At 48.6% G+C, this 139,321-nt stretch overlaps 4 protein-coding genes and 5 long non-coding RNA genes across 19 annotated transcripts; 3 read left to right on the top strand and 6 right to left on the bottom strand.

Moving 5' to 3' along the window:
- Positions 1–9,346: 9,346 nt before the first annotated feature.
- LOC119872011 lies at positions 9,347–11,217 on the bottom strand. Its single transcript, XR_005358868.1, has 3 exons — positions 10,889–11,217; positions 10,116–10,179; positions 9,347–10,010 (listed from the first exon to the last, which is right to left on the bottom strand). It is a non-coding gene; the product is annotated as an uncharacterized LOC119872011 (long non-coding RNA).
- A 24,028-nt stretch (positions 11,218–35,245) lies between these two features.
- Positions 35,246–45,075, bottom strand: LOC119871854. 2 transcript variants are annotated; one of them, XR_005359507.1, is made up of 4 exons: positions 44,995–45,075; positions 41,548–41,669; positions 41,043–41,176; positions 35,246–38,746 (listed from the first exon to the last, which is right to left on the bottom strand). It is a non-coding gene; the product is annotated as an uncharacterized LOC119871854 (long non-coding RNA). The 2 variants fall into 2 exon arrangements; XR_005359506.1 differs by having other exon boundaries at positions 41,043–41,669.
- Positions 44,471–56,011, top strand: TMEM220 (transmembrane protein 220). 3 transcript variants are annotated; one of them, XM_038536888.1, is made up of 6 exons: positions 44,471–44,622; positions 45,198–45,227; positions 49,144–49,204; positions 51,132–51,255; positions 52,608–52,667; positions 54,539–56,011. In XM_038536888.1, the coding sequence occupies exons 1-6, from the start codon at positions 44,530–44,532 to the stop codon at positions 54,672–54,674; spliced, it is 504 nt and encodes a 167-aa protein (XP_038392816.1). In that variant the 5' UTR covers positions 44,471–44,529; the 3' UTR covers positions 54,675–56,011. The 3 variants fall into 3 exon arrangements, with proteins under 3 accessions (XP_038392816.1, XP_038392814.1, XP_038392815.1); XM_038536886.1 differs by having other exon boundaries at positions 45,198–45,314; XM_038536887.1 differs by lacking the exon at positions 52,608–52,667 and having other exon boundaries at positions 45,198–45,314.
- LOC119871855 lies at positions 50,136–54,763 on the bottom strand. The gene is made up of 2 exons (XR_005359508.1): positions 54,326–54,763; positions 50,136–50,345 (listed from the first exon to the last, which is right to left on the bottom strand). It is a non-coding gene; the product is annotated as an uncharacterized LOC119871855 (long non-coding RNA).
- ADPRM (ADP-ribose/CDP-alcohol diphosphatase, manganese dependent) lies at positions 55,118–68,975 on the bottom strand. Of its 2 annotated transcripts, none has more exons than XM_038536885.1 (4): positions 68,874–68,975; positions 63,316–63,927; positions 62,303–62,419; positions 55,118–55,302 (listed from the first exon to the last, which is right to left on the bottom strand). In XM_038536885.1, the coding sequence occupies exons 2-4, from the start codon at positions 63,908–63,910 to the stop codon at positions 55,133–55,135; spliced, it is 882 nt and encodes a 293-aa protein (XP_038392813.1). In that variant the 5' UTR covers positions 63,911–63,927; positions 68,874–68,975; the 3' UTR covers positions 55,118–55,132. The 2 variants fall into 2 exon arrangements, with proteins under 2 accessions (XP_038392813.1, XP_038392812.1); XM_038536884.1 differs by lacking the exon at positions 55,118–55,302 and adding an exon at positions 58,125–58,882.
- A 48-nt stretch (positions 68,976–69,023) lies between these two features.
- Positions 69,024–86,183, top strand: SCO1 (synthesis of cytochrome C oxidase 1). The gene is made up of 6 exons (XM_038536883.1): positions 69,024–69,316; positions 70,321–70,411; positions 73,283–73,480; positions 74,246–74,338; positions 78,446–78,561; positions 82,727–86,183. The coding sequence occupies exons 1-6, from the start codon at positions 69,035–69,037 to the stop codon at positions 82,859–82,861; spliced, it is 915 nt and encodes a 304-aa protein (XP_038392811.1). The 5' UTR covers positions 69,024–69,034; the 3' UTR covers positions 82,862–86,183.
- On the bottom strand, positions 78,852–82,879 carry LOC119871853. The gene is made up of 3 exons (XR_005359505.1): positions 81,882–82,879; positions 79,244–79,654; positions 78,852–79,012 (listed from the first exon to the last, which is right to left on the bottom strand). It is a non-coding gene; the product is annotated as an uncharacterized LOC119871853 (long non-coding RNA).
- An 18,224-nt stretch (positions 86,184–104,407) lies between the features above and the next one.
- On the top strand, positions 104,408–126,098 carry MYH3 (myosin heavy chain 3). The gene is given in 39 exon segments (NM_001113712.1): positions 104,408–104,611; positions 105,644–105,787; positions 106,125–106,281; positions 107,117–107,144; positions 107,924–108,032; positions 108,765–108,857; positions 109,776–109,839; positions 109,919–110,017; positions 110,792–110,895; positions 110,981–111,119; positions 111,804–111,922; positions 112,005–112,154; positions 112,889–113,059; positions 113,158–113,464; positions 113,581–113,651; positions 114,232–114,319; positions 114,404–114,521; positions 114,905–115,028; positions 115,119–115,255; positions 115,339–115,594; positions 115,779–116,021; positions 116,108–116,275; positions 116,396–116,541; positions 116,622–116,712; positions 117,119–117,508; positions 117,619–117,745; positions 119,254–119,372; positions 119,553–119,749; positions 120,121–120,311; positions 120,969–121,127; positions 121,412–121,536; positions 122,329–122,637; positions 122,769–122,972; positions 123,047–123,172; positions 124,490–124,660; positions 124,804–124,857; positions 125,197–125,292; positions 125,402–125,539; positions 126,072–126,098. Coding segments are annotated over 39 exon segments (5,763 nt in total).
- Positions 122,089–127,109, bottom strand: LOC111095889. Of its 7 annotated transcripts, none has more exons than XR_005359497.1 (6): positions 126,965–127,109; positions 125,423–126,245; positions 124,855–125,290; positions 124,165–124,540; positions 122,853–124,057; positions 122,089–122,547 (listed from the first exon to the last, which is right to left on the bottom strand). It is a non-coding gene; the product is annotated as an uncharacterized LOC111095889 (long non-coding RNA). The 7 variants fall into 7 exon arrangements; XR_005359496.1 differs by having other exon boundaries at positions 122,089–124,057; positions 125,423–125,607; positions 125,831–126,245; XR_005359499.1 differs by having other exon boundaries at positions 122,089–124,057; positions 125,423–125,966; positions 126,061–126,245.
- Between the last annotated feature and the right edge of the window lie 12,212 nt (positions 127,110–139,321).

The following is a 139,321-nucleotide window of genomic DNA, read 5'->3' as shown; positions in this document are numbered from 1 at the left end:
AGCATTTTCTGTACTAGGCAAAGATGTGGTTGTTGTAGGCCACCTAGCATCTCCTGTCCCCAATTGTCAGGCTTCCCTGCATGGAAGCCAGCGATGTCAGGGTTAGTGGGGGTAGTTGCGTGTTCAAGTCCAGTCTGCACTTTACACCCAAGGTCAGAAGATAGCAACCCCCATCCCAACAAGGCTTCAGATCCTCTAGGCATGATGCAGAGCATTCATTCACTCATTCAACTAATATTTATTAAGCGCTTGCTAGGGGCCAGGTTCTGGAATACATAGCAGTGAACCAAACACAAAATCCCCACCCTCGGGAAGGTTCCATTCTAGTTGGATGGACAGACATGGAAGACAAAAAAGATAGAAAACAAGACATGTGCACATTAGCTAGCAATTAAGGTCAAGAAATAAAGTCAGAAAAGGACAGGATGAGGGGGTGGTTAAGATAAGTGGCAGAGAAGATGATGTTGGAGTAAAAGGCGTTGAGGACAGTGAGAGAGGCCAGGTGCAGAGAGCTAGGAGAAGATGAGAGTAGTATATGCAAAGGTCCTGTGGTGGCTGCAGATCCAGGGAGTTCAAGAAACAGTGGGGATGAGTCCAGAGGGCAGAGGAGGAAGAAGCAGATCAGTAGGGGCTTATCAGCCTTGCAAGAACTTCGGCTTTTACTCTGAGATGGAAAACCTGCAGAGGAGGAGAAGAAAGTGAAAAGCAGAAGAAGAGACCAAGAGGGATATAAAGAGGCCTGTCTCTGAGAGGATAGCAAAGGGGAGAGGGTGTTAGGAACCCGCTTGCCCCGGGGTCTCCTCTCCATGGCCTCTCTGTCTCCTTGCTGCTACCGCTGTTGCTGCTGTTTCTGGTTGACCAGATACTGCAGAAGTCTGAGCAAGCTTTGCAGGTCTCTGTTGTGTTGACAACACTCCTCACTGTTCAGGAGGCACCTGGCTTCATCCACCGTTGGATGCGTCCCCTGGGCTCTGACCTCCCTTCTGATGGACCGATCAGAAAGGATCCTCCACAGGAGGCTTTGGAGGTTGGAAGGTGAAGATCCCAGGAGTTGAAGGAGCTGAGGCGTTCTTTGCTGGTCTAGCTGGAGCTCCAAAGGTTGGGCTCCACCTTGCCGGGGAGGTTAGCTGGGGAGATGAAGGAGGGCCTCACCCCACCCCAGCTTCTTATCAGGGTCTCACCCAGGCCCCACCAACGAGAGGCCAAGGTGTCCATCGGCCTCTTCTCAGAGCCAAGAGAGAATCTGAGAACAGAAAAGTAGCCCCTCCCCCCCATACATCTTCCTCACCATGAATGGAAGGATGGATTTGGGGCCTGGCCCTCCTGGCAGTGTCCCATGTTTGCTGACCCACAATGTCTGATCCAAACAGTTGTAAGTTCACTCAGGGTAAGAAGGGAGACAGTCAGGACCAACCCCTGACTGGGGCCAGCATTTGGGACTGGACAAGGGGTAGAGAGAAATACTACAAAGTGGATGAACCTCGAAATACTTCTGTAAGTGAAAGAAGCCAGACATGAAAGGTCACATTTATCATTGTGTTGATATGAAGTATTCAGAAGAGGCAAATTCACAGAGACAGAAAGCAGATGGTCGGTTGCCAGGGGAGCAGGAGATGGAGAGTAAGCATTTCATGGGGACGGGATCTCCGCACAGTGAAGACAAATGTTTGGAAGAGATGATGCAGAGTCATGGCCTAGAGGCAAATGCAAAATTGGGGCCTGTCTTCCGGTCCCAACAGTGAGTCCCTGTGAGTCCTTGGGCAGCGGGCCCATAGCCCATGGTCCACACGCAATTAAACTGATGTTTCAAGAGAGCTGGAGAAATAGTACAACAGACCCTCCCAAGTGCTCCTTTCAGCCACAGGTCAGACCCTACCTAAGGCAGGGTGGCCAGAGTAGAGCCAGACGTCCCCACAGAAGAGCTATGGAAGGATAAAGACAGCCAGTTAGTGAGGAATCTAAATGCTCTTCTGTCTAGCAGGAAAGACCAGAAGAACTCCGGAGATTTCACCAGACAAAAGGAAGAGAGGGGGGATGTCTTCAACCATCCAAACACCAGAATGAAACTAGATTAACTCTGTAGGGACCTAGATAATAGAATTAGGACAAATGGGCTGAAATGTAAAAGTGGAGGTTTTGTTTGATGTGAAGAAAAATGTTCTAAGAATTTACAACCTGGGGCGTCTGGGTGGCTCTGTGGTTGAGCGTCTGCTTTCGGCTCAGGTCATGATCCTGGGGTCCTGGGGATCGAGTCCCACATCGGGCTTCCTGCAGGGAGCCTGCTTCTCCCTCTGCCTGTGTCTCTGCCTCTCTCTCTGCATCTCTCATGAATAAATAAATAAAATCTAAAAAAAAAAACCCAAAATAGAATTTTCAACCTGGGGGTAGGGAGGCAGCTAGCTTATACAGAGCCTTTGTGGGGTCAGGGGGAAAAAAGGGGTATGCCTGGGACAAGACCACTCACACAAGTGCACCTCATGAGGCCGATGCAGCCTGGAGCTGGGGCCCAGGCCTGGTGAGCTGTGCCCACACCTGCAACATGCATGACCACACAACATGCACAACCCCACTGGGCAGCACTGCGTGTGAGCATGACAGGCTGTCTTGGGAAGCAGTGAGTCCAGAATGCTCCTGTTACCATGGCCTCATAACCACTCTGAAACTTAATGGCTTAAAAAATAACATCATTCATTTTACTCACAAATCTGCAAAATTGGGCTGGGCTCAGCAGAGAGCTTGTATGTGCCCAGCTCAGTGTCTGCTGGGGCGGCCTTGAGGCTGGGGGCTGGGGGCTGGGACCCACCCAGGAGCCGTCCAGTGGGACACCATGCACCTGTTCACATGGCCCGGGCTTCCTCACAGCATGGCAGCTGTGTTGCAAAGCCACGCAGCCCAGCAGAGAAAGAGCCAGGTGGAAGGAAGCTCTGTTGCCTTTTAGGACAGATGTTGGAGGTCACACTACATTTGTCCCCCACGGTCCAGTCCTTGACAAGGTCTCAAGGGGAGGGAAAACAGGCTCCGATTCCTCCCTGGGGGAGTGGCAAGGTTCTAGAAGCATCTGTGGAACTGGAAATATAATACAATACAAAATGTGGCCATTTGGGGGAAATACAATCTTATGCACAGGAGGACGCCTTGTGACTGGGGCAGCTCTGCTCAGACTGTCCCACAGAGCCAGGTCCCTAGGACACCAATAGCTTGACGTCCCACTCTTTCCACAGACCCGCAGTGCAGGAGGCCAGAACCCCACTAAGCACTCAGAGCTGGGAAGATTCATTCTTCTGTCCTGGAGAGACGAGGGCTTCAAGCCTCTGGCAATCCCCCAACACACACTACAAGCTCTAAGCCACAAGCACAGACATGTCACAGGAACATATTACTAACGTATCCTGATGTCTCTGTAGCTATTCCAAAAGCGTGGAATTTGGGGCTAGCCCAAGCTGGATCAAAGCCAGTGCTGCTGCTGTGCGTCTTTGGGGAAGCCACCTGACTACTCTGAGCCTCAGCCTCCTCCCTCTGGAAAATGTGGATGGTACAGCAGTGCCATTATAGGATTAAATGATGTTCTGTGGGAGCAGTGGCTAACTCCAAAGCCCTGAAGGGGCTGAGCCCAGTGTGCTGTTGAGGACGAGGACTGTGCTGGCAGTGGGGCTCCCACTGAGAGGGATGCGGCACCACATGGCTGGCAACAGGTGTCTCTCGAGACCCAGCCCTGAGGACTTCTGCCGCACCCCTGCGACAGCCAGGCCACGCGTGTACCCTCCCCACGGCGCAGCTCGCCTGGATGCAGCGTCCCTGGGCGAGGGGCCCTCTGCTCCAGAAGCTCAACTTCCCAGCAGCGCTGCAGCTGAGCTAAGGGGAGCGGAGGAGTCTAACAGGATTAGGTTAATGAGGTCGTGGCCGATCTCTGGCCCGCCTGCTTCTTACAGGGCTGCATTTTCCAGCTGGTGATTAAAGGGCAGGCTCTGCAGGATTCAGGCTCATTACCATGCAATTGAATCTCCTTCCAGATGCCAGCTGAGGCTGCTCGGAGAGGTTAAGTACATTTCCCAAGACCATGAAGCTGCCACCAGGGCTCCTCGGGGACAGTTCCGGGATGCTGGAAAGTGTCAGGCCCTCTGAGGACGGCACTTGAGCCAAGAGCTCTTTCTGCCAACTGGTGGCAGCCCCAGCAGCTGCTCTGAGCAAGGGCTGCAGGTGGAATGCCATCCCCTTCTCAGCATCCAGCCAGTGTTTCCCTGCGGGCCTCAGGCCAGAAACACAGGCTTGGTGACCTCGCTGAGAGGAGTGACAGCAAGAGCCTTGGAGGTGGGGTGGCCAGGCCAGGTTCCTTCAGTTGAGCTGCTGGTGGGGGCTTGGGAGGGACTGAGAGGCAGCATGACTAAGCAGCTAAGGGGGGGGGGCTCTAACCCAGCTTCTACCACTTACTAGCTGAATAACGGTGAGCAAGGTACTAACCTCTGTGCTTCAGCTTTCTCATCTGTACAGTGGTGATAATAAAATGATCTATCTCAGTAACCAGCACAAAACACTGGCCAGGGGCTTGCAGCTGGCCTCCTCTTTTGGGTTTCAGGCTCCTGGGAGCTGTTCGGGAACAAGGGTTGCTCATCACACCTGAGAGGGATTGCATGTGCCTGGGACTCCATGCAGATGCTAAATAAGCACTGACCATGTTCCAGATCCTGAGCTAGGGACTCACCTCATGACACCCAAGGTCAGTGTCTGCCATAAGGGAGCCCAGGCTCCAGAACCCTGGGAAGTAGGACCCCGCCCAGGGTCTCACATCTACAGCCAGGGAGTGACTGGGCTCTGATTTGATCCCAGGTCTTCATGACTCCAAAGTCCATGTCCTTGCAGAACACGTCTTGTGGTGCTTGAACCTATGGTGGTCTTAAGTCTCAGGAGAGAATTAACAGGAAGGTAGCCAAAGAGGCTCTTATACCTCGAGATGGGAAGCAACACTATACACTGTTAATGTGTGATTTGTGTCTGCATTGCTTTCCTCTCTTTATTCCATGTCGACCCAGGCATCTATGTTCTTTATGGCACTGCCTGCATCCCTCTGTTTGTGGTAGGCGCATTCCAGAGGGATCGTCACAGAGACGCTAAGGCAACCTGCCTTTAACAAATGAAGCTCTAGTTTGCAACGGGGAAAATACAAGACATAAAAGGGACTTGCTAATTCCACTAATAGTTAACACAAGGCTTCTCAACCTGAGCCAGAAAATTCTTTGCTGTGGGGGAATGTCCTGTGCGATATAGGATGTGTAGTAGCCCCCTCTCCCCCCACTCTGGCCTCTAGCTGTTAGATGTCAGCAGAACACACACTTCCCTACCCACCACATGTTGTGACAACCAAAAATGTCTCCACACATTGCCAAATGTGCCTGAGGGCTGGGGCGGGGGTGGTCAAACTTTACCCAGGGTCGAGAACCATCTTGCTAAATCTTAACACCATTCTGATAAGTTCAAGCCATTGCAATCAGACAAGAAAATGAAATAAAGTTAGTTATACAGAGGAGTTAGTTCACTTTTATGTTTTATTTATTTATTTTTTTAAATTTTTATTTATTTATGATAGTCACACAGAGAGAGAGAGAGAGGCAGAGACACAGGCAGAGGGAGAAGCAGGCTCCATGCACCGGGAGCCCGACGTGGGATTCGATCCTGGGTCTCCAGGATCGCGCCCTGGGCCAAAGGCAGGCGCTAAACCGCTGTGCCACCCAGGGTTCCCCATTTTTATGTTTTAAATTTTAGCTGTTGGTTCACAATTAAATTTCCAGTGGATTAAGGATTGAGGTTTAAAAAGAAAGAATTAAAAGAGAGGAGAATGTAAGCCCATGGTCAAAATGTAAGACTCTGTAAATCAAAAACACCATATATAAAAGATAAAATTCAATGTTACATATTCTACATGACACATATAACAGATATGAATATATGACAGTCTACAGTCATTATGATACATAAAGGATTAATGACTACATTATAAATAAAGTTTACAAATAGATAATGAAAGATCACTGCCCCAGGTGAGGGAAAAAATAAAACAAAGTATATGAACAGCAAAGGAGATGCATAAGAAGAAAGGCAAGTAGTTGGCAGACTTTAAAATGTGTTCTTTAGCAACAACAACAAAAAAAAAACCCAATAAAACAACTGCAATGTACCTTTGCATTGACAAAAATTGGTTTTAAATAGTAATACCCAGTTTGGGGGAGAATGTGCAGAACCTGTTTCTGCAGATGGGAATTTACGGAGTAAAATCTTTCTGAAGGAGAATCTGGTGTTAAAACTGGCACATTTTTGGCCCAAACATTTCACTTCCAGAAATTTTATCCAGGAAAGAATCATGAATGTGTACAAAATGTATCATCAAGACTGCTTATCAGAGCAGGAGGCAGTTGGCTGCATTAATGATGCCATATGCATTAAGGTGCATACGGTGCAGTCTGTTAAAAGGGTGCATAGGCAGTATTTTCCAAACTGGCCCTTCCCAAGTCTGAGGCATTCCCTGAGCTGATTCAGTGGTTGCCTGTGGAGGGGATGCAGGGGAACTGTAGGAGGGGAGAAAGCCAGGGTATAGGAGCAGGTAAGACTAGGAGCTTCCATTTCAACCAGTCCAGTTCCACTTCTATTTATTGTTATATATTATTAGGCTGGTGGAGAAAATCCCTTAAAGAATGCATGCTAGTTGGTGTGTCTGGGTGGCTCAGTTGGTTGAGCATCCGACTCTTGGTTTTGGCTCAGGTTGTCATCTCAAGGTTGTGAGATCAAGCCCCACATCAAGCTCTGCACTCAGCACAGTGTCTACTTGAGATTGTCTCTCCCTCTGCCCCTCCCACTTGTGCTCTCTCTCTCTCCCTCAAAAAAAAAAAAAAAATCATACTAGTTTGCAGGATATTGGTATAGAATAGCACCATGGCAGGATAGGTATGGGTTTGAAAGTCAGACAGATTTAGTTATAGTCCTATTCTGCTGTGAAACCAGCTCTGTGACCTCAGGCAAGGTACTCGATTCCTCTGCGCCTGTTTCCTTGCCTGTAAAGCAAGCATAATAACGTTTCCCATCTTGCTACTGTCATGAGAAGTGAGGTAACCCATGTAACATGCCCAGGGCTCAGCACATGATGAGCAGCAATGAAGGATAGCCTCTATTATTGTTTAATAAGATGCAAAAATGTCCAGATGTGCTGGACAAGGATCATGCATGGCATGATCACACACGTGTCAATGCACATTGGATTGGGTGAGAGACAATGTGTATAAAATGTTGGCCCTAATGCTTGCTGAGAGGTAGAGAAGTTCTAACATGTTGCTTCCTCTCCCAGAAAGTGCTTTTACAGGTTACAAAGACCCTGCATCTCCTTATGTGAAGGGAGGGTCACCTTATATTGACTCACATTCCTTTCCATGATGTCCCAACAGTTTAGACAGAGCTAGACCTCACCTTCAGCCTATCTGGTAGGTAGGATTTACATCATCTCCAGCATTTATCTTATCTACTAATGCTGGACATTTCGGAGATGACGTATCGGTGTCAAGAGGCAGGGATCATGAAATCCAACTCGCGACTGTCTCTTGGGGGCTGATGGAAGGACGTTGTATATCACTGGGTGCCAGCATCTCATAAGCCCTGAGGACAAGTATCTCTGAAGTGGGGTGGAGGGGAGAGTGCTGAGGAACCAGCCATATCCCCTGTCTCTTTTGATCTAAGTGCTGCTGCTTATTATGGGATATTCTTGCCATTTTGAGAGGAGAGGGCAGGACAGCATAGGGATTGTAGAAAGGGCATGGCCTATATAAAACCATCTCAGATTTATCTCTTGAGCTGGGCTTGAGGCCACATCATCTAGCAGCCATTGAGAAGGCAATGAAATCTTCAAATCAGACTGACCCCTGTCCTTTTTGGCCCAGGAACGTCACAGCCACTGATGGGAGAGTGTGGAAATGTGTTCTGCAAGGCATTAGGGAGTTGAAATGGTGCAGATTAAAGTGTCCAGCTCTACTGCAGAACTGTCTGGAAGGATGAATACGTTCTCTATCCGTGTTGTCCAAGATGGTAGCCACTAGCCACACATAGGTAGTGAGCCATTTGAAATGTGCCTCAGGGGAATTACTGGATTTGGATGTTGTTTACTATTGACTAATTTATATTTAGTCATGTGTAGCTAGTGGGTGTAGCCATGTATAGCTAGTTTATTGGATGGCTCAGCAGAGCGGTTAAGAACACAGAATCTGGATTCATATTATCTGGGTTTGAATTGCAGCTACTCTCATGCTGACATTGGAGGAGTTATTTAACCTCGCGGTGCCTCTCTGGAAAATGGTGTGATGCCAGTATCCACGCTTCTTCTGAGAATTACGTGAGCCGCTATGTATGTTATGTGTTCCTAGGAGACCACAGGAAGTATGACATAGGCTTTGGTGCTGGATGCTCTCTATCATTCATTCCTGATCCACTCTTTCCCACCCCACTCCATCCTCTAGAAACTCAACCCCTATGGACACATCAATGACCCCCCACCCCCACCTTGCTCTCTGGCTTCCAGTTGGGTTCAGCCCTGAGAAGTATTGACTGGAAACCAGAGGGTGGAGGAGAAAGACCCTGCCTGGTCACCATGTTGTGTCCCCCACACCCACCGAAGGCCACGGCCTGCAATTTCTAGTTGTAGCTCCCTTTCCTTGTTTCTTGGACCTACAGGAGGTAGGGAGTCACTCTTTCTTCCCTGTTATCCATCCTATTGCTTCACCAATCACAATTCTAACCAGTTTCTCTTACTGTGGCCCACATCTTGGTCAAAAGTCTCTTTATTAAATTCTCTTTAGTCCCTCCATCTGACAGTACTTTCCATTTCCTGACAGACCCTGACAGGCAGAGCTCATGCCATTTCCAGGAACTGGATCCTGTAGGTGCCATCACCCAAACGCTTTCTCCCCTGTCTCTGCTTCTCTGAGTCACCAGCTCCTGATTCAAAGTCCCAGGTAGGGTGGGAATCTTTGCTGGAGACAAAGCCACATGCCCATGTCCCCACTGCCAGGATACTGGAGGGCAGTATCTAGACCTTTCATCTTCTGAAAGCAAGTGGGCTTTGTCTCCCACCAGGACGATGTGGCAGGGAATTCTCTACACATGGGGAGGGAGGGAGAGTCTGGATGGCCATTACCCAGGGTGTGCATCAACAAACAGCATTGCCTAAAGCCTGGAGGAACTGGATGGCCTCCGGACCAGTCGTGTCAGACATGAATGTTAACGTGCCTAAGAACCAGCCAGGGTAGTTAAGTAAAAATGTAGATTTGTCACACCATCTTTTGCTTTTTTTAAAAAAAGATTTTATTTATTTATTTTTTATTTATTGTGAGAGGTCAGGGGCCAGGGAGGGACAGAGGGAATCTTAAGCAGATCCCACGTTGAGCGTGGAGCTTGACTCAGGGCTCAGTCTCACAACCCCGAGATCATGACCTGAGCCAAAACCATGAGTCGGATGCTTAACCAACTACATCGCCCAGGCACTCCATGCAACCTCATCGTCAAAGACTCTGACTTCAAGGGCCGATGGTGAGGTCTGGAAATGTATACAATATTGAGGCAGGTAGTCCCCACACAGCTGTAGACACCTAAGCACATGCCAGTATCACCCCCCAAGGTGCTGCTCTTAGGGCACAGAGGACTCTCACATCCAACTCACAGAGAGAAGACAGATCTTGAAGAATGAGGTGGGCAGGGGAGGTGAAGAAGGGGAGGTAGACAAATTCAGGCAGAGTGTGTGGGATACGCCCTGAAGCACAAAAGTGAGGCCCGGGGTGGGATGCACAGAAGAACTCAAAGAAACAGAGACCAACAGCATCCAGAGCTGTGGAAGTGGAAGGAGGCCTGAGTCACCAAGCAGCCTTCCATGCCATTCCAAGGGGTTCCTGCTTCATCTTTCAGCCAATGTCTTCAGATGATGGTTCAGCCGTGGGTCATGAAATCAGGTTAGTGGGTCCTGGCCAGGAGTTTTAAAAAGTGGTCTAGGATAGAAACTCAGGTTAAGTATCAATTCTCGGAAACTGGGCTTCACTTATGGAAACAAGTGCACTATAAAAATCAATTGCAACATAAAATACGTCTCTTACTGCAGGTCAAGGTCACAGATGTTTGGAAGCCACGGTCGTGGGCAGAGAGGTGGTGTGAAGCTTTCTGAGGAGAAGAGGAGTAGGATCAGATGTGCAGGATCAGCAAAGTCCCCTCTGCTGCTGGTCAGACGTGGACAGGAGCAGAGGATAGATGCCTCGGGAGGAGCTTGCAGCCCGTGTAAAGACGCTGAGGGCCTGAACCTCGGCCATGCTCACCGGAATGGAGGGGAAGCTACCAAGCAAAATCGGTCGAGCCAGTGCTGGCTGGTGGCCTGCCCTAGAAGAGGACAGGCTCCCGGCTGCTAGTGTGGGTGACTTAGGAGCACAACGGTCCTAGTGCCCAAGCTGAGGGACAGTGGGGAGACACAGATTTGGCTGTAAGCGGAAGCAGAGCCGAGGCAGAGAATGAGCCGAGGGCAGGACCCTGTGATCAGAGAGGCCTGTGGATCCACACAGGGGTCAGCCTGGGACGTGGGCCCTCTGCCCTAAGCTAAGCCATCGGACACCATCCCTGGGATTGGAGCCGTGGGCAGAAGCACGAAGAACCATTTATTCTGCTTGGTCGCCCTGGACAGAGGCACGTTCCTTCCCTGGAGTGTCCTTCCAGAGGGCTGGTCTTCCGGTTTTTTGCTAAGTCTGCAAGCTTCCCTGGACCTGTCCCTTTTGGCTAAATCAGCCCCAGCCATTTTCTGTTGCTCACCACCCCAGAGCTCTGACTGGTCACTACCACCCACTTGGCTGACCTCGCCTTGCCCGCGGGATTAACATGCTACCGTTCCAAAGGTGTTGCAAATTGTTAAAAGCTGGACAGGTGTCAGGGGCCACATCTCCCCGAGGCCCTTCGTCTCCACTGGCGCTAGGATGCCACTCATTCCTCCACGTCTCCTCCCGAGAACCTCGGGCGAGGCTCGGCGCTAGGTTAGCAGTAAGGAACACGGAAAGGAATGCCAAACGGTCCCGCCCTGTGCCCATGCAGAGCAACCATCCAGAACCAGCTGCAGCCCATGTGCCTACCACCACCCCTTGGCAGAGGAGAGAGCGCCTGGGATGGTCAGGAGGAGCGGGGAGGAGGCTGAGTGTGCGCAGGATCCAGCAGTGCTGCTGGCCGGCTCGTTCGCTGAGTAGAGTCATGGCTTATCCACAGGCACCAGGTGTCCTTCCTCCCCCTCCTCTCTGGCCCCACTCCCACCCCGCTCTGCTGTCTGCCTCCTCTGTATTCCCATCACCCCTGGGGCTCCCCCAGGGTGAGCATCCTTGCTCCACTGTCTCCCCGAAAGCTGGTAGATCAAAGGAGGGCAAGCACGGTGTCTGCACGGTGCCTCGTATGGTGCCTCGTATGGCCCTCCCCCACTCAGGAGCTCCCCGGCGAATGAAGGAATAAGGGATCCTTGTTCCTCCCAAGTGGCCCCAGTGGCCCTCTTCCCACTGAAGTGTCAGCCCTGAATGCTGTGTCCACACAGCACTGCACGGGGGGCCTGTCGACCCCAGAGTCTGCAGTCTCGATGGCTCCTTTCCCTTGGGGCTGCGTGCAGAGCGCTTGTTTACCCAGTAGATAAAGCAGAGGCCAGGGCTGGTCCACGTGAGGCGAGATCAGGCTGATCATGAGCCAGGCAGCCGTGGAAAATCCCCAGCAAATCCCCAGCCCGGCCCCCAGCTTGTTCGGCCGGGGCCTGGCTGGCAGATCCAGGAAAGCCAGGAGGTGGAGCCCCGCCAAGCAGGGACTCCCTTATCCACCCACCGTGGACGGCAGGGCCCTGATGGCCCTGGGGCCCATGCCCAGAAGCCCCTTCACCTCCCACCCTTCCTCTTTCACATCTACCAGGGTGGGCCAAGGTGGGGGCAGGGGGCACAGGCCCCGGGTCCTTCTATCCCAACCCAGTCCATCAGTCCCCTTCAGGGTCTGCACAGGGGTTAGCAAACATTTCCTGTCAAGGGCCAGAGAGTAAAAGGCTCAGACTTTGCACACCAGATAGCCTGCGTCACAGCCACTCACCTGGGCGATTATAGCAAGAAAGCAGCATATACAACATGCCGATGAATGGGCTCTGCTGGGCTCCAAGGAACCCTGAGTTAGAAAAACAGGGTTGCAGGCTGCAAAGTCGGGAAAGTGGGCCTGCCAAGGCTCCCCCAGAATCCCAGCCCCAAGGCAGAGTCTAGGGTGATGGTTCTCAACCAGGGTGCCTGCATCCCCCAGGGAATGACGGGCGATGTCTGGAGACAGTTGGTGGGTAGGGACCAGGGAGGCCGCTCCTACAACGCGCACAGGACGGCCTCCTGTCCCCCCAAAAAGGACAAAGAATCAGCCAGCCTAAAATCTCAGTATTGCCCCGGTTGAGAAACTCAGCTCTAAAGCAGCAGGTTCCAAAGTGTGACCGTCAATCGGCTGGGGAGGTGTTAGACTCGCACACTTGCAGCTCCTCCCCTCTCCCCACTGAATCGCCAACTAAGGATGGGGCCGACCATCTGTATCTTAATACCCGTCTCACTTTCTCCACATCGTCACGGGCACGATGACCCTTCTTCTTCCTGACGGGAGCCGGTCCAACAGGTGTGAGGTGATGTCGCATCACAGTTTTGATTTGTGTCTCTCTGATGGTGAGGGATGGTGAGCATCTGTTCAGCTACCTGTCGCCGTTCGTACGTCTTCTTTGGAGAAAGCTCTGTTCAGGTCCTTTGCCCATTTTTCAAATCAAATTACATGGGTGTTTTATTTATTATTATTATTATTATTATCATTGGTTTTGTTTGTTTGTTGCTATCAAACTGTATGAGTTCGTGACACGTTTTGCATATTAACCCCTTATAAATTCTGGAGCTCGTAGGTACAATAGCATGACTCTAGCTAGGGATAGTGTATTGCCTACCTGATATTTGTTAAGAGGGTAGATCTTAAGTGTCCTCACCACCGAAACAGGAAAAGGTAGGGGGAAAGGTAGCTTTGTGAGGTGACGAATATGGTAATTAGCCCACCCATGATGATCATTTCACAGTGGATACAGATACCAAATCATCAAGTGGTACACCCTAAATATATATATAGGGTTTTTTTTTTTAAGATTTTATTTATTTACTCATGAGACAGAGAGAGGGGCAGAGACACAGACAGAGGGAGAAGCCTGATCCATGGAGCCAGATGTGGGACTCGATCCCAGGATCCCAGGATCACGACCTGAGCCCAAGGCAGATGCTCAACCTCTGAGCCCCCCAGGTGCCCCAGTATGTACAGTTTTTAATTCTCAGTTGTGCCCCCAAGAAAAGCTGGAAACAAACACAAACAAGCCTTCTGGGTGATCGGCAGCAAGCAGACACCAGGAGCCGTGGGGGCAGGGGTGGGGGTGGGGGGGTGGGGCGGGGAGCCTGGGGAGACAGAGAAGAGCTGAGGGAGGTTGGAGCGGGTGGCACTTCAAGCAGAGGAGGCTCTGGGCAGGGTGGGGGCAGGGGCTCCAGAGCTGGGAGCCCTGGATCCTTATGCACCAATGACCTGCAGGGACGGGAGTAGAAGTGGGGATGCACAAGGGTGCTAACCCTTCAGGAAAGGCTCCAAGAAAGGGATGGGCTATGGCAGGAGGGGCAGGAGGTGGCATCAGGGCAGAGGCCTGGGAGGCCCGGGAGGGCGCCTTCCTTTGGGGATGCTGCCAGCCGCCCAGCACATCTCTAAGCAGGTGGGGGGGCCCAACGAGGGGGTTGTCGTGAAGCTGGACAGGTGACAACGGCCAGAACGGGAGCACTGCAGGTGGCCCAGCAGCCTGAGGTGGTTCTCAGCCCAAGTGCAGTCCAAGAGTCATGTGGGGTGCCTTTTGGAACCCCCGGAGCCCAGGCTGTATTCAGACCGTGGAGCCCGAAGGGGGCAGGAGAGGCCCTCGGGGCCTGCCGGATGGTCACAATTTGCAAGAGATCCTACTGGACAGCCCGGGCTGAGAGCACCTGGGTGAGGGATGTGATGGGAAGGAGGTGGGAAGCTGTCTCCGGGAGGCAATTCCCCCCCATCCCCCCAACCACGGTTTACAGATGAGACCATCGAGGCCCAGCCACAGAGCTGAGCGGTGACGGGGCCTGGGGCCCGAGACGGGGGAGGCCGGCCGAGGCCACAAGCACCGGCTCTGCATCTGCCGGGAGCCTAAGGACATCGCAGGGAGCAGACAGGAAGGAACAAAGGGAGCTGGCCCCCGTCCGGCCTGGGAGTGAACGGCCAGGCTTGGAGAGCGCTGGACGCGGTGGCGGCCTCTCGGGAGGCACAACACTCCCTCCCTGTGCCCTCGCCTCGCCCTGCAGCCTGGACGCAGACACACGTCTCTCCATTGGTGGGAAGAAAGGCGCCCTATGCCATCTTATCTACTCCTCACAGCAATCCTGAAACGCAGAGTTGACTATCATCTCTGCTTAATGGGTGGGCCACACTGAGGCCCAGAGGGGTTCTGTGACTTACCCAAGGTCGCACAGAGAGGATTTGGCAAAGCTGAGACTCGAAGTCCTCAGGGGGGAGCCCGTGCCCTTGGCTGGAAGCATGGAAGTGGCTAGAAATCAGAAGGGGACGCAGAGCTTGGCTTCCCACACAGAGGCCTGCAGTAGAAGGGCCGACAGGTGTCCATTCATGTCAGCAACCGGAACGCCTCCAGTTTCATGCTCCAACCTGGGAGGGCTCCCTTACTCCTTCCTCATCTCAACACTCATCATTTCTCCTTGTAGGAGGATCAGCCAACTGAGACAATTATTGCAAGTTCAAAAAGGCAGAGCCCTGGTTGGTGAGAATGCCTCTCTAAGTCTTTTCTCTGTAGGAAACATGGCTGGGGACCACGACGCAAAGACACTCCTCCTGTACCTGTCTCCAGCCACGACTTCTAACCTTCCGCCCCGATCGTGCTCTTAACTACACGATACCTATCACTTGAAAATCCTCCCCGGGGACATTTCCTCCCTGCCACATTTCCTGCTGGATTTCTTTCTTTTTCTATTTTTAAAAAAAGATTTTATTTATTCATTCATGAGAGACACAGAGAGAGGCAGAGACACAGGCTGAGGGAGAAGCAGGGTCCCTGCGGGGAGCCCAGTGCAGGACTCGATCCCAGGACCCCAAGATCACACCCTGAGCTGAGGGTAGACACTCAACTACTGAGCCAACCAGGGGCCCCCAGAATTATTTTCTTTATCCAAGGTGGCTCACACACTTTCACCCAGCAGCACCCAACCACAAACTGGCCTGTCCCCTAGGTGGGCCTCAGAGTGCAGGCTTCAGGGCGGAAACACAACACCTTAGACAGCCCCAATGGTCGGGGTGAGTCCCAAGTCTGGGGCCTGACCCAAGTCCTAGCTACAGACTTGGTGCCCAGGAGAGCACATTCTCTGAAAAAGTGGAGGAGACAGGAGGTATGTGAGGAGGCTCCAAGGCTGGTATCTCAGTAGCCTGAGTCTGGGGGCATTTGAAGGCAGCCAGTTGGGCTGATAGAAAAGGGGGAACAAATCCTTGACTTGTCACAGCATAAATATACTTGGGCATGTGCGTCACTTCTCTGAGCATCACTCTCCTCATTTGTAAAGCGGGACACTGTTCTGCATGGGGCCGTAAGGGGGCCAAGTGTCCCCCACACAGGAGGACATGGTCCAGGCCGCCCATCTGCTCCATACACCTGCAACCCAGACTGCCCAGTCCTTCCTCCCATGTGCTCCTATTTTATGGGATGTTCATACTGTTTCCTTGCCTTCCTGTAAGTGTGGGGTTCACAGACTAGATTGAAAAGAAAACAAAAACAGGGACACCTGGGGCGCTCAGTGGTTGAGCATCTGCCTTCGGCTCAGGGGGTGATCCCCGGTCCTGGGATCAAGTCCCGCATCGGGCTCCCCACAGGGAGCCTGTTTCTCCCTCTGCCTGTGTCTCTGCCTCTCTCTGTGTCTCTCATGAATAAATAAATAAATAATCTTTAAAAAGAAAAAAAATTTCCTGGAGGTCAAGAAGCATGTTTTAAACTCCATACTGTGGCACAGCATTATGAGACCCATGTGTCAACCGACTTCCCAGTGGGAAGGGCAGAGGCCACACTGTTGTCCCTGCGGGGAGGAGGGCGCACATGGTGCCAGGGCCTCCCTGGAGCAAACACATGGTGCCCCACAATGAGCGTGCAAGGACCCTTTGTTTCCTCCACCCTTTGTGCAAACCCCACGCTCCCCCAGGGCAGCCTGTGCCCGTGCCGTTGCTAGGGAACCATCTCTCAGAGCACCAAGCAGAGGGCAGCTGTGCTCCCCAGGACTCTGCAGCCTGTGGCTGCTCCCCGCTCCAGGGGTTGGTGGTGGGACCAGATGAGGCCTCATCTGGCCCATCTCCTGCACTACCTGAGGGCTCTCGCCTAGGCCCCATCTGGTTGTTGATCCGGGAAACCGAGCTGCCCTGGTGGTCCTGGAAAGAAAGGCGGTGGCCAGTCCTTGGCCTAAGGGGAGAGGGAGGGAGAGTTGGGCACTCCATCCCGTCCAGTGAGGTGAGAGGATGAGGGCAAGGCCACAAGCTCAGAGACGCTGGGAGACGTTTGGTGGCGTCATTTGTTCGTTGGCGTGAAGTCCCCAAGGGGGGCAGAGCAATGCCACTGCAGCAGGCAGGGAGACAGGCTTGCTTTATCCACCACCACCTGCCTCTCCGCGTCCAGCCTGCCTACTTCTCCAACAGCTCGGTTCTTCCCGCTGCCTACAAGCTTCTGCTTACAGGCTCTTCCTTCTCGGTTAATTCCTGCTCATTCTTCAGATCTCCTCTCGTCCAGGAAGCCTTTCCAGAACCTTCCTCCATCTACCCCCCCCCCGTTGCCCCCCACCATACAAGGCTGGGTCAGTTCCCAACTCATTCCCCTTTTACTCTCTCCTACATCCGATATTGTACTGCTCTTCAAATCTTTCATTTCTTAGCACAGTTGTCTCGGCTTTTTTAGACAAATGTCAAATGCTTCAGAGACACTGCCACTCAATAAGCATCGTCTGCTCCACCTCCAATACCCCCAGCCCTCAGCCCCTAGTCCAAAGTCAAGCACAGGAGTGGACAATCAGCAGTAGTTTGCGGAGTGCTTGCTGTCAGCTTGCTGCCCGGGCCGGGCCCCCAGGACACCCCTGCCGGGAAATGGAGTGAAAGATTCTTGGTTGTCTGCAGAGACTGAGGGCCAGGAGCCTGGACTTGGCCCCCAGGCAGCAAGGAAGGAATTAGCTCCAATCGCATTAATGTGGTTCTCAGGAAACGCTGCTGAATTAGAGGTTACAGCCACCAGCAGCTGTCTCTTTTTAATAGGACACTAATGCTCATTCTGAGCAATTACTCTATTTGCAATGGTTTCTTAATGTTCAGCCTCTGCAGCCCTGGGAGGAAAGTGTCTTGTGTTTCCAGTAACCAGCTCTCCACTGGGCAGTGCAGGAAAATGAGCTGGGGAGATGCCCTTCCTGGCCAGTACAGGGGACCCAGGCTCCAGACTGCCCAAGGAAGGGGCGGGAAGCTGGCTTCCCTTGCCCAGCTCACACTCCCAGGGCCTCACAGAGGGTCAGCCTATATAGGCAGAGGCAGGTGGGTCTCTATGCAGAAAAAAAGCCTCCCTGAGCCTTCTCTACAGCTCCCTACACAGTTACATCACGGCCAAAGGCAAGTCCCTGCTAAGTGCTCTAACAGCATCCGGTGCTTCTCCCAGTGTAATGCTTATCATGCTTAGCATTTTGATTTTAATAGCATTTCCCATCTTGATTATTAGGGTAATTAAGGTTCGTTGGGGAAGGGAAAAAAAGCAAAGTATAAAGGAAGAAACAGATTGCATTACCACAGCACTCAAAGATCATACCTCTCTCTAATATATTTTCTATGCATAGGCATACATAAAGATCTGAAAATAGCACTTTTAAAAAAAATAGGGCTAATCATACCAACCACCCTGTTTTTTAACAATAGGATGGCCGTACTTTATTATAATTGCTTATGTGATCTGTCTTTTCAATGGGTTTTTGGCAGTGTGGACAGCACCTACTGGGGAGGAAAAATTTTCCTCTATGCCTCAAGATTCCTTGGGCTGGTCGAAGAATTAAATTGACATAAGAACAGATTAACCAAAGAAAATAAAATTTAATTATGTACATACAGGGAATCCGTATAAATATTAGAGATTCCAAAGACGGGGTATATGTGACATTCTGGATTAAGGAACAGGGGGTGAGGGTATGGGACTACAAAGGGAAGAGAAGTTATTTACAGGAAGAATAGAAAAGGTGAATATTTGGTAAACTAATGTTTGCTAGGCCATCCAGAAACACTGGGACATAGGATTTTGATCACACCAGCCTTGCTACATTCCTCCCAGTCCATCATACTTAGCTTCATACTATACTGAAGTATTCTGTGGTGATAGCTCCCTTCCTGGAGCAGGTATTCTATCCAAATTCTTGTAGGCAGTTACAGGAAGGGGGAGAAGAGTCTTCTGTTTCTTCAAAATAGCCTAAAAAAATCCAGATTCCAAAAAGATACATTTTAGGGTAGCAAATTTTGCTCCCCTGCATAATCAACTCCACCAGGCTCACTGGTGCTTACTGGGCAGAGAGCCTAGCACACGGCAGTCATTCCATAAATGCTAGCTAGTGGAACGGTGTGTCAGGATTCTCTGGGTTGCAATCAACCCAATTAAAGTACCCAATTAAGCACCCAATTAAAACTGGCTAAAACAAACCAAAAAAAGAATGCAGTAGCTAAAAAATCTTGGATATTCAGAAATAATTTTAACTTCAAATGAGTCTTGATCCAGTAACTCATCCAAGACCTTAATCAATCTCTGTCTCTGTCTCTCTCCTGTCTTATGTGGTGTTAGTGTCATCTTTAGGTTCCTCATAGTGGCCCAGAAACTCTGGCTAGACAGCATGCATGTCCTCATACCACATGGTCTGGGAGAAGAAAGCGAATGACTTCCAATAATGGTAGCATATGTTCTGGATGGAGGGGATCACTTTCATTAGCCTATATTGGGGTACATACCTTTCTCTGAACTCACTCCTGTAGTCAGTCAGATGGGCTAGAGCTGTGAGTGGGGTCAACCCCACCCAAACACCATGGAGAAGAACAGAGAATAAATGAATTCAACAGAGGAAAATCCCAGTATTAAAGGGAAGGGAAAGGAAAACACAAATACCCACTAGAAATGAAGGATGGATGGATGGATGGATGGATGGATGGATGGATGGATGGATAGACAGACATGTAAGCAGGTACAAGAATGAATCAGCTATTGAGGAGAGCATTATGGTTCTTACTCAGAGAAGGGGGTTTGTGAGGCAGGTGGAATTGGTAGGGAAGGCAAGTTCCTGTCCCATTGTATGAAGATGTTAGCACAGAGCTAAGCTATCATGTCCAGAGGAGGTCCAGCTATCACCCAGTCACACAATGACTTATCAGGGCACTTCCTCCTTTTAGGTTGGTTACTCCATTTGTAGAATGAGCTGGGGGTTGAGGATAGGCTAGACTATATCTCTTCCAGTTTTAAAATCCTATTGTTGAATTATTTCAGACATTATCCTGAAAAGTTAGCTGGCCTCAGCACCCCACCCTGGGGTCAGCCAACCACTGGGAAAGAGTGAGGGTTAGCTGAGTGGAAGGACCCTGGCTATTACCGATCTCCAAGAAACCTGAGTAACCCAAGGGGAACTTGTAGGTGTACAAAAAGAGTGCCTGGGCCCTCCACACCAGAGTTCTCTGGAACTTTGGTGATTTGTGTCTGAAATTAAGGACTTTGTCTTGATGCTGAGTGCAGTGGGAAGCTTCTGGAGGGTTTCAGGCAAAGGACTGCCATGATCTGACTCCCATTTTAAGAGTCTCTCCAGCAGCTCTGTTGAGACTAGAGGAGGGAAGCACTTTCTCACTCCACTGCTCTCCTTACATCCAAGTGATGATGCAACAGCGCACGGAAAGTAAGATAAATCTCTGTCTGGATTATTGCAATGGCCTCTCAGTTGTCTCCCCGTGTCCATCCTTGCCTCCATCCCCCAGGAGGATGAGACAGTCTATTCTCAACACAGCAGCCCGAGTGTGACTCTTAAAATGGAAAAAAACCCACATCAGTCCTTTACCTCAAATCCTCTGGTGGCTTTCCATTTCACTCAGAGTTAAGCCAAGGTCCTTGCAGTAAGGTCTGGAAACCATCTGTTTCTCTCACTCATCAAGTTTACTGTCTTTTTTCCCCACTAGAATGTGTGCCCTCCATGAGGGCAGGGGCTTTTCTCTGTTTTGCTTACTACATTCATCTACCTCCAGTGCCTGATGCCCAGGAGATGCTCAAAACCTGTTTATTGCCATCTGTTGAATGCGCCCTCCTCTCCTACCCCTCTTTTGGAGTGGGAGGCAGATGGTGAAGTCTGAGTGTGTGCTGCAGTCCAAGGCTGCTATTTCCAAGCAAGGAGCAGGAGAAGGCAAAGCAGAAATGCAAAAAAGTGGCTACAAAAAGCTTGCCTGGGTGATCTTGTTATTTATGGAATTAATTTACACAATTTTGTGTACTCTGAGGTCAAATAAACCTTTTTGTTCTTTTATTTCATTCTTTTACCATACTATCTAAACTGAGGCATTCAAGAGTAAATAGAAAAAAATTTAGCTGGTGCAAAAACTTGGGGAATCTGTTTCCTCAGAGATTTGTCTTGGATAACTGGTCTCCTTCTACATCAGGGAAGAAATTGGAGTACTGCCTCACTGAGCCATCAGATGTCTGGGTTTGCAAAAGTGACACTCAGGGCTATTTATTTCCTCCAGAGCACTTGGCTTGAAGGGAATTAATGAGGTTGCCCATTGAGTGGAGGTGCCTTCATGGCAGTAAGAGATTCGAACAGGAACCTCTCCCTAGAGGGAGACCTGCAGACCTTCCCACTTCATTATCCTATATAATAAAGGCAATTTTGCATTAGGGAAGTCAGTGTCTGGGGCCTGCCCTGTAGATGGTCTATGGACAAGTGCTCCACCCGCAGCCATGCTGATTGCTGTGTCTGCAGTTTTGGTTCTCCCCCCTTCTCCCCACACCCCCCAACATCCCAGCTCTGCCAAAGCTGATTGGACAATGATGGGTATTGGTGGACCCGCCTCCCGCCCCCAACAGTCTATCCTGGGCTGGCAAGCAAACTATGGTGTGGTCTGGGAGAGCAAAAGGAGCTGGACTAGTCAAATATGCTCTCTTGGGAATTTGATCAGGGTAATGAGGCTATTCGCTACGGGAGGGGAGCAAAAAATAGAGAGTGGAGATTGGGAGATGGGCAGAATGATATAGAAGAGAAGAAAGACACAGTGGCTGAGTGAATAAGCCAGCAAGGGACACAAGAATAAATGGACAGTGAAGTTGCTGAGCCACATTAAGGATGGCCCATTACTGCAAAACCCAACCCTGAAGTTGATGTGGGTCCCAGACTCATGTTCCACTCCCAGGCTCTAGGAATCGTTTCATACCAAGTTGAGGATCAAGAATCCTCCCTGGTCCCTTTCTGGGATTTCCATCTTCTCCTTTTGCCTGTGCCATTCTTATAATAGCCACTCCACCCCCATCCCATTTTACTTATTTCCTGAATTGGCCAGAGTGTTTTGTCTCTCTTCCAACCAAAAGGACTAACTCAATCCAATGTCTTCATTAATTTGACCAAGCAGCAATATTAAAGGATGAAATAGGGGATCCCTGGGTGGCGCAGCGGTTTGGCGCCTGCCTTTGGCCCAGGGCACGGTCCTGGAGACCCGGGATCGAGTCCCACGTCGGGCTCCCGGTGCATGGAGCCTGCTTCTCCCTCTGCCTGTGTCTCTGCCTCTCTCTCTCTCTCTGTCTATCATGAATAAATAAACAAAAAATTAAAAAAAAAAGGATGAAATGGTTGGATTGGAAGAACTAATCATTAAACGGAATTCTGACTTCCCAGTTGATAAGCAGTTAGCAGCAGCTGCTTAATCTATCATGGGTTCCCCATCTCAGGGTTAAAAACAACTACCATTTATTAGGTGTCTGCCATGGAGTGTGCCTTTTCTGTGTGCTGTACAGATTTCCACTCATTTAATATGCTATGGGGTACTACTGTTTTCAACAGCCATTTATCAGACAAGGAAATAAAACTAGTATGAGCTAGAGCTGGGATTTGAACCCACGTAGCCCAGCTCCAGAATCTGTGTTTTGAAGTACTCTAGTTTTCAATATGTCTTTCTAATGTACCCTAAATCTGCAGTTGTTTCAAATCTTTTCTGTTAATATATTCCACAGATGCACAGTATAGAAAACAAAACTGAGTGGAGCTGCTCTGATTGAAGATGGGATGGGGCACCTAGAGTCACAGCAACCTGATCCCCTTCCATGCTCCCCACCCCCGCTCCTCGGCAGGGGCCCTGGAGAATCACCACCTCACCTCCTTCCTCCCCAACAGGGAGTACGGTTTGAAAATCTCCAGTGAGTACATTTGGGCAGGAGGAGGAAAGCTTAGCATCTGCAGAAGCTAAGCTCTGCCCTCAATCCACTCTGTGACCCGACAAGTCACATCACCTCTCAGATTTCAGGGGAACACCTGTAACTCCTGGGGGGGACCCAAGTTTCTGCCCATCCCAAGCTGCTGCTTGGTAGTTGGGCCAGGCTGCTGCCAAAGCCTCTCTAGCAAATTATGTTCTTCCCAGATAGGGGGGAAGCAAAAGAAAGGAAAATGAAGAGAGGAAAGAGCAAGGCTTACTCTGCTCCTCGTTCTCAGCTCACCAGCTTGGGGCAGAAGCAACAGTAGCTCCCATGTCAATCATCAGCTTGAACCTTTGGGATCACTGTCCTCAAATGTGAAGGGTTAACTCACTCCCCCTCTCCCTTCCTCTCTTCAGGCCTGAGGCCCTCCCTCCCTCTCCCTTGCCCCACCTTGCCCCCCTGTATGTGTGTGTTTCTCAATCTCCTCTTTTGTCTTGCCGCTTTTGATCAGGTATTTGGACTTTATCAAACACAAGTACTACATTATCAACCAAGAAAGCACTCAATATCTGTTTGATTGTAGAACTTAAAATCTCCTTTCTGATAAATGAATCCTGCTTCTTTCCACAGATGATGATGTCTTAAAAAGCACACTTACACAGAACATAATTCAATTTTTAAAAGAGCTATAAAGCAGGTTTCCCCACGGAGATCAAAGGCCCCACTTCCCACAGGTGATATGCAGGGCTGTATCTATTTATCTGCAGAGATAAGAAGGGCCAACATCTAAGCTGAACTAATTTCAGAGCATGCCCAGATTTGTGATAAATGCCTTTTAACAGACTCCGTGGAAAGGTGCAGTAGCACCGTCTTGCAGCCACAGGAAAGCGTTATGCTCTGGGGTGTCATCACTGAGTGATGGTATGTTAGGGTCATTTCAAAGAAATGCTCCCCAGGCAGAAACAGGGAAATGGGAGCCAAATGAGGAAGGGGTTTAGGTAGCAAGACAAAACTATTTACCAGGAAGAGGGTGGCAGTAATTTCTGGGTCACATGACACTACAGCTTCCAGGTCAGCAAAGCAACTTCTGACTCACACTGACAATGAAACTGCCCAAGAAATTAAGTTTTTTTCCACTCAGGTCTCATTTAGGACCAGAATCAGGTGTTGGTGTTCCCCCACTGATTCTGTCCTTTTTCTCCATAAAGGACCACAATTATGGTAATGAACATCATTTTGTGAGAGCATTTTCTAAGCCAATACCAAGCTAAGAGTTTGTTCATTTGTTCATTCACCTTACAAATCTTTATTGTAAAGCTTACCGTGTGCCAGGCTGTTCAGGGTGTTGGGGATCTGGTGATGGGTAAAAATATAGAAAGTCTATCTTGTCATGGAGTTTACATTCAATTGGAAAGAAAATTTTAAAATGAGCAAATAAAGGGGCACCCGGGTGGTTCAGTCAGTTGGACGTGTGACTTGATCTCAGCTCAGGTCTTAGTCTCATGGTCATGAGTTCAAGCCCTGCATTGGGCTATATGCTAGGCATGGAGTCTTCTTCTTCTTCTTCAAAAAAAGAGCAAATAAATATACAATTTTAAACAATGAGAAGTGTTTATGAGAAAAAAAAAGTAGGCTAAAAGGGTAGAAAGAAAAATGGGGTACTATTTCAGATAGAGTAGTATAGTCTTTAGGATAGGGTGTCATCTGAGAGTAACCTAAAGGAAGTGAGACACCAAGTCACACAGAGAGAAAGAATAGTCCAAGTAGAAGAAAAACCACTGGGAAAGGTAAAAACATGCTTGGTATGTTGGAGGAACACCTAGGAAGTCAGTAGGTATGGTGTAGAATGAGCAAAGGGGAGAAAGGTAGAATACGAGATCAGAGAGGTCATGGGCCTTATAGGAAGATGAAGCTAGACATGGGACTTTATTCTGGCACCACTGGAGAGTCTTGATTTTTTTTTTCTTTTTCTGTTTTTAAAGATTTTATTTATTTATTCATGAGAGACACACAGAGAGAGGCAGAGACACAGGCAGAGGGAGAAGCAGACTCCCTGTGGGGAGCCCGATACAGGACTCGATCCAGGACCCCAGGATCATGACCTGAACCAAAGGTAGATGCTCAACCACTGAGCCATGCCGGTGTCCTTTTTTTTTTTTTTTTTTTCCTTTAGAACAGTTCTGGCTACTATGGAGAAAACAGAATTTAGGAGGACAATGGTGGAATCTGAGATGCCATTAGGCATCAAATGGAACAGTCCAGGTGAGAGACTTCAGTGCTAATCACAAGGGTGGAGAGGAGTGACCCTACTATGAATTTATTTCAAAAGTGGAAGCAACAGATTTGTTAGTGAATTAACTATAGAAGAGAAAAATAGGTCAAAGATGATTTCAAGCATTTTGGATTGAGAAAATGGGAGAATTGGTGGTGCCATTTACAAAATGAAGATCTGAAGGTGGGGGGGTGCTGGTGGGGAGGCATCAAGAATTTGGTTCTACCACAGGTGTGCCCTGCCCGCAGTGCTGTTTCCTGGCCTCACTAAAGCCAAGAGCATGCACTGTCTCCATGCTCACCCCTTGCCTCAATAAAGCTGTGGACATGCCCCACTCTCAACATTCTCCCATGGCCTTGCTAAAACTAGTTGGAAAGTGTGTTTACTTAGGAAACACCTATTGATCACCTGTCTCTGGCAGCCAGAGGGGTCTTGTGTTCCTGGGCCCCCTGGGACTGTAACAATAAAAAAGACAGCTTAGAGCCCACTCAGGGCACTCACTGCACAGAAACTGAAACACACACCCATTCTGCCTGTGAAAAAGGACCATATGCTTGTGGAGGGGCTTCAGGTTTGCCACACATTTAAGGGTTACAAAGGCACTCTCAGGGAATATAGGCAGAAAGATACCATCTTTATAGTCTCCTGTGGCTTTGCCACAGCTTGCTGGTACCTCCCAGAAAAGAGTTTATATACTTGCCTGAAGCCCTGATTCTTTCAACTGGCATCCAGGGGATACCACTAGATCTCCCAGTCAATAATTGACCTCTCCCAGAGGTCAATAATTGCAGTTCCACAGGACTGCATCTACTTACATATGTTAAAAGCTGCTGCCTGAAGACCTGGCTTCCAATCAGCCTGAAACTAGGTACTAACTGAGATTACTCCTTCTGGAACACACTTGGCACACCCTCAACAATTGGAACTTACTGCAACCTATCAAGAATAAATCAGGCTACTTTGACCATGACAAAAGTACAAGAGACAACTAAGAGCTAGGCCAAGGTTGAAAGATAAGTTTCCTCTCCTACACAGAGCCACTCCTTCAATACTGGGAGAGGCAGCTGTTTTGCATATTACCTGGAGACAAACACAGAGAGTCCAGTAAGAGGATAAAACATAGGAATATGTTCCGAGCAAAAGAACAAGACAAAATCTCGGGAAAAAATAAATAAACCCTTAATAAAACAGAGATAAGTAATCAGTCTGATAAAGAGTTCAAAGTAATAGTCATAAAGATGCTCTCTGAATGCAGAAGGATGGGGTGAAGTGAGAACTTCAACAAAGAGACAGAAAATGTAAGAAAGTACCAAACAGAAGTCACAGAGCTAAGGAATATAACTGAAATGAAAAAGTCACTAGCAGGGTTTGACAGAAGATGAAGCAGAAGAACAGATCAGCAACCTGAAGACAGAGCAGTGGAGTTCACCCACACAGAGTAGCAAAAAGAAAAAGAATTTGGAAGAGTAAATATATTTTGGGGTGCCTGGGTGGCTCAGCTGATTAAGCAATTGACTTCAGCTCAGCTCATGATCTTAGGGTCCTGGGATCAAGCCCTGAGTCAGGGTATTTTTTTTTTAATTTATTTTTTATTGGTGTTCAATTTACTAACATACAGAATAACCCCCAGTGCCCGTCACCCATTCACTCCCACCCCCCGCCCTCCTCCCCTTCTACCACCCCTAGTTCGTTTCCCAGAGTTAGCAGTCTTTACGTTCTGTCTCCCTTTCTGATATTTCCCACACATTTCTTCTCCCTTCCCTTATATTCCCTTTCACTATTATTTATATTCCCCAAATGAATGAGAACATATAATGTTTGTCCTTCTCCGACTGACTTACTTCACTCAGCATAATACCCTCCAGTTCCATCCACGTTGAAGCAAATGGGGGTATTTGTCATTTCTAATAGCTGAGGAATATTCCATTGTATACATAAACCACATCTTCTTTATCCATTCATCTTTTGTTGGACACCGAGGCTCCTTCCACAGTTTGGCTATCGTGGACATTGCTGCTATAAACATCAGGGTGCAGGTGTCCCGGCGTTTCATTGCATCTGTATCTTTGGGGTAAATCCCCAACAGTGCAATTGCTGGGTCGTAGGGCAGGTCTATTTTTAACTCTTTGAGGAACCTCCACACAGTTTTCCAGAGTGGCTGCACCAGTTCACATTCCCACCAACAGTGTAAGAGGGTTCCCTTTTCTCCGCATCCTCTCCAACATTTGTTGTTTCCTGCCTTGTTAATTTGCCCCATTCTCACTGGTGTGAGGTGGTATCTCATTGTGGTTTTGATTTGTATTTCCCTGATGGCAAGTGATGCAGGGCATTTTCTCATATGCATGTTGGCCATGTCTATGTCTTCCTCTGTGAGATTTCTGTTCATGTCTTTTGCCCATTTCATGATTGGATTGTTTGTTTCTTTGGTGTTGAGTTTAATAAGTTCTTTATAGATCTTGGAAACTAGCCCTTTATCTGATATGTCATTTGCAAATATCTTCTCCCATTCTGTAGGTTGTCTTTGAGTTTTGTTGACTGTATCCTTTGCTGTGCAAAAGCTTCTTATCTTGATGAAGTCCCAATAGTTCATTTTTGCTTTTGTTTCTTTTGCCTTCGTGGATGTATCTTGCAAGAAGTTACTATGGCCGAGTTCAAAAAGGGTGTTGCCTGTGTTCTTTTCTAGGATTTTGATGGAATCTTGTCTCACATTTAGATCTTTCATCCATTTTGAGTTTATCTTTGTGTCTGGTGCAAGAGAGTGGTCTAGTTTCATTCTTCTGCATGTGGATGTCCAATTTTCCCAGCACCATTTATTGAAGAGACTGTCTTTCTTCCAATGGATAGTCTTTCCTCCTTTATCGAATATTAGTTGACCATAAAGTTCAGGGTCCACTTCTGGATTCTCTATTCTGTTCCACTGATCTATGTGTCTGTTTTTGTGCCAGTACCACACTGTCTTGATGACCACAGCTTTGTAGTACAACCTGAAATCTGGCATTGTGATGCCCCCAGATATGGTTTTCTTTTTTAAAATTCCCCTGGCTATTCGGGGTCTTTTCTGATTCCACACAAATCTTAAAATAATTTGTTCTAACTCTCTGAAGAAAGTCCATGGTATTTTGATAGGGATTGCATTAAACGTGTATATTGCCCTGGGTAACATTGACATTTTCACAATATTAATTCTGCCAATCCATGAGCATGGAATATTTTTCCATCTCTTTGTGTCTTCCTCAATTTCTTTCAGAAGTGTTCTATAGTTTTGAGGGTATAGATCCTTTACATCTTTGGTTAGGTTTATTCCTAGGTATCTTATGCTTTTGGGTGCAATTGTAAATGGGATTGTGAGTCAGGGTATCTGATCCACAGGGAGTTTGCTTCTCTCTCTCCCTTTGCCCCTCCCCACATTCATTCTCTCTCTAATAAATTAAATCTTAAAAAAAAAAAAAAAAGTAAAGCTATCTTAAGAGACCAATGGGACACCAGCAAGCAGAATAACACTCAGAAAATAGGGGTCCCAGAAGGAAAAGAGAGAGAAAGGGTAGAAAATGTACTTGAAGAAATAATGGCTGAAAACTTCCCTAACCTGGGGAAGGAAAGTCTGGGTAAGGAAACAGACATCCAGATCCAGGAAGCAAAGAGAGTTCCAGATAAGATAAATTCAAAGAGGTAGATACCAAAACACATTATAATTAAAATGTCAAAAATTAAAGATAAGAATCTTGAAAGCAGCAAGAGAAAAACAATTTGTTACATACAAAGGGATCACCATAAAACTAATAGCTGATTTTTTTTTCAGTAGAAACTTTGCAAGCCAGAGGAAAGTGACATGATATATTCAGAGTGCTAAAAAAAAAAAAAAACCCAAAAAAGTTTCAACCAAGAATATTCTAACTATCAAGGCTATCATTCATTCAGAATTGCATAAGAGATAAAGAGTTTTTCAGACAAGCAAAAGCTAAAGTTCATCACTACCACACTGGCCTTTTAAGAAATGTTAAAGAGATTTTTTTTTTAAGCAGATAAGAAGACATTAACAAGAAAACATATTAAAGTAAAAATGTCACTGGTAGAAATGAATATATAGTAGAGGTATGAGCCACTTAAAAAGATAGAACAAAAGCTGAAAAAAAAGTAGTAAAAATGAACTGTAACTACAATAATTAGTTAAGGGATACACAAAATAAAAAGATGTAAAATATATCGTCAAAAACATAAAACACGTGTGAGGGCAAAGTAAAAATGTAGAGGCTTTAAAATGCATTCAAATTGGGGCACCCGGGTGTCTCAGTGGTTGGGTATCTGACTTCAGCTCAGGTCATGATCTCGGGGTCCTGGGATCAAGTCCTGCATCAGGCTCCCTGTGAAGAGCCTGCTTCTCCCTCTGCTTATGTTTCTGCCTCTCTCTCTCTGTGTCTCTCATAAATAAATACATAAAATCTTAAAAAAAAAATAAAAAAAGAAAATGCATTCAAATTTAAGCTATCAACTTAAAATAGCACATAAATAAATAATATATAATATCAACTTATTATATATATATATATATATATGCTGCTCTGTGGTAAAAAATAACATCATGGTAAAAGTATTTAAAAAAAGCAAAAACCATAAAGCAAAAATCTATTGCAGGCACACAAAAGATAATAAGAAAGGAATATACACATAACACTAAAGAAGGTCATCAAACCACAAAGGAAGAGAATAAGAAAGGAAGAGAGAGGAACTACAAAAACTGTCAGAAAATAATTACTTTTAAAAATTACTTTAAATGTAAATAGAATAAAACCTCCAATCAAATGACAGAGAGTGGCTGAACTAAGTAAAAACAAAACAAAACAAAAAAGACTCATCTACATATGAGATCTAAGGACACACATAGTCCAAAAGGATGGAAAGGATGGAAAAAAGATATTCCTTGCAATGGAAATATAAAGAAAGCTGGTGTAGCTGTGCTTGTGTCAGATAAAATAGACTTTAAAACAAAGATTGTGATGAAAGACAAAGAAGGGCATTACATAACGATAAAGGTGTCAATCCAATGGGAGGATTCAGTTGTAAATATTTATGCACCTAACACAGAAGGCCCTAAATATATAAAGCAAATATTAACAGACCTAAAGGGAGAAATTCACAACAATACAATAATAGTAGGAGACTTTAATAATCCAATTACATTGCTGCATAGATCATCCGAAGAGAAAATCAATAAGGAAACACTTGCCTTAATTGACACCTTATACTAGATGGGATTCATAGTTATATACGGAACATCCCATCCAAAAGCAGGAAAATATACATTCTTCTCAAGTGCACATGGAACTTTCCCCAGGATAGATTACATGTTAGGCCATGAAACAAGTCCCCATAAATTGAAGAAAACTGAAATCATATCAAGTGTCTTTTCCAATCACAACAAACTAGAAATCAATTATAAGAAAACTGAAGAAATCACAGATATGTAGGGTTTAAACAACATGCTACTGAAAACCCGATGAATCAATGAAGAATTCAAAGGGGAAATTAAAAGAAAATAACTTGAGACAGATGAAAATGGAAATAAACAATGCAAAATTGAGGGGATGCAGCAAAAGCAATTCTAACAAGGAAATTCAAGAAACAAGAAAAACTCAAACAATCTAGCTTTGCAGTTAAAGTATGTAGTAAAAGAAGAACAAACTAAGCCCAAAGGTAGCAGAAGGAAGGAAATCATAAAGATCAGAGCAAAAATAAATGAAATAGAAACTTAAAAACAAAAGAAAGGATAATGAAACTAAGAGCTGGTTCTTTGAGAGGATAAACAAAATTGACAAGCCTTTAGCTAGATTCACCAAGAAAAAAAGAGGGAAGGTTAAAATAAATAAAATGAAATGAAAGAGGAGAAATTATAACTGATACCATAGAAATATGAAGGAAGGATAATAAAAGACTAGTATGAACAATTATACGCCAACAAACTGGAAAACATAGAACAAATGGATAAACTCCTAGAAACATACAATCTTCCAAGACTGAATCATGAAGAAATAGAAGATCTGAATAGACCAACTACTAGTAAGGAGATTCAATCAGTAATCAAAAGCTCCCAACATACAGAAGTCCAGGATCAGATCTCTTTACTGGAGTGAATTCTACTAAACATTCAAAGAATCCTTCTTAAACCATTCCATAAAATTGAAAGATAAAAAAACACTTCTAAACTCATTTTATGAGGGGCACCTGGATGGCTCAGTGGTTGAGCAGCTGCCTTTGGCTCAGGGCATGATCCTGGGGTTCTGGGATCAAGTGCCACATTGGGGTCACCACAGGGAGCCTGCTTCTCCTTCTGCCTCTGTCTCTGCCTCTCTCTCTATGTCTCTCATGAATAAATAAAAAAATATTTTAAAAAAAATAATAAACTCATTTTGAGGCCAGCCTTAACCCAATACTAAAACCAAATAAAGAGAGCATAAACAAAGAAAATTACAGGCCACTATCCCTGATGAGCATGGATGCAAACATCCTCAGCAAAATATTAACAGAATTCAACAATACATGGAAAGGATCAAACACCATGATCAAGTGGGATTTATTCCAGGGGTGCAAAATGGTTCGACATCTGCAAATCAATGGGATATAATAATAAGGGACCATTCGACCAAGTTGGTAAAACGGAATGTACCTCAACAAAATAAAAGCCATATATGACAAACCCAAGCTAACATCATATTCAATGATGAAAACCTGAAAGCTTTTCCTGAGACCAAGAACAAAGAAGGATGCCCACTCTCACCATTTTTATTCAACATTATTAGAAGTCTGAGCCATGGCAATTAGGCAAGAAAAATAAATAAAAGGGATCCAAATAGGGATGAGGGGTGGGGAGGAAGACCCACTATTTGCAGACGATGCACATGATAATTTATACAGAGAACCCTAAAAACTCCACACAGACAAACATAAAAACCCTGTTTTAACTAATATATGAATTTAGTGGTGTCACAGGATATAAAATTCAATATACAGAAATCTGTTGCATTTCTATAAACTAGTAATAAGCTACTGAAAAGAAAAATTAAGGAAATAATCCCACTTATAATTGCATCAAAAAGAATGAAATACCTAGGAACAAATTTAGCCAAGAAGATGAAAGACCTCTACATTGAAATTACAAACCACTGATGAAAGAAATTGACAAAGACACAAAGAAATGAAAAGATATTCCCTGTTTACAGATTAGAAGAATTAATATTGTTTAAATGTCCATACTTCCCAAAGCAATCTACAGATTCAATGCAATCCCTATCAAAAAAAGAAAGAAAGAAATCACTATCTTATCATACACAAAAGTTTACTCAAAACGGATTAAAGACTTGAACGTAAGGCCTGAAACCATTAAAACTCCAAGAAAAAAAACATGGGCAGTAAACTCCTTGACATAAGTCTTGGCATTGAAGTTTTAGATTTGACTCCAAAGGAAAAGGTAACATAAAGCAGGAATAAACAAGTGACATTATATCAAACCAAAAAGCTTCTTTGCAACCAAAGGAACTATCAACAAAACAAAAACACAACCTACTGAATGGGAGAAACTCCTTGCCAATCGTACCACCAGTAAGAGGTTAACATCCAAAAAAACGTATAAAGACCTCACATAAACTCAATAGCACAAACCCCCACAAACAATCTGATTAAAAAATAAATGGGCAGAGGATCTAAACAGACATTTTCCCAAAGAAGACACAGATGGCCAATAGGCACACGGAAAGATGCTCAACATCACTCATCAGGGAAATGCAAGTGAAAACCCCAATGAGGTTATCACCTCACACCTGTTGGAATTGTTTCATCAAAAAAAGACAAAAAACAGCAAGCGTTAGTAAGGATGCGGAGGAAAAGGGAGCCCTTGTGCACTGTTGGTGGGAATGTTAGATGGTGCCACCGTCATGGAAGACAGGACGGAGGTCCCCGAAAGATTAAAGAATAAAGCTACCATATGACTTTTGGGTGTTCATCTGAAGAAAGTAAGGACACTAATTCAAAAAGATACCTGCGCCTCTAGGCTCACTGTAGCGTTATTCACTGTAACTGAGTTATGGAAAATAACACATGGTAACGAGATTTAGTGTGGTGATCACCCAGCAGCGTACACCAATAGCGAACGATCACTGTGGAGCCCCCAGAACTGATATCATGCTATATGTCAACTTTATCTCATTTTTTTTGTAAAAAAAAAAGAAAAGAAAGGGCAGCCCTGGTGGCACAGCGGTTTAGCGCCGCCTGCAGCCCAGGGTGTGATCCTGGAGACCTGGGATCGAGTCCCGTGTCAGGCTCCCTGCATGAAGCCTGCTTCTCCCTCTGCCTCTCTCTATCTAAATAAATAAATAAATAAATCTTTTTTAAAAATTGGGTTTGGACAGGTTAAAATGAAATCACACCCAAGGGTTGGGTGCAGGGAGAGCAAAGGAGAGGCTTCGGGAGAGGGGCCAGGGAGGCTGGGCTCTGTGGCAGAGGGAAGTGCGGATGTCAAGGGCAGAGGGGAGTGCGGATGTCAAGGCATCATCAGCTGCTGACAACGGGGGCATGGGACACTGAGACTCCACCTGGGAACTGACGAGATGGACACAAGTGGAGGTGGCAGCTGACCTCGACAAGGTCATGATCTGTAACCCAACACGCAGGCCGCCAGCTAACTGTGACTGTCTCCATTTTGCAGCTAAGGAAGCTGGGGCCGGGAGGGGCCCGGAGAGGCGCCCAGGGCCACGTAACCAGTGAGCAGTGGGGACAGGGCAGAGGAGCCAAGGCATCCGACGTCACCCCACTCACTGTCAGAGTTGTCTCGTCCTGCCCAGTCTAGGCTCCTCACCCCTGCAGCCCCTGGGAGGGTGGCCTTGAATTTAGGGCCACGTGGGTCATGTCGGCACCGGGTCCTTGCAGCCGGTAGCTTGATGCCGCTCAAAACTGCCTGGTGTTTTATTTGCACTGTTTGCATTCCCACAACTGACCAGGCTTTCTCTCTGCTTAGCTCTTAGGTGAAATGTCATCGATTCCCACTGGGCCCACGGGTGTGCAAGTTCTGAGGACCAACTCCATTACCAACTCCATTACCCCTGCTGCCTGGGGGAGGAGGTGGGTGCCGTCTAACCGCTCATTCCCAAAATCTACAACCTCTCTGGCCCTGAGACGCTTAACCGACTGAGCCACCCAGGCACCCCGAACTGTCTTATTTTTTGACGAGTTTTCAAGTGAGATGCAGACGTGAGTAGTATCCTTCACCTGTAAACGCCTCGGTGCGTGCATCACTTAAGTGATTAAGTCAAGTTTAATATTTGCTTTCCTTTTTTCAGATAAAGTTTGCAAACAGACTTTGAACAAATACAGACACACCTGGGGAACCGAAACGTCTGTCGAGACACAGAACGTTGTCATCACCCCCAGAAAGTTCCCTCTTGCCCCTGCTGCCCCCGCCAACCCCACCCCGGAGGCAACCGCTGATCTGATGTTTTCCCACCATAGATGATTTTGCCAATTCTAGAGTTTCCCGTAAATGGAATCCTCCAGCACATGCTCTTCTGTGCCTGGCTTCCTTGGCTCAGCACAATGCTTTTGCAACTCACTAATGCAACAGCATGTTATTAGCAGTTTGTTTCTTGTGTTTTTGCTAGCAGCATTCCGTTACGTGAATCTATCACAGACTGTTTATCCATCTCCTGTTCCCTGCAATTAAGTATGTTGATAAAGGAAATCATTCTTTAATGAATTTCCAGTTGGGATGCTTCCGTTTTTCTGTTAAGAATTCTCTCCTCATTGAAAGCAATCTGGGTCTGGCTCATGGCTGTTAGGAGCCGTGTCTCTGAAATCTGAAAGCTCTGGATTCCTATTTCCGTGCCCCGGTGTCACTAACTGGGTGCCCTCGTGCCGGTCACCTCGCCACGCTGCGCCTTACCTTTTCCCATCTGACGGCTGGGAATGAAAACACCTAAAGGGTGTGAGTTGCTTATCAGATTTGGAGCAGCTTAGCTCATTCCTTTGCTCGTTCATGTAACCGTAACAAGTGCCTGCTGTGTCCTGACTTTGCCAAGTCTGGGAAACAAAAGGGGTTTTCAGGCTGGTGGGTTACACACACCACACAACTAGACAACTAGCTGCGAGGTTGATGATTTAACCTTCATTGTTATTAGTGCTGCAAGGAGAGAAAGGGAATTGCCTGGATAGTGTGGGGCAGGGAGAGAGGAACAGTGGGAGGCTTGATTTTAAGCTGAGGTCTGGGACGTGTGTCTGACCCAGGCCGCTGGCTGCAGGGAGTGCAGGGACCGGGAGGGATGTGCATTCATTTGCTGGAGTCGCCATAACAAAATAGCATAGGCTGGGTGGCTGCAGCCACAGGAATTTATTTTCTCACAGTTTTGTAGACAGGAGGTCTGAGACCAAGGTGACACCGGTGGTGGTGGAGGGGGGGGGGGCGGGCAGTGATTGCTCTCTGGAGAGCTCTCTCTTCCTGGCTTGTAGATGGCCAGCTTTTCACTGTGTCCTTAATGTGGCTTTCCACCATTCTTGCATGGAGAGCTAGATCTGGTAGCTCTTTCTTCTTCTTCTTCTTCTTCTTCAAGATTTTATTTTTTCATGACACAGAAAGAGAGAGCAGAGGGAGAAGCAGGCTCCTTGCAGGGAGCCTGATGTGGGGCCAGGACTCAATCCCAAACCCAGGATGATGCCCTGAGCTGAAGGCAGATGCCCAATAGCTGAGCCACCCAGATGTCCCTCTGGTAGCTCTTCTTATAAGGACGTCAGTCCTATCAGATCAGGGCCCCACCCGTGTGACCTCGTGAACTTTATCTTGTGAATGTCCCCATTTCCCAAAGCAATCACCACTGGGGGTGGGGGTCAGAGCTTCAATATGTGAGTCATGGCAATGGGGCCACAGTTTGATCCACAACAGGTGGACACAGGGAAACCAGTGAGGAAGTTAGGGAAGAAATGCTGATGGCCTGGAGCAGATGTTGGCACTGAGCAGACAAGTCAGCCACAATGGGTGGCAGTGGACTTCACAGGGGAGGGAGGGGCTGGAGATGTCCAGGATAACAGTAGGTTTCTGCAGTGAGTGTCAGTGAATTGAATGGTGGCCCCTGAAAAGGTCTGTTTCCCTCCTGTGAAAGTGATCTTATTAGAAACAGCGTCTTTGGGATGCCTGGGTGGCTCAGCGGTTGAGGGTCTGCCTTCGGCTCAAGTCATGATCCTGGGGTTAAGGATCTGCAGGTGAGATCATCCTGGACCACCCACGTGGGCCCTAAATCCAACAATCCCAGTCCATCTGAGACTACAGTCATGTGACCACAAGGACCCCACCCCCACCCCACAAAAGCTGAAAGAGGCCAGAAAAGAGTCTCCCCAGAGCCTTGGGCAGGGAGTTGGGTCCCTGCGGACACCTTGATTTTGGACTTGAGGTCTCCAGAATGGTGAAAGAATACAGTTCTTTAGGTCCCCAGTTCTGTGACACCCAGCTAAGGCAAGCCTAGGCAACCAATCCAAGGAGTAACTGAAGGGGGTGAAGGTGCCTCCAGGGAGGGCAGGCCAGCAGTGGGGCGGGGGCAGGTGTTAGAGGATGAGAGATGGGAGAGGGGGTGCCAGGTTTAGATGTGGAGATGCAGACGTTGCGGTGAGGTTAGGCTGTGAGGGATGTCCTAGGGCCCTCAGTAAACACTCAGTGCCTGGTCGCCGCCGTCATCGTCATTATTTACCTTCGCCCTAGTACTAGAAGTGACTGCTCCCCTTAGACGCATCGGACTTGCCCGGAATCCCGGGGTGGCAACCAATTTGCCGCTCAGCCAGCACACAGCCGAGCTCAGCTACTCCCCGGCCACACGCCCGTCCAGACACCAGTACTTCCTGGTACAAAGTTCTGTTTGTCCTCGGCTCAGGCCACTCCGGGCTCCGCAGCCCCCCAGAAAGTCGGCCTCCAAGCAGCCCGCCCGGGGCTCCATCGCTGCAGAAGCCCGCCACCTAGAGCCCACCCGCCGTCCTAACAGCCTGGTCGGGGTGCAGACGGAAGAGGCCTCCGAAGTCACTGGGCTTTTCCCACTTCCAAGCACAGCTTCCAAAGGTCAAGGGTATGGGCGGAAAGATCTTTCTGGTCTTTTAAAAGGGCTCAGAGGCAAGACAGCAGCATCAAAGCAGGCCTGCCCCGGCCGCCTCTGCTGGGCCTGCAGGTCACCCTTTAAGCGCCCCCACCCAGTCTCCAGATAACAGGGTGGGAGGGAGTGCGTGGGGCCTACCTCCCTCTCCGCTTTCCTAAACATACAGGCGGCCTGTCTATGCACCTGGAGAAGTCCAATTCTGAGTCACGGGTCAGACGAGCTGGGGTCTTTCTCGAGGACTGGATTTAAGGACAAGCGCGCGCACCTCTGTGCCTTCATCTGTTCAGTGGGGATCATGACAGTACCTGCCCGACTGATCTGTTGGCAGCATGAGTTCACGTATACACAGTGCTCAGAATACTGCCGCAACCCCGAGGGCTCGGCACGTGTTAACCTTCACAATCCGCACCCACCTGCGCCTGCAACAAACCCAATCTTGCAGCAGCTTTCTTACAGCAGCATTGCAGTGTATCCCCAAGCACTCCCTGCGCCTTGCCACCCCCTAGCTCAGGGTTCTGGGGGCTCCTCATCGCACTTGATGGAAAACTGACCTCCTCAGCCCACACCCTTCTAGATTCATCTCTCTGCATTCACACACGGCCCTGCTGGGCCTCTGGATTCGGGGCCTTCCGACCTGTTCCTCTGTCTGTGTGAGGCACTCGCCCCCCACCCCATGCCTCCTTCACCTGCACTCCCCTTTCATCTTTCAGGGTGCCCCTCCCAAAGTTCCCTCTCCAGGAAGTTTCTTGAAGCCCTTGGAAAAATTCTGACTCCCCTTTGTTTCACACAACCCCAAGAGCATCTGTGCTTTCCCACAATCCCCTGCTGGGATCACCTGCCACTGTGTGTGTGATTATTGTTCAGTGTGTCCACACCACAAGGCCATGAATGTTCTGTTCACAGTCACATCGTCAGTCATTAGCATGGTGCCTGATACATAGGGAGGCTGGAATAAATGTTTAGTGAGTGTGTCTTTCTTACTTAGAAATTGACCGGATGGGGGACACCTGGGTGGCTCAGTGGTTGAGTGTCTGCCTTTGGCTCAGGTTATGTTCCTGGGTCCCAGGATCGAGTCCCCACAGGGAGCCTCCTTCTCCCTCTGCTTGTGTCTCTGCCTCTCTCTGTGTGTCTCTCACGAAAAAAGAAAAGTAAGAAAAGAATTTGACCAGATCGGTGGTGCCGGCAGGTCAGCTCATTCTCCACCCTAGGCCAGGTGGCTGTGAGGCCACACTCTCTCTAAAATCACAGCAAAGAGAGGAACTGCGCTTGTGAATTGCCTCTTGGTCCACATCAGGCTCCATGAGGATGGTTTGACGAGGAAATGTGAGTGTCCGTGGCCAGGGGGGCAAAGCACCTCTCCAGCCTGTGCTGGGCTGAGCTGAGCCTGCCCTTGCCCTCTGGATGGACACGACTCTGTGGGTTTCCACAGCCACCAATCCCCCTCTGCTGACACTCCTTTTAGAGATGCTCAACATTCACCAGCTCTCCCTCAATCTCAAGTGAGGCCCTGGGAGGCCGGCTGTGTCTTTGTAGGAGTTTGCCAGTCCCTGCTCCATCTCTTGGCATTGAATTCAAAATCCCACTTGCAGAGAAAAAACTAGCACCTCTATTTCCAAGTCTTCTGAGGACAGATCTCCACATGCTGCCCAGGCACTGTCAGGTTCTGGCAGAGAAGCCGGTCCCCCTCACTTGACACCAGTGGCTCTCGCTGCTTTCATGAAGCGGTCACTGACCTGGCAGCTGGGGGACAGCCCGGCAGGAGGAAGGCCTTTGGAGTTGCCTCTCTGCAGAAGCCAGCACAACAGGCCCCTGCTTCCATCCACATCGCACCGTCTCTGCAGCAGTGTGACACTGCAATTAAAATGGAAGATGAAATGACTCTTTGTGAAGAGCTCTCTGGGATACTGGCTTCATTTAAACTTATTTCTCATTACTTTTCAGACGAGGCTTCTCTTCCCTGTCTTTGCAAAATCTGAACAAACGCTTTTTAAGCATCCACTTAACTACTGAATCAGGATTTTACAAGTCACCATTTGGAGTCACAGGTGACAAAAACCCAACTCACAGGCTTATATATAAAGATGGGACTTCGTTGGCTAACAACACTGAAATATGGAGAGGCAGCTCTCAGTGAGAGACATGGATGGTTCTAGAACCTCAAGGGATGTCATCAGGCGGGCGGATGTCACCCACCCTCTTTATCTCTGAGCTTGGATTCCTCTACATGAATCCAACTTCAGGAAAGCTTTCTCCTGGCAGCCTTGGCATACGTGCCATCAGACAAACACACTCAGCAAAAAGAAAGCCCCCCTCTCATAGTCCAGCTACAGTTCTCAGTATTTGCAAATATTGGGGATATGTTTATACTAAAAAATTATTCCTTGTTGATCTGAGATGCAAATGTAACTAACATCCTGTATTTTATCTGGCAACCTTAGTCCAACACAGGTCCTAGCAATATGGTCGGCCAGTTTGAGGCACACACCAACCCAGATCCAGTTGCTGTGGTCAGGAGGATGGGTCATGCCAACGAGCAGGCCAAGGTCACCTCCCTATCTCTGGAGAGGGGACTGCATGGCCAGCCCTCAGAGTATCCATGCCCCAATAGCGGGAGAAGGGGCCCTTCCCAAATAACAGGGACGCTAATCCTAGAAGAAGGAGAATGAACCCTGCACAAATGAAAACATATATCCATACAGCGGTCTGGAAGGTTCCAGACAATAGTGGAAACTATAAAACTACACTGTGGCTTTATGGCCCGCCACTTTTCACACCATTCTTTCCTTGCCACCCGCGCTTCTATTTGGTTGGCAGAGCAGATACTATCACCCCCTATACAAGTTTGCTAGAACTGCCATGACAACACATCACAGCCTGGGGAGCATGAACAACAGACAGCTATTTTCTGACTATAAGTCTGGAGGCTGAAGTCCAAAGTCAAGGTGTCAACAGGGCTGGTTTCTGAGGCCTCTCTCTTGGCCTTGCAGATGGCCATCTTCTTGCTGTGTCTTCACGGGGCCTTCCCTCTGTGTGTGTCATATGCTGTGTCCTAATCTCTTCTTGTTATAAGGACACCAGTCATATTGGACTAGGGTCCACCCCAATGACCTCATTTTAACTTATCTCTTTTAAGACCGTAGCTCCGGTGAAAGGTGAAGTAAAATGGAGTCACTTATGTCAAGGGGCTTTATAAAGGGAGCCAGGAGCCCATTAAGGAGGTGGGCTTTCAGCACATCCTCACTGGGTAGAATTTATAAACTAGGCCAAGTCAGAAATATTCCAAGGACTCTGCATGAACACCTGCCGCGTGCTACAGGAACGGACTTTGGCTTAGTGACAGCCTTGGCAACCGGTTATGTCTAGCCAACACCAATCAAAACTCTTTGTAAATGACATATGCATATATTCCCTTTTGCCTTTAGAAACCCAACTCATGTTCTCTTGTGGGCTGCTACCCAAACCTGTGCTCTCCCCCTCAATTGCCATTAGGGTCAGGACTTCAACATATATATGAATTGGCACGGGGACTGATTCAGCCTAGAACACTACCCTCGCCTTCATTTATTTATATTTTTCCTCCGATAAGGAATAGGACAGTGAGGGCAGTCACTGGTCCCTAATCCCAAGGCTGATTTGGCAGTGGAACTCACTAAGGAGCCTGTCCTCTGCCTGGTCCTTATCCCCACTGGGTAGCCAGCCCATGGCCCACTTGCATGCTCCCTTCAGGAAGTGCACAGGGCAAATCCACCCTCCTCATCCAGCGCTCAGCACAGGGCCAGGAGCCCAGCAGGTGATGTTCTTGAAATAAGCATTCCTTAATAGGAACAACAGGAGGGAAAAACTCCCTAAAGCATTTTAGGAGATTTAGCTAAAAGGAGAGGAGGACAGGAGCTCATGCTCTTGATTTGAAGTGATAAAGACTCCTTAGGACAGCAAAAATGTTGAGGCCTATGGATGTGTAAATGAGCTTGGGAAAGCCTCATCAGAGGGTAAATTACAAAACAAAAAAAGACTGTAAAACAAGTGAGAGGGGAGAACAGTGAATATCTCAGTGTCTCCGGTTCATAAGAAATTCATGAGCAACGTGTGTGGAAATTTTTTTGGTTTTGGTGGTGGGGAAGAATTGTAAATATGTATATGTAAATACCTTTTATAATAAAAGCCCATGAAGATAAATGAGCCTGTCTGCAGAAAAGCTGTGAGCTGTGTAAGATGCTAATATAACTGTCGTCACTACGAAATTACCATAATGCTTACGGGGCACTCAAAGTTCCTCCAGCTCTGGAAAGAAATGCATAAATACTAATCAGAAAAGGCACACAGACCCGACCCTCCCCCCACCCTCCCCGGCTCCCGATCTTTTTCTTTGCTGTGAGGAAGGCTGCCTTGGTGACCAGGCAGCAGAGCTGGACCTACAGGGTTAAACATGACCTCCTTCCACCACCCACGACCTACGCTGGAAGTGGACTCCAACCACCCCCAAGCTGACCTCAAGCTTCCTAACTCCTCTCCAGCTGATCTCTTCACTGCGGCAAAAGACCCTGGGGGCAAAGCTGACCCTGCCGGAACCGAACCACCCCTTCAAGCAGTAAGGCCTGCCCTGAGCCAGCAAGACCCGCCCATGACTGCCCCCAGGCCACGATGCACCTGACCTGCACTGCCACCCGCACGCACACCCCATCCCTGTCCCTCGTTCTCCTATGTAAGCCTGGAAGTATTTTCAGCTGTGTGGAGACAGTCTTTGAGCCCTGCGGTCTTCCCGGGGTCGGCCTCCCTGAAGAAAAAAAACAAAAACAAAAAAAACCTTTCAGTTTCCCCACCCCCCTCCCGGCCTTTGGGGTCTGTCAGCAGAGCAGTGACCGAATCTGGCTGTCCGGGGCCCCGGAGCCAGGTGCTTTGCGCCCCCGCTACACGGCGACCGTGGACAAGTCATCCATCCAGTCGCTCCGGGACCCGCTTTCCTCATCTGTGAAATAGGGACACCGTGCCTGCCTGCCTGCCTTCCTCCCCACCGCCACGTTTTGGGGAGAAGCCAATGGAAGAAGTATTTAGACTCAAGTAGTGCCACGTCCCCTACTGAGAGGGCGGCGGCCAGCGGCCACACAACACCTGAGGGACCTGAGGTCGGGCGCCGGGAAGCAGGGCACTCAGATGCTGGGTCCGCCCAGTCCAGGCGCCCGACCCCGCGACAAGCCCGCCCCAAGCCCCGCCTCCAGCCCCACCATGCCCCGCCCCCGGAGCGAAGCCCTGCCCGCTGCCGAGCCCGCCCCGCCCGCCCGACGCCCCCCCACCCCCCGAGCCCGCCGCCCCGCCGCCCTACCCGGTGCAGAGCCCGCCCTGCCGCGCCGCCCCGACGCCCCGCCCGGTGCAGAGCCCGCCCCGCCCCGCCGCCCCGACGCCCCGCCTGGTGCAGAGCCCGCCCCGCCGCCCCGCCAGGTGCAGAGCCCGCCCCGCCCCGCCGCCCCGCCGCCCCGCCGCCCCGCCTGGTGCAGAGCCCGCCCCGCCCCGCAGCCCCGCCGCCCCGCCAGGTGCAGAGCCCGCCCCGCCCCGCCGCCCCGCCGCCCCGCCTGGTGCAGAGCCCGCCCCGCCCCGCAGCCCCGCCGCCCCGCCAGGTGCAGAGCCCGCCCCGCCCCCCGCCGCCCCGCCTGGTGCAGAGCCCGCCCCGCCCCCCGACGCCCCGCCCGGTGCAGAGCCCGCCCCGCCCCGCAGCCCCGACGCCCTACCCGGTGCAGAGCCCGCCCCGCCCCGCCCCGCAGCCCCGCCGCCCCGCCAGGTGCAGAGCCCGCCCCGCCCCCCGCCGCCCCGCCTGGTGCAGAGCCCGCCCCGCCCCGCCCCCCGACGCCCCGCCCGGTGCAGAGCCCGCCCCGCCCCGCAGCCCCGACGCCCTACCCGGTGCAGAGCCCGCCCCGCCCCGCCCCGCAGCCCCGACGCCCTACCCGGTGCAGAGCCCGCCCCGCCCCGCAGCCCCGCCGCCCCGCCTGGTGCAGAGCCCGCCCCGCCCCGCCGCCCCGCCGCCCCGCCTGGTGCAGAGCCCGCCCCGCCCCGCAGCCCCGCCAGGTGCAGAGCCCGCCCCGCCCCGCCCCGCAGCCCCGACGCCCTACCCGGTGCAGAGCCCGCCCCGCCCCGCAGCCCCGACGCCCCGCCTGGTGCAGAGCCCGCCCCGCCCCGCAGCCCCGCCGCCCCGCCTGGTGCAGAGCCCGCCCCGCCCCGCCCCCGCAGCCCCGCCCCGCCCGGTGCAGAGCCCGCCCCGCCCCGCAGCCCCGACGCCCTACCCGGTGCAGAGCCCGCCCCGCCCCGCAGCCCCGACGCCCTACCCGGTGCAGAGCCCGCCCCGCCCCGCAGCCCCGACGCCCTACCCGGTGCAGAGCCCGCCCCGCCCCGCAGCCCCGCCGCCCCGCCTGGTGCAGAGCCCGCCCCGCCCCGCCGCCCCGCCGCCCCGCCTGGTGCAGAGCCCGCCCCGCCCCGCAGCCCCGCCCCGCAGCCCCGCCCCGCAGCCCCGCCCCGCAGCCCCGCCAGGTGCAGAGCCCGCCCCGCCCCGCCGCCCCGCCGCCCCGCCGCCCCGCCGCGTGCAGAGCCCGCCCCGCCCCGCCCCCCGACGCCCCGCCCAGTGCAGAGCCCGCCCCGCCCCGCCCCGCCGCCCCGACGCCCCGACGCCCCGCCTGGTGCAGAGCCCGCCCCGCCCCGCCCCCCGACGCCCTACCCGGTGCAGAGCCCGCCCCGCCCCGCAGCCCCGACGCCCTACCCGGTGCAGAGCCCGCCCCGCCCCGCCCCGCAGCCCCGACGCCCTACCCGGTGCAGAGCCCGCCCCGCCCCGCCCCGCCGCCCCGACGCCCTACCCGGTGCAGAGCCCGCCCCGCCCCGCCGCCCCGCCGCCCCGCCTGGTGCAGAGCCCGCCCCGCCCCGCAGCCCCGCCAGGTGCAGAGCCCGCCCCGCCCCGCCGCCCCGACGCCCCGCCCGGTGCAGAGCCCGCCCCGCCCCGCCGCCCCGACGCCCCGCCCGGTGCAGAGCCCGCCCCGCCCCGCCGCCCCGACGCCCCGCCGCCCCGCCTGGTGCAGAGCCCGCCCCGCCCCGTCCCCCGACGCCCTACCCGGTGCAGAGCCCGCCCCGCCCCGCAGCCCCGACGCCCTACCCGGTGCAGAGCCCGCCCCGCCCCGCCCCGCCGCCCCGCCGCCCCGACGCCCCGCCCGGTGCAGAGCCCGCCCCGCCCCGCCCCCCGACGCCCCGCCCGGTGCAGAGCCCGCCCCGCCCCGCCCCGCCGCCCCGACTCCCCGCCCGGTGCAGAGCCCGCCCCGCCCCGCCCCGCCGCCCCGACGCCCCGCCTGGTGCAGAGCCCGCCCCGCCCCGCAGCCCCGACGCCCCGCCTGGTGCAGAGCCCGCCCCGCCCCGCAGCCCCGCCGCCCCGCCGCCCCGCCTGGTGCAGAGCCCGCCCCGCCCCGACCCCGCAGCCCCGCCCCGCCCGGTGCAGAGCCCGCCCCGCCCCGCCGCCCCGCCTGGTGCAGAGCCCGCCCCGCCCCGCCCCCCGACGCCCCGCCCGGTGCCGAGCCCGCCCCGCCCCGCCCCGCCCCGCAGCCCGGACGTCCTGCCCGGTGCCGAGCCCAGCCCTGCGGTCGCCGGGTCCCGAGCCGCCGGCAGCCATGGCTCCTGCGGCGGGGCGCTGGGCCCCCGGCCTGTGGCGGGCCTGCAACTGGCTCATGGCCGCCTTCTTCGCGCTGGCGGCCTTGGTGCAGGTCAGCGCCTCGGCCCCGGGCGGCGGGCGGCGGGCGGCGGGCGAGGGGCCTGCGGGTGGTGCAGGGCGCCGGGCTTCGAGCTCCGCCCCGGCCCGGCGCGCGGTGTAGACTAACCGGGCCCTGCCGGAAGGGGACGAAGATTGGGGTCACGCCCCGGCGCCCCGCCCCCCCAACCCCCCGGCCGCGAGGTGGCGAGTCCACGTGACCGTCGGCACCCCCCCCCCCCCCCGACCCCCACGAGCCACGTGCTGGGAGGAGCGGGACGAGAGGACGCAGCCCGGGATGGGGCCCGGCACGGCTCGGCCCCGCGAGTCCGCCTCGCCCCCCCGCCCCAGCCGTCCTTACTCCCGAAGCCTGGAGCCCCCACAGTACCTCCGTCCGACCTCCGTGCGGTTCCGTGCTCCGGCGTGTGGCTGCGCTCGGCCGGCGGCCCGGCCCCCCCCCCCCTCCGACCCCGCCCCCGCCCCCGCGGATCCTCTAGCCCTCGTGTGGCCCCGCCGCCCAGCAGCGTCTGCCCGGAGCTGGGCTGCAGCACCACGCGACGCCCGCTAACGCCCGGTGTTCTGGCTTTGCAGGTGAATGACCCAGATGCACAACTGTGGATGGTGAGTAGGCGCCGCTTCCGCCGGCAGGAACCGCGGGCCCGCACCAAACACACAGCCTCATCGATTAGTCCCGCCTCCCTCCCTTGTGTACGTAAAACTTAGACATCGGATCACTCGTAAGCCCTCTTCCCTAGAATACCAGGGGAGAGGGACCAGAGGGGTGATGTAATGTGTGTATGAGAGAGAATTCAGGATTTTCCCGAGACCTGAGGGGCCTTTCCGCAGTATTCCCTCCCAAGACACACAGTAGACCTCCCAAGGTCAACTGAACCGTTCCTCCTGAGTTTCCACCCGGAAACTCCAACAAACATTTGACCAGAAAATGGCAGGCTTAGGGATTGAGGTTCTTCTTATTCAGTGAGTTGTGTTTATAAAAAGTAATTAAAGCCCGAAAAATCTACAGAATACATTTAACCGGTGCTCTGATGGAACTATTTGGAGGAGGATCGTTCCATACACTTTCAAAACTATCTGGATTTTGCCCAGTTTCTTTCAAAACAGATACGTAGGACTGTGGAGTATCAGCAATGAGATGTTTTTCGACTTTGGAACACTATTGGCAACGAATGAAAGTGTTTGGATCCGTAATGCGAAATTCTGTTTTGTTTTTTTGTTTTTTTTTTTTTTTTTTTTTTTTTTAGTGCAGTAGAACTTATTCTGACATCGCTTATTGTCCAGATCACATGCCCTTGCATCAAATCAAATTGCCTCTTCCTGAGCACTCTGGTCCATATCCTGAGTTCCAAATATTATTTCCCTGCAGGCAAGCCTCCCAACACCCAGCTTAATGCTGAATTTCCAAAAGACTGCTAGATCTGTCCACCTGTATGTCACACTGACCCCTCCAACACCCCAAGGTCTCTATGGCCTCTTTTCCTCCTAAACCCCCTCCTCCTCCGGACTCGCCCATTTCTGTCAGCAGAAATCATCCTCGGGGACATCCTTGGTCCCAACCAGGCATCTCTAACATCCCTCACCCAGTTCCTTGCCACCACCTTTGAGATCCTTCCAAAAAATAAAATGAAGAACAAAGCAATCCAGCCAAACCCAATCTAGGTCTAACTGTTTATCTGTATGGTATGTGTATACTTTCCCTCCCACCTTATGCTTAGGTGACACCATGTCCCCAAAGACATCCTCCCTTCTTGCCAGTTTCACCCTCCATCACCTCCCAGGTGGACTCCTGTAATAGCTTCTTAATTCTCAGAGCTGCCTCTAACCTCTTGCACTCCTTGAACAATCTCCACATTTTCACTTCCTGTTTCAAAAACTTCCCTAATCTCCCAAGATCCCTGAGTTACAACTCCCCAGGGCGCTCAAGGCCTACCAGTGTGGCTCCAACCCACGTTCCCACCTTGGTCTTGGAAGCCTGATCCACCTATAATACTTACTGCACTTTGCCCCTAGGATTCCTGTATGTCATACTCTAGCTTCAAAGTCCATCTCAAAAAATCCCTCTGTCTCTTTTCCATAGGTTCCAACTGTCCTTCCTTTGAACCTTTAACGCTAACACATTCTGCTTTACATTCAAGCTGGTTCTGTACATGCCAGCTTCTGGGAAAACAGGGACCAGTTCTTCCTCCTTGGTGGTCCTCAGGCAACCTAACACACAGCCCTCCTATGGCAGCCGTTCTGTGTTGACTCCTGCATGAAAGCATGCACAGATGAGCCAATACTGGGTAACTGGGCCTTGGGGGCTTGTACCACGCCTGACTCATTTTCATGTCCCCTACTTCATCTTGCTCACGGGAGGATGCCTGTATTAGGATGCATGCATACAGGAGCAAATAATGGAAAATCTGACTAGCAAGAGGTTATAAAAAGAGAGCATCTCACTTAACAAGAAGTCCAGAGGCTGCTGCCTAATGACCCACAATGTCATCAAAGACCTGGGCTTTCTGGGTTTCTTCTCTGTCACTTCCAATGTGTGGGTGATGTATCCTCTCATGTTCACAAAATGGCTGCTGCAGCTCCAAGCATCCTGCCCAGATGAGAGCATCCCAAGCAGGAAGAAACAAGACAGGAGCAAAACAATTTTTCCTCCTATGCTTTCTTCCCTTTTATCAGGGAGGAAATGTTACCCAAGAAGCCCTTCAGACAGGCTGCTATGCAGTATGTGCATACCCATAAGGTTTATGGTCTGGGATCCATCCTGCTTGGTCAATGTCTGTGCATACTGGTTGTTAAAATGCTCTGAGTATCAGCCTTGCCCCTACAAGACTTCTTACAATTTATGGCTGGAGCATGATCACCCCTAGCTGAAGAGGCTGGGAAAACAAATTGGCTTTTATAATGGCTGGTGGACAAGGGAGAGAGACATTAAGAATGAATGCCATGGGGGGGTGCTTGGCTGGCTCATAAAAAATAAAAGACCTTATAAGTGGGTTCTACTGAATTCATTATTGAGTATTTATACTGTGTATTATATTACCTTGTACTAGAAACCATTATTTTCGGTCTCCTTGTCCTCAAAAAGAATTATTTATCTTATTTGAGATAGAGAAAAGCGTTTAAGGATTAACATGGCACAACTGCCATGAAAACCCACTATGTAAAGGGTTACTTTATTCATATGTTTACAATATAAAGAAATAAGATCTTAGATCCCTTAATCTGTTAATAACAGATATCTGATACACGTGAGTGCACATTTTAAGAAAATTTCTGCCAAACATTTCTTACAGAGAGCACAGTTAAATGTTGTATGATATGTGTGTAACTTCTCTCTCTCTCATTCTCTCTCCTTTCTTCTCTTTCTCAGTGGTTAAGTCATGTAGGTTTTCATTAGGGGAAAATCACTCCTTACTGCTCCAAGTGTGGACCTTAGAACAACAGCAGCGGCATCCCCTGGGAGCTTGTTAGAAAAGCAGAACTTGGCCATACCCCAGACTTCTAGAATCAGATCTGCATTTTAACAAGCTTTCCAGGTGATTCGTATACACACTGAACTTTGGGAAGGTCTGGTCTTAACCCTCAATAGCATGAATGCCTATGTGTGAGAGGTGACCAGACTTGCAGATGTCAGGACTGGCCATCATTAGGGATGGAGTAGGAAAGATAAACACCAAGTGTGTAATCCAGATGCCCTCTCTCCCTGGGATCAAGACAGACCTGTTTCTCTGGTGAAAGCAAAGCACTTAAAATGCACAGCTGTGACAACTCCCAGATAAGGAAAGATTTTTGACATGAGCATCATGGTTGATACGGCGGGTAAGCAGCTAAGTTTCCTGGAAACTCATCATGCCTCCTGTATACCTACCATTCATATTCTACTCACCCTCTGCCCACAACACACAGGCCAGAGCAGGTCTGGCTAGAGTTGGCTTGCTGTGCATGAGGCTTGAAAACAGGCCTCCTCAGGCCAGGCTTCCACACTCCCAAACAGCTGGTCAGCAGTTTCCAAAATGATGAGCCTGATCTTACCTGATGCGGACACTGTAAGTCAATTTTCTGTGGTCTCACCTGCAGAACTGGAGTATTGAGCAGGGTGGGCCACAGGGTCAGACCCAGCAGGGCCTTCCAGCTGACCGTGGCTGCTCCTGCCAGACTTTTCAGATCAGTTGCTTTTGTGTGAGTGGGGAAAGACCACGTGGGCACAGACGTTGCTTGAGAGAAACTCTGGAGGTCAATGTGTCTTGAGACCCAAGCTCTGCTCAATGCCAGCGCGCAGAGCCGAACCAGTTTTTCCTGAAGTAGCCTACAGTCTAGGAGGAAGGCAGGTAAAATTACACCCTGGCATGGCAAGTGCCGTAACAGCAGAAGTTACAACTTCCTCAACTGTTACTGCAAGGACTGGCAAATCCTGCAGCAGGACGGCCCCCGGGGCCACCTCTGTGTACTCCCTAGATTCTTCTGAACATCTCCTAAGTCAGGCATACTTCTTACCCCATGTAATCTCCTCCCTCTTCGCTCACAGGTGGTGTACATGATACCTGCAGCGCTGAGCCTGCTTGTTGGACTTAACCCTCTTGTCACGGGTATGGATGCTGGATTCTGCACGGACACGTAGCAGATCAGATATCTGACAATAACGACAGACTCTCGGGGGAAAACACGGGGCTCTCCAGGTCTCCTCATTCCTGATAACACAAGGAGCTAATTTTAATCTAGATCACCCTTGCCCATCTTCAGGCAGAGTTCACACGGACCTGCCACACCAAGATAGCCTCTTATCAGCTTGGAACCCAAGGTCGCTTACGCTGGTGTGGAACACAATTGTGCAGTGTAGCCCACGAGAGAGAAGGGCTTTGGTCAGCACGCTGATCAGCAACAGAGTACAAACCTTGTGTCTCTAGAGTCAGTGGCAACCAGGGTCTATTACGTGTTTCCTCTTTATCAGTTCTTCTTAACTCTAATACCACTCCCAGTAACCACTTTTTCAATCAACATGTGTGTATATGGGCTACTTATTTAGGGAAACGGTTTATATAATGTCCATACGGTGTCTAGGTTTTTCATAATACATCTTGTTCTCCCTAACTTCCTTCTGTGCCATCATAGTACCTACAGCAATTTACTGCATGCTTTTATATGTTTTCCTCTGCTAGGCTGTAAGTCCCTTAAAAGTGGGACTGGGTCTAGCCTATCTTTGCCCAAGCCTAGCTGAAATATGGCCAGGAATATGGTAGGTATTTAATGCTTGTTGAATGTGAACAGATGGCTGTAAAACAGAGGCTTTATCATAGACTTTGTAACCTGCTCCTTGGAAGATCTATATCCATCTCCGGTGGGTATACAGGTAACAAAATTTACTTAAAATAGTTGGTTTCTATTGCCCACAGGCTGCCTCCCTCCATGCTAGGCAAAACATAGTTGCTTTACCTTTTATGGCCCAAAGACTCTCAGTAAACCTTGAGTTGGACAGTTTTATACCATAAAACAGTGCCTAATAAACAAACAAACAAAAAATACATTTTACATTGTTTACTAACGTTTTCTTATTAATAGGGGCTGTAAGTCCTGATGGGTCATTCTTCAGGGTCATGAAAACCAGTGGATGGGCCTTCAAAGTCCTCAGGGGCCTTGGAATAAAGACCAGTGGTTCCCAAGTGGGTGGGGAACACTCTTGTCCTCTGGATGCACAGGCTCCTGGTACGTGCCTGGAACTCTTGTCTGCATCTGTAAGGTGTATTAGGGCTCCATTAGTTGCAGGCAAGGAACAAACTCAAATGGGCTATGAGTTCAAAAGGAGACGGACTGGGATACTGGACTGAGAAAATCAGAGGTGGTGCTAGCTTCAGGTGCTGGTGGTGGCTCAGAACTTAAACTTGTCTGCACCTCACAGTCCCACCATATGCCGCTCTGGCTTCAATCCTGGGCCCCTCATGATAGTCTGACAGCTCAAAGTTCACTTCTCTGTGATGCTCTGTCCAACAGAAGATCAAACCTGCTTCTCAGATAGCTCCGCAGCAGTCTCAGAATTGAGCTGTGGGCCCCAATTTGTCGTCTCTTCATCCAGAGCCAAATCATGGTTGCTAACAGGATGAAATGTGTTGACTAATCAAGCTAAGGTCCAATAGTCTGGGACACATGGCCTGGTATGTGGGAAGGATAGATCCCCAATGAAAACAAGGGGTAGTTATCTTAGAAACAAGACATGTTGGAAACTGCAAAATAAATGTCCACCTGAGTTTATTATTACTGCTTTAACCTTTCTGATGTCCCCCAAAACAAAACTTAAACCCCAGGTTTTTTTTAAGTAGGCTCTATTGCCCAGTGTGGGGCTTGAACTCATGACCCCAAGATCAAGAGTCCCATGCTGTATAGACTGAGCCAGCCGGGCACCACCCCAGCTTTTTCTGAAGGCTTTACCTAATAGGAGACTATGGCAGAGCAGACACAAAGAGATCATTTTTCGCTGGGATGTGGTTCCATGATTAACAGCACCAGAATATCTATTTTTAGGCAACTTTATCTGGAAGAGTGTCTCCACAATACACATACTCGTTTGTATCGTGTGGGCTGTCAGCTTGGCGTGCCACCTCTGGCTTCACTCCCAACAGAACATCTTACATGAGGAAGAAGGCAGGTGAGCTGTGACCTTTGCTCCTTGGAAGGGGTGGGTTGGAGCTGAGAAATCAGTTCCTCTGTAACCCCGTATCTGTGAAATCAGTTCCTCTGTAACCCCGTATCTGCACCGTGATGACTCAGCTACCCTAACTACACCCAGAGGAGCAGGGAAGGTATTATCTCCTTGATAAGCTGAAGAAACAGAAAATGAGCCAGGATTCACACCCAGCATCGTGTACCACATTCCACAACCACTACCAGAGGCAGTCAGCGTACTGGTTATGTTACCGTTGGGCATTTGACCTTGGCTCCCTTACAGTGAATGAGCAACAATACCATACGGTAATAGTCCAGTCTTACAAGGTGAAAACTCCATCAGCATTCTGATTTAGTTGTGGTTCTGGCCAAAAATCTTATCTACAAATGTGATCAGCTCCCTCAGAGGTCAGTATGTTAAGTCAACCTCCCATCAGCCTTGCCCAGCAATGTCCCATGTCATCCCTATTTTCTCATCTCTTCCTTTGCTTCACGCCACCCTTGACTCCCTGGCCTCACGCACGGCCCCTTTTTCCTTTCTGTCCATCCTACTGCTAACATCTACTAATACTAAGATTTAGAGATGGATAAGGTAATCATTCCTGGAGAGGTGCTACTTTGTTGTAGGCCCTAGTCCTTGGAAAACTGGATAGCAAATGAGGTTGGGTCTGCCCATGGGATTATAAGCCAAATGGGTCGATTCAATTCCACCAGCATGAGGCCCATGAGTTATGGTGAGCTTCCAGTGGTACCATGGCCAAACATGACCTTTCTACTTTATGTAAAAGATGTGTGCTTTTAACATATATTTCTAGAAGCATATACCCACCCCAGAATCATTAGTCTGACTCATAAGAATCATTTGTCTCCACTAAGATGTGACCCAATTGCAGCATGCACTCAATTATTTATGGATCTGAGTTCATCCTGCCCAACAGTGAACACTCTAAAACAATGTAAAACTGATGCCTGATATATCTGGGGTTGCACATGCACCAGTTTCCTTGGTTGTACTATATTCTTCCCAATGACCTGAAATAAGTGATTTATTTGTGGTTTTGTTTTGTTGGGTTTCTTTGTCCACTTAGAAGTTGGGGAACGGGGATGGAATTCACATCTACCTCAGAAGATGAAATTTATTTTCATATAAGGCTTTAAGCTGAAAAAAAGTAATTTTTGACTCATGACCAGATTTGAAAGTATTCTGTAGATCCTGTATATCTTGGGGTAAGGTCATCCGATAATCAGTAGACGCTAGCGGTCATGGGGAGAATGGGATGATATGCATCTCACTTGCAGTTACTTCAAAAATCTGAAATGTATGCTGTTTTATAGGGAGCTGTTTGGTCTGGTGATTATCACAGTATGGATGAGTCTATGTCACAGTTCATCAAAGTAAGTTTTCAGCTCTCATTAGCTAAAAACAGATATCTTCAGGTTGGTGAGGTCAGATAGGCAAGTGAAAGTATATGCAAACAAGAATCTTTGAAAGAAATCTTTCCTTTTCCTATGGAAACCTTTAACAAACACTTCCAGAAAACAGAAAAAAAGGAACACTTTACAATTCATGTTACAAGGACAGAATAATCTTGATACCAAAACTTGACAAGAACATTTAAAAAAAGGGAGAGGGAAGAAAAGCAAAGAAATTACACAGCAGTCTCATGACTGCAGACTGAAAAATCCTAAACAAAGCATTAGGGAATCAAATCCCGCAATATATAACCCAACCACCAGGTTGGGTTTATTCTAGGAACACAGTTTAACATTCGAAAACCAACCACTGTTTTCTATCACATTAACAGAATAAAAGAAAAAATAAACTGTCTTTTCAATCTATTCAGAAAGAACATTTGGTAAGATTCCTCATCTGTTCACAAGAGCTGTTGGAAAACAGGTGTAGAAAGGAACTGAACCTGATAAGTGGCATCAGCACCAAAGTTTGATACTCAGTGGTGAGCAGCTGAAAACTGTGTCTGAGATCGGGAGTGAGCAGGGGTTAGCCTCCATTGCAACTTGTGCTCAACACTGCTCTAGCTTGTATTGTGGCCAGTCCAAAAAGGCAAGAAAAAGAAATAAGAGGCACAACAATTGGAAAAGAAAAATGTTCATTATCTACGGCTGACATGATTGCATATGCAAAAAAAAATCAAACAGAATCTAAAACATGACTAGAGTGAGTTTAGCATGACTGCTAGATGAATGATGAATGTACTGAAACCAACTGCATTTTTATCAACAAGTAACAGACAATGATAAAAACAAAGTTAATCATAAATAATAATATCAAGAAATCAACTCTCTAGGTGTAAATCTAGAAAGACATAGGCAAAATCTACAAATAAAACTATAAAACACTGTAGGAGAAATTAAAGACCACCTAAGAAAGTGGAGGGATAAACCTGTGCTGGTAAAAGGATAAACTAATCAAAGAGTGGAATCTAGAAACAGGTCCACACACGAGCAGACCCTTGACTTATGACAGAGGTGGCAGTGCAGGTGCTGCAATGAAAGGCAGACTTCTCAACAAATAGTGTGGGATCAAGGGAAAGCCCATATGGACAATCTTTCCCTAGCTAACTTTCATAAGCATCAATTCCAGGTGGATTGCTCTAATGTGAGAAGCAGAACAGTAAGACTCCTAGAGAAGATAAGCCCAAATCTCCAAGACCTTGGGGAGGCAAAGTTTTCTTAAAAAGGATGCAGAAATCATAAGGAATAGATCAATTTTAACACTGCCTAATTAACCAGTGACTTCAGTTCCTCAAAAGACATCCATATGTGAGTGGGAAAAGCCATTTGCAACACATACAACAACAAAGATTTGCATTAAGAATGAAGAACTCGGGATCCCTGGGTGGCGCAGCGGTTTAGCGCCTGCCTTTGGCCCAGGGCGTGATCCTGGAGACCCGGGATCGAATCCCACGTCGGGCTCCCAGTGCATGGAGCCTGCTTTTCCCTCTGCCTGTGTCTCTGCCTCTCTCTCTCTGTGTGACTATCATAAATAAATAAAATAAAAAAAAAAAAAAAGAATGAAGAACTCCTGGGGGTACCTGGGTGACTCAGTCGGTTGTGTCCAAGACTTGATTGCAGGTCTCTATCTCAGGGTGGTGGGTTTGAGTCCCACGTTGGGCTCCAGGCTGGGCATGGAGCCTACTTTGTAAAAAAAAATGTGCTCACCTAATTCCACCTTTGTATTTGTTTCCAAAGCAACCCATAATTTTTATTGGATTTTTATTGCTAATAATTCCTGTGGGTCTTTATAGGAATCCAGCTGGTGGAAGAATTCAGTTGGCTACTGCTGTTGTAATCACTCTCCTCCCATTTATCTCTTGGATCTACATATACATCAACAAGGAGATGCGGTCCTCCTGGCCAACTCACTGCAAAACAGTAATTTAAATGAAGTCAAGAATCCTGTTCTTAAAATGAGTATTGTTGATCAATTGTTTATAAACATATGTAACCAGCCAATATATGTAAGAAGCCAATTTCCTAGGAGTTTATTTCAGGTAATTTGAGCTAATATTAGAGATGATTTTTTAAAAAATTCTAAGAACTTTCTGAGGATGCCTACAATACAGCATAGGATTGCAGGGGACTGGAAAGAGATAGGGGTCTGACATTATGTTGTGTCACCATGTAGTAGAAAGGGCAGCAGAACAAAAGTTCAGGAATATGAATTCTAACTCAGCTTACCACTATCTATATGACTTGGGCAAACATATGAACCTCCTGGTGGATATCTTCATCTGCAAAATAGGATTAATGCCAGATCTTCTACTCACTTGTGCAGTAGTTGCAAGGATTAAACTGGAGAATAGGAGAGCACTCCAAAAGTACCAAGTGCTACTAAGGGATTACACGTGATTAAAACAGGAAAGCAGGGTTTGAGTGCTGTGATGGAAACAGAGGTTCAAGAAAGGGCTGTGCCCCTGGACTGAACTCACCGTATGCAGGACCAGCGCAGTGCCATGAACGAAACGAAGATGCCAAATGAACGAGCATGTAGCATAAAGGAATTTGGGACCAAAAGGAAAGAGGGAATATTAACCACATTGTAAATGAAAAAGAAGACCAAGATCTATACACATTTAAAAAAATAATAAATGTCAAAGGTAGCCCTGGGGAGAAGACCATTTTAGCACATTGTCTGTGCTCTCCAATGTGACAACCTGCATTACCATAACCGTGATGCATACACACACACACACACACACACACACACATACACAACATGGTAACGTCACCACGGTGCATATGTACATGCACAGACATGAGAACATCACTGTGGTGCATACTCCGTGACATGGTAGCATAACATGGTAACAGAACCATAACGTGTTGCACTGAGTGCTTGAAATGTGGCCAGAATGGGGCAGTAAAATTCTACTTTGTTCATTTTAATTTTAAAACATAATTCAATTATGAGAAAACTTGTAAAAGTGTTTTGGAACAACTTGTGTATGTGACTCTACTTCTTTAACCTCAAGTTTTATATCTAAATATAGATCAAGTATTTCCAGTGAAAATATTTGTCATGTCCAATGGATGGGTTATAAAGTATAAAATACACACTGGATTTTAAAGACAGTACAAAAAATGCAAAATGTTCTTATATTGATTACATGTTGAAATGATGTTTTAGATATATTTGAGTTAATATAAACTATACCAATTAAAATTGTTATGGTTATCTGTTTGCATTTACTTTGTAAAATGTGACTGCTTTTAAATTACTTCTGTGGCTCACATTGTATTTTTGTTGGATGGCAAATTTTTTTATACATGCTAGCTTATGGAGTCCAAATCTCATTTTATGAGATTGAGGAAATATTTCACTCAAAAAATATTTATACTCTCTATCAAAAGAGTGGAAATAAGTCTGGCCAAGTGTCTATTTTTACACCTTTTAATACAACATTAACTATTCAATAGATATTTGTTAAAGAAGGTATGTATGGTTTTTTGTTTTACACAATGGACACTGGACAGGCAAAATTCTCTATTAAGATTTAGATGAGAGAAAAGGAAGAAAAAAATCTAGTCAATATTAAAGCAAATAATGTGAAATTTATTTTAAGGGCCAATAAGATACATATGAAGGCTTTCAGTGTTCCAGTAAACATTTAGCTTATGTGATACTTATGGTTTTTACATCTCTTTTAATGTTAACTACTAAAATCACACGTGAAAAATGGATTCCTTTGCAAATTCTATGTAGGATCTATGTAACCTCCAGGTAATGCCTGACTCTACTTAAAAAGATGGTAATATTCCAATTTTTTAAAAAAGTAGTGTTCCAAATATACTTTCATCCTATCTGCACCTCCGGTATCACTACGAATTCCAAGATTATAGGCAGTTCCTTTTGTATCTTGATAAGCATGGAAAAACTTGGAAGAGCACTGCCTCCTGAGGAGTCCTTCTTACTGAGATTGTTGTAAACTCTATTTCTCAAGTGAATTTCAGTGAACGCCAGGTCTCTAGTACCCAAGCCTCTTGCCTTCCCACTCGCCTTTTTCCTTCCCTCTGGCACTGGTCTCCCATCAGCCTCTCAGGGACATGGATCCAATCACAGTCTCCCCAGTGGAAACGGGGGGCTCCCTGTGGTCTGACAAGCCCAGTTCCAACTGTGGGCTCACCATTCAAGGCTCTTCACGACATGGCCCTGTTAGCTTCCCGTGCTATGTCTTGCCATGACCCTAGGCACCTTTTGGTGAATCTTCACAGTGTCCCTCATCACTCCTACAGTCTGCATGCCCTCTGACTTCTGCTGAGTCTACTCTGCCTACCTGTCAAAACCATGTTCCTCCTCTTTCATGTCATTTCTGATCCCATTAAACAAAATTGAACTCCCCCTGGCCCCCACACACCCAGGCCCTTCTGCACATGTCTGCATCTGTGGGTGGTAAGGTCAGTGAATGCAGGAAGCACACTAGTTACCTCTCTGGTGGGGGGACTCACAGCTCTCAAGGATATGCAGGTCCTGGTCCCCAGAACCTGGGACCATCACCTTGCATCACAAACCAGGCTTTGCAGAGACGATCAAGGTGCAGATCTTGAGATGGGGAGAGAATCCTGGATCCTCCAGGGGACGCCTGGAGATAATCACAATTGTCCTGACAAAAGGCAGGCAGGCAGAGGGAGGTCTGAAGAGGCTATGATGTGGGCTTTGAGGATGGAGGGACGGGCCAGGAGCCAGGAATAGATTGCAGGAAGTGGGCTCTAGAAGCTGGGAAAGGCAAGGAAGCGGATTCTGTTGCAGGGAGTCTCTGGTGGCAGGAAGGCAGGCCTGTCAATACCTTGAACTCAGCCCAAGGCAAATGGCTCAGGCTCCTGGCCTCTAGAACTGTAAGAGCACAGACGTGCTGCTGGAAGCCACCAACGTGGCGGTAATCTGCCACAGCAGCCCCAGAACGGGGGCACACGGATGCTGACTAGAACTGCTTTTTACTCTCTCGATGTTTTTTAGGTCCTGAGTCAAACTTCCTCTACACTTAATGGTCCCTTTGCTCTCTAGTAAATGTTGCCACAAATAAGCCTTAGCATGTAGGACAACTGAGTTAACATGCTCCATTTGTCTAGAGGGAGTGAGGAGTAAATTCATAGAGCCCCTGTGGTCTCTGGCTGCTAGAGATGAGCTGCTGTCCAAAGACACCTGGCCGGCAGGCACACAGCTGCACTGGCCTCTGGTCCTGCTTTGCTTAGAATCACAAGGCGACCACATGACTCCTCAGGAGGCCCTGCTCATAGCCTCATATGGGAGAGACCACACATCTGTCTGAAACAGCTTATTTGTTGTTTATAAAACACAGATATAAGCCTATAAATGTCCAAACACGATGGGTATTCTGAGCAAAAAAGGTCCAAAGTTTATTCACACAGCAGGATAAACAGAGAAAGTTTACCTGAGCGTATTTTATTTTTTTTATTACGAATTTTAAATTACATAGGTAATACATGAATACATCCTCCTTGTAAAAAGTAAAAAATTTCCGATAAGGCTAAATGAAGTCAGTTTTGAGAATGATACCACCCTCCGCCCCCTCGGTCTCCTCCCTGGCTGATTCATGCTGCTTTCATTCATTCTGTTTCCAATCCTCAGCACTGGATATGTTATCCCAAAAAATGACATTTCAGAGTGTCTCATGAGCTAACGCACACTGAGGCCACAAATACATTTCGTTGTGCAAAGAGAATGCTAAACAATGAGCCTGAGGATTTCTGGGGGGTGGGGGGAGATAAACAAAAACAACACTCAACCACCACTCTGTAAAGGTAAACAGGTAAATCAGACTAAAATTGGGAAGCGTTCTCCTTCTTGTAATTCATAATTCTGTCTGGAACTCTGCCTCTCCCTTTCAACATCATTTTGTCAGGATAGACATAAACCGTGCCAAAGGCCTGGCTGTCCGGAGCCGTCTCAATAACCCCTTCTAGGTTGATGTGGTGCACACCAAAAGGATCCTCAGAGTAGCCACCATCGTGAGTGTGACCGGCGAAGAAACACACCACACACTTGTGAGACCAAATGACTGCCAGGGCATCTCTGTAATTCCAGGCCAGGCACACACTGTCAGAGGCCTCTGGGTAAATGGGAAGATGGCCTGTTAGTTAAAGAGAAGAAAAGTTATGAGCCAACTAAGAAATATCTCTTTCATCAAAACAAATGGCTAAAAACTAGTACTTGGAAAAAAAAAAAAAAGGAGGGAGGCATTGCTACTTATTTCCAATAGACTAAGACCACAGAGAATCCATGTACGTGAGGAACTAGATCATCTACAGCCTCATCTCTGCAGCGTAGAGGGGGAGACAGTCTACGCACATGGGGAGAGGCCTCCATCTGGGCAGAACCCCTGAGATCCCTACAGCCTACAGCGTCCGAAGAGGCACGAGTGTCGGGAAAAACCAAGGCAGGCCCATGCAGAACGGTCCGCAAGGGTGGCCAGAAGCCAGGCAGATGCGATGCTGGAGTCCAGTCTCTTACACAGAAAGAAAGACCCCTAATTTAAGAACAGTGTAGGGATGAGTCATGGGTTATATGTCATTCATACAGACAGTGCTTTAAAACTGATTCATGCTGCTTTAAACACCTCCATGAGATCACATAGCCAGAGCCATTTTACAGATGAGAAAAGTGAGGTAAAGCAGGGAATATTTATCCTAGGTCCTGCAGGAGATACATGGAAGGAGAGGCGGGAGAATTTCGAATTCCTGACGCCAAGACACACAGGCGGTCATGTCATGTATCACTCTGGAGCACAGGCACAAAAGCTCACTCAGCTTTGCTTCTTCCCCTTAAATCACTTTCCTGTTTTATTACTATAAACGGTTATTTTTATTCTAAATTTTTATTATGAATATTTTTATTCTGTTTAATACCTATCAGTTTGTAATACAATTTAAAAAGGGGGGTGTTAACAGATTCCTAAAGAGTCAAAAGAGTCAGAAGAACTTAGTGAGCGTGGGCACAGGCGCGCACACACACACCCCACGGGTGTGTGCACACACGACCACTCCTGAAGCCATGATGTCTCAGAGTCCACAGAGGCTGGTGACTCTCCAGATTGAGGCATGACTCTGGACTCCTCTGACACAGTGACCTGCTCCCCGTCCTTGAAATGCTGGACTGCCAGGACACCACCAGTCCCCCTTGTTTCCCTCCAACCTTGATGACCATGAATTATCACTCCCCTTGGTGGGCTGCTCATCTCCCCACTCCCTACTAGGAGGGCCTCAATGCTTGGTCCCTGGGCTGTGCTTCTCTGTTTACACCTAATGTGACCTAGTAATTACACCATCTCCAATGTCTCTGGCATTCTTTCCACTCCCACGTGTTTATACCCAGCCCAGACTTTCACTCTGCATTTCAGCCTCAAACATCCAAAGTGCTTACTTGATGTCTCCAATGATGCCTAACAGGCATCTGAAACTTAACCTTTTCACAGCCGAACTTTTGGACTCCCCACCCCACATCCCCTCTTGCTGCAACAAATAGCAAGGCCAGCCTTCTAACTGCATGGCCCAAACCCCAGAGGCAGAGGCAAAATGACCTCTCAATACCCAAAATGGAAGTCAAAGAGCAAAGGAGAACAACAACAACAACAAAAATTGCTATTAGCCATTTAAAACTCTGCTATAAAAAAAACTGTGATCAAGGGTTTCTTCATCAGGTGTCTGAGCTCACAGTGAAGGGAGTATGAATATAGGACATGGCTAACATCCACAGGGGGCATAAAAGGAAATGAAAGAAATCCAGGACAGGGTGGGAAAGGAGATGGGGTGGACTCCAGTCTCAGCCAAAAGCAGGAACTACCGACAGAACTGTGTCATTTATCTCAGTCTCCTGAGCTTCAGGATGAAAGGGTTGACGGTATGACCCGTAGGTCCCTCTCAGCTCCAGTATTCTCTGAAGCGACCAAACAGCAGAGACAAGTGAAGTGTCCCGATTTTTAAGACCACCTACTGAAGAGCCAATGTCACATCACGCCAATAACCCCAGGGCACCCTGTTTTCTCTGAGTGTCAGATGACACTTGGTACTCCCATGGCAGCATAGACACTCCCACTCCACCTACACGTTTTCTCCACTTCGGTGAAAGAGTCACGACTATTTATGGAGGTGTACTTTTAGATCATCAGCTATCAGAATAGCTTGTCATCTTCAAGGGGTTTTCATGTTCCTAATTCCATTTGGTGCAATCCAGAGAAAAACAGTAGCTTGTAAGTTCAAACACTTACCCAGACTCACACAGCGCACAGAAACAAATGCATACGGAACAGTCCCCTGCCCTGGGGACCCCGGGCACAGGCAGCTCAGCCATTATGCCACATCAATTCTACACCTAGGATCTAAACTCCATGCGCAAACCAAGTACACCAGCCACACTGCAAATCCAGAATTCAGTTCTCCATGTGCGTGCATGTGGGCACACACGTGTGCACACATCTGTAGCTGAGTGTGTATTAAGTACCTCCTGATTGCCACAACCTGTGATGACAGCCCGTCTGCAAGAAGATTCTAGGTGGAAATAACATCAATCTCATTTCCTCACAGGCATGTGGCAGACAGTCCAGAACTGAAGTACCCACTGCCAGCAGCGTCTCTAATGCTCATGCCATTACCAGCTCTGGTTCCACCAGACAGCTGAGGCCTCTGGCTGATGGCCACTGTGCTGAGCAGCAGGTCTCCTGAGGCTGAGGTCTGGAATGGGGCCTGGCCTGAATTTCCCACTCACATATTATAGTCGACCCATGAACAAAGGTTCGAACTGCGCGGGTCCACTTATCCACATGATTTTACAATAAATACAGTGAATGCATTTTCTCTTCCTTACGATTTTCTTAGTAACATTTTCTTTTCTCTGCCTCACTTATTTAAGAAGATAGTATACGATACACATAACATACAAAACATGTGCCAATCCACCATCATCAGTAAGGCTTCCAACCAAGAGTAGGCCATCTGTAGTCAAGTTCCTAGGGAGTCACAAGTTATCCATGGATTTTCGACTGTGGGGGGGCAGTGCCCCTGACCCGCATGCTGTCCAAGGGTCAAGTGTACTACAAAAATGACCCCAGGTGCTGAAATTCTCCTTGGAAACCTAAAAGGCCATCTCACAGGCACTAACATACAGCAAGATGTTTTCCCTACTTTATAGTCCTTTCCTGACTGGATTGTACACGTCGATCTTATACTCAGGTTCTCCATAAAGAAAGGAAGGTATTCATCTGACAGCAAGAAAAATATTATTAGGGGATCCCTGGGTGGCTCAGCGGTTTGGCGCCTGCCTTTGGCCCAGGGCACGATCCTGGAGTCCCAGGATCGAGTCCCACGTCAGGCTCCCAGCATGGAGCCTGCTTCTCCCTCCTCTCTCTCTGTCTCTTTCTATGTCTATCATAAGTAAATAAATAAATCTTTAAAAAAAAAAGTAATTTAAAAAAAGGAAAAATATTATTAGGTATACCTTCAAACCTCACTTTCCCATTCTCTAAATGCTGGCATAATCAAGTAATATAAATACTTACTCACAATCACCACCTTTTCCTGGTTTGTGTCAGAGAACGTAAGAACTTCATTCAACCAGTTAAGCTGCTCTTGGCTGAATCCTCCATTAAACTGGACAAATTGGGGCTCAGAGAGTCCTGAAATGAACGCAGTACATCAGACACATCAGCTCTTACCTCCTCTGGGCATGCACACTTGGCTAACATGGGGACACTTGTACTTTTCTGTAGGAAAATGTGGCAGCACTTGACTTAAATAGGAAATGACAAGAATTGAGAGCAACATACAGATAAATTGCCCATATCCCACTTGTCTGCTAACCTTGCTAGCTCCGCGTTACATTGAACACCAAACACAGGCTCCTGACTGTGTCCACGGAGACAATCACCTTGCACCCCATTGGCCATTTCCTGTGTCCTTTAATGATGCCAGGGTGTCACTGTACTCAGTACCTTTCCATCTGTCCCCCTCTCTGTCCTGAACACTCCGCCCATCCCACACTTCCCAAGGACAACCTCAATGTCCTTCCAAGCATTTAAGTTTCTGCTTCAATGTTTTTCCTCCCTGGAGAGGCCACCTCTGACCAGCTAAGCTAAAACACTATCCTGAGTCCTTGTCTTCAACATTACACATAATTTTCCTGGCAGCATTTATTGCTGTGGACATAATTCTGTTTGTTTTTGGTTTGTCCTGCCCACCTACTTCTCTTGCTTCCTCCACTCCACCCATCCCATTAAAAAAAAAAAAAAAAACCCATCCACAAAGGTGACACTGTCAGCATTACTTCTGGCTCTGAAGAGCTAGCCCTGGAAAAAGGGACTGGCCCAGAGCAGGCTTTCAGATACCCGTTAAATGAATGAATCTTGAACCAGCTGCAACCAATCCATGCGCCGTGAGGCCTGTGAGAAATCCTGCCCCTGAACGACAGCGACAATATACTTTTACCTTAATCATCCATCTTCCTGCTGAATAAAAGGTAGCTGAAGAATGTAAAGACAATGTATTAGATTCTCAGCTCAAAGGAATAATTCACCTTGCGGACTATTCAACTCCGAATTAGGATTGTGCTCCCTCAGTATCTTCAGACACTGCTGGTATTTTGGAGAGGACTGATCCACGCCTAAGACACTCAAGTCGTAAGCATCCAGTAAAATGAACCGGAAGTGAGGGAACGGGACAAAGTGATAGGCATAGTAATCCTCCGAAGGCACAGTCTCAGGGTGATGCACAATCTGGTCTTCTAAAAACTTTGTGTTAAGTTTAGAATTCATCAGGTAGTTTCTGCTGAAGTTATAGAACTCATGGTTCCCCCACGTGTGGTGAACCGGGACTTTAAGCATCTGGAAAGTGTTCATAACAAGTTCTAGCGACTTCTCGGAGGCTTTATACTGTGCGTTGTATCCATCAATGATATCTCCAAGCTGAAGCACACAGCGGGGTAGGCGGCCCTCTGTATTCCAGTGTTCAATGGCACCCCGCAAGTGAAGAAGACTATGTCTGTAGTACCTCCGCCTGTTTCCTTGGAAATTATAGCCATCTTCTAAATCAGCATATTGAATGTCTGCTATTACCCCAAAGGAGAAGAGAAGCTCTGAATTCTCACTCAGGGTTCCAGGCTTATCGTCCATAACCTCCAAACAGCTTTCTAGATAAATGAGATGAAGGAAAAAAACGTTATAATGCTATAAACATTTTACTTTTCCAAATGGGCCGAAGAGGATGGTAAAGTATTAATAATAAAGAGAGAAACACATGAGCCTTCAAGTCCAATTGTCCTGGAGACAAAGTACCAAGTCCTTGAAACAGTTTAGCCCTCTCCTCTGTAAAATAACCTCTATTCTTCAGAAGAGAAACAATTTACAAAAAAAGGTATTATCCTATTATTGAACAGGCATTCTAAATCCAGGAAAGTCAAATTCACATCTGGTAGAACTTGTGATTTTTAAGAAATCTACACTAGTTTTTTTACACATACACACAGTACTTTCTTCCACAAACACAAAAAATAATTCTATCACAACCTCAGGATTTTTATAGAAAGTTACATATTACACTTGTTCATTGTACTTTGGCTAGGTTCCTGTTACAGGTTATTTTGTGTCAGGCCAGATCTTTTCTCTTCTTTGGCGTGTAGGTTGCTTGAAAGAACTTGCTCATATTTTCTATCTGGAATAACAGGGGGAAGAGATGAAGAAAGGAGAGGAATCATTTTAAATAAAGAAACTAAATCCAGCACAAAAACTAGCTATAATATTGATGTGATGATCTTCATTTCTGAGAAATGGTTCTTGGTTATTCAACAGCTGGATTCGAATTTGAACCAGCTTTTTTTTAAACATGAATATTAACTACCCTCACAACCAAAATGGAAAATACATCATCTTTTCTTCTCACATGTGATCTGTGCCCTGCCACACTAGCCGAGAACAAAGGAGTTAGACCTGAAAATCTATTATTTTATTAGATTATTTACAATCTAAATTTATAACCATTTGTAATGCCTCAAAAGAGCCAAAACCACTAAGAATTAAATTAAAAACCAAAGGCCATGACCCTAAAGAATCAACTACTCTTACTATAAAGTCTATGGCAATAGACTGCACCATGGCATCTAAGTTTATTAAAGCTCCTTGTTTCTAAAACAACTTCATGTGGAATTTCTAAAATTACTTTCAGACTCCTGGTCTCCAGCGGCCCCTACCGCTACTGAGTTCTCTTTAATCATCCGCAGACGTGTGAAATCCTAGCTGACAGAGGGCTGCTGTCCGAGGTGGGGGTGACAACTCCACAGCCCATAAGGGAGCCAGACTTCAATTTGAGAATCAGAGGTCTCTTTTCATTCTGAAATCACTGTCACTAAAGGACACACATTCTATGTGATCCACCCAATTACTTTCCTTTCTTCCTTAATTGGATTGGGTAGAACTAGCCCTAACACAGGTATAAAGCAGCACTAGAAAAAGGCTAGAAATCCTGAAGAGCAGCTTGGTGTTATAACACTTTTTTTTTTTTCATTTGCTCGTTTCCTTCTGCAGTCCCCATCCGAAAACCCCAGTAGATACCAGGGCAGCTATTATGTGTGCAGGGTGGGGGAGATCATCTGATTTGAAGGGTGGAGAACTCAGATACATAAAATATCAAATTCATCTAAGTTAGATGAAAATCTGTAGTCTTATTTGGTTTCAAATATTTGTGATTCAAAATACAGATTAGTAGGAGAATCCAAACAGAAGATAACTGGGTACATGTTATCACTGGAACATGATTACCAGAGCTTAAGAGAAAGCAGATTCTGGGGAGGCTTTTATCCCTTGCCAAATGTGCTTGTTTGTTTTTGTCTTTAAACTTAGAGGCTGTAGGGACGCCTGGGTGGCTCAGTGGCTGAGCATCTGCCTTCATTCAGCTCAGGTCATGATCTCGGAGTCCAGGCATCGAGTCCAACGTAGGGCTCCCCATGGGGAGCCTGATTCTCCCTCTGCCTATGTCTCTGCCTCTCTGTGTCTCTCATGAATAAATAAATCTTTAAAAATAAATAAATAAACTCAGAGGCTATAAGGTGATGATCTGTATGGCGGATCTCCCAGAGGGAGCTTTTAGTGATCTTCTAGGAGAAGCCATTATTTTTGCCTGCCTAGTTAGTATTCATTTCCTATTCTTCTGGTAATAGCAGCCCTAGTCTCTCTAGGCATCCACACAAATCCCTGCATTGCTGCATGTGCTATGACCTTTACCCCCTGGCTATGCACGTGTCTGAAAAGCACACACATGACCCCGGCCTGGCCTGTAAGTGCCCAGTTTCCCTCTGATCAGTTGGAAGTAAGCATATCACCCTGAGCATTAGCGCAGGGGCTTTTGCTGCAACCACATTTGTGAAGCTGACAACGAAGGCCAGAGCTGCTGGGGAAGGTTACCTGAGAAGAAGCCCAACCTGGAAGGAAGCACATTTGAATGATGCAAAGAAGTCAAGTCCTGGAAACATCAGTTGAATACTGGGATCCACCTGTTCCTGCTAGAACTACTCTTGGTCATTCAATTCCATCAGCCATTACATTCTCCTCTGAGGGCTCAGTTGGTTAAGTGTCCGATTCTTGGTTCGACTCAGGTCATGATCTCAGGAGCCCCCTCGGCATTCGGCACAGAGCTCGCTTAGGATTCTCTCTCCCATTCTCTCTCTGCCCCTCCCACCCTCATGCTCACACACTCCCTCTCCCTCTCTCAAATAAATAAATAAATAAATAAATAAATAAATAAATAAATAAATAAATAAATTTTCCTCTGAATCTAGTCAAATTGAACTGGCTCTAAGATTCCTGTCATGTTATATGAAAAGTCCCATCAGATACACCTTTCACTGGAATACAGTTCAATTTAGAGAAGAAACTCAAGGGTAAACTAAGATTTGCCAACTTTTTCAAGAAAATTAAGCAATGTGCAGGGAAGCAGTGAGGGCCACACACTTCAAAACAGTAATGTGTTCTGGGGGAAGAAAAGAGATCAGAAATGTCCAAGACATACAGCAGGGAACATACAGTTTTACAAAATAAAGACATTACTTTTAAACACAGAAATGCAAACTGATACTGCCATCTGTTAAAGATGTGAAGCAAGCAGGAGAGACAAGGCTACGTGTAAGGAAAGACTATTAGGATCAGAAGTAAGTCAGGCGGGTCCAAAAAACCCCAGTGGGCAGGGAACTGACTCTATCCACTAGTTCATGCCTTTTGTCTCTTATTGTATGGTTCTGGGAGGTGCCAGGGAGCTCAAAAAGACTGTCCTGGTGGACAGAGAGAGGAAAAAGAAAACCCAGACACCTCCAATGAGGAAATGCAGAATTAATAAACGTGCCAATGCCATGGGACTTTGTCAAAATACCCTGCATCCTCCACCAGATACACACACAGAGTGGGTGAGTGGAGGATGACTGCTGAAGCCGATAATGGGCACGTGAGGTTTGCGCTCTCTTGCTTTTCTGCATGTTTCTAAATGTCTATGAAGTTTTTAAAAAGTTTAGAGAAGAAAAAAGTCTGGACAAATCAAAAGATCCAAGGAAATAATGTGCTCTTGAAAAGAAAGGAAAATCCCGGGTTTTAAGTGAGGTTTATTCTAAAAGTTTGGAGTGCACCGTTATTTGTGAAGTTACCTAGGTTTTACTTAAGAGGCAGGAGGATGGCTGCTGAAAGCTTTGAAATTGGAAGACCTGAAAGTGACCTGCAGTCCCAGGTTTTCCTAAAGGGAAATAACTCTCATGGGCACTTGTGAGATTCAACTAATGTATTTTTAATTACCTGAAAATATATCTGCCTAGTGAATCTCAAGATAACCAAAACAACAAACCAAAACATTTTATAGAACAAAATAGAGTAGAAAATTTGTATGACTGACATAATTAACACACAGTGGAGCAATGAGAAAGATGAACAAAATTTTTAGATGTTCACTGCCTGAAGGAGGAAGGTATTTTTGTGTCTTTTTGGCAATTGGGGGAAAAACTTCTCCCAGGGCGGGGAAATAGCCACCGAAACAGGCAAGTAGGAGAACCCTCACCCACGGGAAACCTCAGGGCAGAAAAATTAGTTTGAGAAGGATCTGAAGTGCGGAACCTGGGACACCTGGGGGGGCTCAGTGGCTGAGCGTCTGCCTTCGGCTCGGGGCGTGACCCTGGGGTCCTGGGATCGAGTCCAGCATCCAGCTCCCTGCAGGGAGCCTGCTTCTCCCTCTGCCTGTGTCTCTGCCTCTCTCTGTGTCTTTCCTGAATAAATTAAAAAAAAAAAAGTGCAGAACTTCCAGAAAATCCCAGTTCAACTCGGGAATGAAGAAATGCGGGTATCAGCAGAGTCCAGCCTGACTGTGGAGGGAGGAGCACACTCACTCGGCGAGTTATGCCGGCTGCACACCCACACGCAGTGGGGCACGCGGGGGCTTCTGCTCGGGGCAAGCTCCCTGAGACAAGGCAGGCAGGAGCAGAATCTGAAGTCAAGGAGGAGAAGTAGAAGGGTTTTTCTTTGCCCCCGCCCCACGTGTTTTTCTGTTTTGGCAATCCAGCGCGGAGGTGGGCAGGGCACGGGAGGCCTTAGGGGTGCAGACACCGGGATGGAAACACAGGCAAAGAGGCCGCGTGTGCACAAGCTGCAGCTGCAGCAGCCCGCGAGGATGCTCGGGGCCCGCGAGGACGGCTGGGCTGTCCCCGGCCTGGCGCCAGGCGCGGTCCCAGGGAGGACGTCATCCGCACACCTGAAGCCCGGCCAGCCCGGCGCCAGAGGTGCCCCGAGGTCGCCGGGGGGTGCGGGGTTCGCCCCGAGCCGACGCACCGGGAGCGCACACTCGGCGCCGCGCTCACCGCCCCAGCCCGCCCAGGGCCACCCCCGGGAGTAAGCCCCGGACGCCGAGTGCAACGGGCCGGCCCGCACCCCAGGACCGATGCAGCGGGGGCCGCGCGGCTGGGGGTGCTGCCCGGGCGGTCCGCGCCCGCGCCCGCGCCCGAGCCCGAGCCCGCCGCAGCCGCCCGCGCCCGCCCACGCCCGCGCCCGCCCGCGCCGCCAAGCCCCCGCCCAGCCGCGGCCGGACCCGCCTCCGCCGCGAGGAACCACCTACCGCGCGCCGGCTCCGCGGCCGCGGGCTCCCTGGCTACCGGCTGGGCGACCTCGCCACCAGCGAGCCGAGCGGAAAGAGCGGCCCCCTGCGACTTCCGGAGGAAGTGGCCGCGGCGCCGGAAGTCGGGGGGCGGGCCCGAGGAGGCGCGGACCGCCGCGGTCATGGCGGGGCTGTGGCTGCTCCCCGGCCCGGGCGTGCGGCTTCCGGGGGCCCGACTGTGGCGGCTGCTGCCTCGCGGGCTCGGGGTCTGGGCCCCGGCCCACGGCAGCGCCGGCACCGACGGCGGCGTCTGGCGGAGGCAAGTCTGCGCGTGGCGGGCCTCGGAGCTCGCTGGCCGCGGCCGGGGAGGGCGGCGCGTGAGCACGGCGATGCCGCCCCCGCCGGGGTCGTCCGGCTCGGAGCCCAAGGGCCGCAGAGACCCCACGCGCCCCTCCAAGCCCGGGGTGAGTGCGGCCCTGCAGCCCTCCCTGCACCGCGGCCTGCGGCGCCGCGCCCCCCCCCCCCCGCCCCGCCGCGCCCCGCCCCGCCCCGCCCCCGCCGCCTTGCTGGCCACCTCGGAGACCGTCCGCGGCCCGGCCGGGCGGGCCCCGCGCCCTCCTGCCCCGAGCGGAGGACGTGACAGCCGACGGCTTCCCCACGCCGCTGCAGTCTCGGGCTTGGGTTGCAGCGCGCTGCGGCGCCCGCTCCGCCCCAGATGCCCCCAAGATAGGGTTCGCGTTCTCCTCGGAGGTCTCGGCCTCGCGTCGGCCGGGATTGAGGGCTCGGAGCATCTTTAGTTCTGTCGCTTGAACCCCCTTGAGAGGGTCGCCGTGTGGGTTGGAATGGAGCAAGGCGAGATGCGCGTCGTGGTTGCGTGCGGGATAGGCCGTCTTACTACACCTTTCTCAGGTTCTCGTTCCGACCGCAGGAGAACTTGACAGCTGAGAGGGGTGGGCTTTAGAAGCTGGGGCGGGGGGAGGCCGAGGAGGCGGACATCTGCCTCGGGACTGGAAAAAGAGTGCAGACAAGTAATTTGCGAGGAGCTCCGTTTCTGCTTTGGCTCTGGTATTTCTGGAAGCCAGAGTTGGGTCAAACCGAATTTTCTTTGTTTTGTGTTCCTAGTTATCAGTCAGCACAGTCACCTAAGTAACGGGTTTTGAAATCAGCAGGTGGCAGTCGGGGTCGCACGGAGGGAACAGTTGTGAGACTTGAGCTTTGGGTCTCATTCACCTGGAATGGACTTACGGAGTTTCCCTTTGGAAATGAATGCCTCCGTGATTGTGATCACCGCGGTGTAAAGTGCCTCCAGACTCTGGGTACTTCCTCCCCCCAGAGGAACAGGAGGCTTTCTGTATATTTAACAGGATCAGGACTTGTATTCATGTCTATGAAAGACCACCGGAGTGAATTCAGTGTGGTTGAATGTTTGCATCTTACTAATATATATCTGAAATCTCTGCCCCAGTAGCCTGTTTCCTGGAAGTCTTTGGCATTCACGTTTGCAATTGGTGGAGCTTTACTGGCTGGAATGAAGTACTTCAAGAAAGAAAAGACACGGAGTAAGTAGACATTCTCTGGTTAGCTCTGAATAAAATTCTTCTTCTCTAGCATCTTTTATTTTGTTTTTAGACTTCTTATCTTTAGATAATTTCATAGGAGCAGAATAGTTCTAAAGGTGGTCTACAGAGTTCCTGTGTATCTTTCGCCTAGCTTCCCGGTTAACAAATTATATAACCATGCATGGCTCATTTGTCTAAAGTAAGAAATTTTAATAGGTGCAATACTATTCACTTGATTTCGAAGTCATCTGTTTTTTTTTGTTTTTTTTTTTTTTCATTTTTTCATTTCATTTGATCAGGTCCAGGATCTAGTCAGAATGAAAAGACTTGTGGACAGGCTTGGATGTGGGTGATTAGAAGCCCAGAGGGTACAAAGATGATTGAGGCATAGTCCAGCCATCGAGGTGCATATTACAGGGAAGCAGACACAGGAGTAAAAGATTTCACGAGGGCCAAAGAAGGGCCAACCTGCACTGCAGACCACGGAGTATCGGCAGAGGCCAGAGGCTGACCGTGGATGATGGACAGATAGGGAGAACCTGGTCAGGGGGTGCCAGGAACTGCTCCAGATTAGCATGGGAAGTGTTTAGAAATTGTTTGCATGCACTTTATATTTTAGTGAATATTCCAGGCTTTTAAGATTTGGTTTAGAAGTTTCCAGGAAACCTTTAAAATATCACTTCAATCTGTCATGGTTCTTTAGAGTCAATTTTGATGCCATGATACAAAGGATGTTTTTAAATCCATGAAAATTTAAAAAAAAAATTTTTTTAATAAATTATATACGTGAGAATTCATGGGTTTTAGAATCTTAGCATTATAAGATCCATATCAACATATGATGTTGATTTTGCATAACAATCACTTTTATTATGCGATTTTCATATTCTAATAAGAAATTAAGATCCTACAGTTTCACAAAGAAACAAATCTGAGAAACTAGGACTGTAGTGGCAGAGACAGTTCTAGAATATGCAAGCTTTTGAGTTCAGTTTGGAATTTCGCCTGCAGTAATACTTGTTTTATTTATTTATTTATTTATTTATTTATTTATTTATTTATTTATTTATTTATAGTAATGCTTGTTTTATAAAAAATTGTTGTAAGTGCACCTGGTGGGTGGCTCAGTGGTTGAGCATCTGCCTTCAGCTCAGGGCGTGATCCCGGGGTCCTGGGATCGAGTCCATCATTCCCCACAGGGAGTCTGCTTCTCCCTTTGGCTATGTCTCTGCCTCTCTCTGTGTCGCTCATGAATAAATAAAGTCTAAAAAATTATTATAAAACTACTAAAAGTATTTCTAAATCATTTTAGAGTCTTTGCTGACATGCTGTCTCATCATCTCTAAAAACTTCACTGTGTACTTTTTATGAATAAGTATGTTCGTCAACATAATCATAATGTAGCCGTCAAAATCAGAAAACTAACATTGACATGTTAACTACCATTCAGTATTCAGACCTCATTCAAGTTTTGCAACTTGATGTTTTTTATCCCAGAAGGATCCGGTTCAGAAACATACCTGTACCTTCTTTTCTCTGTAGTCCCCTTCAATCTGTAGCGGTTTCTCAGTCTTCATGTGACTTTCATGACCTTGAGAACTTTGAGGATTACAGGCCAGTTATTTTGTGAAATGTCCTTTAGTTTGAGTTTGATTCCTCATAACCAAGAATGAGGATTCTTCATGATTATTAGGGAGTCAGACAAACCCACATGTGTCCTTTCAGCAGGAATCTCATAAAAGTGATGCTGTATTCTCACTGCTTCTAGTCTGGTATCATGTGATCTCATTTTGTCCCATTACTGATAATGTTCAGGTTGATCATGCATCTGTCGGGCTTCTCTATGGAAAACATGGTTAATTTGTATTTTATGGTGTGTATTTTCATACATAATATATTCAGTCCCCCACAAGACTCCCCATTTATGTATGTCCTTATGGACTCGTGCTTTCCTATGCCTTCATAATCTCTTTATTTTGATGCTCAAATTGTTCCGCATTGGTCCCTGGGATCCGAGCAAGCTCCTGTTCTTTTTGACGTGTCTTCAAAGTTCTTAGTTCTTCCTTAAATCTGGCTCGTCTTGGACCTCTCTACCATAGTTCCAATACCAGCCATTTCTCCAAAAAGCCCTGTTTCCTTTTAGTGGAGGATGATCTTTAGAAATCAGAACATGGGCTCATCACTGCTGGGTTGTGTCTGCTCCAGGGTCCTCTCCTCTCTGGGGACCCAGCTAGAAGATAAACGTATGTACTTATAGATGCATTTACTTCTATATCTGTATATATTGCAGCCACAAGTTCTTATTGGCACCTTCAGTTGCTGCACAGTACTACAGCATGCATCCTGTCCATCTGTCCACCCTTCTACCTCTCTTGCCATGTGTGATTCTTATCTTTAACATGCTTATTTACTATTGATCCCTTGTGTGAGGTCCCATGGCCACTGTCCCCACCCCGGTCAGGTGCCCTCCTTGGGACCCTCGGGCTAAGACTCCTGACACTGGGTACACACCTTGGGCCCAGACAGTCTGGTCTGGGCTGCTGCAGCCTATCCCCCAGCCTATCATGGCCACGTCTGACGGCAGGACTACGTCATTCCAGAAGAGGAAGAAATCTCTTCACCGCTTTGTTTTCTTAGTGTCCTTGCTATGTATCATAGCAAAATCAAATTCATTTGATTTTGTTCATTGTTGTATACTTGTTTTCCTTGAGAGATTTTTTAAGCTTCTTGAAAACAGACTGTTTTCCACATTCCAGACTCATTTCCACCATTTGCCGCAACAGGCATGACTGTAGAACTGACTGTACATCAGGCAGTTCGGTGCCTGTGGTTACACTGACTTTTGACCGTGCGTGTTTGTATCTCTTCAAGAGCTGGAGAAGGAGCGGCAGCGAAGCCTGGGAAAGCCTTTGCTCGGGGGCCCATTTTCCCTCACCACGCACACTGGAGAGCCCAAAACGGACAGAGACTATGTGGGTCAGTGGGTGTTGATTTATTTCGGTTTCACTCATTGTCCTGATGTCTGTCCAGAAGAACTAGAAAAAATGATTCAAGTCGTGGATGAAATAGGTAAGCCATCACCAACTGTAAAAAGTACATTTACTTAATGTCACCATGCTTCTCACATTCTTGAATTACTGTCATGTCGGGTGTTGGAATCACTTGGGCTCATTGTGAGAACAAAATCTAAGCATTGCACTTGTTTGCTGCTTTGATTCCTGTGACCTTATTCTCTAGCAGAGGGAGTTGTTCTGATGCTAAATGTTAAGTTGCTTAAACATGTCGGGGAGGTTGGGTTTCCCATAGCTCTGCATTGTGTCCCTTCCTTGGTTGTACATGCCCATCCCTGACACTGCCTTCATCCCCGTGACAGACAGACTGGAAAATTGGGCGTGCAGTCTGTGATATGCACTCAGTGGCATTTATTAGCACCAATGAGAAGGCAGGGTACGTCCTTTTTAAAATAGACTGTTTCAGGGGGTTCAGCCCTTATTGATAGTCTCTCTTGTCCTTGAGATACGGTGTGGGGGGCAAACTACAAACATCAGATTGGATCAGGACACAAGATAGTCACATGTCGTGATCCAGGTAAAAGGCACACACTGGTGCAGGTGTTTGGTAAGATAATTACCTGGTTCCACCACAGACACCGTGTACATCTGCTCCTCCTGCAGGCCATCCGATCCCCTGCCCCATCCTCTCCACTAGAATGTTAGGTGCTCCCCTGTTTCCTCAACTCCTCGCTGTATAACATTAACTACTCTCCTCTGTAATTGTTGATGTTCCTCTTTTCCCTTAGAGTGTGAATACTGACCAATGAGAACTTTCTTTCAGATAGTATTCCAACTCTGCCAAATTTAACTCCGCTTTTCATCACTATTGACCCAGAAAGGGACACAAAGGAAGCCATCGCAAATTATGTGAAAGGTATGTCGTATTAACAATACATCTTGGGGCTCCTGGGTGGCTCGGTTGCTAATTAAGCATCTGACTCTTGATTTTGCCTCAGGTCATGATCTCAGGGTTATGAGATCGAGCCCCATGTTGGGCTTCATGCTCAGCAGAGTCTGCTTGAAGATTCCATCTCCTTCCCTCTCCCCCCCACTCCCACTCACATGCATGTGTGCGCATGCTCTCTCTTAACAAATAAAAATCTTAATAATAATAATACTTTACATCTCTTTAAGCTCCTAGAGTTTTTGAAAGATCAACTCATTTGACCTCCATGCCTCATGAAATAGGGAGAACAAATATTATCATCAGGTTTACAGGCGAATAAAAAGGTGAGGCTGAGTTGTGACTGTGGCTGATAAGCAAATAAATAAACAAGTTTCTCAATTCCTAGCGCACAGCTCTGTTTCTTTTGTCACAGGAAGGACTAGACTTGGCCTTCATATATCCACAAAGCTGACAGAACCTTGAGTACAGAGTGAGGACACATTGCTTCTAATTCCAGGTCTACCCCATTCTGTAAAATTAGGACAAACGTACATCCTGGGAGTATGTAGATTGGGAGATTAGAGACTTTATATACAGATTGAGGTCCCAATACATATTTTATAAATCCAGAACACTTACTATGACAGACACATGTATAACTTTTCATGGAAGAATTTCTTCACCTGCAGGTTAAAACCTATGAGAAGGCACTTTAAAAAAAAAGATTAAGTTATGGTAGAATTAAGGATGAATGTTCGGGTTCTCATGAACTTGGCTAAATTGTGTAATTTCTCAGGATTCAAGTTTTTTCAGCTGAAAAATGATGAGCACAAAAATCTGTTTTGTTATAGGAGTGACAGGAACGTGGGTGCTGAAAAATCAGGAATTGGAATTCTAAATTTTAATTATGGTGAAATTGATTTAGGCTATGGTCAAAAGGGTAATGAATAGTTTTATGTTTAATTTTATCATATGACACATTGTAACACGTATCTAAAGCTTTGAGGTTATTTCAGAGTATGTTTGGAGAAGGAGCTGCTGTCTCTTGTTATTTAACATATTTATTGAGCTGTAATTGATGTACAGCAGCACATATTTAAAGTGTACAGTTTATTACCTTTTGTCATATGTCTCCACTTGTGAAACCATCACCACAGCCAAAAAAAATGGATGTACCTGTCACCCCCAAGAGTTTCCCTTGCACCCCTCCTGTCCCTGGGCAACCACTGATCTGCTTTCTGTCAACATGGAATAGTTTGCATTTTCTAGTAGTTTATGCAAACAGTTATACACTGTATACTCTTTTTAATGGCTTCTTGCAGCAGAATTCTTTTGAGACTCATGCATTCTTTAGCCTGATCAGAAGCTCGCTTTCTTATTGCTGAGCAGTATTCTGTTGATGGACATTGGAGTTACTTCCAGTTTGAGGCTGCTATAAGTAGAGCTGCTGAGAGCATTCATGTACAAGTCTTTATACGGACACATACTTTTCATTTCTCTTGAGTAAATTCATACGAGTGGATTGTTGGATCATGTAGTAGGTGCACCTTCCTGCTTTTTAAGAAAACTGACAGTTTTCCAAAGTGGTTGCACACTTTTACATTCCTGCCAGCCACGTGTGAGAGCTCCAGCTCCTGCCCATCCTCACCACACTTGATGTGGTCGGCCTTTAATTTTAGCCACTTCAGTAGGTGTTCGATGGTAGATCATCGTGGATTTGATATGCTTTGTTCTAACGACCATTGGTAGTACACATCCGGGGCTCCTGGGTGGCACAGTTGGTTAAATTATCCGACCCTTGGTTTCAGCTCAGGCCTGATCTTGGGGTCATGAGATCGAGCCCCATGTTGGGCTCCATGCTCAGGGAGGAGTCTGCTTGGGTTTCTCATTCTGTCATCTGTCCCTCCCCCACTTGCTCATTTTCTCAATAAATCTTCAGGAAAAAAATATGAAGCATCTTTCCATGTACTTACTTACCATCTGTATGTCTTTGATGAGTGTCTTTTCACAACTTTTGCTCATTTCTGGGGCTATTCGTTTTACTTGTATTCCTTTATCATGCATATTCCCAATTTGAGTCTTACAGGTGTATGATTAGCAGATATTTTCTCACAGTCTGTGGCTTGTCATCTCAGTCTCTTAATGTGGTTTGAAGAGCAGCTTTCAATTTGATGAAATCCAGTTTATTAGTGTGTTCTTTTATAGATAATTCTTTTGGTTTCATTTGGAAGAAATCTTTCCCCAACTGAAGGTTACAGAAGTTTATGTTTTCTTGAAGTTGTACAGTTTTTATTAGATATTTAAGGTGAATTTATGCTCATGGCATACAAGTTTAGCTAGAATTTGAACAATATCATGTTTATTTTCTAAAGCAGTAAGCAGCAGGTGTAATTCATTGGGTGACAGATGATCTCCAATGTAAGTGTGTGATGTTGGCACTTGTTTGTTACCACATGTTAACCAAGTCCTAAATGTCCCCAGAGGAGGAGAGAGCTAAGTTCTCATAATTCAAATGCAAAAACCCTACACTAATATTCTTCACCAGGACATACATACAGTAAATGATGATATAATCTTTACTAATTGCATTGGAATAGGGGGCGGCATTAAAAATAATTCAAGTTCATATGTAGAAAATTATTACAGTTTCAACAATATTTTTAAAAAGGTGTTGATATGCAGTGAATTTAGACTTCGTTTACTTTTCTCTCAGAGCAGAAAAGAAAAGCCATCCTACTTTTTCAGTATGTGAACAGTTTATCAATTTAGGATGAATTAGAAATGACAGTAGGCTTTTTTTCTCTACCTTTGGGAGAAGGTAATGCAATTAATAAGTGTTGGACTGTCATCTCTCCAGTCTGATACATCCAGGTGTTTTATTTTTTTTTTTTTTTTTTTTTTTTTTTTTTTTTTTTTTTTTTTTTTTTTTTTTTTTTTTTTTTTTTTTTTTTTAATTTATTTATGATAGTCACACAGAGAGAGAGAGAGAGGCAGAGACACAGGCAGAGGGAGAAGCAGGCTCCATGCACCAGGAGCCCGATATGGGATTCGATCCCGGGTCTCCAGGATCGCGCCCTGGGCCAAAGGCAGGCGCTAAACCACTGCGCCACCCAGGGATCCCCATCCAGGTGTTTTAAATGACTTTAGCTCACTTACACGAATCCCAAAAACCATACAGCCATACATCAGGTGCATGCTGTGAGATTACTTGCTAGAAAATGAGAACTATCGTGAAGCAAACATTTTTTTCAGGATACAGTGAAAAACTGCTTAATTCATGACAATATCTGTAAACTTCAGCATATGTCAGAAGTATGTCTAAGTATTTAAAAACAACTAAATTTTTTTAAATGTGGTTTAAATAACATAGAATATGTTTCCTCCAGATCTTTACAAGATCATTTTGAAAGGATCTGACTTACAAAGAACCAGCTTTGGGTTTCATTGCTTTTTCTTTACTGATTCCCTGTTCTCAGTTTCATTGATTTCTGTTCTAATTCTTTTCTGTTCACTTTGGATTTAATTTGCTTTTCTTTCTCTAGCTTCCTAAGGAGGATAATTAGATTCCTGATTTTAGGTCTGTCTTCTCCAATATACAAATTTCAGTGCCACATGACCCCAGAAGCACTGCTTGGGCTGCGTCCCACAAAGTTCGATAAGTTTTCATTGTCACTTAGTTCAAAATACTTGTAAATTTCTCTTGATATTTCTTATTTGACCCACATATTGTTCAGAAGTTTGTTTCATCTCCATGTGTTTTGGGATTTTCCACTTACCTTTCTGTTACTTCTATTTTAACTCTGCTATGATCTGAAAGTGCACATCATATGGTTTCTGTCCTTTTAAATCTGTTAGGGTCCATTTAATGGCCCAGAATGTGGCCTGTCTTGGTGACTGTGACTTCTTTATTACAAAGGAGTATTTGCATTTGTTCTGTGTACATTTCTTTTTCCTGTGAATCACGAGGGAGTGTTCAGATACCCATTGGAAGAAAGTGGCAGCAGGAGCTGCTTTATAACTGAGGTTTTTTAAATGGGGGGTGGGGTAGTTTTGCTTGCTTCTCATTTTTCACTGTGTTTCTGATTTTTTATTTAGAATTTTCTCCTAAACTGATTGGGCTGACAGGCACCAAAGAGGAGATTGATCAAGTGGCCCGAGCATACAGGGTATACTACAGCCCTGGCCCCAAGGACGAGGATGAGGACTACATAGTAAGTAAATGTTCAGGCATCTCCCACGGGCCAGCTCTCAGGCCCCACACAGTCGTACAGCTCAAACGACTGGCTTTTCAGAAATGAAAGAAAAGCTGAGATCACAGATTCCTCAGGAATTTGGGATATTTGAAAGGGCAACAAAAGTATAGTTTTTTTAAGGATGCTGGTTTAATGTATATTCACTATTCTCATAACCTCATTGCCTGTTTTTGTTTTTAGGTGGCCCATAAAATTATGGGAAAATACATGGCAAATGGTATTTTAGATTTAATAGAAATGATGCTTAGATACCATGTTGGAAATAAAGAGAAGCCATTGTTTGGGGACAAAGCTTATTTGGGTTCAAAACATCGTGTAGGTTCTCCACATGTCCCAGGGAGGAGGCAGAAGAAGCAGTGTGAGGCCATGGGGAATGTGGGGAACTGCATTTTTGGAATGGATAAGAATTCTGAAAAGCAAGAGAAAAGATTGAAAGCTATTAGAAGGTAGACTTTCCATAAGGTTTATTTTTCTAGAAACTCGATGCTTTGCACAATTCTGTGTTTATGTTTGCTTTCGGATGATGAAGGACAGCGAGGAGGTTGTGTTTACATGGAAGAGTTGCTGTGGCATTCACCAGCACTCCCCCTCCAGCCTCTCCCCTGGGAGGATGTCCCCATTGCCTTGTTCCTTCTCTTACCTGTGCTGTCACTGTGAAACACCAGCAGAGGGCATCAGGACCACCCCGCCCACCCAGTTTTCTTCTCAATCTGGACATTTCTTCCTGTCCATTAATAGTTGGCCTTGCAGTAGTACTTTCGTATCTTCCCTGTCAGGCTCTGGTTTCTCTGTAACATTGGTTGGGCAAAGCGATTAATCATAAGAGTCTATCAGATGCTCAACGATACTGTCAGCTGGCCTTCATGTGCTGGTAAAATACTTGGAAACACTGGGTTGTGTGGTCTACCTTGACTGGTTGGTCTTGACTCAGCCAGAGCACATCATTTTCATGGTTTCTGCCTGTAACCAACAGTGACAGCTAGGTGCCCTGAGATCATAACCATGAACATGCATTTGGGTGCTGAGATTTGTATTCAGTCATAAGATAGTCCTGCACAGAATCCAGAATACAAAGATTAACTTTTTCATTTTAAAAATTAGAATGCAGATATTTAAGACTTCTTGTACCCTCTAGAATGCATCCTGGACCCCACTTTGAGGCCTACTGGTCTACTGCCCTAAGAATTTGACCTTTGATAAGAACCAGTGAATCGTACACCTGAAGCTAATATAACACTGTATGTTATTAACTGCACTGGAATTAAAATAACAAGGAAGAACCCGTGAGATCGTTGCTATACGTTTGCTAAATCAACCAGTAGGGGGAGGTGCTCTCCAGCTTAGGTTTCTCATTGGTACTGGCGCCTTCTGTGCCCTGAGGCCACAGATCTTCTTCCACAAATGGTATGAGAAGCTTCTATCAAGATCTAAGGGCCTATAGGGAGTGAGGGAGTGCCATAGGGTTGAGATCTCCATAACAGCAGAAGGGAGGCTTCTGGCTTTCGAGTGCCCGTGGAGTCTTCAGACTGATAGTACGTGCAAAGGGGGCGTGCCGGACACTTAGGATTCCGTTGGAAGCTGAGCATGCATGTCACTGCCATATTTATATATATATATGGCATATATATGTGTGTGTATATATACATGTATGTATTATATATATACTGTATACACGCACACACTATTACTTTAGTCTGTGTTATACACAATTTGGGACGCTTGGGTGGCTCAGTCAGTTAAATGTCCAAATGTCTTGATTGCAGCTCAGATCATGATCTCAGGATCCACTGAGTGTGGAGCTGCTTAAGATTCTTTCCCTCTGTGTCCCCCATGCTCTCTCATGAAAGAAAAAGAAAAGCACTACAACTGGCTTTCAAACCCAAGAAAAGATGTTCAGTTCCACTCAAAATGAAAGAATGGAAATTATACAATGTGATGCCACTTTCAGAAATCTGTTCTGACCAGCAGAGGTCAGAAGTTTGAAATACACTGTCAAAATCAAATTTGGGAAAAGAGGGAATCCACTGTTGGAGTGAATTTGGAACAGGAGGCATTCCTGTGCATATGGATATTAGGAATTAACTGATCCACACTCTTCGGGGAGTGGTTTGTCACATTTCAAGTGCAATACCTTTTACATTAGAGATTCTGCTTTGGGGAATTTTTTTCTACACCCATGTCCTGCAGCATCATTCTTAGAGAAGACTGAACACCAGGCAACCGTTTTTTTTAAAGCTGCTGTGTACATACTGCTGAGGAATGGAGTCCAGTATCCTGTAAAACTAGAAAGCAGCTACAGTATATCATTACTTCCATGCTTGCAGTGAGAGAAGCAGGCGGCGCGCGCACACACACACACACACACACACACTAATAAATGCAGGCGGTTACTCTGGAAGAATCCAGAAGGAGCTGGTGACAGTGGCCTTCTCCAAGGAGAGCAGGGGGACTCTGGGTTTCTAGAAGGAGTGCCAGATTTCCACTGCATAAGTTTACTGTATATTCTTGTGCTCACTTTTATGTATACATGTTACCTTTTCAAAAACATAAGAAGCATGTACATGTGTCTAGAAAACTCACACATTAGAAGAGCCACACTGCTGGTCCACAGTAGAAGCAGCGGATTGTGACAGACCCAGGTTCTAGGCTGAGGTCCGGCACTTACTAATGATAAACTCACTCTCAAGCCCTTTTGATTGTTTGCATAGGACTAGGATACCTGGCTCCAGGACTAAGGTGGTGTGTGAAAGAGCTTGTGCGTCATGCTAGCTTCCTTTTTCCATCCGAGAGACACTAGAGCTTCAAAGCACACTGTGTTAGAAATACACAATCGTTCGCTCTGCCCACAAGCCAGCCAAACGTCGAGATGTGACCACTGACCAGTTTGGCAGATATGGATAGAACAATATTTTGATTATGTTTAGAACGTAATTTATATTAAAAACACTCGTAAAAAAAAAAAATCCACTGGAATTCTAGTCTTTCAAGGGAGAGAGAGAGAATAGAGTAGGAAAAAGGAAAAAGTAGTGAGAGAGGTGCCAGCTACAGAGTAAGGCTTGAAGAGCAAGCCGGAGACTCCGCTGAGACTCCATCAGATGTGTGGAGAATCGTGGGTCCCCTGTCCCGCTCCTGCTGTACGTTATTCTAAGACACATGAAATCACCAGCTGTTTGAGCTCTTGGCCTACATTCCTTCCCTATGTGCGCAGGCAAGTGGTTCTTTCCATTTGCTACCTCTTTATGAATGTGTGTATATAAAGAAGTAATAACCTCACAGACCTATAATGTGTGGCGGGCATCTTTGGGGGGTGTCGCCAGCTTGGTATGTGTGATCACATTTCTGTCTTCCTTTTTGTCTTGCCAAATAGCAATCAAGCCCGAAATAAATTCCAAGGACTCTAGGCGCCAAGTCTTCTCATTTAAAATTGGATTTGGTAGAAGCACATAAATTAAAAAATTGATGACTAATCTAAGCCTCAGAGTTAGGAATGTTTTCAGAACTCTGCCTGGAAAATAGATAATAAATTGAAGATGACTCCTCGGAGGGGTAGCATTTACAGCCTGAGGAGTTAGTTTCCAGATGATCTGCTTCTGATAGGATCATTCAGCATAGTGTATACGAATTTCTTAGGGGAGAAAAACCCTTGTTTCCACATTTCCCTTTGAATCACTGATATCAAGACTAAACACTGTGCTAGAATTTATATTATATACTTAACAGCAGTAGTTAGTTTTCTGTATTCTTCTCAATAAAAAGTGGTCAGCAGCATTTAGGAGTAAGGAGCTGCAGGTTCTTCCTAAAGTAGCAGCCATGTCTTAGGAGCAGACTCAGAGATTGTGTGGATGCGCATGTTACAGGTGGAACCAAGAGAATTCCAGACTCTTCCTTGTGTTTAGAGCAGTAGTCATTGCGGAGTTCTGGAACACAGAAGACTTTGGATAGTTGTCACCATGAATTTATTATAACAGGCTTAGACCCATTCTGTAAACGACAGGTGTAACAAAGGTTGTTGAAGCATTCATGTGAAATTCTCTTCTCCTGTAGCGTTTACTCAGTCACATAAGCAGCATGTTTGGTAATCTTTTTGTCCTTTCTCTCCCTCCCCCCACCTCTTACTCTGCAGGTGGATCACACAATAATAATGTACTTGATTGGACCAGATGGCCAGTTCCTAGATTATTTTGGCCAGAACAAGAAGAATGCCGAAATCGCTGGTTGCATTGCCGCGCACATGAGAGAGCACAGAAGGAAGAGCTAGCCAGCGTGGAGGCGGCAGCGGCAGGATTCTCTTGCGGAAGAGGAAAAAGGCTTTACCTCTCATAGGAGCCAAAATATATAGAGACACACACATGTATATGCAACCTACAGAATGGCCTTCATACCACAAGAGCATCTTTATTTTGGGCAGGGCAGGTTACCCTTGGGTTCAGCCAAGAGAGTTCTTGGAACTGTAAAGATTCCAATGACATAGTCACCTGGGACCAGAGGACCAAGTTAACGTGAAGCCAGCAGAATGGACCTCAGGAAAGCAGGGGGCCGGCAGGTGCGTTTCCCCACGTCAGCAGGGCCCTCGGGTCAGCGTTGCTGGTGTCCTGGACCCTCGTTGTCCAGCTTGTGGGGCTGATTTTCCAGGAAGAGTGTAATTTCCATAGTGCCTTTGCTTCCCTGCTTCGAGTTCTTGGGGGCTGCTAACAGTCAAATCAGGCTCTTGGACATTCAGTTAATCTTTAGACTTGAAAACGCATGTGTATAAGGTCTTCAGTGTTTACAGATGTCACGGTCAGGTTTTCATTGTGTTCATCAGCACCTGCTGAGTTTACTAATGAAGAGGAAATTTGGGGAAAAACCAATAGATCAGCTTCTGTAGGGATCTTTTATATGATTTTTCTTTAAATGTGCCGGGTTTTCAGTGACCTACCAAATGGATGGAAGGGAATGTGGATCATGACTGTGACACAGGGCACTTCTCTGCCTAAACCGGGTGGCAGTGGGTGTGAAATAAAGGCGTGTTCAGTTTTGCAAGCATGACCTTTACCGTAGCTGAATCGTGGGTGCACATGGCAGCACACAGCCCTCGAAGAGAGCCCCACGGCCTCAGGGGGCCCCTTGGGTGCTTATGAAAGCCCACGTTCCGGGCCAGAGCCAGATTCGTGGAGTCCGGGGTGGGATGCAGGCCCCTGCACTCGTAAGCAACCTGTAGGTGCCTCAGAGCAGGCCTAGGAAGCTTTGTGGGGAAGCAAGTTCTCGATCTGGGCAAGAGAAACCGTGGCCCACCTTGTGGTGTGACCTTCACAGTGCTGTGCACACAGCCTTTCAGGAAAGTGACTGTCGAGTGTTGGGATGAATCCTTTGTGAGTAACCTTCCCTGGGTGTCTGTGTTTGACGGTCACCTTTTTCCACCCAAAGCTGCCACCCAGGGCGAAGTTCTTTGGAAGTTTTCAGTAAATCCTAATGCAACAGGTCTCATCTCTAGTCAGACAACAGGCTCTTGCCAACACTTGGGTTTGACAGGCACAGGATACAGGCTTATCTTGGCTTTTAAACTCTCAGTACTCCCAGTAAACCTACCAAAAATACATCAGTGTATGTGAAAAGAAAAACCATCAATTCTGCAGTGGCCATGGGCTGGTCTGTGTCCCCCCAGGAGTTGTACAGTGAAATGCTGAGCCCCAGTGCCTCAGAGTGTGAACTATATTGGGGGAGAGAGTGTTTTCAGAGGCAAGGGAGTTAAAATGAGGCCCTCGCCCAGTCTTGCTGGTGTCCCTGAGGATGAGGACACAGACCACCTCCACCAGAACCCACCCCCACTGACACCTCGCCCTGGGACTTCAAGGCTCCAGCGCTGTAGGAGGAGGGGCATATGTTAAGCCCCCAGTGTGCGGGGTTTTGTTCCAGAACCCTGGAGAAACACCACAGTGGCTCTTCTCTCTCCTCAGGCAGGCTCCCTGAGAAACAACCACATCACCTTTGCTAGGGATCGTGTCAAGGCGAGGGATTCACCAAAGGACACAAAAGATACTAAGTGGAGGTGCCTGGGGGCCCTGTTGGTTGAACATCCAATCCTTGATCTCCGCTCAGGTGTCCGTCTCAGCGGTGTGAGTTCAAGCCCCGTGCTGGGCTCCATTCTGGGTATGGAGTCTACTTTAAAAAGACCAAAAAGAAAAAAGAAAAAAAAATGTCTAAAATGCCAGACATGAGAAAAGAGGGTCTGTTTTAAGCCACAGGACGTTTGTGTGGATCCCTTTGCTACAGGCTTGCTCCCAGAAAAACGCAGTCCTCATTCTCAGCTGTTCCAAGTTAGAGCTTGTGTCATGATCCAGAAAGGGAACAGCAGCTTTTGAAGAAACGTACTTGCTCCTCATTCCAGTGTCAAGTTGAAAGGCTTGGATTAGCAGCAGGGAAAGGGGCCTCAGCGATGACGTCCTGGTCTCTTTATTCATGAGGGGACAGTCCCAGCCTTTCTGAACCTAGTTGAGAACTTGGGTCCCCGTGTCCAGTCACGCTCCTGCTTGTGCCCCTGCCCTGGGGGGCTCACAGTGACCATGGGGATCCAACCATCCTGGGGTGCTGTGTGCTGGGTGGGCAGCCTCTCAGTCCTGGATTTGGGGAGATGAAAATCAAGGCTGCCTTTTGACAAAGTATCACTTGCAGATCCTTGCCTGGGTGAGTTAGGAGTGCTCGCGCTCGAGGCTTCCATAGAATCAATACTTTTACAGATGCTGTTGTTCATTTGAAAATTTTAAGTGTCCTGCCGGTGCAGGAGGCACGGAAGGACTTAATGCATTGGGGGGTCCCCAAGGCAGCCGATCACCTGAGGTCTAGGCACTGAGACTCACTGAGCCACCCACTTGGTCTATCCACAGTAAAACACCATGAATTGGGAGGCCATTGTGAACCCAGTAGAGTGATTTGAGGCTGCAAATGCATCTGCCCTGAGATACTTTAAAATATTTTAAAGAGTAAAAAATGAAAATTTTCAAATCATCCATGATTCCTCAAATGACATCTTTTTCATCCAGTACAATTTAAACTTGTGTTTGTGTGCAAGCTCCCTTTAAGAGAGCAGTCACCCATGCAAGCATTCTTCATCCAAGTCATGAGTTACGGTTACCCTGGAACAATATGGGTATTTACTCCTCCTTGCTCGTATTTACTCCTGAGGTCCCCTCAACCCCTTTAGCCAACCATCCTCAACCCTGCTAGAACCTAGGAGGTCGTAATTTGCTATTCATTTTTAAAATGTACTTTAAAAAGTTGATTGATTCTCCCACAATTTTACTATAGCCTCAAAATTTGGGACAGAAAAGTTGAAGGATATAATTTTAAAATCACCCTTACTCCAATACCAGGAAACGGTATTGAGATGCATTTCCCTTGCATCCTCAACATTTTAAAATCTTTCATTACACCAGAAATTCACAAGCGTATCCCTTTATAAAGTGAGGCAAGACACGCCAAGCTGGAGCTCCCTGCCCACCCCCCAGGCACCTGCTGCTTCGTGCTGGGTGGGCGGCTTCCCGCGGTCCTGAGGGTCCAGTCGGGTTCAAGTTACGATCTCGGAGTTAAATGTGTTACTATCATGACTGATGCGTGTTGCCTGGTTTTTATATGACTGTTCATTGTTAATTATTGCCTATTTGTTTTATTACCGAGTTTAGTAAATAGTGAAATTAGCCCAGTATTCTCGCCAAAGTTAGGTGGTGGGTTAGCTAGACAAAAAATCAGTGTTCAGGGCAGTCTTCACTTGGCCTCTTAGTGCTCCGAGGACCCCATCACTCACGCACACACACGCCCCTGGCGTTGGCAGGACACAGCTGTCCTGCAGGTGTTACCAGGTGTGCAGCACGTGCAACTGCACCCATGCCGCAGGAGCCCCTTGCACAGAAACCGAACCTGGGTCAGTACTGCCCATGGGCTACGTCAACCTTCCACAGCCCCTCATCTTGCCGGCGACTTGGGAACACCAACAGCACTGCCGGTGCTGGGTTGCTGGGAGGGCCGCGTGGAACTGTGGTGGTGCGGATGTCATTCGGGGCTTGCTTGACAGATGTGTCAGCGGGTGGGCTCGGCTGTAAGTGCTTCCTGCCCTCCCTCGGTCACGGTTCCGCTCACGTGCCTAGAGGGGTGCTCCCCCCAATCCCCCAGACCCCAAACCAACACACACCTAGGCCTGGAACCATGCTCATGTCGCCTTCATGGGCCATTCACACCTGCTTGCCTAAATGGCATTTGAATTTAGGGACAAGCTTCTTGAAAACACTGTGAGGTTCGAACCAGAAACTCGGGGCATTTGGCCTTGACCAGGGCACGATGATACAGTAGGAGCCGGCAGCCCAATGGGGTTCTTCCCTGAGGGCCTCTCCAAGGCCCCTTACCTCTAGCAAGGCAGACAGACCACAAGTATGTTCCCTGGTGTCAGACCGTGGTTAGTGCTGTGAAGACACAAAGGTTTGGAGGGTGGCGGGGAGGATGGGCATTAATTGGTCATGGGCGGGTCCTCCAGGAGGTGACCATCTGAAACCTGGCAGTGAGCCATGTGAGTATCTTGGGGGGAGAAGGAACCTTCCAGGCCCAGGACCCTGACCCCAGAGTGGTCTTGGGAAGCAAGAGCAGCAAGGAGCCCCGTGCCCCGCAGTTCACTGAGTCAGGGAGGGCGGGAGGTGAAGGCTGCAGAAGGGGCCAGGCCTCACATCCCGTGCACGGCAGGGACCCTGGGTCTACTGGGGGGGGGAATGGCGGGACGACTGAGAGCAAGAGCCTGGCTTCACCCATCTGCACAGGGCACCCATTAGGATTGTTGCTCTGGTTCAGGGAGGAGTCAGGTGCTACTGTCTCCCCTCATGGGGGTGCGCACTCACTGTCCTCCCCCTCTCCACACCGAAGGTGCTGGAAGGATGCCGGGGACCCCCTCCCCACCGCTAGCTGGCACAGCTTTGAGAGAGAAGCTTGCTCGGAGGCTTCTGGAGGCTTTCTGTGCTCAGGACACGGCGGAGAACAAGGAAGGAGGGGACGGGCAGGCTCCTCGCCGGCTGCTGCCATGAGCAGCAGGTGGCCACTGCCAGTCAAGCTGGGAGGCCGCTCTGATGATTCCGGGGCCCCTCAAGTCCCCTTTTAGGGACTCCTCTAGGGCCGCCGCCCTCCACTTGAGCCATCTGAAGTAATCTGGGGCCGGTCTGCACCTGGCGACCCGTTACCCGTTTTGTGCGCAAGAGGACGCCAAGGCGAGGGGCCAGGCCGAACTCTGCAGACGAGGGAGGGCCTCCCAGTCTCCCGGACCGTGCTGAGAGCCTTGGCCTCTGCACCTGCTGGCCCGCGAGGCCCCTGCTGGCCCTGAGGCTGTTTTCCCACCCCGCTGTCAGCTGTGGCGCAGACCGTCCTGCACGTCCCCGCTGTGGAGCGGAGCAAGGCTTGACTGGGAACTCGTCTGCGAGTCCGCAGCAAAGCCGAGGCCGGAGCCGCCTCTCCCGCCTTCTGCCCCAGCGCGGCCCCTGGGCCCACAGCATCCCCTCACCTGGGGGCTTCCCAGAAACGCAAGGTCTCGGGCTCCACCCCGAGACTTCCTGAATCAGAATCTGCATTTTCACAAGATCCCCCAGGGATTCTTACACCCATTATTACAGCTTGAGAAGCACCGCTCTATGGCACACTGACTTCCATCCCCTGTAGGCCGCAGAGCCTCCCACCTCCTCCCCAACAGGGAAGAGAGAAAGTACAAAATGATAAAGTAATTCATCTCCCCACCCCCTGGCCAGGAAGCCCTTTCTTTAATTAATTTTGCTTCCATGGAACACATCCCTTGAAAGTGTCTCCCCAGTAAACAAATTCTATTTTCCAGTAATGGTTTGATCACTCCATTTTTCAAATTTTAATCAAAGACACAGATCACTTGCTGTCAGAACTTCTCTCCAGCACAGATGCCAAGGGTTTCTCTGTTGATATAATTAAAGCAAAAAAAGCTGAGATACGCTGTTTGGTTAGCTTGTGAGACCTTATCAGGGCTAAATGCAGGATTTCCACTTGGGCATTTGGAACATTGGATTGAAACAAGACAGTACCATTGGCCCTCCAGTGGGCCCGGGCCTGACGAGAATAGCTAATGTAATTAAGTGGGGCTGGGAGAGGCCCAATCTGCCTGCGTGCTGGCTAGCTCAGCCCCGGTTAGGCTCCTCAGGAGGTAGTGAGCCATGGGGCCCCGAGGATCAGCTTCCATTCTCAACAGGGTCGGGCACCTAGTGTACAGTCTGGGCATACACAGGACATGTATCTCACATGTACATCTCAACAAATCTTACTTTGAAAAATTATAACGGCATTTTTGGGGAGCTCAGCAAAAAAGATTCAGAAATTAATTACGAGAGCACCTGGGTGGCTCAAGTCATGATCCTGGGGTCCCGCATCAGGCCCCCTGCAGGGAGCCTGCTTCTCCCTCTGCCTCTCTTTGTGTCTCTCGTGAATAAATACATTTTAAAATCTTTTAAAAAATAAAAATGGATGTGGGTAGATTAAGGATTTAAGTATAAAGAATCATAAAAGCGGTAGCGGGAATTACATGTGAGCAGTTACCCTGCTGGGGGTAGGCTTCCCCAGGTGTCACGGCGAGTGTCCTGCCCACACGCGTGGGACTGGCAGCAGAGTCAGCCAGTCCTCAGCCTGGGACACTCAGCTCCTCCCTCAGGAACATGAACAGAGAGGGGCTGAGCTGGTGGGCAGTGGGAGCTGCCACAAGGCTGTGGTGAAGCTGGGTCCCAGCCAGGCCAGGAGCAGCTGCCCTGAGCCATGCGCACATGGAAACGACGCATGCAAAGCAGTGAGCAAAGGGAGCCAGGAGCACGCAGACGAGCTCAAGCAGGAACCCCAAAACAGACACAGTTACTTGAGCAGCATTCTCCAACTGTTTTTTTTTTTTAAAGATTTTATTTACTTATTCATGAGAGACACACAGAGAGAGGCAGAGACACAGGCAGAGGGAGAAGGAGGCTCCCTGTGGGGAGCCTGATGCGGAACTCGATCCCAGCACCCCGGGATCATGCCCTGAGCTGAAAGCAGACGCTCAACCACTGAGCCACCCAGGTGTCCCTCCAACCTTTTTGACCAACAATTTTTTTAAGTAAAAAAAAAATGTGACGTGCATCTTCCAATACATGTACATATACTGATTTATAAATTATATACACATACTACTGCATGGATAAACCTGGCAAGTGGTTGCCAGACATAACACATTAAAAAAAAATGTGAAAGGCTGAGATAGCAAATAAATGATATTTTTAGCCTAAGTGATGTGTACACAGGTATTTGTTTAATTGTTCTATAAACTAAACACGTACATGCTTGTATATCTTATGCATGTTTGCTCTATCTCCCTATAAAAATTTAAAATGCACATACATCTAAATAGAGGAGTTTTTCCTTCCCACAGTCCAATCATGTGTGCCCCTGACCCTGGAAACCAGTGCGTCAGAAAGAGCCCAGGGCTTCCCGTTTCAGATCTAACGGCCCCTGGTTCTGCAAGCAGGAAAGGCGGACCAAAGTAGTGGAGCAAGCTTGTGTGAGCATGACTCTAAGGGCAGAAAGCATAGGGTAAGTCGTTGTTAGGCTCGATCAGAAAGGTATAGTGACGGAGGGCTACCATCACTGAATCTTTTTTTTTTTTTTCCATCACTGAATCTATAAGGAATGTTTATGGGTCCTTAAGGAAATAGAAGATAACACCCCAAGGAAAAGCTGAGCACAGGATCTAAACATTAGGCAGCTCAGGGAAGGAGAATAGCAAATAGCTAATAGCCGTTCAAGAAAAAAAAAAAAAAAGCATGATTGATGATCAAATACAAATTTTAAAAGTGGATTTTCTATCTCTCAGGCTGTTGAAATGCTAAAAAAGGATGTCATTCAGGGAGTGTGAGGGTGTGGAGAAGTGGGCCCTCCCCTGGGACCGTGGCGGTCTCTCTGGACGGCAGTTTGTCACCGCTCAGCAAGCCCACTGTTCCATCTGGATGCGCTTACCCATGGAAGGAACCACAGATACGCACAAAGGTTTGGTCACTGCAATGTTTGTGTAGCAGCAGATCTCATGGAAAGTGTAAATAACAGAGAACGACCAGGGTGAGCAACTTCAGGCGATCGGTAAGGTGCGCAGCCACAGGGGTGAATGAGCTGTGGTACCCCCTGAGGGAGCGCCCGCCCATGGGCCACTGGAAGGGAGCCGTTGACTAGTGTTTAGTGATATGGAAAGACACACAGTATATACCTGAAGTGAATACGTAAGCCGCCGACTTCTGATCTCATTTTCTTTTGTATAAACCCCCCAAAAAATATGCACCAAACTGGCATCAACAATGATGGTATGTTTATGGGTTATATTTATTTCCCTACTTTTGAGGATCTATTTCCTAAAGCTGCCTTAACAAACATAGTTCAGTCTTGTAATAGGAAAATGATCTTTAGGAAAAATATCCTAGTGTCAGGAAGACAAATGGTTTATCCTCTGGTCAATTTTATTTTTTATTTTTTTTAATTTATTTTTTATTGGTGTTCAATTTACTAACATACAGAATAACCCCCAGTGCCCGTCACCCATTCACTCCCACCCCCCGCCCTCCTCCCCTTCTACCACCCCTAGTTCGTTTCCCAGAGTTAGCAGTCTTTACGTTCTGTCTTCCTTTCTGATATTTCCCACACATTTCTTCTCCCTTCCCTTATATTCCCTTTCACTATTATTTATATTCCCCACATGAATGAGAACATATAATGTTTGTCCTTCTCCGACTGACTTACTTCACTCAGCATAATACCCTCCGGTTCCATCCACGTTGAAGCAAATGGTGGGTATTTGTCATTTCTAATAGCTGAGTAATATTCCATTGTATACATAAACCACATCTTCTTTCCAGAAATGGACCCTGAACTTTATGGGCAACTAATATTCGATAAAGGAGGAAAGACTATCCATTGGAACAAAGACAGTCTCTTCAATAAATGGTGCTGGGAAAATTGGACAGCCACATGCAGAAGAATGAAACTAGCCCACTCTCTTTCACCATACACAAAGATAAACTCAAAATGGATGAAAGATCTAAATGTGAGACAAGATTCCATCAAAATCCTAGAGAAGAACACAGGCAACACCCTTTTTGAACTCTGGTCAATTTTAAGCAGTCATTGCTTCCTATAGGACAATGCCAAGGATTTTGAAGCAGTGGCCAGGCTCAGATGGCACATGCTACAATCCACTAGTGATGTCTGCGGGGGTGGGGGGTGGGTGTCACTGGAAGAGGGAGTAGATACCCTGACCTAGTACCCTAGTGCTATACTAGGTACAGCCGTGACACAGAAATGCTGGAGCTGCTTTTGACTGGGGAGAGACAGGGCCAGAGTCCCATTCCCAGTTCCAGCCCCTGCAGGTCTAGGAAGGAAATGCTCCTAGCGATGCACCATTGTGGACACTCACCCTGCAATTCATATGTGGAAAAGACACCCCAGCTGCCTCCCGTGCACCCCATACGCGCTTGGAGGATACAGACAGACAGACAATGCCCTCATCCCAGCGGATCGCTCTTGTGCTTCACATCACAGAATCGAAAGATAGGAGAGCTAAAGAGAATGTAAGGGAGCATTAGATCCAACTCCATTTTTTTTTTCTTTTTTACAAAAAAAGGAAAAACTGAGGACCAAACTTCGATCCAGATAGGAGAAATTTCTCCCAGAATCCTCAAGGAGGCCGTCGGGACTCTGTTGGAGCAGGAGGACAGCCTGGCATGCCAGGCTCCGAGCAAGGAAACCCAAATATTCCCCAGTGAGTCATAGCTTCTATGTCAATTAAGTGGGAATAATTCCACCTGCTTCGCCGACCCCGCCGCCCCGCTGCCGCCGCCCCGGGATTGCTGCGAGGCTCAGATGAGATAAGGAACAAATGAGGAAAACATTTGCAATATACACAAGAGATTACCAGAATCTTTGACATATGAAGGTTCTTAAAATAGAAGAATGTTAACATCTCACGAGAAGAAAGACAAAGGCCACGAGGACTATTTATAGAAGAACCACAAACGACCAGAAGCCGACAAGGTTTAATCTCATGCATAATAGAAGGAAAACGAGCTAAGACGTCAGGAAGTTACATTTTTGTTGCCTATAAAAGTGGCACAGACGAGAGTGATGATACCCAGGGTTGGCAGAGATGGGGGGAAGTAACCCTTACACGGTGGGGAAGGTGGGCTTGCAGGGGGCGGGGGGTGGAAAATAAGTAGATGCGATCCTTCGGGAAGTTGATATGGTGACATGGTCACAATGAAGCCAAAGCACTAGATTCAATAATCCGAGTTCTAGAAACGTATCCTAAGGAAATGATTGGATAAATGCTCAAAGATACAAGGATGTCCGCCACTGTGATATTTTAAAAAGCGGGCTTTTGCTAAATTAATTGTGGCACACCTGCATGACGGAATTGCATGGCACCATTAGAAAGGATGATGCAAATCTGAAGTTCCTGACGTAGAACGATGTCCCCAAGGACATCACGTAAAAACAAAGTTGATTACAAATACATTTTTGCCCAGTATCATTTCATTCTTACAGTGAGCATATGCTGCTTTAATAAAAATACATATGCATCTCCCCTGTTTATTTTGAAAGGATAAATATGGATAGGCCTATAAAAATCTTCGGAAGTGATATATAATATTAGCGGTTGTTAGGCTCTGCAGGGAAACTACGATTTGCCTTCATTATCTTGCATTTTCCTATAAAATTTAAATATGTATATGAATATTGATTTTACTATGAGAAAAAAATCTTGGCGAAGGGGAACGTTTTCCCACAAGATCTGGGGGCTACCTTGTTTCTAAAGGATCTCTTTGCTCATTGTCACTCCCGTGTCCTGAGGACCCCAGAACCTGCTTATTCAGCGAATTATTCTGCTAGAGAGAAGGTCCCTGTCCTGGAGGACTCATGTTTCTGGCTGGAGCCCCCCACATAATGACAGTGGCATTTTCACACCTAAGAAAATTCAGAATAATTTCATATGTAATATCTAATATCTAGTTTATGCTCAGATTGCCTCAGTTTGTCCCCAAAATCCGTTTCCAGATGGTTCCAGATTGTTCTTTCTTCCCTCTCTCCCAAACATCGTTGCTTTTTTTTTTTTTTTTTCAATCTAGGATCTCACCAAGGTTCATGCACGGCATCTGGTTCTATCTCTGGGGTCTCTTTTACCCTAAAGTGGATTTTAAAAAAGATAATGTTGACTCGTTTCAGACTATCTCAGACAGTTTTTTGGTTTTGTTTTGTTTTGTTTTTGTTTTTGTTTTTGTTTTTGTTTTTGTTTTTGTTTTTTCCTGTGGAGGGTCCCGCATTTTGGATTTGACTGATGGTTTCTTCCTCGTGGTGTCACTCATCTGTTCCTGTCTCTACTTTCCAAAGACATGACACTGTGTCCGGAGGCTTGAGTAGACTCGGGTTAGACGTCCCAGCAGGGCGGTTCCGTGGAGGGTATTTACAGGGATCCCCTCATTGGGATGCCAGGTGGTCCTGGCAGGATGTGATGCGCGGTGCTCTGTTCCATCTCCTGATTCCAGCGCTGAATATCCTTCTCCCTAACGCTCCCCCAGTGCTTTTAGCAGCAGTCATGATCCTTGCGTGGACCAACTAGAATGGAGGTGCCATAATGATGATGCTTCTCATCTCATTCTGTCCAGTCTGTTCACGGCCTTCTGCGAAGAAGATGGAAGAGCTTCCCTTCCTCCATACGCCAACCCCTCCACCCGGTCTTACTTTAGGACTCAGGGGTTATTTCCTATTCAGGCAATTGATAGTCAAATAAAGTCATCGTTCTTTCAGATACTCCAGTGGGTTAATACTAATAGGTCCAATTCAACTTAACATGGCTGGGTTTTTCTCACCTCCTTTTATTTTATACTTTTTCCTCTTTATTTTTTTTAATTAAAGATTTTATTTATTTATTCATGAGACACACACAGAGAGAGGCAGAGACACAGGCAGAGGGAGAAGCAGGCTCCCTGAGGGGAGCCCAATGTGGGACTTGATCCCAGGACCCCGGGACCACACCCTGGGCTGAAGATGGCGCTAAAACACTGAGCCACCCGGGCTGCCCTCTTTTTCCTCTTTAGAGTGAAATCTTGGTTTCTCATAAAATGAATATTTTATCATGGAGCTATTTGCATTATCAAAAAATATATAAATTGTTTCATTTTTTAAAAAAGATTTTGTTTATTTATTCATGAGAGACACACAGGGAGAGGCAGAGACACAGACAGAGGGAGAAGCAGGCTCCCTGTGGGGAGCCCAATGCGGGACTTGATCCCAGGACCTGGGGGTCACACCCTGAGGCAAAGGCAGATGGTCAACCACTAAGCCACCCAGGTGTCCCTATAAATTGTTTCAAACTATAATCCAGTATTACAACTAATAACAGACCTAGTGAGAAGGGTTCTCAACTTCTTCACAGTTCTTTTTATGCTTTGAATACATCTCCCTAAGAATGTGCACAAAATTTTTCAAAATTAAGTCTTTTCTATGTGCAGGTATGATATGAATTTGATATACACTAGACTTATTTGTTTTGTTTGTGTTTAATTCTGGGAAAATTGCTTTTTTCCTTTCTTTTTTATTTAGATTTATTTTTGAACATATAAACCACTGACATGGCTCAAAAGTCAAAGCCATATGAGAAGGCAAAGTTCCTATTTCCCCTCAATAGTAGCCATTTTTATTAGTTTCTGGTTGATCCTTCTTATGTTTCCTTTTGCAAAAATGAGCAGATATGTATAGACATTCTTCTATCTCCCTTCAATACAACTGTCTGGACCTTTTCTTTTTCACTTACAACGTATCCTGGAAATTAGTCCATATTGGTTCATTCATAGAGATCTTTCTATTTCTTTTTATGGCTGCAGAGCCAGAGATCTACATAATCCCTCATCTGGCTTTAGCATAATTTAATCAGTGAGCATCCTATTGATAAATCCTTGGGCTGCTTCCAGGGTTTTACTATTACGTTCAGTGCCACAATGAATAATCTGGCGTTTACATTTTACTGTTTGTAGACGTCTGTCTTTGGGGTGGGTTCCTAGAAGTGGTTCTGCTTGGCCAATGGAAACCTGCATATTTAATATTGTGAATTTTTGAAAATTCTCCTCCATGGCCGGTGCACACTTTTTAGCCTACCAGAAAAGCAAGAGTGCGTGTTCCATCACAGCTCATCAAGAGGATCTGTTGCCCAGCATTTGGATTTTCTCCACTTTCACTGGTAAGAAAGTGCAATTAAAAAAAATTTTTATTGGAGTTCAATTTGCCAACATATAGCATAACACCCAGTGCTCATCCTGCCAAGTGCCCCCACTAGTGCCCATCACCCAGTCACCCCAACTCCCCACCCACCTCCCCTTCCACTACTTCTTGTTCGTTCCCCAGAGTTAGGAGTCTCTCATGTTCTGTCTCCCTCACAGATATTTCCCACTCATTTTCTCTCCTTTCCCCTTTATTCCCTTTCACTATTTTTTATATTCCCCAAATGAATGAGACCATATAATGTTTGTCTTTTTCCAGTTGATTTATTTCACTCAGCATAATACCCTCCAGTTCCATCCACGTCGAAGAAAATGGTGGGTATTTGTTGTTTCTAATGGCTGAGGAATATTCCATTGTATACATAGACCACGTCTTCTTTATCCATTCATCTTTCGATGGACACCGAGGCTCCTTCCACAGTTTGGCTACTGTGGACATTGCTGCTATAAACATCGGGGTGCAGGTGTCCTGGCGTTTCACTGCATCTGTATCTTTGGGGTAAATCCCCAGCAGTGCAATGGCTGGGTCATAGGGCAGGTCTATTTTTAACTCTTTGAGGAACCTCCACACAGTTTTCCAGAGTGGCTGCACCAGTTCACATTCCCACCAACAGTGCAAGAGGGTTCCCCTTTCTCCACAGCCTCTCCAACATTTCTCATGTACATGTTGGCCATGTCTGTGTCTTCCTCTGTGAGATTTCTGTTCCTGTCTTTTGCCCATTTCATGATTGGATTGTTTGTTTCTTTGCTGTTGAGTTTAATAAGTTCTTTATAGATCTTGGAAACTAGCCCTTTATCTGATACGTCATTTGCAAATATCTTCTCCTATTCTGTAGGTTGTCTTTGAGTTTTGTTGACTGTATCCTTTGCTGTGCAAAAGCTTCTTATCTTGATGAAGTCCCAGTAGTTCATTTTTGCCTTTGTTTCTTTTGCCTTCGTGGATGTATCTTGCAAGAAGTTGCTGTGGCCAAGTTCAAAAAGGGTGTTGCCTGTGTTCTCCTCTAGGATTCTGATGGATTTTTGTCTCACATTTAGATCTTTCATCCATCTTATCTTTGTGTCTGGTGTAAGAGAAGGTCTAGTTTCATTCTTCTGCATGTGGCTGTCCAATTTTCCCAGCGCCATTTATTGAAGAGACTGTCCTTTTTTCGGTGGATAGTCTTTCCTGCTTTGTCGAATATTAGTTGACCATGGAGTTGAGGGTCCACTTCTGGATTCTCCATTCTGTTCCATTGATCTATGTGTCTGTTTTTGTGCCAGTACCACACTGTCTTGATGACCACAGCTTTGTAGTACAACCTGAAATCTGGCATTGTGATGCCCCCGGCTCCGGTTTTCTTTTTTTAATATTCTCCTAGCTATTCAGGAAGTCTTTTCTGATTCCACACAAATCTTAAGATGATTTGTTCCAACTCTGAAGAAAGTCCATGGTGTTTTGACAGGGATTAAAAGAAAGTGCAATTTTAATACAAAGATAGACGTTTTTTCCTATCTTTAAAAACATCACCTGCATATCTTTTTCTGTGAGTTGTCTGCTTGTCATTTGTTTCTGAGGGTTTTTTATTTCTTCTCAACTTTTAAGAATTTATATATTAAGAAGATTGGCCCTTTGCGATTTAAATTGCAAATATTTTCTCCCAGTTTGTCATTTGTCTTTTTTGTTTTTTTTTATTATTATTTATCCGTCATTTGTCTTTTGGCTCTGCTAGCTTTTTGTCTTTTGACTCACAAAATTTTAACTGTTATGATGCTGAGTCTCCGAATTTTTTTACTTTACTGCTCTGAACCTTGAGGCATGATATGCCCTTCTCATTCCTGGACTGTAAAGGATTTCGCCCATGTTTTCTTAATGTTTGTTTCGTTCTTTACATTTGAACCTCACACATTTGTTCCTTCATCTGGTATGTGCCGTGAGGTATGGATCCAAATTTATCTTTTCCAACTCTTATTAGAGACTCCATCTTTGCTCCATGGACTTGAGATGCCGCCTTCATCCTAAATCACATTTTCATATATATTTGGGCCTTTCTCTGACCTTTCTACTATGTTCCTATGATAGATCTGCCTCTTCAGGTACCAGGATGATGCTCTTCAATATGTAGACTTTACAGGGTCTGTTTTAGTATCAGGTAGAGTGTCCTGCTTATGACATCTTTTCTCAAGGTTTTGCTTACATGAAATGAAGGATTAACTATCTAGCTCCAGAAAAAAAAATTATTAGTGTTTTTATTGGGATTGCACTAATTTATATATAAATATGGGCATAATCGGTCTCTTTGTGATATTGATTAATCCTACCCAGTAGCAAAGAAAATCCACTTTTGTGTGTTTCAGTATTACCAAAAAGCTTTGGCACATATCTTGTTAAGTTTATGCTTCAGCATTTTGTTTTTTGTTGCCGTGGACTCTTCTGCAATATGAGGTCATGTCTTCCAATTGGTTATGCAGAATTTTGTTGTTTTTTTGTTTTTTAATACCAGTTCCTCAGGTGACTCTAAGGTATAGCTGAATTTGAAAAAGAATTTAAAATTAAAATCCAGTGTTATTTTTAGATTTAAAGGTTATGCCTTAGGAGCACCTTGTTGGCTCAGTTGGATGAGCATCTGACTCTTGGTTTCAGCTCAGGTCATGATCTCAGGGTTGTGGGATCGAGCCCCTCAGCACAGAGTCTGCTTGAGATTCTCTCTCTGCCCCTCCTCCCAGCTCAAACTCCAAATAAATAAATAAATAAATAAATAAATAAATAAATAAAATCTTTTTAAAAAGTTTTTGCTTATAAATCTTAACCAACTGCAACCACCAAACTGGCCACCTTTCTTCCAGATTCTCTAGATTCTTTGTTCTGTACCACTTGTCCTCCTTGTTCTCCTACCCCTAAGCTCCTGGTGGTCTCTGACCTTTGCCTTCCATGCCCCGCATGCATATGCCCTTTTACCTGCTTCCTTCTCTGTGGCATTGTTCTGACCCCTGCATTACTGTTCATTCCTGTCCCCAAATCCCCTGGCAAGGCCCTGGGCCATGCCTGTGCCTTCCCTTGGAATGCCCATCTTCTCCCAATCAGCTCAAGGCATTCCTTCCCACTTCAGTCATGCCCCACACTCCCAACCACAAGGGCCCATCAATCACCTGAATCTACAGCAGCACAGCGGCCCCACTTCAGATACGGGACTCACCCTGTCTTTGCCCATCCTGCCCTCTCCTTATGCTTTCAGGATGGGGGTTGGCCCCTCACCTGCTCACCTTTTAGCACTACTCCTGCTTTCCCTATCAGATTAAGATCTGACATTTGTAAGCAATTTGCTCTGGTTGACTTTCTGAAGTTCTAGCTCACGTCCTAACTCCTGAGCCGTCCATCCCCCTGAACTCCTCCCACATGCACAGTGAGGTGGTTCCTACATAGCTCGGCGTTGCCATCAAACCCAGCAGCATTAGAGTCCTGGGTGTTCCTTTACTAGGCTCCAAATTTAGCTGTGCATTTGCAGGTTTTTGTAACAGAAAGTTGGGAAATATGGGTGTTTGTTGAATTATATTCAAGAATAGCTTGGGACCCTCTCTGCTTGAATTTCTGACCGGGGCTCTGGGCATCGGTGCAGGACCCCCATCCTTCACCCCGGTCCCAGGAGCGGTCTTGGCCCAGCATGACCAAGTGCCTTGCTTCCAGTGACACTTAATCCCCCTCGCCGCAGGATATGGAGAAGGTCCTTGATCTAGGAGGCATCTACTCTCAATGTTGACTTCATGCCCTGGCAGAGAGTGGCCCTGCCAGGCCCCCTGTAAAGCTGGAGCCCCACATACCCTCACCCAGGGGACATCACACAGCACCAGAGGGAAGCGGCTGGAGAGGAACAGCCAGGTTCTGGGAAGGGGGGTCCAGCGGCTCTCCCTTACTGCCTTCCAAGCCAGCGAGCATTCTTGAGACATGATACAGTTTTTTGTTTCCAACTCATCCACAAATAAAGGCAGCTCTCTGCCCTGGCTGTGGGGATTAACTCTAGCCGGGTGAGGGCTGAAGGAACAAGGGATCCTCCTGTTCCCGAAAAGCTGCCTAATAATACACTGATAAGTCATCTGTTCCCTGGATTGGAGGACAGATGTCACTCCAGCAAAGCGTTAGCTTCGCCCCAGACTTTGTCTGAGATTTCTCTCTCTTTGGACATCTTACAATATTCATATTATATATGTCCTTTCCCCCACTCTTCATATCAGTAAATAGATATTCAGTACAATCTACTCAGGATCATCAACAAAACCGGTTGTGCTGCCCCAAAACACATGGAAGCCTTCAGATCCAGAAGATTGAAACGTCTATGCTGTGTCCAACACAGCACCTGCCATGGTATGTCTGATGGTTTCACAGCCTGCTGAATGCACATCCATAGCCTGTGAGGCAGCTCCCGCGTCCCCATTTTACAGGTGTGATCACGGAGGCTCCAAGAAGTATGGCCCAAGCCCCCCCACCCCAGCAGTTGACAAGGAGTAAGCTGCTGGGCTCAGACGCCGGCCCCTCCGACTCCAGAGCTCTGCACTCCCGTAGTCATGGTCACACCTGCACACGGTTCTTCCCTCCCCTAGAGACATTTTTCCAGAGGACCAGGTCTTTTGATTCCTGATGTCTAGTTTTGAAGCTGTTTCCTGTGCTGGAGGTTGTTTTTTGTCACTTCTTCTGTCCTCCCAGGGGGTTTCTTCTGGAGAGCAGAGTCCATCCCCTCCTTCCATGACCTCACATGCAGACAGAGCTTGGTTAGCAGCCGCTCAGGTGACACGTCAGATCCTATGACCACAAATGTGATGGAGAGAAGGGAGAAAGGCTGATGATTCTGGAAAAGCTGGGGATGGAAGCCGTCGACATGTCAGAACTGGTGCTGAGCATGGCCATGTGATGGGTGCTCTTTTACAAGGCACTCAAAGGAATCCATGTTCCCTCTGCTTCCTGGAGGGCTGTATGGACATGGTTGGACAGAGGGATGGGTAAAGGGGTGACTGCAAAAAGGAAAACCCAAAGTCCCACAAGGTCTCTACCAGCCACTTTCAGAGCGTGAGAAGGAACAGCAAGCACCCAGCCCAGCACAGCCCACCCTGCTACCCACGACCCTGGAGCAGCCAGGGCCGCTCTCACTGGTGCTTGACCCCTTGGGATTGCTAACACCCCCGCTCCCAGGGGAGACAGTACTAACCAGGCCTCCCAACGACATGGCAGACTGACATGTCACCAAGCAGGCAGGATAGGCTCCAAGGTGACCACTGTATCTGGGGGCTCCGGTGGAGACCAGGAGCGCCAGTGCTTTCTCTCTGCCTGAGGTGAGGCTCCAGAGACGGGCATCCTAGTCCAAAATGGAAGAGAAGGGGCAGGGAAAGGGGCACCTGGGGGGCTCAGTCGGTGAAGTGTCTGGTTTTGGCTTAGCTCATGATCTCAGGGTCCTGGGATTGAGTTCCGCATGGGTTCGGGGGTCCCTGCTCAGCAGGGGAGCCTGCTTCTCCATCTGCTTCTGCCCCTCCCTGCTCATGCTCTGTCTCAAATAAATAAACAAAATCCGAAGAAGAAGAAGAAGAAGAAGAAGAAGAAGAAGGAGGAGGAGGAGGAGGAGGAGGAGGAGGAGGAGGAGGAGGAGGAGGAGGAGGAGGAGGAGGAGGAAAACACAGCCATCCCAGCAGGCTGGAGGGGCAGGCGGGCGGGGTAGCCACTTTCTGCCCTGGTGGCCGCTCACAAGTGTGTTATGACAATCTGAATTTGCCTAAATCTTGAAAACAACTGACGCATCATTTAGAGTGTAAACTGTTCAGAGTAAGGCTGCATTTCCCGTTTCCTTTGTACCTTCCTGAAGTGCCGGGCACAGGGACCAGCACACAGTGGCTGTGTCATTAGCCGCTAATGTCCCTTCATCCTGAGGACTGCGGCCCTGTGCCCCCAGCCCGCACCCTGCATAGCCCCCATGTCTGGGCTCGAGTGCGACAGGACGGGAGGGTTGCCAGGGGACAGCTCCCGTTCTCAAGTGGGAACACTGACCCGCAGGTCTAGCTACAGGATGCCCACCCGGCCACCCTCCCAAGGGTTTGGCCAGAGAAAAGAAGGGAGGGAGGTGGACAAAAGAGACAAAAAAGCTGAAAGAGATTAAGCGAAAGCTTCAAATCCCACTTTACTCTCATCTTGAGGTTTTATTTTTCCGATCTCGATTTGGAAACAAGCACATGTGTCGGAAGGCCCCCCGGCCACCCCCTCCCTCTGCAGGCCCCATGGCTCCCCCTCGCCCCCCAGCCGGGCCAGCAGCTGGTGCTCCCCGATGGATAATATATCTTAATAACTACAGGCCCTGCAGCAGCTGTTGCTGAGAATACTGGCTGCCGGTAAAGCTCCCTGGCATGCGTGTCCCTGTTGGTTCTACTGGGCTTCGAAAAGGATTAAGTTAATAATGATACTAATAGGGCAGAAAGTTACACAGTGAAAGGGGAGGGAGGAGGAGGAGGAGGAATTATTATTATGGTCTTATCATCTTATTATATAATGGTCTTGTCATTGTTATTGTTCCTGGCCCGAGTTTTACCTGTCCTGGCCCTGTCATGTCCCTGCGTTGGGACAACAGCCTTGCTCACAATTCCCAGAAGATTTTAACTTTTCCATCCATCAGGGTGAGCGAGCGAGGTGGTGCGGGCCCCAAGCCCAGGGAAAGGCATCTCAAACTTCCCACTTCTACAGCTGGAAGATGGTTAGGGATCCTGCTCATTTCTATATATACCTTTCCCTTGGCAACGACCAAAAACGTGAGGAAGGAGCTGGTTCTCAGCATGTGGTGTCGGTCACTCTCTTTCCAAATATAGAGAAGGAATGAGCCGGGGGGGTTGGCCGGGGGCCTATAAAAGCCCTGCGGCAGCAGCCCCTCTCTAGCTCCCTCTCTCCTGGGCGGAGGTAAGTCACAGCGCCTCCTGGGCCCCGTCCCCGCCCCTGGGCCTCAGAGGACACTCGGTGTGGCCGGGCGTGCAAGCGTGGCCCTGCCTGGCTTTGGGAAGAATGGCTAGATGTGGAGCTGGATGTCTCAGGCCCAAACGGCCATCCCCCTCTGCCTCCGGCACCCACCGAAGCAGGGTCCTTCAGGCCCTCCTGCCGCCTCCCCACGGCCTCGTCTTCGCGGACCCTCTTGGGCACGATCCATCTGCACACACGGCCTGTCTACATGGCCCGCTGTCCCCTCTCGGCCTCTCTGATCCACGTGGAGGGCCAAGGGGATGCAGTGCCTTCCCCTAACCCTCTCCTCACCCACGGGGCTGGGTGCCTGTCCAGGGCCCGGTCCCTGTGAGGCTACGCTGCTGTGTGGCGAGGAGCCACGGTCAGAGATTTCTCTCTGTTCCCCGAAGACGGGGACACTTGACCTTGGCTGGAACCACGAGCTCCTCTCAGGGCCCCGGCCCTCCTGCCAGCCCCTCACAGGGGACCTGTGAGCCCGACATGGGACCTTGGGGGATTCGCGGCCTTGATGGCTTCCCTGTGTGTCGCGACCCACCTGCTCCTGCAGCTTGCCCCTATCCTTCTGGAGCCATCCCAGCAAGAGCGGGTTCAGAGCTGCACCGGATGCTGCCCCGTGTGTCCTGACTTTTGCTTTTGCATATTTGTTGCAGGTCTGATTTTCCGGGGCTACAGTTCTGCGCTGCCTGCCTGTGGGTGTGACTCATCAGGTAAGGAAGCAGATGGGGTCCCCGGGCTGTTGGAAGCCTCCGGGTAACCTCCCAGTGCCCTTGAAGGCACGGAGTCTCCGAGAGCTCAGATAGCACAACCTAGGCCGGAGAGGAACCTTCCGGCTGTTGGCATCCGAGGGCGCTTCTAGTCTGAGCAACTCAAGGGAGCAAGAGCTGGTTTTCCCATGTGAGGAGGCGGCCCCCTGGACTCAGAAGGGTCCAAATATTTCTTAGCTACTTGCCACTTAGCACACCCTCTTGGAAGAGTGCTGTTTTATGTTTTTTTGCTATTTATTTGTAATGTTTCCCCTCAGCAACACCTGGGGTTTGCAGGTCAGGAAGGTGAGTTCTCTGGGGACACTTCACCATCTGATCAGAAGGATCCGATCGAGGCCACAGCAAGCCCAAGAGCTTGGGTCACCTGTGCTCTATGCCCTAGCATGGAAAAGCATGGGGCTGGGCCCCTGGGGGGGCTCAGTCAGTTGAGCATCTGCCTTCAGCTCAGGTCATGACCTCAGGGTCCTGGGATCGAGCCCTGCATTGGGCTCCCTGCTCAGCAGAGACTCTGCTTCTCCTTCTCCCTCTGCTCGTGCTCTCATTCTCTCTCTCTCTCACACTCAAATAAATAAGATAAAATTAAATTAAATTAAATTAAAAAGCCACGGGGCAAATATGCACAAGCAATTTTCGCGCACTTGGGTGAAGCCCAGAGGATGGAGGGTGCCGGGCTCGGGGCCTCCGCTCACCAGGCAGCCACTGGCAGGCAGAGCTGAGGGGACACAGCCCCCAGCGGGGTGGCGGCGAGGTCACATGCCCGTCTGCCTTCCAGCGGCACCATGAGTAGCGACACGGAAATGGAAGTGTTCGGCATCGCCGCTCCTTTCCTCCGGAAGTCGGAAAAGGAGAGGATCGAGGCTCAGAACCAGCCCTTTGACGCCAAGACCTACTGCTTTGTGGTCGACTCAAAGGAGGAGTACGCCAAGGGGAGAATTAAGAGCTCCCAGGACGGGAAGGTCACGGTGGAAACGGAAGACAACCGAGTAAGCCTCAAACTCGCCCTCCACGGGCCGCGCAGGGTCCCCCGAGGTGGCTCTGGCACCTGGATGCCCCACGTGGCTTCCCTGCCTCAGCTTCCCCGCTGTCCTTGGGCTGCAGGGTAGGAGGAGAACCCGGATGTGGCCACTCAGAGCAATTCGTGTTCAGGAGCCTTTGCCAACGTTCACATCCTTGTAAGGGCATCGCAAGGGTGCAGGGCTGGGAACCCCTCCTGCAGTAAAACACTCTCCTTTGGTAGCCTGGGTTTCCCTACTTCTTCTAGCAGTTGCCATCTAGCGGGGGAAGGAAGGGAAAGCAGGGAAGGGGGTCCTAGTGGACCCCAGGCTCCATGTGAAGTGGCAACCTCCCTATTTCAGGAAGGCCATGAGCAGTGAAGTGTACCCCCTTCTGGCCAGAACGTGGTGGGGCTGCTGGGAGAAATCCTGGACTTCACTGGTTTCTGGCATCGAGGCCAGAAGCATCTGGAAGTGTTCTGAGAAAAGTTTAAAAAAAAAAAAAAACAATTCAGAGAAGAAAAAAGACAATCTGAAGAAGAGAGCATAGTGTCACCGGGTTGGGTGTGAAGGAAGCAGGCAGTAGGAATCACTCATCCACGTCACCAGGCCCTGATGCTCCCGGGGGCTGGCCCTCTGCACCTGTCAGGTGTCAGGGTCGAGGGTGGGTTTGCCAACCTGGAAGCCAGGCCCAACAAATGAGAACCTAGGACAGTCTAGAGCCTTCACAGGGAGGGCTGGCGGCATGGGCTGGTTTAAGTGAGTCCCTGCTTGAAGGCAGGTTACCCAGAGATGGGACCACTGCAGAGAGACAAAGGCAAAATCCCAGAGTGCAGACACATTCACAGGCCCTCAGAGCCACCCTGAGCCACCCGGCGTCCCTGTCTTCTCCCGCGAGGGACCTTGTCCCCAGCGCCTGCCCCTTGGGACCCAGGCTCTTTGTGGGAGACGGACAAGAAAATTAAAACCAGGGGCAAGACACATGGAGGACACTAGGTAGTCACCGAACCTCTTCCCACTCAGACCCTGGTGGTCAAACCAGAGGACGTATATGCGATGAACCCCCCGAAGTTCGACCGCATTGAGGACATGGCCATGCTGACGCACCTGAACGAGCCGGCCGTGCTGTACAACCTCAAGGACCGCTACACGTCCTGGATGATCTATGTCAGTGCCCATGGTCCCCGGGGGGGAGGGGTGCTGGTGTGGGTGACGAGGCCGTGGAACAAAAGAGGGGAAGGTGGAGGAAAGGAGGAGAAGGAGAAAGGCAGCAGGTGGGAGAGGAAGGGGGCATCAGTAAGAAGAGAGGCCGCAAGAGGGGGAGTGGGGACGGGCCAGGAGAGCCAGGCTGAGGGCTGGGCCTGGGCAGTGTCACCTGCTGGTGGCAGGGCGGCCTCATCTATAGAGAGAAACCCATCCCTCCTTTACAAGGTTAGAGTAAAGAGACAGAGTGACAAAGGCCAAGGGTTTTACACGCGCACACGCATCTTGTACGCTCCCGTAGACCTACTCGGGCCTCTTCTGTGTCACTGTCAACCCCTACAAGTGGCTGCCGGTGTACAACCCCGAGGTGGTGGAGGGCTACCGAGGCAAGAAGCGCCAGGAGGCCCCGCCCCACATCTTCTCCATCTCTGACAATGCCTATCAGTTCATGCTGACTGGTGAGTCTCTGTGGGGGCCGGCAGGGGGCTGCTGGCTGGCGCGTGTCCTCCAGCACGGAGGGCGGACAGTTGGGGTAGTTAAAGAGGCTGGAAGAGGCCAGACCTTTTCAGGCCCTACAAGCCCTGCTAGGAAGATTGGATTGAATGTAACCATTGGTGAAACTAATAGGAAACAAGGGCGCCTGGGGGGATTCGTGGGTGAAGCATCTGCCTTTGGCTCAGGCCATGATCCCAGGGTTCTGGGATCAAGTCCCGCATCAGGCTCCGTGCTCTGCGGGGAGTCTCCTTATCCTCTCCCTCTGCCTGCAGCTCCCCCTGCTTGTGCTCTGTCTCTCAAATAAATAAATAAAATCTAAAAAAACAAAAACAAAAATAAACATATGAAGGTATGAAGGACTCCTGAGTGGCTCAGCAGTTGAGCATCTGCCTTCAGCCCAGGGCATGATCCTGGGGTCCTGGATCGAGTCCCACATCGGGCTTGGGGAGCCTGCTTCTCCCTCTGCCTGTGTCTCTGCCTCTCTCTGTGTGTCTCTCATGAATAAATAAATAAAATCTTTAAAATAAAAAAAAAATAAGAGGCCAACATTTTTGAGGGCTGAAGATGAAGCCTAACAGGCGAGTGGGATGAAAAGCCACTGGCTGGTCTGAAGCAAAGGCTTCTCCTCTGAGGGTCACTGTCAAGAAGGAGGCTCTCCCAGCCGCCCCTAGGACCACACAAAACACTATAGGGAAGAGGCCTGGTGTAGTGAACCGTGACCACTTGACAAGGGTCGCAGTGGGGCTAGGGAAGCTCCTTATATCGCTGTCAACTCTGTCTTGTTTTTTCCTTTGGCAGATCGTGAGAACCAGTCCATCCTGATCACGTAAGTACCTAAGACACAGAGCAGTTTGGGAGCCGTGGCTCTTTGTCTCCAAAGTAGGAGGCAAAGGTACCGTTTACTGGATTCTATTAATTAGAAAGTTCTTCGAGTAGGGGCGCCTGGGTGGCTCAGTCAGGTTAAGTATCTGACTCTTGATTTCAGCTCGGGTCATGATCTCAGTCGGACTCCGCACTCAATGGGGAGTCTGCTTGAGGTTCTCTCTCTCCCTCTGCCCCTCCTCCCCTTACTCTCTCTCTCTCTCCAAAAAACAAGAAGGGAGCACCTGGGTGGCTCAGTGATTGAACGTCTGCCTTCGGTTCAGGTTGTGAATCTTGGGGTCCTGGGATCGAGTCCTGCATCGGGGTCCCCACAGGGAGCCTGTTTCTCCTTCTGCCTGTGTCTCTGCCTCTCTCTGTGTGTTTCTGATGAATAAATAAATAAAATTTAAAAAGAAAAAAGAAAAACAGAGCAGAGTCTGTGATGAAAAGGCAGAGATGGAGATGCACACACAAGAGGGTATATGTAAGGTCTTGGAAAACTGGAATCACCCACTGCCCGGGCAGCTCAGCCCACGATGAAGCTTCCCTTGGGCTTCTGCCTCTCCACGTACTTTCTCACATTTATTTGGTAGGCGTGTGTCTCATGTGGCTCGGGGTATTTCCAGGCCTTTGTGTGACATCTTGGGGAGGCTGTTTATACCAACAGGACACATCTCTCTCTCTCTCTCTCTGTTTCTGTCTCTGTCTCTCTCTCTCTCTGTCTCTCCTGATCACTCCAAATAGCGGAGAATCCGGGGCAGGAAAGACTGTGAACACCAAAAGGGTCATCCAGTACTTTGCAACAATTGCAGCCACTGGAGACCTCGCCAAGAAGAAGGACTCCAAAATGAAGGTGGGGGCAGGGAAAGGCTTGCTGCCCTTCCACCTGTGACCTTTGCCTTAACTTCACAGCGGGGGGTGAGGGCAGGCCAGGATCTGAAGTCCTCAGACAGCCAGTTCCTGCAGACAACCCGGTGTGTGGGCAATCTTCCAGGCCTAGATCCTGAGATGTTCTAAAAAGCAAGACTCTAGGGCCTTAACTAAGGAAGGTTATCTGGGGGAGCAGCTTGGGGAGCTTATTCTTTGAACCGACTTAAAGAAATCTGTAGTGATACTCGCTTTTCAAAACAGATAGGTTACCGCCGGTAATGATCTACTGGTCTCACTGGAGGAAAGCAAGGAACTGAAGCATTAAGGGAGTTTTACATCAAGACAGACAAGGAGGGGTGCCTGGGGGGCTCAGCGGTTGAGACTTTGCCTTCGGCACAGGTCATGATCCCGGAGTCCTGGGATGGAGTCTCGCATGGGGCTCCCCACAGGGAGCCTGCTTCTCCTTCTGCCTGTGTCTCTGCCTCTCTCTGTGTGTCTGTCTCTGGAATAAATAAATATTTTGGAAATAGCAAAAGCGTTTCAGCTGAGCCAAGCTGAGGATTTGGTGGATCCTCCCACCGGAAGGCCAGGGACAGAGGGATGAGGGACAGGCTGTCATGATGTGACAGGCAGCAGGGGCACTTGCAGAAGCAGAGCCGGGGAACATTTCCCAGTGTCATCTGTGGCTTCTTCCTCCCCTGGTCCTTTGCATTAGGGAACCCTGGAAGACCAAATCATCAGCGCCAACCCGCTGCTGGAGGCCTTCGGGAACGCCAAGACCGTGAGGAATGACAACTCCTCCCGCTTTGTGAGTCTGAGTTTTCAGGTCAGCTGGGATTTCTCTGGGGCCTTCAGGGGAAGCAGGGTTCCGGTCCTCCCGGAGGCCACAGGCCAGCGACAGAATGAACCACAGCCACCGGGCAATTTCAGATAATGAAGCCTTCGTGAGAAGCTCAGTAAGCAGGGCATGTGATGGAGTAACTGGGGGCAGCGTCTCCCCAGGCATCTGGGGAGAGCAGGAGGCTGGCCTGTGAACCCCAAGATCTACAGGATGAGGAGGGACATGGGGAAAAGCAAGCGCACACTCACTCTCTGCGGTGGGGCAGGGCCTGGTGTAGTCAGGGGACCTGAGAGGGCTCGTGTGGCGGCTGCAAAGGTGGGCAGGAGGCGCGTCCCGTGAGGTGAGAGAAGAGGTAGACAGAGGTGGGTCATGTGCCAGCATGGAGGCCTTGGCGGGCCCGTGGGGTGGGGTGTGTGGATTGTATTCAGGAAGCTACTGAGTGATTCTTTGAGCTGAGAAGTGATGCAGTTTGATTTACATCTTGGAAAAAGTCATTCTGTCACTTTAGGACTGGATGGGGTGAGGGTGAGGGGGCAAGGTGTTTGGAGGAATTGGCAAATCAAACATGGTGGAGAAGAGAAGAGGAGGAGGAGGAGGACACGCTTAATTTTAAGTAAGGAAGGGGATCCTTGGTGGCTCAGTTTAGTGCCACCTTCGGCCCAGGGCATGACCCGGGGTCCCGGGATCGAGTCCCACAGCAGGCTCCCTGCATGGAGCCTGCTTCTCCCTCTGCCTGTGCCTCTGGGTCTCTTATGAGTGAATAAATGAAATCTTTTTAAAAAAATTTTTAAGTAAGGGAATAAAGCTCCTTTTCACCCAGTGGCCCAGGAGGCTAGCAGGAACTTCTGGAGACACTGGTCCCCCCTTCCCACCCCTCCTTCACAGGGCAAGTTCATCCGAATCCACTTCGGAACCACTGGGAAACTGGCTTCTGCAGATATCGAAACCTGTAAGTGGATCGCAGGGCAGGTGGGGGCGTCGCGGGGCAGGTGGGGCGGTTGGGGAAACTGCCGTGTCTGTGCGTGTAGATCTGCTGGAGAAATCTAGGGTGACCTTCCAGCTGAAGGCGGAGAGAAGCTACCACATCTTCTACCAGATTCTTTCCAACAAGAAGCCTGAGCTCATAGGTGAGGCGTCCGGGCTCTGACGTCGTGGGACCGGGAGGGCTGCCCCTGCCTCTCCACGGAGACGCGGCAGCCCACAGGGGAAGCTTCTTTTAGAAGCGGGAGGGGCTGCAGAAGGGGATGTGCCAGGTGAAGGACACGGAGATTAGGAAGATTAGCCCAGGACGGAGTCCAGCCCGGGCCCCTGCACGCCTGCTGAACGACTGTTTCATTGTCGTCCGGCGCCCCCTACTGACCTAGGAACCAGCCTCTGACCAGGCCGACAGCCTCACCAGGCCCCTTCCTACACCCAACACAGGCCTACAGGCACCTTCTTCTTTGCGCTCGGGCTGTGCGAGCTCCGCCTTCTGGCCCCAGGGCCTGGAAACAGGCTTCAGCCCTTCAACGAGTTTGGAAAAGGCTATGATGATACCAAACCACCTGCGCTTCCCCTCAGGGTGGGCTCCTCCCTGACCCAGCTTCCCTTATTTAATTTTCCCCAGCCTACACTAATAGGCGCCATCCACGCACAGAGCAAGGAAGCCTAAATTTGGGTCCTCTCTGGGGCTCTTAATCTACGCAGCCCGGCCAGGCTGCCTGGACTTCCCCTACTGTCCGTTCTGCCGCAGCCTGTGGATTGTGAGGCTGCCTGGGAGGAGATTTCTCACTCTAAATTCAGTTTGGGCTCCAGCAGGGAAGGTCTCAGCCCAGAATCTAGGAGCTCAAGTCCCAGATGTTGATGGGTGGATGTTTCCTTTGCATCCGTGGGGCCTCTTTATTTGACATTTCTCATTTCAGAGCTGCTGCTTATTACAACCAACCCTTACGACTACCCGTTCATCAGCCAGGGTGAAATCCTGGTGGCCAGCATTGACGATGCAGAGGAGCTGTTGGCTACAGATGTAAGTAGAAGGGAGAGGGCGCTGCAAGGTGCTCCTCCTCCGTCACAAGGGTTGATTGACTAACATGCTGTTCTTTGAATGTCAGAGTGCCATTGACATCCTGGGCTTCACCCCAGAAGAGAAGTCTGGGCTCTATAAGCTCACGGGGGCCGTGATGCACTACGGGAACATGAAGTTCAAGCAGAAGCAGCGAGAGGAGCAGGCCGAGCCGGATGGCACTGAAGGTACAAAATAACCACAAGCCGTTCGCCAGAGCTGGGTGGGTGGGTGGCCAGTGGAGATCATTTGGTGCCTCTTTTGAAAGCAATGAGTCCTCCTTCCACCAGGAAGGGTGAATCCCTCCGGGGCTCTGATGCACAGCATTACTGCCCCCCATTTGCTCAACTACCAGAATGGGCCTGTTTCAGAGGCAATGAGATATGACCAGGGCTTTCTGGAACCCAGTCCTGCTTGCTTTCCCATAAAACCTTTCATATTCTCATATGAATTTTCATATTCATTTCCCATAACCTTTCAAAGTGACGTAGCTTCCACTGGCCACACACAAGTGGTTTAATGATGAGGGGTATAAGGGGCGGCTCGGCGGCTCAGTTGGCTAAGCATCTGCCTTCAGCTCAGGTCACGATCCTGGGGTCCTGGGGTCCTGGGATTGAACCCCATATCGTGGGCTCTCTGCTCTGCAGAGGGTCTGCTTGTCCCTCTCCCTCTGTCCTTCCCACTGCTTGTGTGCACCTGCTCTCTCTCTCTAATAGATAAATAAAATCTTTTTTAAAAAACAAAAAGATTGTAAAACAACCGAGACAAGCTTCCCCAAGCTTTGAAACATCTGCATCATGTTTCAAAGTGGTTCTCCTACTTTGCCAAATATAAGGGGTGCCCCTTTGTGATCATCTTTCTTTCCCTGGCAGTGGCCGACAAAACAGCCTATCTCATGGGCCTGAACTCTTCCGACCTCCTGAAAGCCCTGTGCTTCCCCAGGGTGAAAGTCGGGAATGAGTATGTTACCAAAGGTCAAACAGTGGATCAGGTAAGCGGTCGCCTCAGGGCTGGCAGGAACGCAGGCTCCCGGTGGCCGCTGCCCTCCGACACCAGTGCTCTTTCCCCGGCAGGTTCACCATGCTGTGAACGCCCTCTCCAAGTCAGTTTACGAAAAGCTGTTCTTGTGGATGGTCACTCGCATCAACCAGCAACTGGACACGAAGCTGCCAAGACAACACTTCATTGGTGTTTTGGACATCGCAGGCTTTGAGATCTTTGAGGTCTGGGTTCCCTACTTTCATGATGGCATGTGGCTTTGTATGGAGGGATGGATGGGTCATCACGATCCTCTAGGGAAGATGTCAAGGTGAGCGACATGTCAGAGCATCACATCTGGTAGGAAACTGTCGGGCGGATCAAGTAGAAGGGAAGCAGCTTTTGTGGGGAGGGCTGTATAATTCCAAGAGAGGAGAAGACGTGCAACAAGTGGAATTTTATAAAGGACATTAAACAAATAAAAGAAAGAACTCAAATGCAATTATTGACCTAGGAAGAGCCAAGCATACAGAGAATCTGATAAGCCAATCGCACAATATTTACATAAATATCCTGCTGGTTCTAGGTTAGAAGCATATAGCCAGCCATAAGAGCATATATTTGGTGTCTTCCAGACACAAGACATGCTGGCAAATGAAAGATAAGCTTGAGTTTATCGAGGAAAACAGAAGGTATATATGGTACACGGAAAAGTAACTACAGAATAAGCAGACGGTGGTCGGTGCACAGGAGAGACCCGACCGTGGGGACTCGGCAGACAGAGAAAACACCTTCGGGCTGGAAGCTCAGAGACGTCTCCAGGGAAGAGATGGGATCTGGGCTAGACATTGAAGAACATGCCCGTAGCTGAGGGAATAAATGAGTTGACAGAGCCAGAGGCAAAGAGGAGGGAGGTGGACGGGTCTTTGATTTTGAAGGCAACCTAAATTCGCACGTGGACACTATATTTTGGTTTTAGTATAACAGCCTGGAGCAGCTGTGCATCAACTTCACCAATGAGAAGCTGCAACAGTTCTTCAACCACCACATGTTCGTGCTGGAGCAGGAGGAGTACAAGAAGGAGGGCATCGAGTGGACCTTCATCGACTTCGGGATGGACCTGGCTGCCTGCATCGAGCTCATTGAGAAGGTGGTCCGATCTGTCCAGCCAGTAATTTCTCTTAAATTCTGCGGCTCATCCTGCAGCTCATATTTACCCTATGTGCATTTTGCTTTGCTTTAATCCAGCCCATGGGCATCTTCTCCATCCTGGAAGAGGAGTGTATGTTCCCCAAGGCCACAGACACCTCCTTCAAGAACAAGCTCTATGACCAGCACTTGGGCAAGTCCAGCAATTTCCAGAAGCCCAAGGTGGTCAAGGGCAGGGCCGAAGCGCACTTCTCACTGATCCACTACGCAGGCACCGTGGACTACAGTGTCTCGGGCTGGCTGGAGAAGAACAAGGACCCCCTGAACGAGACCGTGGTGGGGCTGTACCAGAAGTCCTCCAACAGGCTCCTGGCGCACCTCTACGCCACCTTTGCAACAGCAGACGGTAACAGACTCCACGGACTGCCTTATATTCATGCTTTCTCCCGCCACTCAGTTCTCAGGCCTGAAAGATCCCTAGAGATCTGATAACAGTGTTGTGCCATCTTTTATGTTTTTCAGCTGACAGTGGAAAGAAGAAAGTTGCCAAGAAGAAGGGTTCTTCTTTCCAAACTGTCTCTGCCCTTTTCAGGGTAAGAAAAACACAAGTTTATCTGCTTGTAATTGGTGTAAATGATCTTAAGATGAGTGATGTAGAGATCCTGACTGGTTTATTCAAGAATGGTAATGTGGTCTTAATCTGCTGTTACTTGGTGAAGCTGAGTGGCACTATGATAAAACATAAATACACAAATATATAATAATATATAAATATATATGCTATATAAACGAGGTTTAACAAATGTTGGTCTAGAATTCAATTATTTTGTTCTGCAGGTAGTTGGGTTGGCTGGCCTGGGGTGGGGGTGGGAAGCAATCCTCATCACAAACTTTCCTACTTGCCTGAGGGACACAGGCAACAGCATCTCAAGCTCCCAGTGGAGCCAGACACATTTCTGGAACTGGTTTCAGAGAGCATTCTGTATGTGGTTAGTTTCTGGTTCACCGTGTATCAGTTATGTGCCTGTATCTCTAGCCACGGGCTATTAAAGAGTTAAATAATTCCATTCTTTAGAATCCAAGATAAGTTGAAAATGCGTATCCTAGTCTTCATTACAGTATATCTCCATCTTTGTAAAAGCCTACAGTAGACTGTCAAATTTCATCTTTTAGGAAAACCTGAACAAGCTGATGTCAAATTTAAGAACGACTCATCCTCACTTTGTGCGCTGTATAATTCCCAATGAAACCAAAACCCCAGGTGAGACACCTGCTGCTGCTGTAGATAGGGCTCAATTCCTGAGAAATCCTGTGTGACGTTGAAATCTCTTGCTTCTTTTCTCAGGGGCTATGGAACATAGCCTCGTCCTGCACCAGCTGCGGTGTAACGGTGTTCTAGAAGGGATCCGCATCTGCAGGAAGGGGTTCCCAAACAGGATTCTCTATGGAGATTTTAAACAAAGGTGCATAATAAAAATGTTCTATATACTTCTTGCTGAGGTGTGTAGATGCTTGAATTTGAGAGGGAGAAATACTGGTAATCCACTTCGACAGAGCAGTGTGGGCCTTCATGTCAAATGATTGCCCTACCTCCCAGCCAAGATATACATACTTCTTTCTTCCACATTTTCTCAGGAGCTTGTCTGATAAATGATATGGTAGGAAAAGACCTGCCCTAAGCTTCAGGAGGCTTAGATTCCAGGCCACCACCTAGCAGTGTGACAATGGGCAAGTTTCTTTCTCTCTCTGGACCCTGGCCTGTTAGAAGACAAGCCTGAATGCATTGGTCTCCAAGGTTTATGACTCTGCTAATGGCCTGTGATTCTTTCTGTGTCTACAATGGCAGATACCGAGTGCTGAATGCCAGTGCCATCCCTGAGGGACAATTCATTGACAGCAAGAAAGCTTGTGAGAAGCTCTTGGCCTCCATTGACATTGACCACACTCAGTACAAATTTGGACATACCAAGGTAATGCCTCAGGTCTGCCAGATGCTGGCCCACAGTCCCTTCTTGGAATTCTCCAGCATATAGACTCATATCATCCTTCTCCCCTGGAAGGTGTTCTTCAAGGCTGGCTTGCTGGGGACCCTGGAGGAAATGCGGGATGACCGCCTGGCCAAACTGATTACCCGGACACAAGCGGTGTGCAGAGGGTTCCTCATGCGTGTGGAATTCCAGAAGATGGTGCAGAGAAGGTGGAGCAGGGTCTCTGGTCAAACATGAGCTCTTTATGGGGAGTGGGGGCCTCTCCTGGAGATAACCCATATTGTGTTTTCAGGGAGTCCATCTTCTGCATCCAGTACAACATCCGTGCTTTCATGAATGTCAAGCACTGGCCCTGGATGAAGCTCTTCTTCAAGATCAAACCGCTCCTCAAGAGCGCAGAGACCGAGAAGGAGATGGCCACCATGAAGGAAGAGTTTCAGAAAACCAAAGACGAGCTTGCCAAATCAGAGGCGAAAAGAAAGGAACTGGAGGAAAAACTGGTGACACTAGTACAAGAGAAGAATGACCTGCAGCTCCAAGTGCAAGCTGTATGTGTTGAGGATTTGTTACCTTTGCTTGTAGATTTGATTATTTAGAAAGACTGGATTTGGGGTGGGATGTTTTGCTTTGCAGTTGGGATGCTTCCTAAAGGACTTTGTTTATAACAAGGCACTGGAATATCACAAGCCTTATCTCATTAAAGGAAACTGTTATCCTTTTTTTTTTTTAAAGGAAAGTGAAAACTTGTTGGATGCAGAGGAGAGGTGTGACCAGCTGATCAAAGCGAAATTCCAGTTGGAGGCCAAGATCAAGGAGGTGACTGAGAGAGCGGAGGATGAGGAAGAGATCAATGCTGAGCTGACGGCCAAGAAGAGGAAACTGGAGGACGAGTGTTCGGAGCTCAAGAAAGACATTGACGACCTTGAGCTGACCTTGGCCAAGGTCGAAAAGGAGAAGCATGCCACAGAGAACAAGGTACTCTCTCCGTGGCTCTTCCTGGCTTCGTGTGCTCATTGTGAATCAGACTATTTATTCTTATAATTTGCTTGGCCTCTTCTTAGGTTAAAAACCTTACTGAGGAACTCGCGGGGTTGGACGAAACCATTGCAAAGCTGACCAGGGAGAAGAAGGCCCTCCAAGAGGCCCACCAGCAGGCCCTGGATGACCTCCAAGCTGAAGAAGACAAAGTCAATTCTTTGACCAAAATCAAGAGCAAACTGGAACAGCAGGTCGATGATGTAAGTCAATGGTGCTAATTGGGCATCCTAGACCCTCAGAGTTGGAAGAGCCCCCCATGAACCCTCTGGTGCAAAGCATTTGTTCTCAAAAGGATATGGTGCCCTTTGCAGCTGGAAAGTTCCCTCGAACAAGAAAAGAAGCTCCGTGTAGATCTGGAAAGGAACAAAAGGAAGCTTGAGGGAGACTTGAAGCTTGCCCAAGAGTCCATATTAGATCTGGAGAATGATAAGCAGCAGCTGGATGAAAGGCTCAAGAAGTATGTCCCAAAACCACTGGTTTCAATCTTCCAAGTCTCTGGCTATTGTGTCTTCACACGTTCCACATTTCCCTTCCCAGGAAGGATTTTGAATACAGTCAGCTGCAAAGCAAAGTGGAAGACGAGCAGACTCTGGGCCTCCAGTTTCAGAAGAAGATCAAAGAGCTACAGGTAGGAGGCAGCCTGGACTTTTCTTTCCCGGGAAGGTCACTCACATGGGCTGGGTGCCATCTGCTGTAAGCCATTTCAAGCAAGTGGGCTGAACCACGGTTTCCTTTCTGCTAGGACGACATAGCAGCAATGAGCAACCTTTCCATAATTTAAAATACATCATGAAGGTATTTGGGGTCAACATTTCAGCTGAACAGACAATATCTTGGGTTGGTCACTGCAGGGGTCATGACCATGTTGGGGCAGAAAAAATTCATAGCAAAGAAAATTAACAATAGTCCTATTCCTGGGGGAGAAGCCCAAACATTGGTTTGCTTAATGAGCATGGAAACAAGCCTGTACTTGATGTCCAGAGCGAGTCACCCTGGGGACCCACTGTCCATGAGTGAATGGTCACCCTCCCCAGGCTCGGATCGAGGAACTGGAAGAAGAGATTGAGGCAGAGCGGGCGACCCGTGCAAAGACAGAGAAACAGCGCAGCGACTATGCCCGGGAACTGGAGGAGCTGAGCGAGCGGCTGGAAGAGGCAGGAGGTGTCACCTCCACCCAGATCGAGCTGAACAAGAAGCGGGAGGCCGAGTTCCAGAAGATGCGCAGGGACCTGGAGGAGGCCACCCTGCAGCACGAAGCCATGCTGGCCACCCTGAGGAAGAAGCACGCAGACAGCGTGGCCGAGCTCGGGGAGCAGATAGACAACTTGCAGAGGGTCAAGCAGAAGCTGGAGAAGGAGAAGAGCGAGTTCAAGCTGGAGATCGACGATCTGTCCAGCAATGTGGAGAGCGTGTCAAAATCTAAGGTGCTCGGGCAGGGTGGGGCCCATGCTTTTGATGAGAGACATCTCTGGGTCTCTGGGATCATTCCAGTCTGAATATGGACTCAATTTTCTCCCCCTTCTCAACACTTTAGGCCAATCTGGAGAAAATATGCCGAACTTTGGAGGATCAGCTAAGTGAGGCCAGGGGCAAGAATGAGGAAATCCAGAGGAGCATGAGCGAGCTGGCGACACAGAAGTCTCGTCTGCAGACAGAGGCTGGTGAGTGATGGGAAGGGGGGGCCCACGCCTCCTGGTCGCCTGGGGAGTGAGGGCAACTGGCCAACACTAAAGAGCAGTGCTGTGTGGGGGAGAATCTCTAGGGAAGCATCTTTTCAGAGAGAAGCAATCAGAACAACCCTCAAAAAAGTCATTCAAAATATGAAGGAGGGAACATTGACAGTTTGGTAAAATAGGAGTAAGCAAAGCAGATTGGAATGAGAGGAGACTCAGAATATGGCCTGGTTCAAGCTCTTTCAACATTAATAATGCCTTGGTACAAAATTTTCTAAATGACAGAAATGGGAGTGGGGGTGCCTGGGTGGCTCAGTTGGTTAAATTAAGTGTCTGCCTTTGGCTCAGGTCATGCTCCTGGGGTTCTGGGATGGAGTAGGCTCCCTGCTCGGTAGGGAATCTGCTTCTCCCTCTCCCCCTGCCCATCCCCTTGCTCCTTCTCTCTCTCACTCACTCTCTTTCTCTCAAATAAATAAATAAAATGGCATAAATGGGACTAAGAAACAAACTCCCAAGTCTTTTCTGTTTCTTGCTGCACACAAATTCAGATCTGTGGTCTGCGAACAAGCATCTTAGATAATAGGTAAAGAAATAGCCAATTTGAATAGGCTCCGGGTAGTACAAATATGTGGGGACAACAGGGCACATGGGTGGCTCAGTTGGTTGAGCATCCAACTCTTGATTTCAGCTCAGGTCATGATCTTGGGGTCCTAGGATTGAGCCCCACGTCAGGATCCACACTCAGTGGGGAGTCTGCCTCTTTCTCTCTCTCCCCCCCGCCACTCCCCCTGCTTGCACGTGTGCGCACACACACACATACACACACACTCTCTCTTTCTCCAAAATATATAAACAAATATTTTAAAAATTAGGAATTTAGGGGAACGTTATCTGGGGCTTTTACCTAGAAAACGTGGCCTCACCCAGGCCTGGTCCTCCAGCCCATCATCCCAGTGAATTCATCAGTCCTTTGCTGTCAGCCACAGCCAAGGTTGTGGTTGAGGTTTAGTTTCCACTTCTGTAATCATCTGGGGAATTCACCTCTGGGGTCATAAGGCCTCTCCCCCCACCTTTTCCTTCTTACTTCTGTATAAGCATATAAACCTGACCCCACCATATTTACCCAAGAGTCTAACTTCAAATTACGAGCTATAATGTCCAAGGGAAGACACTAATATCTTAATGACAAATCAACAAGCAGCTGGAAACACCAGCCACTGGAAGGTCTCTGAACTTTTTTAGGTATTTCAATTTATAATCGTTCTCAATGGGTTTTACTGACAAAAGTCACTCCAGGCTTCTAGTAGTTTATAACAACACCCTAGTGGCTGTGTCTTCAGTTTCTTTCTCATGGAAACCTCTCATCTCCCCCAAGAAAGGACTACACCCTGTCATTTACTGTCTCCCTGGATCTTAGCATGATCCTTACACACAGTAGGAACTCGATGAATGGATGAGTAAGTGAATAACGTGAAAATATCTCCTTCTGGACACAGGGGAACTGAGTCGTCAACTGGAAGAAAAGGAAAGCATTGTGTCCCAACTTTCCAGGAGCAAGCAAGCATTTACCCAGCAAATAGAAGAGCTCAAGAGGCAGTTAGAGGAAGAGAGCAAGGTACCTCATTTGAGAGAGTGCTTCCTTGGTCTGGTCTTCAGTTACCACCTGCAGGAGAACAGGGCAGCTCGACTCAGTAGGTGATGATATAGGAACACCCCTGGACTGTATCATGTCCACGACATGGAAACACTCATCCACTGGGGTGGGGGGGGGTCTCCTCTTTCTTGACTGCTGCAGGCCAAGAACGCCCTGGCCCACGCCCTGCAGTCCTCCCGCCATGACTGTGACCTGCTGCGGGAACAGTATGAGGAGGAGCAGGAGGGCAAGGCCGAGCTGCAGAGGGCGCTGTCCAAGGCCAACAGCGAGGTGGCCCAGTGGAGGACCAAATATGAGACGGACGCCATCCAGCGCACCGAGGAGTTGGAGGAGGCCAAGTATGCGAGTCCATTTGCCTGTAGAAGAATGAGAGGTCTCAAATGATGATAAGATAGATGGCACTGGCTTCTGAACTACTTGTTACGTTACAAGATGTTTCCCCACCTTTTCTGTGTCTTAATGCAGTGCTGTGTGCTCCATGAGAGGGACTTGGTGTTAGCACACTGCATTAAAACAAACAACTCTGATCTTGGTTAGAGACAAGGCAGGTTATTGATCACTAGTTTTTAGCAGACAGGAAATTCTTCTGGGCTTTTGAAGGCAAATGGATGTTTGAGTCACACAGATGAGCAATTCCAACTTGATGAACACTGATGTTCAAGAGGGTCGAGGTTTGAATAGTGTCTGCTTCCCTTTCACATTCTTTAAGGAAAAAACTCGCTCAGCGCCTTCAGGATTCGGAGGAACAGGTTGAGGCAGTGAATGCTAAATGTGCTTCTCTGGAGAAGACCAAGCAGAGGCTGCAAGGGGAAGTCGAGGATCTGATGGTTGATGTTGAAAGGGCCAACTCACTGGCCGCCGCTCTGGACAAAAAGCAGAGGAATTTTGACAAGGTGTGGGGTCAGCTCTGTGCAAGCTGCATGCTTCACGTGGGGACCCCCTGGTAGTCATGGAAGGAGGAGACTGGGCCCCAGTCTTGACTCTGCCCCATCAGCTGTGTGGCCTCGGGCAACTCCCAAGCTTCCCTGGGCTGTCGTTTCCTCGTGCGTAAAATGAACCGGGCATGGGATGGGGGTGGAGGTCCATATCAAGCATTGTCAGTAGACACAAACCTATTGTTACCATGCGTTCAGTTCCACACATTTCTGGTCTCCCCCACACTGCTGGTCTGTCTGGGTGGCTGACATGTGTAAATCTAACTCAGATCCCATTGGGAGGCTCTCTGAAAGCCTCCCAAAAGGTATGACATTAAGGTTGATTTGAACCAAAGTTTTAAGGAAATATTTAGAAGTGCAGGGCCATTCTCATAGTAAGAAAAGGGCAGTGAGGCCCAGAGAATTCCTCCCTGGAGGATCCATGTGCTTTTTGGAGATGGCAACTGTTGTTGATATGTTGACCAATCTTGAGTAAATTTATGGAACCAAGGAGCTAAGGCAAGACATGCTGCCCAGTGAAGCTCCAATTCTAGGAGTTTTTACCTTAGTGTTTTGCTTAGTTAGGAGCTTGGGGACGAGCTGACCAAGGACCCACCTCCCATGCCTGTGTTCCAGGTGGTAGCCGAATGGAAAACCAAGTGTGAGGAGAGCCAGGCAGAACTGGAAGCTTCTCTGAAGGAGTCACGTTCCTTGAGCACCGAGCTCTTCAAACTGAAAAATGCCTACGAGGAAGCCTTAGATCAACTGGAAACTGTGAAACGAGAAAATAAGAATCTGGAGCGTAAGCAGTTTGAGACAGCCCAATGCCCCCCTTGGCACTCCTGCCCGGGTGGGCATGGCTTCAGGCACAAAGCCCTGCATGCGGGTGGGTTGGTGCATGTGCAGAAAGCCCCCATCACCTATGGGGTGACATCAGAGCCTCTGTCTACACACGGTGTCTTATCTCTAGGAAACAGCCACCTTGGAATTATGGCGAACTAGTTACAAAACGCTCAGTAGGTGTTTACCGTGCCTGGAAACCTGTGCAGAGGCGCTCAAATGCAACTTAACCTTCTGTCTTTGCAGAGGAGATTGCGGACCTCACGGAACAAATTGCTGAGAATGGTAAAACCATCCATGAACTGGAGAAATCAAGGAAGCAGATCGAACTGGAAAAGGCAGATATCCAGCTGGCTCTTGAGGAAGCAGAGGTGAGCAGAACGAAAGAGCCAGCAGAGATGGAGGCAGGGGTAGTGTCCTGGATCAGGGTGGAGCTGCAGCCTGGGGGTGGGGGCAGGTGGGAGGAGATGGGTGGGTTGAGATGGTGGGGGCAGGAGGTGGAGGGGCTAGCTGGCCTCCCTCTGTGTCTGCCTTCCTGCCTTCCCATCTCTGCCAAGCCCCAATCCCGAGGCCCACTCCTTTCCTATCAAATGGCATAAGATAAACCTGTGGATTATCTTGGCTCTATTGGAGAAAACTCATTACATTAAAATAGGTCTGAAAATAAGATTTTACAAGACCTTAGATCAATTTAAAGTATCCATAAGGTGCTTTGTGCTCCTAAGAAGTAGGAAGATTTCAATATTGTTATTGTTTGATGGTATAATAAGAAACAAACAGAGATGAAAGAGATGTTATTTCCACACTGAAGGTAAATGAGGACTTTAAAAAAATTTTTTTAAAAGATTTTATTTATTTGAGGGGAGGAGGGGGCAGGAGCAGGGGAGGGGGGGGCAGAGGCAGAAGCAGACTCTCCACTAAGCAGAGAGCCGACACCAGGCTCAGTCCCAGGACCCCAGGATCATGACCTGAGTGGAAGGCAGAGCTTCACCGACTGAGCCACCCAGGTGCCCCCAGGGATTTTTTTTTTTTTAAGAGAGTTTTGAATATTGTAGAGTTACAGTTGTGAATGACCCATGCAGCTTCATCATCACAATGGGCAGTGGTGTAGCAGGCTCTGTCCCTTCACTGGCACTAGTCTGTTTTATTTTTGTTCCCTCAAGGCCGCCCTTGAGCATGAAGAGGCCAAGATCCTCCGGATCCAGCTTGAACTGACGCAGGTGAAATCAGAAATCGACAGGAAGATTGCCGAGAAAGACGAAGAGATCGAGCAGCTGAAGAGGAACTACCAGAGGACGGTGGAGACCATGCAGAGCGCCCTGGACGCCGAAGTGCGGAGCCGGAACGAGGCCATCAGGCTCAAGAAGAAGATGGAGGGGGACCTGAATGAGATTGAGATCCAGCTGAGCCACGCCAACCGCCAGGCAGCCGAGACCCTCAAGCACCTCCGGAGCGTGCAGGGGCAGCTCAAGGTTGGAGGCAGCTCCTCGGGGGGTGGGGGGGACACCTCTCCTGTCCGCAAACACTCAAAAACAGAGACTTGACTCAAGGCTCCAATGTCTCAATGCCGACGAGACCTTCCTCTCCCTGATTGTCTGGCCAGGACACCCAGCTCCACCTGGACGACGCCCTCCGGGGCCAGGAGGACCTCAAGGAGCAGCTGGCCATGGTGGAGCGCAGAGCCAACCTGCTGCAGGCAGAGGTGGAGGAGCTGCGGGCGTCGCTGGAGCAGACGGAGAGGGCTCGGAAGCTGGCTGAGCAGGAGCTCCTGGATGCCAACGAGAGGGTGCAGCTGCTGCACACCCAGGTGAGGGGCCGGCAGGCAGGGGGGAGAGACCCACACCTGACCCGCACCAGGTGACACCGCTCCTCCTGCCCTAGAACACCAGCCTCATCCACACCAAGAGGAAGCTGGAGGCCGACCTGACACAGCTCCAGAGCGAGGTTGAAGACGCCAGCAGGGATGCGAGGAATGCGGAGGAGAAGGCAAAGAAGGCCATCACAGACGTAAGGGGTCCCATCCTCTGCCTGTGTGTGGCGGCCACATCCGGCCGCACTGAAGCCCCTCCTGCTCCCCCACCCCGAGATAGCTCCCACTAGGCAGGTTGGGGCCTTCCCGGAGCGGGGAGGGCACGCGGCTGCATTGTGCTCCCAAACTACAATCCGCCTCCCCCTCCCATCCAACTCCGCACATCCCCTCCGGCACATTTAAAAGGCCATAATGATAAATAATGAAGCACAGGAAAAAAAAAAAAAAAGACCAGAAAGGACTATAGTCCTTTTCTAAAGCCCACAGAGAGGTATGCTCTTCTTCCCTGCAATATCTGACTTATTGCAAAGATGGAAACGGGACCCTCAGATGCCGGTGTCTCGGGGTCTCACCCAAGTTCACAGGGCGGGTCGCCAGCCCTCCCACCTGCACCTGAGCGGCCTGGTCCCTGGCGGCCACAGCTCCACAGCGCCACCTGCCGCCTGGTGGGGCCCCTGCACCTCTTCTGCTGGCGCTTCTGCAGGCCTCGGTACCCCGCCCGCCTTCCCTTAGACTCACTCTCTGGGACACAGGAACCTTCAGGAACACAGAACTGGCCGCCTTCACAAAGCACAGAAGGACCGTGGTGCCCTTGATGAAGGGCATGATGAAGAAACTGGACCTCACCTCGATGGGCAGCCAGATTTCCAAGAATTTCCTAATCTTACCGGTGGCATGACCATAGCTTGCCATGACTCCTTTACAATAAGGTCTCCACATTTCCAGAAGTAAATCTGAGGGGTTCCTGGGCCCGGCCTCCAGAACTCTTCTTTCCTTCAAAACGGCCTCCCAGTCATCACGTCCTCCTCACATCCTATACTGACCTGAGCCCCGCATCCACCACCCCGTGCAGGCCAGTCTTGCTGGTAGTGAATAAAGCAATAGTGTTTTTAAAAACAAAAACAAAATCAAAAACAAAAACAAAATCAAAAACAAAAACAAAAACAAAAAAAACCAACAACTCACTCACCCCAAACTTGCCATGCGGGTCCCAACTGGGTCTTCTCCAGGCCTTGGGTTCCTTTGAAAACATACTGGTGACAAGAAATAAAGAATTTGCCAGGGCGGGGAGGCGTGGGTAGAGTAAGGTCCCAAGGAGGCCAGTTTAAGAAAGGGAAGAAACCAAAAATTTCCATCCAGTCCCTGGCCATGGCATTGCTTGGGTTATGTCCCCAGCGTAGCTCTTCTCACGTTCCACTGTGGAAGGGTAGGCTCAATCACTGCCTTGCCTGTTGTCCTTCTCTAGCGTGGCTCTGCTCAGCAACAAGGCACCTGGTCTTTGTCTGCATTTACAGGCGGCCATGATGGCCGAGGAGCTGAAGAAGGAGCAGGACACCAGCGCCCACCTGGAGCGGATGAAGAAGAACATGGAGCAGACGGTGAAGGACCTGCAGCATCGTCTGGACGAGGCTGAGCAGCTGGCCCTGAAGGGCGGGAAGAAGCAGATCCAGAAACTGGAGACGCGGGTAATGGTGGGATGACCCCCCGCATCAGCAGGGCCTCTGGCCTCAACCGCTCCTTCCCCAGCCCCAGACTAACTTCCCAACTGTTTCCTCAGATCCGAGAGCTGGAGTTTGAGCTTGAGGGGGAGCAGAAGAAGAACACAGAGTCTGTCAAGGGCCTGAGGAAATACGAGCGGCGGGTGAAGGAGTTAACCTACCAGGTAAGGGATGCCTGGGTGGCTCAGTGGTTGAGCATCTGCCTTTGGCTCAGGGCGTGATCCCGGGGTCCTGGGATCGAGTCCCACATCGGGCTCCCCGCAGGGAGCCTGCTTCTCCCTCTGCCTGTGTCTCTCATGAAAAAATAAATAAAATCGTTAAAACAAAATAACTTACCAGGTAAGAGAAAGCAAGCCCGATAGGTATTTTCTCTATAAAGCACAAACACCACCCTGGGTTCTCTCTCCAGAAGAGGGGGAGACACCTGCTGCCCCAGAAAATTGGCCAGACCTCAAGTGACTCCCCCCTCCTCTTCTAGCTACAGGCTGTGTTCTTGCCTTTAGAGTGAAGAGGACAGAAAGAACGTGCTGAGGTTACAGGACCTGGTGGATAAACTCCAAGTGAAAGTCAAGTCCTACAAGAGGCAGGCGGAGGAGGCTGTAAGTCAGACACACTGTGATTTTAGAACGGCAGCCTGGCCTGTCCCTCCCTGTGAGCCCTACGGTGGGTGCGCGCTCCCCTCAACCTGCCTGGGCTCTCTGGTTTTAGGATGAACAAGCCAACGCCCACCTCACCAAATTCCGCAAAGCTCAGCATGAGCTCGAAGAGGCAGAAGAACGTGCTGATATTGCAGAATCTCAAGTCAATAAGCTTCGTGCCAAGACCCGCGACTTCACCTCCAGCAGGGTAGGTGGTTCCCAGCACCACCGGTTGGGGAAGCAGGTGTGCACCAGCGTTGCATCCCCCGGGGCCACCTGGGAAGAGCCCGCAGTGAGAAGACACTTCTGGGCTGAGAAGAACCTTAGAACCTGGTCAGTCTCAGGCTCAGGAAAGGAAGGGATTGGCTTAAAGTCACTTAGCTGAGAAGAACTTCACCAAAACCCAAGTTGCAATAAAGCAAATGCCATCCTGAGAAGGAAGGAGCGTGTTTCTGGCCGGGATCTTTCCAGCCCTCTGCTGGTTCTAGTCGGCAGTCACCTTATGTGTAGGTAGATAACCAGAGGTAGGACGTCCCCGAGGATGCAGCTTATTCCCAGGTTCTTAGGCTACGGGGTGACCCTCTCCACGTGTGCAACCAAGTATTCTCCTGAGGTCCCCCAAATATCCTGTCCTACTGAAAAACAGCAGCGAGCAACTCCAAATGCTTGTGGGGAGAGGGGACGGGAAGAAATGTGGGTCTGCCACCTGACATAATCAAAAACACCCACTTTCTTTCCAGATGGTGGTCCATGAGAGCGAAGAGTGAGTGAGCCTCTTCTGGAGCAGGACGGGAAATATGCAAAATGTGTATTTTCATGGTTCCTGGCCATTACAGTTCATTTCCATGGGACTCTTTCACATGCATTAAACTCTGCTTCGTTTCCAAATCGAGGCTGTATTTGTTTTCTCTTCCCTGTGTGGAAATGGTTCATTGCTTGGTGGTTTTTGTGCCTGATGTTGAAATGTCTGTGGGCAGATGTGATAAAGTCCTCTGGTGTGTGTGTTTGGGGACAGGGAGAGGTTGCTTTTTTAATATTTATTTATAAGATTTTTTTTTTTTTTTGAGAGTGAGAGAGACAGAGAGGGGGGGAACAAGTGGGAAAGAGAGAGAATCTCAAGCAGGCTCCACAGTCAGCACAGAGCCCAACACAGGGCTCGATCTCATGACCCTGTGATCATGACCTGAGCTGAAACCAAGAATTGAACACTTGCCCCACTGTACCACCCAGACCCCCAGAAATTGCTTTTAAATGTGAGATTAGATCATAAAGAAAGAATATCTTAGATTAACCACTGCTTTGGCAGGGGGAGGAAGATAGGAGAGTTTGTCAAAAGAGTTGCCTCTCGGGATGGTGTGAGGGGAACACAAAGGCTCAGGGTCGGGAAGACCCTGTGTCATGTTAGACAGGGTCGTAGGGCAAGGGACAGACTTCCCTCCTCTACATTCAGTCAGGAAGGACCTGGAGTCCAGCCAAGGTTGTGGGGCAGCCTCCATGCAAATGCTGTGTGAACCATCACGAATACACCAATGATTGAGGCCGTGTCAGCTCCCTCCCAGACTCTGTCAGAATCTACCACCGAGTCCCGGGCTCCCTCTGCACTATTTTAAAGCCGCCCAACAGAAAATCTTACCCTTTACCCAGGGTAAACCTGTCTTTATCTTGAGAGAGGAAAAATGGTGGCAAGTCACAATAATTCTCTGGCTAGGCCACTATTGGAAATAGAATCTTCTAACCTGGGATGAGTCAGAAATAGTTGCCCTGGGTTCCTTTCTTTGTCCAATTCTAGAAGATGAGGAGAGACTCAGTGGGTGTCAAAGGTCAGGGGAGGGAAGGGGGGTGTTCTCAGCACCTGACTGGGACCTAAGCGCCTCCTGGGACCTGTCACTAGAAAGGAGGCCGATATTGATGTCAGATTTGGTGTGTGGGTGGTTTCAGAGAATTGTGTCTCCAAGATCTTGTCTCTTTGACCTGCTTTCAATACTCCCTGGCTACACTGGGACTAAAAGGTGGCATGTCTCTGTGGGGTGGCCGCTGCTGAGAGGAGTTGCGGTGAGAACAAGTCCAACGAGGACACCGGGCCGAGGGTCACTGCCGTCCAGAATGACAAGGACCCTTGCGGATTGCCTGTGGTGGGAAGTGGGCCACACAGAAAGCAGATGGTTTCTTGCTACAGGCGTCCTCAAACTGGTAAAGAAAGAAATGAAAGAACTGGAACATCACAACTGTGGAATGAATTACGAGCCCCTGATGAATTCTGGGGTCATGAACATAGAGACCACTGGACACTATATGCTTCCCGACAGAAGTAGGCACCATTGCCAGTGGAGAATTCCTGCCCCACAATCTGACCAACTCAAAGGGAATGCAGGGGATGGAGATCCAAGAGTCAACTAGTACATTCTAGGACATGGGGAGGTCAACTGAGAAAAAAAAATCCAGTTTTCTCAATATAGGCTGCAAGGAAAAATATACAAAAGAATTGGAAGGAGGAACTATAGATTAAAAGATATTTAACATACCTGTCCACCAACCGCTCTGCGTGGGCCTTGTGAGGGTGCACACGCACACACACCCTAGTTAGTAAAATTTGAATATTGACTTGGTATTTGATAGTACTATGGGGTTCCTGTTCGTTTCCAAGGTGTAATGTGATATTATGATTATGTTTCCTGAAATAGTCCTTATTAAAAATACATACCAAAATACAGATAAGAAAGGAAAAGAGAAGGGAGGAAGAAAGGGAGGGCCGTCTTTGAAATAAACGTATTCTATAGAATTCTAGACTTAAAAGAATTGATTAGACAAGGCCCTGATGCATTTTATGCAGAATTGGAGCAACACACATGAAAACCTGTGTTTTCATGAAAACAGGTGTGGGCAGCCCCGGTGGCTCAGCGGTTTAGCGCCGCCTTCAGGGCATGATCCTGGAGACCAGGGATCAAGACCCACGTCAGGCTCCCTGCCTGGAGCCTGCTTCTGACTTTCTCTCTCTCTGTGTGTGTCTCATAAATAAATAAAATATTTAAGGAAAGAAAAGAAAACCTCTGGTGCTGTTGCAGGGCCCAATAACGTCCTCTGACCTGCAAAGTGCACGGTGTTTCTCACTAGGGACAAGGTGAGCCGTTGGTTCTGAAAGCTATCCATGACTATCTCCAGTACGCTCTCATCTTGTGGAGGATAAAACAGAAAAACTGATTTTCTAAGAGTTCACATTATGACCAGTGTTGCCAGCGGATCTGCTCCCTGAAGCGAGGGACAGGCCTGAATGTGGAAGACACAAGCCTTGTCGCCACAGAGAATGAATGAAACACGATCTCATTCCACATTGGGGCCTGGATGGGGCTGCACAAGCAGGAGACGGGGAGCCCTGCCCGGGGATGGAGAGGAGGAAGATGATCTCAGGCACTATTTACTGTGTCTTACTGGGGGCTCCCAGGACGCACTACCCCACCTCACCCACAGAAGGGTGCAGGGAGGACAAGCCAGGCCATGCCTCCGTTTGGCACACGAAGACACCCAAGTAGAGTACCTTGCTTTAGGTCAACATGCCACAGCTGGGAATCCCTCCAGATCCCAAGACTCTTAGACTACAAAGCACTGCCTCCCTGACTGCCTTGAGGAATGCTGGGGAGATGGGGTGCAGGGCAGAGGTGCATTAGGATTGGGCTGATAAAACCCAAAATCTGCATTTTTGGTCTTTCTGACTGTTGCCTGTGTGTGTTAACTTCTCCAGGCATTCCCCTCCAACCCTTCTCTTGCACCAACTGAGCCCACAGTGATCCAGACAGCCTTCCCTCGGGCCATATGACCTTAGTAGGAACTTGGGTGATCATCAGCTCATTCACGATATCGACTGGTTCCTCTGCTCATGGGTCCCCCAAACTGGATGACAACAAAGGAAGGGTACAGGGTCCCTCCGTTTCCAGCTCATTCTTCAGCTCACTCTACCTCCCAATCAAGGGCCATTTCAAATGGCTTCTCCTTTTTCTAAATGGCCTCACTCTTATAGTTTTTTTTCCCTCAATTTATTTATGTCCTTGCTCCTTAATCCATATACTTTCCAGAAACCTCAGACTCTCCGGATTCTTCACTGAGCCTCAAATCTCTTAGCAGATTTCTATTTTTTATTACCTTTTATAGTTCTCAGTTACGCAAGAAATACATGCTCGAGCACAGGATTACAAAAAAAGAAGAAATCTCTGTCAACTATAAAGGGACTGCCGACGAAGATGGTAGGCTCCTTCTTTATTTGGAAAGGCTGAATCTTGATTTATGATTGGCAGATGGTCTCCTCCTTAAGGACGCGTGAGGGACACAGCTTCTAATAAGAGAAACATGTCCTTTTGGGGGCACACCGGTTGGGTAGTGGCCTGCCAGCAGCTGGTGAGGGCTGCTTCTCCTTTCTCCATGCCTGGATCACCGCGACAGCTGAGAGCCTTAATAAAGCAAGGTGCACCTAGGAATGTGGGGTGAGGAAGCCACCAGAACGCAGAGGTCTATTTCTGCCCCTACCAATAATCCCACTGTTAAAACAGCTGAGGCCGAGGGCTTTTAAGGCTGCCTGCTGGCGCCGAGCCGGGATCCGGTTACCCTGAGCAATGCTGAGACATTCCGGAGGCACTCCTGCCCTGGGGGGCAGGTCACCAGGAGCCAGGGGCCCAGGGTGACACCGATTATTTTTAGCTAAGATGTCACCATGCTTTCCATGGCAGCAAGGAGCAAGACGCCCCAGCGCGTGGACATTTGGGGGCCTTCTCGATATTTTATCATGTTAGACGTGGAACCTCGTCAGGAGCCCTGAGGACAGTCAGAGGAGCAGGGGACAGTCAGACATCCTTAGACCATCTTCATCAGGAAACCCAACACTAGTTTCCTGAGACAGAGAGCAGATGGTTGTCACCAACACGGGTTACCCAGTGATAATAATTATGAGAAACAATCCAGAACACAGAGGTAATAGGATATGGAGGAAGGTGACAGGATTTTATGGATCCTAAGAAAGCCCATTTCATTAGCATGAGCACAGTGCTCTGCACACGACAGGTACCCAGGGCATCTGCTGAACTAAGTTCCCAGCAGGAAAAATAGAGTGGTGGGAATCTGCGTGCCCTGGGGGAAAACTCCCGTTCTTTCTAGAAACTCTGGCTCTCTGCCTCCCGGTGTCAGGAATAAAGAGACAGTCATATGCCAGCAGGGGGCTCTTTACAAATCTGTGAGCCGTCCTGACTGCCAGCCTTCTGAAAGGAGGGGTGTTTGCAGTTCACACCAGCTCCTAAGCCTGCAGAGAGAATCAAGTATCAAAAAGGAGGCCCTTGGGGGTGAGGTGCTGTCCTGTGACATCTGGAGACTGGCAGCTCCCAAGCCCCCCGGGGCCCGGAGCCTCCATCTGCCCCACGCTTCGCTGCTGGAAGTCTCTAGATGCCGTTCATTCGTCTGTCATTTACCAACTGCCTACTGTGGGCCCAGGGACAGGGAGTTGGAGAAGCACAAGTCCCCAAGAAAGCAGACCAGACCAGGAACAGAAGCAAATGCTCCTGTCTTGAGGCCTCAATACTCAGAGTGGGGAGGGGCACCTGGGTGGCTCAGCAGTTGAGCGCCTGCCTTCAGCTCAGGGCGTGATCCCAGGGTCCTGGGATTGAGTCCCGCATCGGGCTCCCCGCATGGAGCCTGCTTTTCCCTCTGCCTGTGTCTCTGTGTCTCTCATGAATAAATAAATACAATCTTCAAAAAATAAAAAAGGCTCAGAGTGGGGCGGGTGGGGGCCACATACATTTCCAAATATGGCTCAGCCTCAGCCCTGGGTGAGATGAGCCTCTGCAACAGCTGTGCCTATTTTGGGCCTGCGGGCGGGAGGTGGGAGGGTCTTTGTCTCATGGGCAACAGGTGTTGAGGCCTGAAGAGCAAGGCGTAGCATTTTGAGGGCATCCTAGCACCATTCCTGGGGCAAAAGCCAGCTTTCCAAATGACTGTCCTCAGCTAGAAACTCCAGATTTCCTCCTCTTTTGTTTCCCCACTGGGCCCATCAGCTTGTGGCCTCCTGGGCTACCCGCGGCCTGGCCCTGCAGGGCCTACAGGTTTCTGGGAGGAGGTAGGTTTGGGACTTGCACCCCTCTCGGAGCTGTAGAGGGTGGGGTACATCTGGTTCCGTGAGAAGCCCACCAAGCAGGTCAAGTCAGGAGGCTGAGAGAAGTGGGAGCCCCTCTTGCCACCCAATGTTGGGGCTCAGCGTCTGGTGCCTGATCAAGCTGAGGAAGAAATTCAAAGTGGGGGCACCTGGGTGGCTCAGCAGTTGAGCGTCTGCCTTCGGCTCAGGGCGTGACCCCGGGGTCCTGGGATTGAGTCCCACATCGGGCTCCCCACAGGGAGCCTGCTTCTCCCTCTACCCGTGTCTCTGTCTCTCTCTCTGGGTCTCTCCTGAATAAATAAATAAAATCTTTTTAAAAAGGCAGAAAGCTTGCCCGTGCCTGCCGCCGCACACTGTGTTAGGCCCTGTCCTGATGTGCCCTCTCCCGATCATTTCCACTGCTGCCCCAGCAGGCAGCAAAGGCCATCAGCCTGCAGATGTGACCATCGCTTGTCTGAAAGTTAAAATGACACGAGTTTTTGCGTTTTAAGTGACTTGCTTTCAGTGCCAGAGTAACATCCGGACTGTAACAGGGTCTTAAGTGTAGTGTCATTGGTGGTAGTGGTGGGGGGACAATCAATGCACCTGATAAGATCTGTGGCCACAAATCTGGGGCCAGAGGTGTGACGCCCCCCAGGGCTCATTGTCACCTTCTGTGGCAGAAGAAGTCCACTTCCTCTGGAAGAACAGCATCTCAGCCGTGACTTCAGCAGGTCCTTTCCGGACTCGGGGTGGGGTGGGGGGCTTAAGTAGAGTGTCTCCTGCCACCTGCTTCTCCCCCTGCCTCTGTGCGCCCCTCGGGAGGGCTCAGAGTGACAACACCAGTGGGGCTGCCAGGAGTCAGCCCTGTTGGTGCTGAGGGGCCCCCAAGATAGCTCCACGGGCTGGGATTCGAACTCCTGACTGTGGTCCGGGACCGTTTCTGCCGCCCCAGGGGCCGGGGGCCCATCTGCCCTTCTTCTTCCTCTGGGCTCTGTTCCACGTGGCAATCCTGAGCCACCCATGGCCTTTCATTCATTGCCTGAAATTTGGGGGCTGAAGATGAACACAGGATTTTTTTTTTTTTTTTTTGGCATGTGGCTCTAGCCAGCTCCATAAGGAAGTGTTCACAGTCCTGTGTTTCAGACCTTTCTGAGCTCCTGAGATCAGGACATGTTGGATGCCCCTCATCACTCCACGGCCAAAGGAAGAAGCAAGTCTGCCAGTCTCTTCCTGCCTCGGGTGCTTCACCTGGAACCCCTCTTTGGGGCTTTCAAGGTTGTGATTGGAAGACGTGAGCTGAGGTGCACGGAGGTCACCAGCCATTGGGTTCCAGGTAACCAACGTCACAGCCGAGTGCATTCACGTGGGCTCATACAGTGGGGTCCTCCTTAGGCCTATGAAACATCTCTGATCTGTCACTGGTCTGGCCAGATGCCATCAGTGGTCCCCTCTGACACCCACCTGACACCCTGCATGCCCGAGCTGGTCCTCTGCATCCACCACTGGTCCCCCTGTGATGCTCTATACACATTTCCCGGGACATGTTCTTATTCCCTTGGGCTCCTGTAAGTAGGAGTTGTGACTTATTGCCTTGCTGACCTTGCACCACGGTTCCTACTCCAATACTGTGCGTTTTCACATTTACACACACACATGCACACACGCAGAACTAGTTACTACAGAAACGCCAGACTGGCAGTGACAAAATCTGAGTTCCAGGGTGAGCTTTCCCTTCCCATTTCCGTCACAATCAGAAACAGTGACAGGGTATGTGACCCCTTCCAGGCCACCCCACAGGTCCTGGCCCTGCTGACCCTGGGGGTCTTGGGAACTTTCTGCCCTGGGGGTGCCCGGCCCGTGGGAAATAATAAGGTCCCGGCAGCACTACCTTCTGGCCCATGTGTTCACACAGTCCCTGGCTGCCCCTCCTCAACTGCCACCCAAGCCAGGCCCCAGGTCGGGTTTCCTACCAGCCGCAGGGACAGGCTTCCCCAGGACGGGGGCTGGGCGTCACCTTCCGCACCTCGGTGCCAGGGTCTCCACTAGGTGGCACCACTGCTCTGCCAGCCGCCTGGGTCCCCGCGGGAGGAAAGGTGACCAGGTGGGTGACTCTGAAAGAGTGCAGGGGGGAGTGACACTGATCCAGTCTTAATTTAAAACGTTGATATTTGGTTCATCGTGGATTCTTGTGCATTCGTTGCAGTTGGAAAAATACTGTGTGGAAATATCATTAATCTTATCAATGACCAAGTGTTTGGGTGTCTCCTCAAATTCAGCGCTCACTCGCCTCACTGGGGTCCCAGTCTGGGCCCCCGCAGCACAGTGGCTTGTGCCCCAGTGCCTAGGCCTATAGAAATAGCTGTTTCTGCTGTTATAAGACAGCAGCCCTGTGTGTCACCTGGCCTTCTAGAACATTCCCCTGCCCCCTGCATGGCTTGATTTAACTTGTTTCCCCAGGGGAATTGCTGCCTACCACTCCCTCATGCATGCTGGCTGGGCTCTTGTTTCTTCTATCGCTCTTGTTTTGGGAGGAAGCTTTTTATTCCCCTCACCCCCACCTCAGGTGAACTAGTGTTCTTTTTTTTTTTTTTTTTTTTTTTTTAAAGATTTTATTTATTTATTCATGAGAGGCACAGAGAGAGAGAGAGAGAGAAAGGCACAGACACAGGCAGAGGGAGAAGCAGGCTCCATTCCATGCAGGGAGCCTGACATGGGACTCGATCCCAGGTCTCCAGGATCACGCCCTGGGCTGAAGGCGGCGCTAAACCACTGAGCCACCCAAGCTGCCCTGAGCTAGTGTTCTTTACAGCATTTGGAGCCACCCCAATTTCCCCCCCGCAGGGCTCAGTGTAAGAAAAGAGAGTGAAACAAGGTGGGCCCTAAACCAACAGAAATGCACTCCCTCTAGAAGCACTTGGGAGCTCTAGAGAACCCAAGGCCCAGGGCCACACCCATGGCTGATGACATCAGAACCTCTGGGGGAGCAGTCCCTCCCCCTCCCCTGAGGCTTCAGTAGTTTCTAAGTCCTGCCTGGCAGGTGAAAAGATACCTGGCCCACAGTGGGAACCCAGGCACCCACTCACCAGGCTCCACCCAACTGAGCCAGGGTACTTCTGTCTGCTGGGGGGCTCACGGGCTGGGGCACAGAGGGACAGCAGAAGCTTTAAGGACTCAGAACCTAGCTTCTACCCAGCAAGGGTTCCCCTGTACAAATTTCCCAGCCCCTCCAGTGGCACTGCACCTGCACCTGCACCTTACCATTTTCACCAGCGGGGCAGCCCCTGTGGCAGCAAAATGCCTTGAAATGTGGCTGACATCTGCCTTGAGAAATCTACTCTCCAGGCGCTGGGCCTGCATGCTGCAGAAACAGAGGGGATCCACTTGTTCTCCTGGCTCTGCAGGAGTCATGAAACAGCTACCATATTCCTCTAAAACCGTGTCTACCAGGGAAGAAGAGCCCCAGTACCTGTTCCCTGCCCTGCCTTCCTGGTTATCCTCTTCCTGATGTGCTTGACAGGCAGTATCCCTTTGTCACCTGCTATATCCAGAATGTCGTCTACATATGTCTATATCTGTATCTATATCTATATCTATCTATATCTATATCTATATCCACATACAGAGGGGCACCTGGGTGGCTCAGTCAGTTGGGTGTCTGACTCTCGATTTCAGCTGGGGTCACGATCTCTGGGTTGTGAGATAGGGCCTCATCTCTGTGCTCCATGGGAGTCCACCTGAGATTCTCGCTCCCTCTCCCTCTGCCACCTGCTGGCACTCTCTGGAGTGCACACTCTTTCTCTGAATAATATGTATTCATTATTAAAATATATTTGTAAAACATAAATAAAATAGAAGTGCCCCTGCCCCCTCCACTCCCCTCTCTCTCATTCCCAGCCCCAGGTGGGATACCATCATCAATGGGTCAGGTGCACCCAGAACCAAACGTCATATTCCTGCAACATGGGTGCAACTACCTCTCGGAGCCTCATTTGTCACCTGTAACATGAGGAGCTAGCTATAGCACCTGTCCTAGAGGTCAGGACCTAGCACAATGCCTGTCACATGCTGTGTTGCAGTGGTAGCTCTTAAAGGCTAGCGGAAACGGCTGGAACCAGACAGCACAACGTGCATTTTTTCCCCTGCTTATTTGTACTCATGTCACAGCAGGATTGGATTGGTGCAAATTAGTTAAATTAGTCCCAAAGCCCAAAAGCTGCCGCCCCCAGGGCATCTGCTAAGAAGTTGTAGGCAGCGAGACTCCCGCGGGGATCTTCTCAGCCAGCGAGCATTTGGTGGGGTTCGCCACCAGAGGGCAGTGCCGGGCCGCTTATGGAGACGCAGCCTCCTGCTGGGTCCAAGGCAGGCCCAGAGCAGAGCGGGGACTGCCTCAATTCTGGCTACCTGGGAGGTGGGCTTGGGCCTGTGGGCCTGTCCTGTCTGCCAGTCTGCTCAGATCTGCGATCGGCCGAGCCCCTGGGTGCCAGGTCATCCAGAGCACGGTGCACCCAAACTCTTTTCTGGGGCCCATCTGCAACGACTTCGAGCTCAGGCTCTGTTCTCACTTCCCGTAGCAGGGCTTACCCCTATGTCTTTTATTTTTATTTTTATTTTATTTTTTAATTTTTAGTTATTTATGATAGAGAGAGAGAGAGAGAGAGAGAGGCAGAGACACAGGCAGAGGGAGAAGCAGGCTCCATGCACCGGGAGCCCGACGTGGATTCGATCCCGGGTCTCCAGGATCGTGCCCTGGGCCAAAGGCAGGCGCCAAACCGCTGTGCCACCCAGGGATCCCCTATGTCTTGATTCTCTCCACTCACTCACCTGCACCTGGGGCACATCAATCCTAAGTTACGGCATTTCTCTGCTGAGCCTATGCTGAAGCTCTTTCTCTGCATTTCCTGTCAGGCAGTGCCACCAACTGCTCAGACTCAACTGCAGAGATCTGGTCCTGCAGCAAGCAGATCCTCACCATCTGCTCGATGTCAGGCGCTCTCTGACCTGCTACCTTCTCCCTGCCCAAGGCAGGCCAAGAAGGGGTGGTTTCCCTGACACAGAATGAATTTTCATGGGTGTCCAGATCCACGATGTCTCAGAGCTGCTTGGGGCAAGGGGGCCCCAAACTTCAGGGCTTATCCCGATACTGAGCCTAAGAAAAGCCCCAAAATCTCAAATCACCAAGACACACTCCCGGCCAGACCCTGCCATGTTCCTCCAGCTAAATTCAGAATGGTGACAACTCCCTCCTTGCCAAACTGACTCAAACTGACAAAAAACCCCTAAGAGAGTCTCACCCAGACCCAAGGCTCTTCCCTCTTTGCTCCATTCCTACCACAAGGTAAAGGAAGCAATTACAGAGACTCTACTTTTTCAGGACAGTTCAGAGGTCAAAGAGCCTTTCTCTGAACCAGACATTCAAATTCTCTTGGACTTGGCAGACATGTGCCCTGTTGACTTAGGGGCTGCCCTTGCCCTACCCCCACCTGGAGGTTTGCATTCGAGAACGTTTTGATTATGCATTGCTCTTCAAGGGAAATAAGAGAAAGTATCTTTCACAATTATACAATTTTAGAAAAAAGGAAGTCGGTAAAGTTCTTGACATGACAACTACAGCCTATTTTAAGAAAGGGGAGAGGAAGGATATAAGGAATCAAAGGGTTTAGCACCACTTAAACCAGAGAGATCATAAAATACTTGTGGGGGATTTATCTCTAAGATGGAATTTAGCTGCCTTAATGATATGAGATACTCAAGATAGCAATAAAAGATGGGAAGATTTCAGCCCTTTTTAGTCACTCCAGGAGAAGGACAGAAATGCACCAAAGAGGTTCACATCTGAGCTATATTATGAGCCTGGGTCAAGAGAAGACATGGTGGACCTGGGGTCTCATCCAGGTCATGAACTAATGGAGATCAAATTTGCACCAGTGGGAGGACTGGAAAGGACATGATTGTTAAAACGAGAGTCAAGGTCATATGACAAGGTGTCCAAGAGGATGCCTGATGGTCTGGGCTGCAGAGCTTTGACAAAGTCCCATTGATCACAATGGACCATGGAGTATAGAGACCAAGAGCCTCCCTGCCTTGGTAGTCTTGAAGTTCTTGAGAGTGCATTGTCAATGATAAGAAGCCCAAACTGTCAGGAAATGGCAAAATACTATTCTCTCTGTGTAAAGGGACAGAAACAAAAGACCGCATGTTATAGGATTCCACTTGTGTGAAATATCCAGAATAGGCAAATCCATAGAGACAGAAATAGGTTAGTGAGTTACTGCTTAATGGGATGGAGTTTCTTCTGGGGAGTTGAAATGTTCTAATATTAGATTGTGGTGATGTTTGTACACCTCTGTGAATATGCTAAGTGCCTCTCAACTCTGGATAGGTGAATGTTGTGGTACTTGAACTATATATCTCAATAAAGCTGCAAAGAAGCAAGGGAGATAGGAAGGTACGTGATAAATATAAATAACTTATAAATATTCCATTAGAGTTATTCCAAACTTCAGCAATATAAAGGGATTAGACTCATGTACCTAGAGAATTCACAGCATGGAAAATACCATTCTCAGGCAATGCTGGAAAAAGGTATTTCTAATATAACCAGCAGAGCTGAATTCCACTAAAAAGATTAGAGAAAGGAATACAAAATATATCCTCAATTCAAGAGAATTACAGACTCTCAGAAAAGGGGCTCAGAAGACCGTGTGATCCTTCAGCTATGATCTCTTATTTAATGGATGATGAAGCAGTCTAAAACAGCACAAAAGGTTTTAAAATTTAAAAAAAAATGTCCCTTTCCTACTTCAGTTCATCAAGTCACCTTCCCTAAAGTAATTGCGGCTTCCAGTTTCTTGTATATGCTTCCATAAATGCTTTATTAGTGTGCCAGGACACACACACACACGCACCTCCTCTGGTCCAATGAGACTCAAAGGAGGCAAAAATGCATATTATTTTTAAGCAACAGTTTCCTCGATATAGAGCAAGTGCTCGGGTTACTCTAACATTTCTATATGGAGAGAGTGCTTCCTTTCATTTAAGCACCCTAAAAAACAGGGGGCAGCCAGTGCTAGAGCCTAACACATTTGTGCCTGAAAAAAGGGACTGGCAACCTATTGGCAACTAAGCAACACTCACACAGCTCATCGAATCAAAGGCAAACAAAGATGTAGAAACATAATCCACCATTCAGTTTGGACCCTCAGCATCAAGTTCCATGTTTTTCTTTAGACAAACACCAGCAGCTGTGCAACACAAGTCCATTTCTCTTCTCCTGATCTTAGGTCCATGCGGGAGCTCACCAATCATACAACTAGCTGGGAGATGGTGGTGGCACGTAGGAGGATCATGGCTGACACAGAAGGATGGAGACTTACACTGGCGGGAGAAGAGAGAAGCCAGTGCTTCTTCATCAAGAAGCACCTCTCACCTTCACGACGCACAGGGAAGGTGGTTAATTCTGTATGTTGAGGCCAAGAGGTGATGGTGTTATCAGGGGAAATACAAGCAATGTGATTATTGGGTTTATTTGCAGGGATATGGCAACATAATCACAAGGCTCAGCATAAAGATTAGCTTCTAAACAACTATAACATGCAATATTGGTCCAGCAGGTGACATGCAGCTTAGTTCAATAAAAAGGATATTGCCTTGAAATATGGTAGCAAAATAAGAGGCATACAGCCCAGGTTACAAAGTCCCCTTGAAGATTGTTCACCCTCCAAAGTATTTTTAGTTTAGGTAATTGTAGACGGTGGACAAAGCGCTACTGCCCTCAAAATAAGATGGCTCCCAAAACGAAAGGTCAGCAGATGCCATCTCTGTAAGTCAAGCTGCAAGAAGGATGGGATTAGCTGCCTACAGGACAGCTTTCCAGAAGTAACC

The sequence above is a fragment of the Canis lupus genome, chromosome 5 (genome assembly GCF_011100685.1).
Source record: "Canis lupus familiaris isolate Mischka breed German Shepherd chromosome 5, alternate assembly UU_Cfam_GSD_1.0, whole genome shotgun sequence".
In the NCBI taxonomy this organism is placed as follows: Eukaryota; Metazoa; Chordata; class Mammalia; order Carnivora; family Canidae; genus Canis; species Canis lupus.
This window is presented reverse-complemented; position numbering and strand designations above follow the sequence as displayed.

What these genes read in the sequence shown, in the direction of transcription:
- ADPRM (XM_038536884.1), bottom strand. Translation starts at nt 63,910, where the DNA reads ATGGACGATAAGCCTGGAACCCTGAGTGAGAATTCAGAGCTTCTCTTC. An exon ending in GGAGTTGAATAGTCCGCAAG is followed by an intron (nt 62,420 to 63,315) that starts GTGAATTATTCC and finishes CGTTCATTTCAG; the next exon opens with GACTCTCTGAGCCCCAATTT. An exon ending in GGAAAAGGTGGTGATTGTGA is followed by an intron (nt 58,883 to 62,302) that starts GTAAGTATTTAT and finishes TTTAACTAACAG; the next exon opens with GCCATCTTCCCATTTACCCA.
- TMEM220 (XM_038536886.1), top strand. Translation starts at nt 44,530, where the DNA reads ATGGCTCCTGCGGCGGGGCGCTGGGCCCCCGGCCTGTGGCGGGCCTGC. An exon ending in ACTTAACCCTCTTGTCACGG is followed by an intron (nt 49,205 to 51,131) that starts GTATGGATGCTG and finishes ATCTATTTTTAG; the next exon opens with GCAACTTTATCTGGAAGAGT. An exon ending in CTATGTCACAGTTCATCAAA is followed by an intron (nt 52,668 to 54,538) that starts GTAAGTTTTCAG and finishes GGGTCTTTATAG; the next exon opens with GAATCCAGCTGGTGGAAGAA.
- SCO1 (XM_038536883.1), top strand. Translation starts at nt 69,035, where the DNA reads ATGGCGGGGCTGTGGCTGCTCCCCGGCCCGGGCGTGCGGCTTCCGGGG. An exon ending in CAAGAAAGAAAAGACACGGA is followed by an intron (nt 70,412 to 73,282) that starts GTAAGTAGACAT and finishes TATCTCTTCAAG; the next exon opens with AGCTGGAGAAGGAGCGGCAG. An exon ending in CATCGCAAATTATGTGAAAG is followed by an intron (nt 74,339 to 78,445) that starts GTATGTCGTATT and finishes TTTTTTATTTAG; the next exon opens with AATTTTCTCCTAAACTGATT.